General features: G+C 42.8%; 7 protein-coding genes and 1 non-coding gene across 12 annotated transcripts; 2 read left to right on the top strand and 6 right to left on the bottom strand.

Moving 5' to 3' along the window:
- Positions 1 to 542: 542 nt before the first annotated feature.
- Positions 543 to 4,322, bottom strand: rgs9bp (regulator of G protein signaling 9 binding protein). Its single transcript, XM_056434589.1, has 3 exons — positions 3,885 to 4,322; positions 2,236 to 2,542; positions 543 to 1,602 (listed from the first exon to the last, which is right to left on the bottom strand). The coding sequence occupies exons 1-3, from the start codon at positions 3,978 to 3,980 to the stop codon at positions 1,226 to 1,228; spliced, it is 780 nt and encodes a 259-aa protein (XP_056290564.1). The 5' UTR covers positions 3,981 to 4,322; the 3' UTR covers positions 543 to 1,225.
- A 539-nt stretch (positions 4,323 to 4,861) lies between these two features.
- zgc:56231 (uncharacterized protein LOC406257 homolog) lies at positions 4,862 to 10,324 on the bottom strand (the record flags this gene model as incomplete). The annotated part of the gene is made up of 17 exons (XM_056434720.1): positions 4,862 to 5,210; positions 5,344 to 5,463; positions 5,563 to 5,633; positions 5,865 to 5,985; positions 6,167 to 6,332; positions 6,472 to 6,611; positions 7,383 to 7,541; positions 7,622 to 7,808; positions 7,936 to 8,082; positions 8,391 to 8,631; positions 8,721 to 8,897; positions 9,032 to 9,125; positions 9,246 to 9,430; positions 9,508 to 9,646; positions 9,750 to 9,869; positions 9,951 to 10,046; positions 10,217 to 10,324. Coding segments are annotated over 17 exons (2,517 nt in total), but the record flags the coding sequence as incomplete, so codon positions are not given.
- Positions 10,325 to 12,001: 1,677 nt separating this feature from the next.
- On the bottom strand, positions 12,002 to 13,875 carry rps20 (ribosomal protein S20). The gene is made up of 4 exons (XM_056433988.1): positions 13,767 to 13,875; positions 12,649 to 12,748; positions 12,392 to 12,465; positions 12,002 to 12,222 (listed from the first exon to the last, which is right to left on the bottom strand). The coding sequence occupies exons 1-4, from the start codon at positions 13,767 to 13,769 to the stop codon at positions 12,040 to 12,042; spliced, it is 360 nt and encodes a 119-aa protein (XP_056289963.1). The 5' UTR covers positions 13,770 to 13,875; the 3' UTR covers positions 12,002 to 12,039.
- On the bottom strand, positions 12,535 to 12,602 carry LOC130206729 (small nucleolar RNA U54). The gene has a single exon (XR_008834161.1). It is a non-coding gene; the product is annotated as a small nucleolar RNA U54 (small nucleolar RNA).
- Positions 13,876 to 14,481: 606 nt separating the features above from the next.
- LOC130206508 (ankyrin repeat and SAM domain-containing protein 6-like) lies at positions 14,482 to 25,202 on the top strand. Of its 3 annotated transcripts, none has more exons than XM_056434511.1 (18): positions 14,482 to 15,178; positions 16,210 to 16,428; positions 16,530 to 16,728; positions 16,937 to 17,087; positions 18,072 to 18,116; positions 18,264 to 18,468; positions 18,587 to 18,693; positions 19,455 to 19,606; positions 19,818 to 20,043; positions 20,573 to 20,631; positions 21,179 to 21,373; positions 21,851 to 22,013; positions 22,106 to 22,326; positions 22,444 to 22,636; positions 23,334 to 23,401; positions 23,667 to 23,783; positions 24,063 to 24,159; positions 24,293 to 25,202. In XM_056434511.1, the coding sequence occupies exons 1-18, from the start codon at positions 14,850 to 14,852 to the stop codon at positions 24,340 to 24,342; spliced, it is 2,796 nt and encodes a 931-aa protein (XP_056290486.1). In that variant the 5' UTR covers positions 14,482 to 14,849; the 3' UTR covers positions 24,343 to 25,202. The 3 variants fall into 3 exon arrangements, with proteins under 3 accessions (XP_056290486.1, XP_056290488.1, XP_056290487.1); XM_056434513.1 differs by having other exon boundaries at positions 24,063 to 24,147; XM_056434512.1 differs by having other exon boundaries at positions 20,582 to 20,631.
- A 10,396-nt stretch (positions 25,203 to 35,598) lies between these two features.
- On the top strand, positions 35,599 to 97,958 carry LOC130206251 (uncharacterized). Its single transcript, XM_056434125.1, has 9 exons — positions 35,599 to 35,877; positions 36,290 to 36,382; positions 38,101 to 38,282; positions 81,099 to 81,217; positions 87,209 to 87,298; positions 90,937 to 91,072; positions 91,321 to 91,454; positions 92,575 to 92,783; positions 94,721 to 97,958. The coding sequence occupies exons 2-9, from the start codon at positions 36,321 to 36,323 to the stop codon at positions 95,865 to 95,867; spliced, it is 2,079 nt and encodes a 692-aa protein (XP_056290100.1). The 5' UTR covers positions 35,599 to 35,877; positions 36,290 to 36,320; the 3' UTR covers positions 95,868 to 97,958.
- A 7,375-nt stretch (positions 97,959 to 105,333) lies between these two features.
- pigm (phosphatidylinositol glycan anchor biosynthesis, class M) lies at positions 105,334 to 108,529 on the bottom strand. Its single transcript, XM_056434038.1, has 8 exons — positions 108,182 to 108,529; positions 107,432 to 107,605; positions 107,126 to 107,246; positions 106,777 to 107,020; positions 106,552 to 106,655; positions 106,137 to 106,291; positions 105,639 to 105,740; positions 105,334 to 105,559 (listed from the first exon to the last, which is right to left on the bottom strand). Exons 1-8 carry the CDS (start codon positions 108,350 to 108,352, stop codon positions 105,392 to 105,394), a joined length of 1,239 nt encoding a protein of 412 aa, XP_056290013.1. The 5' UTR covers positions 108,353 to 108,529; the 3' UTR covers positions 105,334 to 105,391.
- Positions 108,530 to 109,595: 1,066 nt separating this feature from the next.
- serpinb1l3 (serpin peptidase inhibitor, clade B (ovalbumin), member 1, like 3) lies at positions 109,596 to 115,301 on the bottom strand. 3 transcript variants are annotated; one of them, XM_056434427.1, is made up of 10 exons: positions 115,054 to 115,301; positions 114,276 to 114,457; positions 112,659 to 112,760; positions 111,828 to 111,968; positions 111,465 to 111,582; positions 111,228 to 111,370; positions 110,837 to 110,914; positions 110,602 to 110,691; positions 110,320 to 110,500; positions 109,596 to 110,225 (listed from the first exon to the last, which is right to left on the bottom strand). In XM_056434427.1, the coding sequence occupies exons 2-10, from the start codon at positions 114,450 to 114,452 to the stop codon at positions 109,996 to 109,998; spliced, it is 1,260 nt and encodes a 419-aa protein (XP_056290402.1). In that variant the 5' UTR covers positions 114,453 to 114,457; positions 115,054 to 115,301; the 3' UTR covers positions 109,596 to 109,995. The 3 variants fall into 3 exon arrangements, with proteins under 3 accessions (XP_056290402.1, XP_056290403.1, XP_056290405.1); XM_056434428.1 differs by lacking the exon at positions 112,659 to 112,760 and having other exon boundaries at positions 115,054 to 115,299; XM_056434430.1 differs by lacking the exons at positions 114,276 to 114,457; positions 115,054 to 115,301 and having other exon boundaries at positions 112,585 to 112,668.
- Between the last annotated feature and the right edge of the window lie 12,274 nt (positions 115,302 to 127,575).

Consider the following 127,575-nt stretch of genomic DNA (forward strand, 5'->3'; position numbering starts at 1 on the left):
TTGATATCCTGTCCATGAAAATCCCAAACAGGACCGGTGATAAAGGGCAGCCCTGTCGGAGGCCAACACCCACCGGGAACCTGTCTGACTTAATGGCGAGAATGTGAACACAGTTCTTACTGCAGGCGTACAGAGTCCGAACAGCCCGTTGCAGTCCGGAACCCCATACTCCCGCAGCACCCACACTACACATTTGGGCTTGTCAGGTCTTTTTAGCCGAATCCCCTGCCCTGGCATCACATGACACAAAAACAGTTTGTGCGTAAACATGCGCGATGAAACATGAACATAAAGATAAAGAACCTCGCTGGCTGCACACACCCGAGGGGGAAATGGGTCCACTGAGAAAACAATCCTCTTTAAGAAACCAACACTTTGTCGTCACTTAAACTTCTTTAACTTTCAATGATGTTTCTCCATATAAAGGTATAAGTGTGCCCACAGTTATAGCCATAAGCATCAGAGACATCCGTAGATCCTATTGTATTTATATTGTATTAACCTTTTTCCAAAGTAAAAAAACAGAACAATTCACCAAAAACAATAGTAGAATGGGTAATTTAATGTCTTTTAAATGTGCATAAACTTACCAAGGTGTTAGTCAAATTAATGAAAAACAGTATCATAACAAAGTTAATACATCTACAATGCATAACCATACATTGTCAGTGCTCTACAGCAAATATTATATACACAAGTAAAACTGAATCAAAAATGTCATTGGAAGTGAATATTCTGCTTATTACAGAATATTAACTACAAAGCATCAGCACCTGTCTTCTCAATGGCAACAAGGAAAACAATTTGACTTTGACTTGTTTTTTTTAGGAAAGGAGAATGTACTGTACAAAACAATGGGAATTATTGTTTTATTTTAACATTTAGGTAAAGTAAAATCAACCGCCTGTCATTTATGCTATTTTAATTTTAAACCAGATCTCACTGGCCATGTTTTTTATTGTCATTTTGTTCAACAAAGACAGTTCAAAGTGTTTAGCAGCGTTAGTTACTGCAATAAATGGAAAACTGGTTTGCATCCAGATTTATTGCAGCGTATCCTTGAACAAATCTCATGCACTAGCACATAATTTAGCAGCTATTACAAAATGGAATGAGTATGGAAAGAAAACTATACTGTGTTCTCAGTAGTTATTTGTGTCAGCATTCCTGAGCTTTACGGGGGTTGTGAAAGAAATACAATAAGTTGAGTGTATTAAGGTTTAGCTCATGCAAAAATGACAATACAGACGGATAAAGTGGCTGACACCAAAGCAACAGCAAACATCAATAAGAGCACAACGATTTGACTGCGCTGGCATAGAGGCTGGTGTCCAGGCTGCTCCTCATCGACGGAGAACAGACCCAGGGAGGCGCTGTCGGTGCTGCTGAGTGGGTCTGTGTACTGCGGCCCATGGGGCTGCACCATCCAGCGCATCACGTTGACCTTCATCTCCATGTCATCGATCATGTGGTCAATTTGGCTGATCTCCTGCTCCATGGTGCTGCGCTCCTGGTTCTCGAGCCCAGCAGGGAGGGTTGGGCTCTGAGCTTGGTTCAAGTCTGGAAGACTGAGGGCCCGCGCTGCCACCTCACTGCCTCCTCCTGCATTGGCAAAATTAAACTTTTTATCCAGTCAAACTTGATTTAACTGATTCTACTGCAGCCTGCAACACATTCTCACCCCATGACCGTTATACTGTTGAAGCGCTTCTATTATTTTCTTTTCATATCAGTGAGGGTGGGCTGAAGCAGTAGCTCTAAACTGTTGTCATACGTAGATTTCATAGGAAAGTAGCAGCTGCCTGCTCAGAGATCCGCCACAAAATTCATGACATCATGGTTTGATTTGCATAACTAGGATGTGGAACGAACATTTGGCATATCAGACTATTTACACATGTATATAAAGTTAAATACATATTCAAGAGATTTGTACAAACCGATTTTTTTAAATCTCGTAATTGATACTGTAGAAAACACCTTACCTCTGAAAGCCATCGGGGGAAATCACTGTATTTCATTTAAACACATGTCCATGTTGCTACTCATCATTTCAGTCCTATTCACACACAAATCATCTCTGAAATGATTTTGTAGATTGTGTTGTATTAAATGCTAAATTTAGTCCCTGGTTAAATTGTATTTTGAATGACTGACTTGATGTGCTTCCCCTTGACTAATCTACCCCCTGAAGTACGATTCACCTATACAATGAGGTGCAAGGCTATAATTCACCTTGTAGGCCAGTTTGCACCAGGCTATCAGTGTTGGCCAGAGAGAAGATTTCCGCCACGTTGAAAACTTTGCACATGTCAACATGGAGGAGCTCTAGACTGGAGGAGAAGGCCACCCAGAGGAGCTCCATCTCCTTCCGCTGCCCCTCAGGCAGTCTCTTGTTTCGGAGCTGTGAGGTCAGTTGACCACAGATGGACTCGGATAACGTTTGGGCTTTCTCCCGTGTTTGCCGCAACTCCTCCCGCAGCTGCAAACTGTCTGTGCACCCACCGACACATGAGGCCAAGTGCCGGTAACATGCCACCACCTGTGTGGAGAAAATAAAACATCAATATTTAACTGTGCTAATTGATATGCAAACCTTGGGTGAAATTAGGGGAACCAGAAGCTGTGTGCAAGCAGCCAACACACCTCTGTAGTTGCTTGAGTGAATATATGTTAGTGTCCTTGCTGGATATCTCAGAGAAGCGATTAGTTCCTGGTAACAACTCAGACCTGAAAACTGTCTGATACACATTGGAGGCAAGAATCTGTGTCTTCCTCCTGGAACAAAGTTCATAACAGGAACAGCCAAAGCGCTTGGCATCAATAAGCGCCCCAGCTGTGCACATCAGCTGACCCAGTATACAGTAGACCACATAGCTGTCCTCTTGTGAACACATTCATTTTGTTATTACGTTTTAAATATATCCACTGTTGAAAAGACAAATGGACAAAATCAGTGGTTGAATTATTAAATACTGGCCTTTGGATTGGTAAAAAAATAATTGATAAATATACATTGGTTATCTGAAGCTGCTTGTAACAATAACTGTAAAAACATTTCCGCTTTTATGATTGAGATCATATCCTAATACTGTGTTTTATTAATAGGCATTAGCTTAGCCGTGGAGGATTAGCAGGAGGAGTTTCAATGAAAAATATCACAATTAAACTCCTTATCGATCTATTTCTAGATAAGCCAAAACAACCTTGTACACTCGTGCAGCGTGGAGAGCTGAACGAGAATACAATGGTAACCACATATGCTGTATGCATTGGCATTTCCATATAGTATTTGTGCATAACTTAAACTGTGGTACTGTATTTTCAATGCTTACTAGAAGTAAAAGCTCTCAGTAGAAAAACAATAAATCAACTGCATATCAAGCAAATATTTAGTGTGCAGCTAAAATCTGGATTGTAGACGACCAAATACTTCTCATGGTGCAAACAAATATTAATACTACCATACGCCATAAATAGCTGTCATATGATAGAAAATTGAAGTTAAACCAACTGCATGCATGTCAATAACAAACAAAATGCCATGCATCCAACAAAGATATTGAAACGGTCACAAAGACGCAGTGGACCAGTGAGAGTGCTTTTTTAGCCAGAGGGGGGGGAAATGATGCTTGGATGTCTTGTGTAAGTTTAGTCAGTGAAATATTAATATAAATAGAAATGATAGAATTGATTTCAAACATAGCAACTTTTAAAAAATACATGAAACAACCTCATTGGAGTTTTGTGACATTTCTTCAGTTTGTTCAATTGTAAAATACCACCAGCCATAATAAATGCAATATGTCAGAATTACACCACAACATTCCATTTTCTTAATAGTTGTGGCACAAATGAGACGTTTACAAATTGAAGCAGCTTACCTTAACCAAAGAATCCACCAGAGCCTTTCCATCAGCCAAAGCCTTGTCTGTACTAACTGTGCAATCATCACCCACTTTGATATTTACAAGTGGCATGAGGATGACTTGTCCAGAGTCGCAGACGCCGCCACAGCAGGCAAGATTTTGGTCCAGCTGCCCGTCACTTCTCTGGCTGCCCCTGCGCCTTCCTCCCCTGGAAGATGCTTCATTCAGTGGCTGAGGGTTGAGACTGACTCAGTCCCAGAGCCGCGTGATGCATTGCAAAATTCCACTCCAATGACTAAACTGCAATTACAGCTGCTACACATGCTTTGGTGGATAACATAGAAAAAAAAATGTCACAAAGAGCCAGAAGTGGGACCGTCTAAGTAATGAAGAAAAGAAAAAGTGTAATTAACTGATGTCACTCCTCAGCAAGGTGGTAATCCTGTGATTGACCCCTTCGCACTGAGACGAACGGCTAATCTCATTAACTATCACTGAGACCAGAGCGCTGGAAGAGCAGCTGGCCGCCTCTCCCACAACGACCCTTTCACTAACTGAGAGGAGGCTGCACTCCGTTAACTCAGTCACTCAACTGTAAAGGTCAATAAACTCCAGGACACATTTCATATTAGCCATGTTTCTTCTATTGAATTTGTTAAGAATGAAGGAATCTTAGTGGCTGTGTGAAAATAGACCAATAATCAAATATTGATGCACTTAAGGAATTGAACTGTGTATGTTTCCTTTGACCCATCACGGTCTTTTGTCATTTACTTTTTCTCAGGCTCTAGATAATGGATGGCCTCATTTGACACAAGGTTCAAAGCACGAATTCCCTGGCGTGACAGCTCTATAGAAGTGTGTAAGGGCTTCTATGTGTATACAGCACGAAAGAAAAATGTATGCAAATGACAAAGTAAGCTTATTCAAAATTTTGGATTTCATAGTGTAAATGATTAAAATCAATGACTTCACACCTAAAAGTTGAAGCAATTTAATTTGAAAAAAAAGAAACATTAGAAATACACTACACCCGAATAAAATAAAGGGTCACACTTGCGGTTTCATTTCCAGGTACCCTAAAACTGTCCATGTTTAATCCCTCTCCTTTTGTCCAGATGCTGCCGAGTGGTGTGCAGTCTTGACCATTTTCCTTTGCGGTCGCCCAGGTGTGCCCGTCCGTGGAGAAGAAACCGCTTCCTTGATGTTGGCAAGCAGGCCTCGCTTGGTTTTGGGCTTCACAGGAGAGTTCTGGGAGAACGTGGCAAGTTCTGCTTTCAGTGAGGCAATCTCCCGGTCCTGTTCAACGCTCTGCTGTCGGATGGCGGCCATGGATTTCGTCTTGTGAAAAAAAGAAAAAGAAAAAAAAGAAGAGTTTTCATCCAGACACGGTCATCATGTCTGGATCCAGTCAAACTGTATTGTTTATTAAAGCCATTACGAGTAGGATTTGTCGCACTTTGTATTATCTCACCTGATCATCACATTTCCTCTGCAAAACCTCCACAGCAACAGATTTCTCCAGGAAGCCATCTCTGACCTTCTGAAGAGTTTCACTCAGCTCCATCAGCCTTTTCTCTAATGACAAAATCAACTGCACCAAAAATTAAATGTAAAACTGAGCAAGTGATCGCAGAACCAGCCTCAGGTGAAGTTTAATTCAATTACAGAATTCAAATGTTGCCCTCGTTACCTGTTGTTTATCCTCGCACATCTTCTCGAGGGCACATTTTTCTTTGTACAGCAATTTGCCGCGATCTTCCGCTGTGGAGAGGAAATGAGCCGAGTGACGTTTATTGCCCTTATAACTAAAGATGGTGCGCTCAATGAAACAAGACAGGGAGGACAATATATAAATAACAAATTCAAAAGATTGGAAAAATAAACTAAAAACACGCATCTTAAGCTTTCATGATCCACTCTAATTTAAAACAAAGGTGTCTACATTCACGTGTGTGTGTGTGTGTGTGTGTGTGTGTGTGTGTGTGTGTTTACCTCTTGCTTCCGTCGATTTGGATGGTTGAGTCTGGCTCGACTGGTCCACTGTTGGTACTGCACACAATCCCCGTTCAATATTGGTCACGGTTTCCAACTCTGACATTTTACGAGTCAGGGCCTACATGCAGTGGGTGAGACAGACCAAACCAAAAATCTGACCGCTTGGTTTGGTAGTTTAACAATATCAGATGACTACAATTTGGCTCTTCACAAATCAATATATAGCAGTTGAGATTTGAGAAATGTATTATTGGAAAACAGCAAAACGTTTAGTTTTTTAAACTGATCAAATGCCATACCTCCACTTTCTCCTGTACAGCAATGAACTCCTCGAGAGGAACAAAGTCGTCCTCCAGATTGTTCATAGCACACTGGTAGGCATGCTCTTTGATGGCGTCCTTGTACATCTCAAACGTGTTCTCCAGCTTTTCTTGGTAGCTCTCCTTCTGCTCCTCTATCTGTCCACTACACAGTCAAAGCAAACATCATTTAGATGTTTAACGAAGGGTTAAAGAAAGTTATGGCTGCTGACCCCTCACCTCGGTTGCACACAATCACAGAGCTACATGACTCTCCTTCTCGTATAAATTAAAAAGTAACCTACATGCGGAGCTCTTCACTCTCCATGAGCTGTTGTAACATGGCATCTCCCATTTCTTTCCGAATCTCCATTTCCTGAACCAGGTTTCTTCTTCGCTCAGCCAGGAGTTTGATTCGCAGGCTTTCAATCATATTCACAAGCTCCTACGAGACGAAAAGTAAAACATTAGAGATGATCTTAGTCTGCACAGTGCATCTTAGAATGAGTGGTGAAATATTCCCCATCTGCTGGATTTGAGAAAGCATTAAGAATCTACAGCAGCGGTTGGAACTAAATGCTGAAGTCAGGGACGATGCCAAGGTGCAGATATTCAGCAGGTGATTTTCCCTTTTAGGTCGCTAATGTTTGGCAATCAGCATTAAACACGGCGTAAAACTACTGTGGATGGGGATAGGTATGTCAGTTTATTAGGCATTGACCTGATGATTGAGCGAGATAGAAAAATAAATTACAATTCATCAGGGAATCACCAAAGCCATGAAGATTCATCCACTGGGCACAATGAATGTCGGCACAAAACAGAAACGGTTCAGAAATTTCTCAAAAGCTAAAAATGTGACCTTCATGGCATTTGAGGATAAGTCAGGGGTGGGGGGCGGTCGCTACATTCAGTAGGCGTTATCCTCCAGGGACCGTGAATGTCTTCACAAACCCCCAAAAGAAGAATTGAGGGTGAAGTTTGCCTTCATGGCTTTTTACCAGAAAATAGTCTTTTTCAACACAACCCATGACCTTTACTGAACCAACCAGGGCCTTCTCACATGAAGGCAAACTACCGCAATGTGCAGGAACCTGTTGGCCAGTAGTCGGGGTAAACCCACCCAAGTAAAACACATGGGGCTGATTCTGATCCCAGAAATACAACTGGTACATTAGTTTGAAACAAAGACTGTGGCATGGAGGAGCAGTTTTACATTCTGTGGCAGCAAAGACATGTTCGCCTCATCTTCCTCATCCAGCAGCTCCTCCTCAGACAGGTAGCTCTCCAGGGCCTGGCTGTCAATCAGCCCATTACTCAGAGGCTTGCCGTCACGGCCGACCAAACAAGGAGTAGGAGACTCCAGAGGCTTGTCCTGCATCACCTGCAGACAGCACAGGGATGATCAGTAGCTTCTTTAGAAGGTCCGTCTCAATGCGCCGCTTCCTCACACACCGTTATGTATTCAAGACTAACCTGTTTGGCAACAGCAGAGAATTTCATCACATGGAGAGTCTCATCGTAGGTGGAAGCACACTGGTTGATGTTGACGATCATCGACGCTCTTCCTTTGCCGCAGAAAACTGCCTGAAAGAGCTTGGTGAGCTTACTCTCTCTGAAGGGAATGTTGCTGCTCTTCATTCTGGTAAAAAGCACACGTTGCTGGGATTTAGCAATGCAAAAATATCCACTCTTTAGCGTAGTCTCTGCCTTGCATAACTTGTTCAACAAGTATTTATAGGTGGTGACGCATGAAGAACCAACTGTACCCGTCAGTCTGATTGTTTCGGAGGGCAGTGATGCACTTCCCCAGAGTGAGCAGCGAGGTGTTGATGTTCCCCGCCTCCCTCAGCCTCTCCCCGAACGTCTTGGTTTTGTTGCATCGCTCAGAGCCGGCCAGGTCACACAAAGAAAACCTGAGGAAAACAAATAGTTATTTTATGCATTATAAGTCCTTTCATGGTGCTGGAGAGACCACAAACTTTCAATCGGGTCCAATAACTCAACAAATCTCTTTCACGTCATGTCTGGTGTTTATTAAAACCTCTTTGGATGCATTGTAGGTGGTTAAATAGTCTGCTTTCTTTTTCAGTTTCTCTTCACTGTATGCCCTTTGTTTCACCATGTGCCCTACTTCCTCACAGCTACTTTAACAAATGCAGCCACACAAAACAAAACCACATAAGCATTGTTTAAATATTCACGACGTCTGAGAGATACATACTCAGAGATCCTTTCAACCGTACTGCCATCGATCTTCAGTAACTTCATGGTAAATATGCTGTGGCTGTAAGGAAAACAGGGTTGAGTTTTGAGAACAGAAATGGCACCAACACAACGAAACAAAGTTTGCCTTCTGCTCGACGACTGGTTCATCTTTGTGGCTGCAGCACTTCGGTTTTTGTTTCCGAACTGGAGCAGTCTGGAGGCTTCTCCCAGGGTCTGGATGTTAATCCACTTGAGATCTGAAATAACAAGTAAATAAATTCAGTTTTAAGCCTCGGGCAACGCATGTTTCAACCAATTAGAGAACACCCGATGAAGTCCCGCTCACCTTTAACGTAAGCATTTCCAACACCATCGTCGCACACACGAAGAACAGCACGTCGCTTGGACTTTGAGCACAAAGGGGGTTGAAGCAAATCGTACACACACTCATTGTAGATTTCAAAGAATGCAATCCATAAAGCGAACTGGCTGCTGCCTGCTTCTGGTGAGTCGCTTGCAAACACTAAAAAGGAGATGAATACAGAGAGTGAAAAATTAAGGATAATGTATAATGACATTTTGACAACTTCAAGCTTAAACCGTTTTTTTACAATGCAAGACAAATAAATGTTCCGTGTGAATAATGTATGGTGCTACCGGTCTGATCGTAGGAAAAAGGGGAGGAAGAGAAATGGGTGGAGGGAGAAGACGAGGACTCTGAAACACCACCGGCCCGGAGAGGATCACATTCCTGCATGGGAACAAAGAGATGGAGAATTATGGCTTTATCGATTCTAAAAACTCTTAGCAATATTTCTGGAGATGCCATATAAAAAAAAGAAGAAGAAAAAAGGCAAGACTTTTCCCTCACATCTTTGACTGAAGCAAAAATGGCAGCTTTAGCACTTCTCTCCTGCTTGACTTGGTCCAGATCCAGATACTGTGCATCATTCATGAGGTAGGGCTTCCGGTCCATCCCCTCATACAGACGGCCCCCGATGTAGTGGAAGGAGGCGTCCAGCACTCGAGGGAGTATGCCGGGCTCTTTTGGAGTCCCTAAAACATTTCAGATACTTTAGACCGGCCGAGCAACTTCTACTCTCGTTCGGATGCCGTTGAGTTTCTATCTTTACCTTGGATTGTGTAGGTTTTCCCTGCGTTGGTTACACCGTAGCTAAATATCAGCGCATTCTTTCCATCCAAGAAATCAGACATTTGGCGTTTGACAGTGTCCTCAAAAAACTCGGACTGAGTCACCTCTTGTCCACAAATCTAAAAGCCAACAGAAGGACGGTTGGTTCTAAAAACTAAAGCACAAAGCTCAGCCACAGTATATTTCAAACAGATATGCGAGCAATACGACAATTTTGCAGACCTGTGAGAAGGAGAATTTGTGGAGCGACATGCCGATGCCCTTCTCACTGCTCTTCATGGTGGCAGAACCCTTTGGTGCCTTCAGTGTCACCGTCTGGTTGTTTTCAATCACGAAACAACCCTGAGGAGAAGACACCAGTTCATAAGGCTGCATCTAAATGATGGCGTGTGTGCACGGAGTGCGCTCATAGGGAGTTTGTACCTGATCCTCCCCGTCAGAGAGTTCCTCTTTGGAGAAGGGCCTGACTCTGAGGTACACCCTCATGGTCTGCGCCTCTGGTCTACCCGGCAGCTCAGTCTAAAACACAAAGAAGGCAAACCAGGCGGGAAACTAAACCGCAGTGCAGAGGGCATATCCAAGTCCTTCTGGCCCAGGTACAGGCATCCTGACAGCCTCATGAGAGTACAACATGAAACAGAATCTGAGTTGTGGTACTGTTCGATTCAACCCTAAACTAAAAACATTACCTGCTCGGGTGAAGTCAAATCCATGTCAACCGGCTGCATATTGATGCTGTCCTCATCCTTCAAATGAGCTGTACTCATCTCGATGCGAGGAAGCACCAACACGTCGATCGATTAATGTATGAACACAAAGATCTTACAACCCCCTGACCGAAAGAGATTTTGGCCTTAAGAATGATGTATTTCACCTACACGCATGTCTGATGGCGTTCCCCCAATGAGCATCCAGGAGGAGCTGTTAATTTGCTTTATTGAAAGCAGGTGTGAAGTTAAGCAAATCAGCAGGACTGACCAACCAGCTCAGACCTTCACCGGTTCAACAGAGGTGTATCAAATCAAGGCCTCAAGATCAATCTCTGAATGTTCATAGTTTGAGAACAACTAAAAAGGAAATGTTGTATTTATTTGATTACCAAAATATGACCAAGACTCGTTTTTCCATTAGTCACTAAAAGGTATGTTCCCAGACTGCTCAAGACATTTTTGGAAAGGGGTTCAGAAATCCAGACTAACACTTCTACGCAGAAACAACACATTCTTCCTCCGAGTTGAATTCAGATGCAATAAAACACATCCTTGTTAAAAAAGCCATTTTCATGGAGGTTATTTTGACTTGTCACCTGCAGGCTAAGCACCGGCGGTATCGTGCACACATGGTTGAATGTCACTCTTGACCACAACAAGACATCGTTACTGTTATTAGTGACACCTGTATTGTACCATCTATGACAAGTCCAGCTCTGCTGTGAGAGAGGACCATCCCTTGTTGGCTCTGTGGTCATACACAACGCCGTGCCATCAATGTCTGATTTTATCTAGAATATAGACAATTCCATTTATGATAATAAACGAATGTTTTATTGAATACTTATTAAAAGACTATTTGTAAAGGATTTTTTAATGGTTGCTCATATTAAATATTTTTTTTAAACTCACAGATCTAGCTCTGACAAAAAAAAAATAACTTAGCTGCGAGACAGCAAACATACATCAGAAGGATGCGTTGTGTGAATAACCAATTCCTCACAAAAAAACAGGCATCCATGGCTAACACTACTGGTAATAGTAAGGTCCCAACACGCAAAGTAATGATTGTATTGAAATCTCACGTACCATTTGAGAACCACTGTTGGACACATGGTACATGGACCACTAACATAATTGTAAGTTCACACACAAATTAATTTATCATTGAAAATAGAAAGTAGAATTAGTCACTTGAATGAAAGCTTTAAAAAGCAGTTGATATTTCTTAATTAGCATGTATGCATTTATTAATAATCTTTAAAGTGGTCACAAAAGAAATTCTCAAATCAACCATGCAGATACAAATGAAGTATCATGTCCAGTAAGATGACTTTAGCTCTAATGATCGACTTACAAGTTGTATTAATCTTTAAGTGGAGTCATGTGTAGATTGTAAAGCCCCAAGGCAATTGTGTAATGTTGGGTTATACAAAATAAACTGAATTGAGAAATTTATAAAACATAACCAGCCAACTTATCAAAAAAAAAAGTTAATTATGTAGACTGCTGCCTCAGTCATCACCATGGTGAATGTTGTTCCTTTATTCAACACCAATTGTTGAGACATACACAGCTCCCAAACTTCTTTTTAGCTTCATGTAATATGGTTAAAGTCATTCGGGAACCAAATTCCTTTTTTTGGCTTGAACAGCCCTCAGACTTTTCATTGAGTCTGCTCTGCCTCTTCCTGACTGTCACAATACTAAAATAACTTCTTCACCATCCATTTAGATTATTTGCTTCAGACAGAGCCAACAAAAGTTTCCTTGTTCATTTTTTTATTGAGTGATCTGTATTGTTTATGCGTCTGCAATGGTAACTTCAACCTCTACACCCGGCTCAATGCTGATGGAGGTGATCTGCTTGACAATTTCAGATGGGCTGTGCAGATCAATCAGGCGCTTGTGGATCCTCATCTGGAAGCGATCCCAGGTTTTGGATCCTTCACCACAGGGAGTTTTCCTGGTGGTGATGCGCAGAGTCTGGAAGGGGAAGAAATAGATTTTAGCTTGACCAAACGTAGAAAGCCGCACAGTTGTCCACGAGTTTACCACAATCACATTTTGTTCCAGTGAGTCCTTAATACGTATTACAGCAAATGCATCATATACACATGCAATTTTTTAAAATCAAGTTTGTGTACTTCAGTACCTTGGTTGGCATGCGGACAGGTCCCTTCACCTTCAGGCTCTTCTCCTTTGCACCACGGATCAAGTCTGCGCAGACTGGGGATTATAAGCAAACACATCTTTTAACACATGCAACCAGGAAGTACTTCATGCTACTTAAAAAGGTGAGGGCTCAGAATAGCGTATTATCCTGTCTTCAGGGATATCAGTTGGAAATTTATCCTCATAGCACACATCTACATTCCAGTCACAACACAAAGCCACTTTGAGCATAGTTACCTTTCTCCAGAGATTTAACATTGCGGCTGGTGAGGGTGATGCGAATGCGGTGGATGGCGACCTCGGTCTCCGCAGGTGCCTTGCCAGTGTCCTTGAAAGCCTGCATGGGTGGAAACAAAATCATCAAGAAGCAGGCCCTGACATTTAGAGTTCACATAAGATTAGCCGGGTACTGCAGTACAAGTCTGTGGGCAAAGATTTACTGAACGACCCGGCAGTTAGGGGCATGGATACCTTCTCCTGTATTACAAAGCAACATATTTGCTCCAAACTATGGTTTACCATGAGAAAACTATCAATAATCTAAAGAAGTTTACTATGAATCATTGTTCAAATAATGGCAAAGTAAATAAATTATTGTAAATTTTCGAAATAAACATAAATCGTTTTATTAATCATTTCAATGGTTTTGGGCGTCGGGCACGATGGAGATTTTTCCGGGGAGCACCTAAACGCATCACCACCTATCGCAGGTTACCACGTGGAGCGCCCACTATCGCCGTTACTATTGCGTCCCGATAAACGTGCTATAGTGTAGCTAACTACGTCTAAGCTTAAACTATGAACACGCATAGTTGATCGCTACACGTCAAAATAGCAATTTAAACGTCAGCTAATGTTGGCCACGTCTATCGTCCTGATGGCTTAGAATTAGAGCAAAATGCGGCAACGATCATAAAAAAGTTTCCCGTCCGACATTACTGAAATGTTAACGCCTGCAATTAAAGTTTGTCCAATTCTTTCAGAATTCCGACGACAGACACAATGGGAGCGAGAGGCTTCATCTTAAAAGCTTTGACGACAAGCGAAGACTGCTGATGCGTTTAAAGTATGCCGAATTATAGTGTCTAAAATAATGTGGAAAGGTGAAGTGGATGAAATGAAGGGATTAAACCTGTCAATATGCAAAGTATTATTTAAGAGTCTAGTTTGTGAATGACTCTTGGCGGGAGAGCTAACGCTAACTAACGCTACTTCACCAGACACGAGGTGCCGCGCTATCGTTAGCCAAAAGACTGGGCATAATCGCCACGATATATTTAAACTATTGATTTACTAAACCACCACAAAACATAAACTTCGTAGAAGAGCAACGGGTATATTCAAACAGCACGTACCATTTCAATGATCCCTGACCGACTTATTCGTGACAAATTCAAGCGAACAGCGGTGAGCCAGAAACAGAAGTGCCAACGTGGTTAGCTGTTCAGGAAGAGAGAGAGAATAGAGGGCCGTTTCCTGCTTATGTACGGTTCATCCGGGTCTCTGTTACTTCTTCTGTCGTGTTTTAGAGCAGACCACCTCAACAGCGACATCTAGTGGCTACATTCATATTAAAAAGAAAACGTCAACGTAACACCAGTTTAAACGCCTGACAGAATAAATGGCCTTCTTTCTATCTAAAAGATCATGTGGGCATATTTGCCAATATGTATACAACTCAAATAATATGGAATAGAAGTTCATGTCGTTCCATCATTTTATTTATGATGGTTATTGTATGACCACATCTTGTACACATCTAAGAACACTTATAATATTCTAAATGAATGTAAAGCCAGCGAAGAAACCGTCCAACATGTGACAGTAAAATCAGTAAACTCAGCATGGACAACCACCCGCTTCACCAGGGTGGTGTTAAGGTAGACACGATAACATACTGTAACATCCGGCAAAGATTCCGAAATATTAAAATATATATATAATAATACGAGTACTAAACTTAACTAACATAAAAAAATACGTAAAAAATAACAACAATAATCAGGAATAATGTCCATATTCTTTCAATTGAGCGTGGGTTGTGTGAGTTCCCACAACCAACTTGAGTGCAGCGAAAACTCGTTTTATTTTGAAAGACCAAAGCGGAAGTCAGATGTCGTTTCGTAGATGCAGTGACGCGAGTCAGATCCCTGAACAAGTAACGGAACCGGCTGGTAGCCAAACAAGTTGTTTTGTCGAAACCCGTAAAGATACTGCGAATGTGTTACGGTGGTAAACGTTGATTCCATTGTTGTAGAGCTTAAGAAGTAGAATATAAGTTAATGACTTTGAAGCTACATTTTATTTTTGCCGTGCGTCATGATTCCCAACCACAGGCCGCCGCCAAGTGACAGGAAAAGTTGTGGTTGTTGCACCGTTATGGTCGATGAAACTTAACTGCAGTTGAATGGAGACGGAGGAGCACTATTAACGAGGAGATGAATTTCGGAGTCCCCGCAAACTCACTGTTACTGTTCCGTGCCTGCGACGAGGGCGACTATGAAACCGCCCGGGGGGTCCTGGAGCCCGGTGCCCCGAAAGAATCTGGACGGCAGAGCAGGCTGTGGTCCGAAGCGGGGTCCGAGTGCAACACCGCAGACATGCTGTCCCTGGTACCGGTGGACTCTACGGACGAGGAGGGGAACACCGCCTTACAGTTCGCGTCGGCCAGTGGTCACGAGAACCTGGTCCGGTTCTTGTTACGAAAGGGGACCTCGGTGGACAGCCGCAACAACTACGGCTGGACCCCGCTGATGCAGGCTGCGAGGTGGGGCTGCGGGCTCGCGCGCTGTTCTGATGCATGAAGTACAAACCAAACCCATTACACAAGTTTCCAATTTTATTTCACATATTACGTGCGTCTGCTGGGGAATTATTTCAATCGTATAGTGTATAATTATATTGTTCAATTCGTTCAATGGAACATAAAAATAACTGTTGACTTCTCCCATGTAACACTGCTGGTGAGCATCGTGAGACATGCACGTTAGTTAAGCAATAGCCACATTCTAGCGTATAGTTTGGGAGAACAGTATCTGTATCTGCTAATGAAAACAGCTTCATGGTATCATGTGAATGTAGTTATGGCATGTAGACACATTAATACCTATGTAATTAAAAGATGGTCACTCGTAAGTGTCATGACACTTTGACAAATAACCTTTTGAGAAATCCTTCCGTTCAGCCTTGAGGTCTGATGTCAAACTGGTAGGCAGTTTCCAGTCTTCATCCTTCAGCATAAGTCATCTTTTCATCATAGTGCTTCACTGCCCATGCACAGCATGCCATATGGTAGAAGATCCTACATGAAAGAGCGGGAGAAGCCTGTGATGACCATCGTGAAAGATGATGACATCTGAAATAATCCATAACTCTCACAAGAAACTCGACCAACACTGATTGTAATGCAACCTTCACATGTTTTTGCTTCCAATATAATCGACCACACAAGCGATGGGGAAGGCGCATGGAGAACTGTAGAGTTGGTTAATGTGAACATTCTACAAGATGCTCAAGTTTCCTCTCATTTTAAAATACATTATATATATATATATATCTATATATATATGTATATATATATACATATATATATATATATATGTGTATCACACATTAGGTATAAGTGTGACATAACTTAACTGGGCATGTTACAGGAGGACCAGGTCCCTGCATGTAGATTCAGCTCAGAGAAAAGTACCCATGTGCATTTTTAACATGTTTGATGAACTTTCTTAAACTTGGGAGATCTTTTCAAGTCCCACTCTCTATCTCATTTGTTTTCTCCAATCCTCCACCTAGGTTTGGTCACCTGACGGTTGCCCACATCCTGTTGGAGAACGGGGCAGAGATTAATGGACGCAGCCGTCTGGGTGCGAGCGTCCTCACGATGGCGGCCCGAGGGGGGCACACTCATGTGGTGAAGCTGCTCCTGGAGAGCGGTGCCTACGCCGATGACTATGATCACCTGGCCGTTGCTGCGGAGGCCGTCTCAAATGGCAACAACAACAACAGCTGCAGGTCTGTGCCGTTTTTTCTGACAGGCATTAACCACTAAAAACAGAACTCAATTCAGTTCACCTTTTGAATAGCACCTTCAACGATTAATCTTTTGTTCACAGTGCGGCTGGTTTCGGAGGTGGTGAAGGCGGTCCAGGAGGCGGCGGCAGAGAATTCATGGACATCACAGCCCTGATGGTGGCTTCTCAGCATGGCCACGAGGCCGCGGTGCGCCTGCTGCTAGAATGGGGCTCTGACGTCAACTTTTCCCAGAAGACAACAGGCTGGGGACCTCTCATGGTGGCCACCCTCAGTGGGAAGGTGGGTCGGATGGATTGGTGGCTGGTTGGATAGATAAACTAAATGAGCCGTTAACACATTATATTTACCTGTATTTACATCTTGAAATATGTGACTTTGCCTCAAACACGGTTGCAGCACGAAGGCAGACGAGGTGTAGCTGGTGGAAAGTTGTCTTTGTTTTGAGTCACCGGAGCAGCTGACAAATGAAGTTGTCGTGTTTTTGAAGGTGGCTGTGACTCAGCAGCTGGTGGAGCGTGGGTCCGACCCAGACAGGTTGAATGTTCTGTCCAAGACGGCCTTTGAACTCGCCATGCAGCTTAAACAGAGAGACATCAAGGCCTACCTGGACTCCATCACCACTGTCCGACCCCAGACCGGTACGGCAATCAATCGTGTGCACTTCCCTACATAACACAGCATGGTACTGGCAGGGAGATTGGTAGATGAACATAAATCAAATCTAATCCAGCACAGTTTCATGTTTTGACATGTTTCTCTGCCTCTCACGTCCCACACATATTAGTTATGACTTTTTTTTTGTGAGCATGCATTGAATTCTTGGTAATTAAGTTGTGTTTTTATTTATTTACAGTTTAAAAGGATCCGTCTCATCTCTGTTGGTATACCTGTGTGTGTGTGTGTGTGTGTGTGTGTGTGTGTGTGTGTGTTTGTTGCTGTCTTGAACTGCAATTAACACGGATGTGAGAGCGAAACCAGCAGTGGTAGCTCTCAGTCTCTTTGATGTCTGATAGCTCTTCTCACTCGTAGCTCGTTTTCCTGCACAGAACATTTCATATGACCTCGGCCTCTGAAATCAGACCCAAACCCCTAACCAGAGCTTCTGTCAGAGACACTGACGCTATCCATCTGTTAAGATAAATCCAGCTCGTGCATGTAGCCGGCTGGGATGAAAGAGGGATGCTCCTCTGTTGCTCTCCGGAAGGTTTCTTCTCTTTTTTCCCTGTGAAAGGTTTGTTGTGAGGTCCTGGGACAGGGATGTCGTATGTTTTCAGACTGTAAAGCCCTCTGAGGCAAATTTGTAATTTGTAATTCTGATCTATGCAAAATAAACTGAATTGAATTGAAAATATAGGCAGTGTATGAAAAGAAAATAAATCGCATTCAGAGTGCTCCATGCTTTAATCTATTTTATAGATCTGCAGTTTGACTCTTTTCTTCTTTCTTTTCTTGTTGTTGAAGTTTACTTGTATTCGTGTGAGCGGTGAATTTAGCAGTAATAAGTATTTATTGACATGCCCCCCCACCCGACATGAACAGGTGATGCTGAGCTTCGTGGCATCTGGCCAAGTTGGGCTGTTGTTTTAGAGTATATGAAAACTCTCCTGCTCTTTTCTCCACAGACGATGAAAAGAGAAGACCGGATGTGTTCAGTGCACTCAAGTTAGGTGAGTTCATCTGAATACTTTATGGATGCAACGAAACTACAAGGAAACTGCATTTTGGTTGTAAGATTAACAGGTAATGCAAAAAAACACAACTAAATTGATCAATGTGCATAATGTATGTGTGTGTGTGTGTATGTGTTGACTCAGGGAACTCCCAGCTAGTCAAGGAGATCTTGGAGGAGGATCCCACTCAGGTGAATTCATCCAATCAGGAGGGAGCGTCACCTCTGATGATAGCGGCAGTGAGCGGTCAGCTAGAGGTGGTGCAGCTGATGGTGGAGAAGAACGCCGACATAAACAAGCAAGACGGCGTCCATGGGTGGACCGCTTTAATGCAGGCGACCTATCACGGGTAAGATGGACAAGCTGGTGTCTTATGGGAAACTCCAGCGTGACGTCGCACATCCACCGTGAATGCTGACGCTGTCGTGGCCTCTTCCCCATTCTCTGTGTCCCCCTCCTCCTCGCAGTAATAAAGACATCGTCAAGTACCTGTTGGGTCAAGGGGCCGACGTCAACCTTCGAGCGAAGAATGGATACACCGCTTTTGATTTGGTTATGTTGCTCAACGACCCAGGTACCATCCGCACGACCGCCCCTTCGTCTTATAGCCCTTTGGGGAAATGGGCTCAGACTAAACCAACAATTCCTCAAATCAGGTTTTTAACATTTGTAAACATGTACCCTCTCGATAGCTCTTTGACCTACGTTAGAGGGTAGAGGTCCTATTTGGGTATTACATCTTTTAGATGTTACATTGTTTTAGAGCAGCTGAAATGATAAGTTGATTAATTGGTTATTCGGTAGACTGAAAATCAATTTCCATCTAAATTCAATTTAATTCAAAAACATTTTGAGAGTAAAAATTCAAAGAATGTCACATTGTGGCTAGCCTTCAAATGTGAATATTTACTTAAGCAAAATCCTAGAAAAGTAGGATTATCAACTGCATCTCATGGTCCTCCGAGGTGACGGTCTTGATAATGTGCTGGTTTTCATGCTCTACAACAGTACGTGTTTATCTTTGGGTTTTGGACTGCTAGTTGGATACAACAAGCTATTTGAATAAGTGGCATTTTATTATCAAAGGAGATTGTGTTTATGGATGTTCAGTGTTATGTGATATGGCATGACAGATGCCTGCTCAGATCATATCTTTCTTTTGACAGCTTTAAAGCTGAAATGCTATTGAAATGAAGCTATGGCTCAGCAGCCTTTAATGTCTTGACGAGAAGCGGTCAGTAGCACTCGACACAGCCCCTGCAGGTGTTTTCCATGAATCGTTCCACTCAGTGAGTCCTCATTCATTTATTGTGTGTCTACTCTGGCCGTTCACAGACACGGAGTTGGTGCGTCTGTTGGCATCAGTGTGTATGCAAGTAGACAAGGACAAGTCGAAGCGCCGCAGCAGAGCTCTACTGACTCGCTCTAAAAGCCGACAGTCCCTCAACAACGTCCCCGTGCCACCTGACGACAAGGGGGGCCTAAAGGTACAAACCTTACGTCACGCTGTAGGTATAAACCCATATCACATCGTACTGATTCTTCATCCGTACATTATTTAATTAAAATGTAATCTACACAGTCTCAAAGTCAATCTGATTTTAATAAAATGACTGGATGTTCTAAAGATTTTGAGGGGGAAAAGCATTTTCTTTAACTCTATAACCTCATTTCATCTTCGGCTTCACCCCATTTCAGTCCTGGTGGAGTCGGATGTCCAATCGGTTCCGGCGGCTTAAGTTGACTCACACTCTGAGACACGGCCTCTCGTCCAACCGCCTGGCTCCATTTCCAGACGACGCTGAGCCCTCATTGGATGCCACGATGAGGGCGAATCGGAAGCCGAAGGCCGCGTCTAACGGAGCGCTGGCACAAACTCCGGATGACATCAGCACGGCCTGGGCAGGCAAGAGCAAAGACACTGGTGAGAAGCAGCGATGATATCATAGATGTCAGTGTTAGGTCCTGCTTTGAAAATATACTTAAAGTACCAAAAGTAAATATATTCATTATGCAAAATGTACGAATTTCAAAACAATGTATATATGTGTATGATAATATATTGATTTAAGCATTAATGTGTTCATCACTTAAATGTTGTTTGTCGTGAAGGTTGAGCTACTTTGTATAAGCTACTGATAGGTATCGCTTGTGAACCCCTCCCCCACAGAAAGGAATCAATGAGAGTAATAAAACTGTACATCATAATCTTATTGGGTATTATGAATCTGAATCTGTAAAGTAAGTGGAGTAAAAAGTACAATAGGATATAAAGTAGTATGAAATGGAAATAGTTAACTCCAGTTCAGTACTTGAGTGAATGTACTTAGTTACTTTCTGTCACAGACTTTGCATATGTGCATGTTGATCCTTGAATTTGGAAAGATGTAATGCATGACATTTTTTGTTGAAAGATGTGGTGGAGGGAATGTGTCAACGTGACTTATATTCAGTTGTTTCAGGTCTTTGCAGGGCAAACTCTGAAAAGGAGGACTTTCTTATCACCACTATGGTAGGAGTGTAAGCTTCCTTTTACACGTCTTCAAGCTCGTGCAGTGTTGTGCTGACAATTAATCGTCTTATAGGACACCAGAACGTTAACATGCTTGGCTAAAACAACGTGATTGCTTCTCTTGTGTTTTTGGACTTCTTTGTAATCATATTTTGTTTTAACCCTTGTGTTGCCTTCGGGTCAATATGACCCGATTCAATGTTTAACCCTCCTGGTACCTTTATATTTACTAACATATTTGACCCTTGAGGTCAATATGACCCCAGCTATTAAAATCTCCAGAAAATTATTAGAATTAACATTGTTTTCCAAGTTTAAGTGTGAGGTACTTTATGTTTGTTTGTTGACTCCCGAAAGAACACCGACATTAAACATTGAATCGGGTCAAATTGACCCGAAGGCGACAGGAGGGTTAAATATTGAATCGGGTCAAAATGACCCGAAGGCAACACAAGGGTTAAAGGTTTTTTGTTTTTTTCGCCCCAAAGTTTATGGTTTGTTGTTCTTTTAGTAGAAGTATAATTGTATGTAATTCCATGTCCTCTAGCTCAGAAGTGGTGCGCCCCTGACCCGGCTGCCCAACGACAAGCTGAAAGCGGTGATCCCTCCCTTCCTCCCGCCGTCCAACTTTGAACCGTGGCACTCGGACCGTTCGCGTCTCCTCGGCGAGGGAAAGAGCGAAGCGCCCCGCCTGCCCATGCCCCCCCAGAGGAAGCTGAACAGCAGCGGAAACTCAGATATTGTGAGTGTTTGTGGGCGAGGGGTTCCCTTCTGGTGAGAAAGCGTTCAATATGTTCGTCACCATCCATCAGTCATTTGAGATTCATTCCTTCTCTCTCTCCTTTTTAAAACATTTTTTTACTTCTTTTTTTATTATAAGACAAAAGACAATACATAGACGTAACACCTAGAGGACAATGAAACAATGCGGACGACAAAACAATGGACATAACATCATAAAGTCAGAGTATAAATAAATAAAATAATAATAATAATTAGAAGAAGAAGAAAGAAAGACAGATGCATGTGTATATGTGTGTGCATGCGCATTATGAATTAACTAATAAATAAGAGGAGTGGTGTCATGTTTGTAAAAATATAGTGAATGATGACCAGATGTCGTGGTGTTCTGTTGTATTGTAAATGATAGATGAGGTGAGTTGTTCCATTGAAATATATTCTGACATTAAATTTTTCTCTCTCTCCTTTTAAATGTCAGACCTCTATCAGTCGCGTGGTTAGCAGGTCCATTAAGTTTCCCAGCATTCCCAAGGGGCCCTCCTCCTCCTCTCCATCAAATTCTGGTCACTACCACTCCCCCCACTCCTCCGGAGGCTCCAACGGAGTGGCGGGGATCAACCGGGACTCTCATAACCGTTCAGGTTCGCACAAACGCAGACCGACACGAACATACCCTGTCACAATGGGAACATTGGCAACTGTTTTACACGCGTGTGCCTCCTTCTTCCACCAGGGGGCAGTGCGGACAGTGTTCTCTCCCAGATAGCGGCCCAAAGGAAGAGAGCAGCAGGCCTGATAGATGCGAAGGCCCAGGCTCCAGAGAAGCAGCACAGCCAGACACAGAGTCAACCCCCTCTGCCACCCTCGGCGCCCGGCATGCCGCTGCCTGATATCAACCTCCCTGAGATCCCCTCACACCCCAGCCTGGTGGCCCCCGACATTCACTCGAGACGGGTCTGCGTTGTGCTTTCCTTTCCGTCGTTACTGTGTTCGTAACAGCCAAAGTAAAGGCAGTGCCTCCTAACACGTCAGTGAACCGGAGCTGCCGTCCACCCTTTTTTCCTTTTGTAGAAGATGGAGTTGAAGAAGAGACCTCAGTCAGGGAATTCCTCCACATCCAAGAGCACGTCGCCCACTTTGACTCCGTCTCCTTCCTCAACGCCCAAGCCTCCCACTGGGCCGGGGGACTCTCTGTCCTCAGCCTCTTCCCATCCTCGCTCCAAGAGCAGCGGCGGCTCCAGCAGTGGAACCATAACTGATGAAGGTGAGACCATGCTAACGGATCCATACACTGAAATCCTTCTTCTGTACGCCACGATGTTCATAAAGCAATTCCACACGTATTCAGCTTTTTGGCCAATTCTGTAAATGCTTGAGAGAAAGGCATAAAGCGGTATTCATCGATGAGCGCAATTATTGACTGTAGTTATTACCTTCGCATTGAAAATGTTTTGATCGCCGTGTATTTATTAAATTATTTATTTGTATGCGTGTTCCTCGCATAACAAAAAAAATTTAAACTGAATCGCATGAAATTTGGTGGGATGATTGCTTATTATCCGGGGACCATTTGATTAGATTTTGGGATCAATCGGGTCAAAGGTCAAGGTCAAGGTCATGAAAAGGTCAAAATCTTCTTTTTACCATAGCATGGTCAATTTTTATCCAATTGGCATGCAACTAATGCCAAAATGTTCATAATTCAATGTCCAATCTTTTGATATGCGAAGGTATGCGCTCTACCGAGTGCCTATTCTAGTTTTTAATACAATGGCTGGTGTTTTTTATTCTTGATCACCTTAAGTGGATTGTGCTCCGTGGGCCTTGACATAGAAATAATCAACACACATGAAATCATACAAACTAAATCCACTTGTTCAAACTCTGGCTGTGATTTCCAAGTGTCATCCCATTTCCTTCCATCATACATCATACAATGTGTTGTTTTTGACTTTTTACAGATGAGCTGTCTAGCATCTTGAAGAAACTGTCCCTCGAGAAATACCAGCCAATATTTGAGGAACAGGAGGTATTCTATCTTTTATGTCAGATGGGAGCTCCAAAAGCATTTCTCCTTCAGATATATTGTCTGTCTTCTACATGATTCTTTTTTTCTCCTCCGTTTTGAGTCATGAGTTCTCAACTTGAAGGGAACTGCTTGCATTGCCTGAAAGGGCCGCATGGACTGTACAGTCTGTACTCATATTTAAAAAAGAGTTGTTTAAAAGATGTGTAATTTATTACATGTGTTTTATACGGTGTTGTCAATCGTTGTTTCTGTTCTCTGCTTCCAGGTGGACATGGAGGCGTTCCTGACTCTAACAGACGGAGACTTGAGGGAACTCGGCATTAAAACGGACGGACCCAGACAGCAGATCTTAGCTGCCATAACAGAGCTAAATGCTGGAAAGGTGCATTTGGTTGACTTTATATTATGAATCTCTAAGGAACCTTTTCTCCCAGTGGTGTTTTTCCAGGCATCTCTAGGGGCTGAGGTTATATGTGTCTCCACTTTTCCTCAGTACAACTCAACATTATATCGTAAGAAATTGTCAATATCTTGAGCAAGGGGAGATGGGTAGAATTACTTTGAACGTTCATGGAAATTGGAAAATGGACAAGATATGTGAAAGTATAGTGTGCCTTAAAATGTGTTCTGATTTAAAATGTCCGTTGTTGGCTGTCATCAGGGCCGAGAGAGGCAGATCCTTCAGGAGACCATCCACAACTTCCAGTCGTCCTTTGGGAGCAGCGCAAGTAACCAAAGACAACAAGGTGAACCACGCTGTGAGTGTCAAACCAATGAGCTGGGCACTTGGACATCGGTGCACTATTCACACAAAGACAACATCATAAGCTGTCTCTCCACCTCTTTATCCATCTCTCTTTCTCTCTCTCTCTCTCCACCTTTCGTTCCCAGCACCAACGGGTTGGATGAGACACCAGGTTCGTTCCCCCAACAAAAGATAACCCAGCTGACGCCCGCCTGGAAGTACGCCCAAGTTACTTAAGATAAGACTAAAAATGACCTCTCGCCAAGGCACATAAATGAGGAATCCTTGGGAGCCGGTGTCCCAGACCACTAGCGGCGTTAGTGCAGGAGGAGGCCGCCGCCAGACGACCACTAAGACCCTGACGACCGGCCTTTGTCGAACCCGCCGGGACCAAGGGGACTTAAAGTGTTCCTCCCGTGGAACCTAAAGCAGGCGAGGTGGCAGGGCTGGCTGAGTCCAGCGCCCTGCTGCTGTGCGACAAAGCACTCGATGTGTAGCAACTTATGATTTTGTTTTTTGCCGCGGCGATACGGTGGCCACGTCTGCTGCGAATGCAGTTCAGAGAGATTCAGTAATTTCTGTTTCTGAAAGACGACAAGATCAAACACACAGCAGAGGGAGAGGGAGGCGTGGGATCGTTTCATCCAAACAAATGTGAAGGGTACAGCATATGTATTTTAGAAATGCCACAGTAAATCAAGAGAACAGGAGAGATTATGAGCCTAACAATACAAAATGCAATAAAAAGAGGTATTATCCAGTGATGCTGCGATTAGGACTTCAGAGCAGATGTCATGACCAAAAAGGAGTGAAGAACATGTTGAGAGACGTTAGCTGAGCTGCTTCTATGTCTTTTGCCAATATACGAACAGATCCTTTTTACTCAAGACTGTGCTGTCATGAATGAATAAACATTACAATGATGCAATAACTATGATTTAAAAAATGTTTTAGATCTTAATATTTTATGAGTCGCATCGGTTTAGTTTGAAAGCGAGGCCTCATTTCCATGGAGTCTTTGCATCTGGCTCCGTCAATAAAGTTGGTTCGATGGAGCGCGACATCATCCCTAAATATCAGATACTTTTGATCCGTGTCTTTAATCCAAAGGATTCAGTTGATGACAAATAAACTGAATACAAACTTTTCAATGGTGCTGGGGTTTAATAGTTGGAAAGCTGGTTGCAGGTCAAGCTTTGCTTGTGTGAACTATTTTCACAAATCAAAGCTGAGGTGAAGCCACGTTCCTTCCACAAGATGGCGGTGACCTTCCATTGGTGCAATACATGATCAGGGCTGTCCTCCAGCTGCCGTCATCAGTGTTTCTGTGAAGTTGAGCTCCCTGATTGAGGTCTCTTCTTCATCTCCAGCCAAATCTGGTCTGGTAGGACCAGTAGTTTATGGGGGCAAATGAAATAATGAAATACATGTTTTGTAGCCTACAATACATCTTAGTCCATGTTGGTGGTGTTTTGTTTTTGAAGGCTTCCTTCGCCATGTGAGCACATCAGCTGAGAATGTATGTGGGGTTTACAGCGAGGAGGGAAAAAACACGACCAAATAGCAACACGCTGGCGTTGTTGAAATCCTTATTGATGATCTGGATATGGATCGGCCAGACAGCCAGGCGGCAGGCTTCCTGTGGACTGTAATGAAAAGCATCACTCGGTGGAGGGAAGCGTCCCTCTCAGGCGCTGTGGCAGATGTGAACTGCACCCAACGGGAGGGGTGGGGGGGGGAAGAGAGAGAGAGACATCCTTTTGGAATACTTCCCGCTGTGGCATATGGAGAGACTCATTCAATTGATTTCATTCGCATATGGTTTTGATTGGGTTGAATAACATTTAATAATGTTGTTTGTAGCTGTCGACAGTCATGTCATGTGGCGGAGCGTGGTGCGTTACAGAGGTGAGGTAGATACTCACCCAGAAACACCTTTTTCTGTAATGAATACTACGTTTCTTTCCCACTGACTGCTCTCTGAACTCGGATCCTGACCGCCTCAGCCAAGATGTCGGCCTCCTCCCTCAATATTTCTCTCTTTGTATTTGCGTGTTTTCCGATCTTCAGTCTTCATTCTTGCAGACTGTAGCCTACTCCTCTGCAGGAACACTGAGGGTAGTTTCAAACGAGTCTAATTATATCTGGTTTATTGGACATAATCTACTAAGGAACAGTTAGTCTCAACATAATAACCATACGGAAATGTATTATAGTGTCAATGATGTTAAAAAACATCTCGCGAATGCAGAAATCTTGAAAAGTCACTTTGTTAAGACCATTTAACGGTAGCCTAATGTCGTGTATATATGAAACAAGCACAGTGATGAAACAACTAAACTCCTCTAATCGATGTCACCTTAACCCTTGTGTTGCCTTCGGGTCAATTTGACCCGATTCAATGTTTAACCCTCCTGTTACCTTTATATTTACTAACATATTTTACCCTTGAGGTCAATATGACCCCAGCTATTAAAATCTCCAGAAAATTATTAGAATTAATATTATTTTCCAAGTTTAAGTGTGAGGTACTTTATGTTTGTTTGTTGACTCCCGAAAGAATACCGACATTAAACATTGAATCGGGTCAAAATGACCCGAAGGCAACACAAGGGTTAAACAAAACAAGTCTTCTCTGAAAACCTGGGTCCCATTTGCTCCAGACACTTTGTGCCCACCGGCCTCTGTTCACGCCAGTGCGGTGTCCAGAGGAGCATCACCGGGCTGGTTCTGCAACTTCCGGGATTTAGCGGGATCGAGTCCACCGGAGCTGGTTTTAAACTTCTTCATCAACGTGAGAGCTCCGATACGCAGCGGCCATCACCATCACGGGCCTTGCGCGTGTTTTGTCCAAACCTGCGGTTTGCCGCCTGACCCCCCCCCCTCTCTTTTTCAGTGCACTTTAAAAACCCAGATCATCATCACAGCGCCACAGGAAAATAAAACACGATGCAGCGGATTACAAAGAGCGGAAAATAAACGCAGCCCCCTCCATCCTGACCCTTGTTCTGACCACAACATGAACTTTGCAGAATCCAAATCCAAATGTCCACCATGAAGATTATCCCCCACAGAGTCCCGTAACACAGTTCACCCTCTCAACGGGATTGGAACCCTAGCGCAAAGAGGTTGAAGCCTTTTAAAAATGTTGATGTAGCTTTCGACTCCACGTGGGGGATGTCAATTGTCTATAGTTGTGCCCCGGATGTCAGTATCACCGTTTTATGAGATCAGAGATCTGCGCAGTGAGGGTCAGAGCGCGCGTGCCGGGTGACCTCACTGACCTCTTGAACTGGCTGTGTGCGTTAACCACGATCCGCTGTCAAGGATTAAACTCCGGCTCCACTGATCCTCACAACACCGTTCTTGCTTTTGCGACAGCGGTTGTCAGACTAGGAACTATTTCCTCCTGCGTTTCATTCAGGGCCATGGTGGTGGTGCCTCCCCTTAGAAATACATAAACACAATAGACCAAAAACTTTGCCAGACGGTTTTCGCGCAAAATTGCGAAGTCCGACTGTATCGTTGCTTGCAGCTCCAATTAATACGTGATATCTGCTCTGTGTTAGTTATGTTTTCAGTTCTCTTTCCAACATCGACCACGCCATCAATTATAGATGTCCATTAGAAACAGACTTGTCATGTGACAGCTCTGCACATCCCCTTAAATCCCACAGTGATGCCGACGCAGACATCTTAATCAATGAAGGACACTGCTGCGGCTGGCTGGTGGCTTTCATGTCATGTTTTCTTCCGTGCTCATTATTCTGAAATGTGTATGAAACCACACACACACTTGCTGTAAGCACGCGTACATGCACTCACTCACGCACTGTGGTCGCGTGCACAGGTCTGTCCGAGCAGCGTGAGCAGCCTCTAAACCGGAGCTCATCCAGAAGGCCCCTTGGATGCTGTTGTGTTGGATCGTGGATTTGATCGATTTCTAAGCTCCCTGTCGCTCCCTGTAGCTCGAGTGGCAGCCACTGAACGTGTTGATTGGACCGGGCGGGCTGGTTTGACTGTCTTTCGAAGTGGAGGCTGGCTTGAGCGCAGTTCCACCTGTACACACTGATTCTGATTATATAAATAACAATTGATGTAGTTTTCTGTTTGTGGCAGCTGTCTCCAATTTGGCCTCTGCTGCTGGTGATTGGCAATCAGTCAGCAGCCGAGGCCGCCCTCATAAAAGGGCTCCAGTGTAGCAGGTCTCACGCCGCTACCTGTGGGTTTCCCCCAAAAGCTCCAAGGATCAGCCAGGCACAAAGAGGTTCCGTTAGATAGCATGCTTTTATTCGGATCACACACACCACACTCAGCAGACTGCGCCTCTGCTCACTCTCTCTCTCTCCACTCTCCACTGAGCCCTTTTATGAGGGCGGCCTCGGCTGCTGACTGATTTCCAATCACCAGCAGCCGAGGCCAAATTGGAGACAGCTGCCACACTGTTCCTGTAAAACTAAGCAACAGGGCGATTGTGTTCCCCAGGTTACACGAACACATTTACATTAGCAGGTCATGACCTTGTTTAGCTCAGAGCAACAGGTCATGACCTTGTTGACATGACAACAGCTCAGTCATCCATCTACATGTGGTCAGTTGTCCCTGATGCTTCAGATATAGTAATGTCATAGTCCTGTATTTCATCATTCAAAAACATAAATAGATTTGACGGTGCACCTTTCATGACCTTGTCCAGCTCAGAGCAGCAACTCACATGTACTTCTATCTGATCCAATGACATCTGCACACTTCTAGATTAGCAAAGAAAGACAATCTTTGATATTTTATAATTCTGTATGTCAAGCACAAGTTAAATAATGCCCTAAAAGCAGAAGCCTTCAGAATTAGTGGTGGCATTGCATTGTGATTACATTCCTGTATTTGAATTGTATTGCTGTATCTCAATTCCTCTGATTCTTCCGTCTGCAGTTAATCTGCTCGCATGATTTACATCATCAAAGTTTTGGCTTCCAAGAGATGTTGAAAATGGTGTTTAGTATTATTTGATTTACTAACTTGGTTAAGATGCTACCTGGAAGGGATCTGATCATTTAAACCCCTATGAAGGCCAAAATAGTGTACTCAGGCTAAATGTAACCTTTGACCTTTTGTGATGTCAGGTCTAATGAATCAAATTTATACCAAAGCAGGCTCCTTCATCCCAGTGTTATTGGATGGCAACTTCATTTTTATGAGACAGTGCCATGCTGGTTTGTCCAACATGCTAGTAAGAGCTGGTAATCTGGTGCATTGGTTCCCAACCCAAGTCCAGAGGTCACTCTGAGGGGTCACGAGACAGGTAACATGGTAGCAAATAAGTAAATAGAACCAATTCCTCTGGTCTGTGCTCTTGGATTTAAATGTGACAAATCAATCACCGAGGTTTGGTATCCTGCTATCTCGTGGTAGAAAGGTGAACCCATTCCTCTGCCTCTCATTCTACGGTGTTCACTCCAGAAACAGCTAAATGAGGTGGACATATAAATATGATAAAAGCAACAACTCTACACACATTCATTACTTTGATTAATCTATATTAGGAACTGTGTTGCATTAAACAATGCAACGATTAAGTGACAAGTTGATTCTTTCTGTATACATATATATTAGGTTATATTTTATTATATGCTACGTAGGTTATATTGTGATATGTTAGAGTTTATTCTTTTTCGTTTAGTTTCATACATTATGATTGTTGTTTGAATATATTGAGTTTTAGGATTGGTTCACTGATTCAGTAACACTGGGCACCTGTGGTTATATGTAGATATCACATGCACCAGGGTGGCCTATGTTTTTCTACCGGCTCACGAGAGGCAGTGTCAGCATTTTGTTTGTTCTTTGTTTGTTTAGGAAATAAATTATCAGAAGAATAACATACGGAAATGGACATTACTTTCTTTTGGCTGGACGTGCCACACCAAAAGGGAGGGTGAGAGGAGAAAGGAATAACCAAGGACAGATACGGGAAAACATTCCTGCCAACTGCTATAAGACTTTAAGAACAGATCCTCCTCAAATTGAACACCGCAGAATGAGAGGCATAGTACAGGGTTCACCTTCAGTGGACCTCTCTTTAGTTAGCACCCAATCACATCACTGCTTCAGCTTTAACCGTCATTATTACATCATCACTGTTACTGTCATCATCATCAACATGTAACCTGTTCTGTTGTGACTCTGCCGTCAGTGTCTTAGTCCTCTGACTACATCACATCATCATAATGTACTTTGGTCTCAAGAAGGCTTGAGCTCTGTGTTGTGTGTGAACATGTTTGAGGAGTTGACTTCATGAGTTATTGCATCAGACTGAAACATGGAGAGCACAGCTACTCTCACATCTCTAAGATGTCTCACATAGTTTATAGTAGTCAAATGATTGTTAGGTCATTGTTGCCTGTTTTTAGCCGTATGGATATATCTCTGCATGTACATTTAGAGAAGCCATATTCATTGTATTTGTACACGCTGATTCTGATTATATAAATAACAATTGAGGTAGTTGAGGTAGTCTATCTGTGCATGTGCCTGCACCTGTCACAACAAATACTACACCGCCCCTGATGGACAACTTGATACAACGCCATGTTTTTTGGGGTTTGGAATGTATCCCTTGCCATGTGACCTGAGACTTGTCGTGCTATCTTTAAATGGTTTTGCTGTATTAAACCCCACCAACATGTAATCATCCAGGCGTTGCCTTTTCCTAGGTAAAATGACAACGCTAAATATGTTCAGAATTGACCTTTGACTTAGGCTATTGTCAGCAATATTATTATGAGTATTAATGTGTTGTTTTCATTGGTTTCTGTTTGCTCTATTCCAAAGAGATACCATAACCGACAGCTTTTTTTATTTGCTATTTTTATGCAAATTCACATGTATGAATCTTGTGCCAGATCCAGATCTCTCGAGAAGACAAGAAGAGATGACATCTCTTCCCTTTCTTCCTTCAGGTGTATGTTGTATGGTGTGACACCACCACCACCCATTGTCCATGGGGGTGTCATCCGGTGTCATCAACAATGGATCAATAAATATTCGCGCACAATAGAAGCGATGTGCATAAGCGATGTGTGCTGCGCTGGTTGACTTCTAAGCAGTCCAGGGCAGGCAGTCCACTAGGGGCAGCACTCTCTCACTCCACGCTCCACCACGACAAGACACAGACAGATACAGGAGAACATTCCTAATACAGTCAACTGCAATACGACTTTATAATAGATCACCTCTGGCCAGATCCTCCTTCAATTGAATAAAAATCAATAACCCATGCACTACTTTCACTGTAAATACTTCATACACTGTATATACTTAGCATTCTTTTTTTCAAGTGATTATTTAATTTGATTAAATGTAATAAATCCATTTGATTGTATTGTATATATTTGGCATTTTGTGATTTATAAGTTATTGTAGTGGCCACTGTTGCCTATCAAAAAAATTATTGAATGGAGACTAGACACGTGCACTAAACAGATGCAATGTCCAGTTTCTAACGTGAAAATTAATTTTTTTCTGAAGTTGTACGCTTTCCAACACAAACGAAAAGATACGTTCCTGTCGAAACAAAATGTGTCCGTTCCAAAACATTCTTTTTCATGCATTTTTTCAGCTGTTCTCACAAGGTCGAAAACGGTGTGCTCCTGCCAGTCTAACAACACCTGCTCCTCCTGCCCCTCCTGATTATATTGACCTCTGTCCTAATTGACAGCGGTCCTACGCCCCCAACTGGTGGGAGGTTAATCAAAACAAAAACAAACAAAATGGCTCTTAGTTATAAAGTTAAGTTACTACCTGATAACTGATGATGTTTTTTTATTTTCCTTCATTAATACAATGTTCTGGCAGATTTGGCATGCATAACTGCCTCTATACAGCGTTTTCTGACATGTATAAGTGGATTAAGTGTACTTTTCCATTTGGCAGCTATTTATATGTTTTGTTCCAAAAGAAGGGGGATGTAGTATCTTGACTACTTCCCGTTCAGGTCATTTGTTGTGATGACGTCAGCAAGGTGCGCAGATCACTGGTACTTGAAATAAAAGAAGATGGACGCACCGCGACCCAAAAGACACAAAAAAGGCAGAGCCCGTGCAAAGTATGCCGGTTATTGAGTTGTCTTTCTCTCTCAGAGACCAAGAACCCGACGCCCTGTCTCGTCCATTGCAGCCTGGAGGCTCTCCTCTCGGTCCTCAAGCCGCCCTCCCTGGAGTGCGTTCAGTGCAGTGACCGGTCAGGTGGAGGCCCAGGTAAAGCGCTCCCATGCAGAACACCCTCCCAGTGCCTGAGGATCTTGATCTTCTTAAGTTTTATTAGCGGTTGGCAAGCAACTGTTTGGTGCACTTAGATTGTTTTCATCCCTCCTGCCTGTTTACGAACTCTTTTCAGATCCTCCCACAGCATCAGCCCGCATTCCCCTCACCTGGTTCTCCATGCCCATCTCACCTGCAGCACGTCACAGAGTCGTTTGAGGCCTAAGCTCACAGGCGAATACCTCATCGTTCATTATACATTATTATGTACTGAAGCAGCAGCATTTGACATAAGAGCGATAGAGACGGCGCGAAAGTCGATGTTGTCTTCAGCATCAGAAAGTGACCTGAAGTCAGACCAGACTGTGAGAACCACAGCGTACTGGCAGAATGGTGATGAGTCCGTCATTCAGTAACATCAGTCATGTGATCAGGCCACCGTTTATTGGGGTTGCCTTGTATAGACAGATTGACCAGTGTGTTTAACGGTTGAGTTTGTGCTGCTCAGATCAGATTACATTAAGATGTTAGTTCCTCTGATCACTTTTGTCCCTTAAAGGAAATTATAACGAGGTCCGGCTATTTCGATCAAGTAAAATTGGGATTGTACTGTAAAAGTAACAGGATATTAAGTGGATGTTATGCTGTTAGAAATGCATAATAATAGATAATGTTGATGATTATTGTTTCAGCACTTAAATTGTAACACTACATGAAAGATGAAGAGTGCTGTTTAACTTGTTGTGAGGAGTGTCAAGTCTACTGGACATGGACTTTCTTCATGTTCCCTTTCTCCTCCTCTAAGCCATCAAACTCTTCTCTGGAACATATATAGTCTCTTTGTGATTCAGCTGGAGGATTGTCTTCCTCACCCGGTGCAGAGGTGGAAGCCTAGTGAGAGGCATAGTGAGAGGCTTACTGCGATGTGCAACCATGGAGGAAGGTAGCGCTCACACTGTGCCAAGCCAACGTCGTGGAGCATTGGATTACTAACCCGATGGCAACGTATCGTTCGTATTGCTGTTTCAGACATGCTAAAAAATGCTTACATATTTTCTAGCCAACACTCATTTCACTGAGCAGAGCTGAACACATTATAATGTAACTGAAGGAAACCTGAACACATCATTATGTAATGGAAGTGAACCTGAACACATCATTATGTAACGGAAGTGAACCTGAACACATCATGTAACTAAAGTTAACATGTCCACTGTTCAATGCAAATAGTATATTATCTATTTGCACTGATATATATATATATATATATAAATGATGTGTGTGTGTGTCCCCAATGCTGTTTAAATAAATAATTAAGTTTTTCTTCAGATATATTACTAGTTCAGTATGTTTGTTTCCTACCGTCATCTCTCTTGTTTATATTGTTATTGCTTCCAGTGTTTGTTTTTACCTTGTAAAGCGCTTTGCAAATAACATCTATTTTTATTATTTTTACAGAATGTGATTAAAAGTTTAAAACTATGACTCAACATTACAAGATAACAAGAAAACGTGAGCTCGTTAAAATGTCAAGTTAAAGTTATTCATTTAAATATTTAGTTCATGTTGTGCAAGAGCTCAACATGTTGTAATGTAAGCAATGAAATCAGTTTCATAAATGTGTCAGAGTGGTGGATATTGTGGGATTGAGACCTGAGGGTTGGAAGCGGAAGTCGGCTCGTTCACCGTCAGGCAGCGGAGGAGATCCCCTCCTCCTGTGCGTCACACTTTCATTCAAACTGAACTTTACAACGGGGACACACGTCTTTCACAAACGTCCTCATCACTGCGCATACATTCGGATTACCTATGGTTCAGTGAAGAGATCATGACACCGGACAGTGGAATATACTTTATTTGGTTAAAGTTTTACAAGCAACAATAAAAACAAAAATTAACGTTTGAAAATCCGACGAGACTAAATTTTCCTTAACTCAAAGCACCCAAAGGTTACTAATTTGGAACAGATCACTTTTTCATCGTTTCATTGATCAATTAATGTCCAGATTTGACAGGAATTGAATCGCTTTCCAGATTGTAAGAGCACTTCAGGTCCAAATAAAACCGTGCACACATGTGAGACTTGTTGACAGGTGGTAAGCAAGCAGATAACTTAAGACATGCGTGACAATAACTTAAAATAAAATGAATATCTGGCCCAGCAACACTCAACATGACACAGTACTGCAATAAAAGCGCATGACTACGGCGTCATTAGTCTTTTCACACCCAAAGCGGTGTCACCCTCTTACTCTCGAGACCCTACAGGTGAACCCCAGTATCGGGTCGGCTTGTTTGATCCGAGCCGCTATAATGCTTTTGCTTTGAAGTCATGATCATCTCATTTCCGGCGTAAATCTACCGGATTTGATGCAGCTGCCAAATCAGTCCCGGAGAGACAGCTTGACTCTGAAAGCTTCGTCCGACGAGTTCATTACTCGATAAAAGAAGACCAGTCCCGTCCAACGTAGCATTTAAGCACAGACGCGTTTGTTGTAAAAATGTGTGTTTGTCTTTTAGGGCCCGCGGTGGCAAAACCCTCCGGTCCACAGCTGCCGTCGCTCCCCGGTTGACGTCGGTGTGAATCTGGAGCGTCGTGCTTCCTCCGCTGCCCTTCGCGTGTGACCCCGCCCCTCGCGCTGCTCTGAAAATGTGTGCGAGCTGCGCGCGACTGCAGGCTCGGGTCGGTTTGGGCTGCTGCTACTTTCACGTACTCCTCGTAAATATACAAACTGGGCACGCATTAAAACGTATTTTAAATCGACAATACACGCAAATTATACAGATAGCGGAGTGATGCAACGTGGTCTTGTCCGAGGAGTGTTATACATGTTTAGTAGCCTAAAACCAAACGAGCTGCGGCCACAGAATAAAGAGAACATGCCTGTAGTCGCCACTTATAATGTACTGGCTAATCTTCAAAAGTATGCACACATAAAGAGCCAAAGAGATAACAATATTACTCATCCCGTGTGTATACATTAGACTATATACATATTCATATAATAACAATTGCTACACATATTAGTAGGCCAAATAAAGATTGTAAGAACGCAATTCACATATTCAGAGAGTACCTGAAAGCGGCACAGGCTTAGCCTGGTGCGTGTGCACGCGCGCGCGCGTGTGTGTATGTGCGCTCTTTCGCGCTCTGTTTGTGAGGCAGCGAGTTGCGTGCGAAGAGCTCGACATGTCATTCAGAGGAATCCGCCACCTGAAACGCGAGGAAGTGAGGGCGACTCATTTGGGTATAAAGCATCAGCCAACATCTGCCCCGAGCAGTGCTCAGCTGATGGAAACATCAGCTCGGAGCTCACACAGGACCTCCGGTTCATTTAGTTTCCCTTGGATTTTATCATTCGGCGTTACCGAGTCGGTGCACCCGGGAAGACGCATCTCTTTTCTGCACTTTAAGTGAATGTGACCCCCACAGCCATCACTATACTGGAACTAACTGATATCCCGAGGGATTTCGGGTCAGTGCTTCTTTTCTTTATTGGACGTTTTCGTGTTTATTTATTTATCCTTGTTATTTTATTTGTTTATTTGTTTATTTTGTGTTGTTGAGGTATTCGGCTTTGCTAAGTGTCGATTAGATGAGTCGCACCAGTGTGCTGTGCTCTCACTATATGGCGATCGTTAGTGAGCCGTTAACCTTTCTGCTGCTAATTAACACAGATTACTTTGTTGAGATTTAAACTACAGCTTAATTGCGTGCGGGGATCTACTGCACCCCCACCTAAAACACAACAACATACAATCATAATAATAATAATAATTAATAACAATAACAATACTATTCATACTAATAATTAAAATGAACTCGTGAATGCTTACTGTCTTACATGTGTTAAGTTTGAGTTAACGTCCTCTCTATCTCATCCGCAGCGCACCTGTTATCTCCACGGAGCGCGAGATCATGATACCTCCGGGAGACTGCATGTACGCGGGCAGAAAGAGGAGGAAGCCCGTCCAGAAACAGTTAAGGAGCGATTTGTTAAATTGATGGGGCCCCTTCGCCCCGGCGGACTACTCCCGGCCAACTTGCAGGGCCACTTCTCTCTCAACCTTGTCATTTGTTAGGAAGTTACAGAGGTGTAAATTTGCCAGCTCCAGTTGGTATTGGGATTTTTCAAATGTTTCTAAGTACTCGAACAACATGAGATCACATAGCTGGCACACCAGCATAGCACACATACTAATATTGGAGCACTTATGATGGGTTATTTAATTATATGATTCTTGCTTCTCACTTAATAATACACGCCTATTTGCTTCCCTCTTGATCATGTATTTCTAATTTTTTTTTAAACTTCGAACATGTTTTTACCCACAGGCATAGAAGTAAATCATATGTTGGACTGGCGGTGTTTTAGGTGTCCATAGTTTTCAATGTAGAGGACAGTATTTTTGGGCCCTCTTGTCGGCTGATGTCATGAATAGTGAGTAGGTTATATAAGATGTAGGGGAGGGGAGTGTTAATTTAACAAGGCCTGTGGCATTTATAAAGTGTTCATGTTTTGCACTGCATCCGCCTGATGAGAAAGGAAGTCTTTGCCACATCAAATTAATACTGCTTGTGCACTGGACAGAAATACACTTGGAATGGTAGTCTGCTAGTCATGCCATTAGATATATTTTTAGGACTTTGTTTAATATTTAAATAATAAGGCTGTTTTTGGTACTTTTAGTACCCCCATGAATATTCTAGAAGTGAGCAGAGCAAAGTCAACTTTGGTTTCGCTGAATAATCCGATCAGACTGGCACACTCAAGATATTTTTCTCTTCTGTGTTTTCTCACAATGACTGCAACTTTTATCCATCTGCCAGATTAAAACAGTGAGGCCATGTACAAACTTATTCTGTCCGTCCGATCAGAAACTCTTAGCTGTGGATATTGGAGCTGACCATTACATACGCGGCTCATGTTAAGTTCAGCTGTAACTCTGTGGCACCCCATTCTAAAACACACAAATAACTCGCTGCCTAAGGAGCATATTTCATATGCTGTGCGGCACTGAGAGGGACAGCGCAATAAGTTCAATAACTTTACCATCAGGAGTTGGTTTAAAGACGGGGAACAGCCGCAGTACATTTAGGTAAATCCAGATATAATACTTTGAAGTGAACCATCATGACGTGGAAAGATATTCTGCAGGAAGGGAAACACAACTCATTTGTTCTCGTCTTGTTGTAAATGTACACATTTTACTTCCAAATAAAGAGACTTGTCATTTGAGTAAACACAAATCATTGGGGGGCATCGTGTGCTGGGGATAAAGGAAATATAGTTGGAAGACAGAGTGTGCAGACTAGTGTGGTACCTTAGGTCACATGGCTCTACTTGGGTTGGCATGGTGCTGTGCAGCGTCAGAAAATAAAAAAAACATGATATTATTATAAGGAGGAATAAATATAAAACACAAATTTGAAAAAAACATTTATTATAAAAAATTCATACCAACGCTTCCTTTAATATTTGCGTGCGATTGATCCCTCAAAAAATAACACATAGTGTCATGAATCGGTCATGGGAGCATGAGTTTTACAATTTGGAAAATGTATATCGGTAATAATGAGAACATCTTTTAAAATGGTTCAAGTTTCAAGACTTGTTATCTGACAGACTTGTGACGGTATCAAGTGCACGTCATTTACCCGCCGTCGATGTCTTCCCCTCTGTCCGTCTCGCCATCAGGAAGCTGTCCTCGGCTAATGAGAAAACCAACCCGTCCAAGCGGCACAGAGACAGGCTGAACGCTGAGCTGGACCGGCTGGCCAGCCTGCTGCCGTTCCCCCCGGATGTCATCTCCAAGCTGGACAAGCTGTCCGTGCTGCGCCTCGCAGTCTCCTACCTCCGCGTCAAGAGTTTCTTCCAAGGTAAAGGAGGTCGAGGTGTCGAGGGGTAGTGGCGGGTGGAGGGGCCCGGGGTGCTTCGCTTTATGTGTGCCTGTCTCTGAGTTCAGAGGGAGTTGTGAGTTGATGTGTGTGGTTACAAATGTGATATGTGCTGCTGTAAATGGGCATATAGGTCAACTGATCTAGTTCTGATAGATTAGTGTTATACAACTGACCCACGAACAAATGTGAAGCGACACATACATATCTTTACTCTTAGAAGCTGGAGTATTATAAATAATTATATCCTGGTTTCAGGGGAAAATAAACATAAATACATTTTGCAATATTTGAGAAATTGTCATTTTTTAAAGATATGATCTGTAGTGTCACCACGGATGCATCGTTTTCTTTTCAGTCCGCCCTCCCTTAAATCCCTATGACCCCTTTGTGTGTTGTAGCCGCATGTAATTAAAAGATATGAGGCACGCTCTCCTCCCCAATCCACTGAATGCCTCCATTCCTCTCCTCGTGTTGCTCCAAAATACACTTCAAATATTCATGGGCCGCTTCAGTGCATATTCCGTTGCCGGTGGCCTCGGCGGCTGCCTCATCGACTCAGAGGCTACTGGCCCAGCTGGATGCGACAGCTCTAAGACAAGATGTAGTTTTATTTATTTTTTACATATATAAAGAGCAAAGAAGAAGCATCTTCCCCCTGCACTGAAAGGGAACATGCTTGTGATGAAGTCGACGCGGGCCGAAAGGAAGGGTAGTGGAGAGGAGGCCGCACAGAGAGGTCCTGTGAGGCTCTCTGTGTTCCTCGTCCCGGGGGCTGAAAGAAAGTCCTCGCGGATAGCCGCTCCGTGGAAACGTCGGCAAAGGGATTTGAACAGTTCTGACCAGCAGGACGTTTTTCAGCCGCCACCTCTTCGACACATGTGGCTCTCCTCTTTCCCCTTCTGCTCCTCTGATCCTGGCAGCGGCATTAATCTTCATCATCTGCTGCCTTGGTTTGGCATGGCACCCAACAACTGGCATCCTGTTGGCCAGAGTCATTGAACTTCACACACACACACACACACACACAGTTACTTGTTTTACCCCGAATACTCATGGGGCTTAGCCATCACGCAAAGTTGTACTACAGGTGCTAATTGGATTTATCCAAGGTGCCAGCCCCGGATAAGAGATCACGCAGAGATGAAGACCACAACTGCTGCCTCGATGCAAGAGCGCCGAGCGAGAGAAAACCGATGAGGTTCGGTCACGTGGGCGAGGAGCGCTGAAAGGCGCGTGGCAAGAGTGGTGAAGTTTAATAGCCTCCTGTGGTGAAGGGGTGAAGGCCCTATAGCGTTTGCATTCTTATTTTTATTCTGAACTCTTGAAACATGGATTATTGCAAAAGCCTCTATTTGTTTATGCCAACACTGCCGGATGTCTTGTTATCAGTGGCAGTAGTGACCAGCTTAGCTGGCTTTTAATGCTACACTAATGGGATTAATCAGAGTGGAACATGAGGGATTTGGTTTTGTACACAGCTCAGCCCTCCCTCTCTCACTGCACTCTCAGAGCCGCTGGTATTTAAACCTGCAGCGTGGCCAGAGCTCTCAGATAAATCCAAGATGAGCAAGATCCTTCCCGCGGTCTGGAACAAGAGTCATAACCTCCCCATCCCCCCCTTCTCTTTTGAACACTGAGTCAGCCCCCGAAAAACACGCTATGAAACCACCTTTGTATTTGTACACTGGTGTCTAGAGGAGGAATTATTATTTTCCTGCTCATATTGATGCAGTTCCCCTTTTGGTCCACCGGGGGGACTGTATGAAGTATCCAGTCATGAGTCATGACTGATGTCCAGTTCAGTGAGTTGTGATCAAGTGGCTATGGGTGGGACTGTGCCATTTCTTTTCTCATTTTAAAACTGAGATTCACTGGCTTGGTTTACTCACTACACGGTTGAAAGGTTTAGAGAGGAGGAAGGAGGAGGAAGGAGGTGGAGGGGGAGGAGGAAGGAGATGGAGGATTGTGTGGCACGTGGTTTCGGGAGCACGCTGAGATTCTACCGGTCGTCTCTGTTGCGTGACTGCTCAAGGGTGGGGTAAAGTGAACAGCATGTACCTATGCACTTTATGCAAATACACCTCCAGGCTATGTGTGTGTCTGTGTGAGTGTGTGTGTCTGTGTGTTTATTTGTCTGTAAATAAAAAGCGGCGCCAGACAGAGAATCATTTCAGCCAGTTTCCCTTATTCAACATATTCCATGATGTGCTTACGGGCACAAAGCGATACGTGAGGCCAGATGAATTCATGTGCGATTTCTATTTCATGCACTTTGACATTTCTTAATAAAATGTTATTTCCAATTGTATTACATTTGTATTATTATTTCGGCTGCCTGGAGTGTGCACATTTCCACTCGTAAAATTCATGTTTCACAAGAATGACTTGTACATGTTTTTAGATATACAAATACATTTTTCAAAACCCACATTCCCCAGTGGCTGAGATCCATTTCAAGGGATTCAGATCCAAGCGGTCATACACCTTTACTGTCTTGCAGTTCAACTATAAAAGCCGATTTTTAATAATGGACAGCCTGGACAAACATGTGCCCATTATTAGTGGTTAGTGATGCAACTGCCACAGTTATCCCCAGTTTGTAAAAGTCTGAGGGCTCCTTCAAACAAATATCAAACAAACAAATATAGCCTATGGGTATGTCCAATTCCCTTTTTTATAATTTTTATTTTAGGTCAGGGTATCTTTGTTCTCAGCATTTCTAGGCAGATGCCCAAGTGAGTAGGATCATGTGAGTGTGCGTGCGTGTGTGTGTGTGTGTGTGTGTGTGTTGACAGTCAGCAGGCTGCAGTTCCCATCTCTTCCATGCTAGGTCTCTGTAATTGCTGAGCTTGTTAAATATTTACCCTAAGGATTAACTATCCCTCCTCCTTTGTCTTTCTGCCCAATTGCCTTTAATGCTCCTCTGGTCTGTTTTGTGCGATTGTGTTTCACTGCTGTTTTTCTCATTATTTGAAACTAGAATTTGGCTTTGTTTTGAATATTTAATCAAGTTGTTCGGCTGTACTTTCAGAAGGGATCAGGTAACTAATGGCAGAATATTTCCTTTTTAATTAATTAGTGTTATTGCTGAAGAGCTGTTTATGCATTTGTTTTGTATTCCAGTGGCATAAGAGCAATCATGACATCTTGTAAAATCACTGATTTGAGTTCAGAGTGTGTCAAGAAAATGAGACGTGCACCTTTACTCTTTATTCCTTTCCTGTGTTCCCGGAACAATATGAATTGAAAGTGGCTTCAACAGAGAGAGCAGAAGTCAACGGGGCTTGTGATAAGAATCAGATGGACGTTATAAAGCAGAGGACCTGGAGACCACATAATACAGGACTCCTCTTCCCTAACGTGTATTGCACTTCTCTCGGCGCGATAGCGGCAGATGCAGTCCATGCCAATGCATTAATATTCGCTGCTGGCATGATATATCTATCTCATGAGGTCCAACGCCGTGTTGGACCTCCCCTTTCTCTGTTTCGTGTGTGTAATGTGGTCACGTCCTCGGCTGTTGTGTCTCGGATGAAGCAGAACACACTCAAACAAGACATGTTTGAGAAAAGTAAACTTGTGACCAGATGATCAGCAGTTCACGTCCCCAGAATAGCTGAGGCAGTTTCATTTGTTTGTTTTTGGAACAGAGCATGACTTTGCATTGACATTAAACCCGGTGCAATGTGTTGTGTGAGAACGTTGGGTGTGTGCGTCGTGACTTAGTGCGGTTGTTATTTTGACATGTGGGCGGCGAGGTGCGATCGACTTTCACTTTAACGGCATCTGTCACCATCGCAGCTCTTGACCCTCTTGGCATGGATATCTTATCGCAGTGATCAGTGTGTTCCTTCCATCGGTATATTCCCGTTGGTATATCTCCTGTACTAGAGCTACAATCCATCATCTGTACCTGTTCTCACTTTATTTATACTCCCTCCTGCATAGTTTATGCATTGTTTAAAAAATAGGCCGACACACTGACCTCAGTGAGACATCAACCACCTGGAAACCATCTCTATGACTTGTATTATGTGCTGTATTGCTTCACTTTCAGAAAAGGATCCGCCCTAAAAATCATTACCATCTTCACCACAGCACAACTACCCCTGAGGGTGTAAATGTATCCACATCGCAGCAAGGTGTATTTGTAAGTGTTTGCTTGTGTGTGTGTGTGTGTGTGTGTGTTTCTGGAAGCCCACAATTACATCCCCACTTCCCCTCATAGCTGTCAGTCCACACAAAGCCACACAAAATGTGACGAAAGACTCGAGTATACCTATCAGTGCCACGTTTGGTATCTTGGGATGCCGATCACCTCTCAGGCGGAATCCACACAACAGTGTTTTGGACCGGCGCTGTGCATCGGTGTTGCTCTCTTGTTTCGGTACGTGTGTCGTCTGCCTCCAAATGCTGGCTGAGCTTTAAGAAAAGAGGAAGAGAAAGGCCACAAGGCCTGCAGACTCACGGCAGGCGTACGCCACAAGTGACGTACGGCCAGCAGACAGCGGACGGGTTTTGTAACCAGCCCAGCCGTCGCACAATAGAGGAAGGAGGGAACGCGGCGAAGCGGTTCAGTCTGGACCCATGTGCTGGTTCTGAGAGAATGTCGTGGCCCCTCAACCGGACAATCTGTGTTAATCCTCTTCATGTCAAATCCAGTCGATGCGTGCGCACATCATTCCCAAAGAGGGAAGCGCTGCAGCGTGATAGCTGTTTCTGAATGAAGTCTATGCTCAGGGGGTGAAATGTGTCTCGGGTCACACCGCAGACAGACTTTGTGTTTACTAAACTCTCAGTGACCCCACGCTTTTTCCTTCCGCAAAACCCATAGGCAAGCGAGACTGTCGAGCAGAGGCCAAGACGAATCGGCGCGCCGCGTGGACTAGAGATGAAGTGAAAAGGTTCAGCGTTAGAAAGGTCAAGATGTGGTCGTTTCGCTGTTGTTGTGAGCTTTTGAAACAAGATGTCCGCGCTCTTGAAACTCCTGGTGAATCGTGGACCCACAGTTTTTTTTGCGTTTCTAAATGTTGCCAGGAGATTGGCAGCTTGTTCGGGTTCACTCAGCCTCCTTAAGTCCGTTCCAGTGCAGATCTGTGCATGTTGTTACCCCAAACTCGTGCTTGGGACAGACATATTTTATAGAACTGTAGCTTAAAAAGTGTTGGAAAATATGGTTATTCACTTCCTCACTGAGAGTTAGATGAGGCGATCGATGCCAGATATCTCAAGCTTCGTCCGGCAGCCGCTAAGCACAAAGACGTATTTCCACCTCGGTTTTCGTACGGATAAACAAATGACATATAACATGTTCATTCATGAGCTTTGGCAGTGCTAGTAGGCAGAGTTAGTTACTTTTGGCCACGGTCAGGCTAGCTGTTTCTAGCTGTTTGCCCCTGCTCCCAGTCTTTATGCTCAACTAAGATACGTTTATTCTTTTTTTTTTGTTGATATAAATGGCTGTAGGCACTTGTTTACTGAATATTTCATGAGAATCCGAATAACTTAACCCGCAAGGGGTCCTGTTCGGTGGACCTGTAGCACTAGTATCATGCGCTCCCAGGTTGCGTCTATGCACCGAGGGCACAGCTCATTAACCCATTTGTTGCATCTGTCCATACCTTTTTGTAAGTGAACACTGAAACTCCCGAAGGTCAAAGCCATTGACCTTTTCATTGTCCCCCGTTGTTTGACCCAATCACACACGTATGGAGAGATTAGAAGGCAGAAATCACCAGGAATTAGGGAGACTTCTCGGGTGATTGGTATCAACTTGACGAGCTGTGAATGGATGCTTACACGCAGATTTCTGGATGCCGTCGTGGCGTAGGGCGATTGCACGTTTGAGTCCTCCGGCACGCAATGCTTCAAAGCCCAAAGGATGCAAGGACTTCAACCCGTCAGCCCATCATATCAGTTCCATGTCATATGTCCCAACCAGCCTGAAGACGGATACAAGTGGCCAGCGCTGTGCTGGTGTTGGTGGCACCTGTTGGTGGAACATTACAACACATTTACATTATGAGCAATGAAAAGGTGATGCTAAGTGGACAAAAAGGGGGTATTTAATTCACACACACACACACACACACACACACACACACACACACATATATATATATATATATATATATATATATATATACTAGGTCACATTCTCACAATTTCTTTTGACAGTTCATGAGATCATTTAATGTAGCTTCTCACATCGCTAAACCCTGATAAGATCCTGTGATGTGTATTGATGAAGAGCATCCAGGGAGATAATAGAGCACTGCATCCTGATCTGTTTCTGCGTGTATGCTGTTGAAGCAGAGACCATTTTTTCTTATCTGTAATTATCATCATGAAATTGGGGTCCAGATTCGCCCTGTTACCCCATTTCTGTCCCTTGTGTTTCATTAATTATTTGTCGGTTTTCTCTTTTTTTTACTGAGACCACGACTAACACTCCCGGGTTTCTCCTCCTCCTCCTCCTCCTCTTGCCCTTCCTCCCCGTGGGGTTCTGCTCTTCTGTTTGTTTCACTGACCTCTGTGAAAGAAAATCACCTCTCATCTCCACGTGCTTCATGAAGAGTGCGTGATCAGGCTAAAGGCCAGTGCTCAGGCTTTTCTCCTTCCTCTTTCCTCGACATGCGATGTCTGTAATTCCGTGCTATGGGTTCTATATACAAACGTAGACGTATGGCCGCTTAATACGTTTACAGTGTCAATGTTAATGTGTTCTCCCTGTTATGACTAACCTAATACCCGCGCTCAGGCTATTATCATTCCTGTCTGTTATTTTGGCATGCTAAAACCCTGTTCATTTGTTGTGAATGTAACACAGAAATAGGTCTAGACACTAATGCAATATACTAACAGCGGTGATTTATTGTGCAACAGTTTAATTTATAATTTGGCCATTTTTATACCCACGCTTGGGTCAACAACATCGGCCTAACTTTCCCCAGGACCCATGGGTCAAATAACTAGAACCATTGACATTGTTTTAACCCAGATGTATTATATAATTGTATTATATACCCAAACTGAAATAGCATGGTTGAGAACTGTTACAATCTACTCTTGCTCTTTTGCAATGAATTTGAAACGGTCTTAAGATAAAACTTTAGCTTTGAGTCAAAACAGACATTTTGTTTAAGGAAACTATTACAGACCATTTCGATGCAATGCGTAGGTTTATTTTTGTGTGTATCATAGATCTGCTCGGGTGCAACAGTTGTGTTTGTGGAAATAGAACAATTTCTAAAATAACATCAAGATTCAGTTTTTTTCAATTCAGTTTATTTGTATAGCCCAATTTCACAAATTACAAATTTGTCTCGGAGTGCTTTACAATCTGTACACATAGACATCCCTGCCCCAAAACCTCACATCGGATCAGGAAAAACTCCCTAATAAAAGGGAAGAAACCTTCAGGAGAGAACAGAGGAGGATCCCTCTCCAGGATGGACAGAACAATAGATGTCATGTGTACAGAAGGACAGATTTAGAGTTTAAATACATTCAATGAATATGACAGAGTGTATGAATCATTCATAGTAGGCTTATTCCACGATGGAGACCTCCACGATCCATCAGGCAGATGGAGATAGAGAGGAGTGGGCGGAGTCTCAACAGTGGGCGGAGTCACAGTCATACATTTGCAATTCAAAATACATTATTTCTATATAAATATATATTTCTTTCTTTTTTCTTTATTCCAACTCACATACAGGACTGTCTCAGAAAATTAGAATATTGTGATGAAGTTCTTTATTTTCTGTAATGCAATTCAAAAAACAAAAATGTCATGCATTCTGGATTCATTACAAATCAACTGAAATATTGCAAGCCTTTTATTCTTTTAATATTGCTGATTATGGCTTACAGCTTAAGAAAACTCAAATATCCTATCTCTAAATATTAGAATATCATGAAAAAGTATACTAGTAGGGTATTAAACAAATCACTTGAATTGTCTAATTAACTCGAAACACCTGCAAGGGTTTCCTGAGCCTTGACAAACACTCAGCTGTTATAAATCTTTTTTTTAACTTGGTCTGAGGAAATATTAAAATTTTATGAGATAGGATTTTAGAGTTTTCTTAAGCTGTAAGCCATAATCAGCAATATTAAAAGAATAAAAGGCTTGCAATATTTCAGTTGATTTGTAATGAATCCAGAATGCATGACATTTTTGTTTTTTTAATTGCATTACAGAAAGTAAAGAACTTTATCACAATATTCTAATTTTCGGAGACAGTCCTGTATAGTCCTCATCCGCCCAATGGTTCCATGCTGAATTGCACTTTAGTTGCATGTCGGCTCCCTCTCCCACCCTCTTGCATGTATGTTTGCCCCCTCTGCAATAATCAGACACACAATAGCTGTTAACTATCGAGACAGGCCGGCCACGTTTATCCCTTGTATGTGTCGAGAACCATGAATGGAGAAGCCGCCTTCTGCATTTAGGGTCCTCACAGCTAACTCATTAGTTGCTTGAATCAAAGGCATGAAACTGGCTTTGTCCCTGCCTGGCCTCTCGTGCCACAGACACTGAACTCGCTTGAGTGGAGCTTGGCTCTGTTGTCCTGTGGGGCCAACAGAGCCCCCTGGGATCACAAAAGGCCATAAGTGAATTACTCAAATCAGTGCCGAGGGGGCCCCCACCTCCCCCCGTTAGACACTAACTGTAACATCTAGTGGCGGCCGTGCAGCAATGGGAGGTGTGTGTGTGTGTGTGTGAGTGTGAATAGACAGCCAGGACTCATGCACAGTGAGCAGCAGGCTTTGTTGGCCCAACACTATTGTTGGAAGCTGTCTTGTGTAATTACTGCCACAGCTACCACCGAGCGCGCCGCTCTGCCTGAGCAGGGAACGCCTCCGAGGGGACACGGAGGGAAGCAACAAGCGCACCGAAGCCCCCGGAGCTTGAGTTGATGATTATATTATGGAAGCACTTTAAGGATGCTGCGGTGCTACAAACAAGCTGACAAATCCCAGCTGTTGTCTTACACAGTTTATTATATCATGGCATTCAATTAGAAAAGCTATATTTTAAGTTCACAGGGTGCGCACACTGTAGTTACTGCACAGCGGTTTGGTTAGGGGCGGAGACGTTTCTTATCCCAAATGTTTGCTCCGCTGTCGGTTTGCAGCGTAGCTGTACTAGTTTCTTTACAAGCACGCCACTCTATCACGCTTAACCCCAACTACAGCCCTTTTGGCTTAGATTAACTCATTTCAATTTATAGTCATCCCCCACACAGCAAAAACAAATAGACTTTGTTGATCTCCATGCAAACATGCAATATGGCAAACAGAGTCAGCACCGCCCAAAGCCACATTTTGAGTGCTTTGGGAGATTTGATAACTCATTAAGCCTCCGTCCTTTTTTTTTTTTCTTCTTCTTTTTTTTATTTGTTGTGGCTTGTGAGCATTTCTCCTCAGAAGCAGCTTCCTGAGTTTAGGAGAAAACAAAGATTTTTGTGGCGGTTTGTTGTGAGATCACTGAATTTGAAAAGCGAATACATTTTGTGGAAATGCTGGAATGTATACTCTGACCAAAGGAAAGGTCCTACATGTGGCCTCAATTGGAATTACAATTGCACAAGTAACCGAATCAATAGTAGAATCCGAGAATCAGATGTTGTTATTGTCAAGCTTGTCGGTGTCCCTCTGTGGTCCCGTCCGCATGCTCTGGAGACGGTCCACAATGAACGGCTTTCTCTCCCCTGTTGCCTCCGAGTGAGCACAAAGGCCTGTTAGCGACAGCACAACCAATTTAACATGGCCACCCGCATAAAACGCTCACTGGTGTCGGTAATGCGATCTGCTGATGGCTAAACCGAGCGGATGGAGAGTCTATTCGCAGTGGCCGATGAATATACTCAGCGACACTGCGGCTCTGGCACGATGCTGATCAACGTCTCACACAGACTGTAAACCAGCAAAGGATTCCTGTGGGAAGGGGAGAAGACGCAGGAAACTGCACCAATGAACTCCGTCAATGTTTTGCAGTCTATGTCACAGTTGTTGCTAACGTTGATGAAAAGAAACCTCACCTGAACGCATCGTGATCCTGGCACACTGTCAGCTTGGCTGCAAAACAAATGTAAATGACAATGTAAATACTAACGCTTAGTTGAGTGATGTAATTAATGCAAAGGAACCTGAAGCCTAAGTCTCATGTGAGCAGAATTGCTCATTGCTCAAGTCCTACATGTCACCAGGTTGTGTCCGCACGCTGGTCGCTCGGCCGTACTGGACACCGGACCGTTTGTTTTGTCTGTCACCTCCGTTTATCTTCATTGAAGCGTGCGTCAGTGTGCAACGGTGGCCCGGTCCCTGCTGTTTTGTTCCCTAATGTAAATCGATATGTTTCCATGCGGTTGGAAAGATCACTAACCAAAGGTGGCATCTGACCCGATGCAGCTCTATACGCTAACCACCATCAGCCAGATGGGGTCCCCTTTCATCAGCATCTGATATGGGGAAACAGGAGCACGTAACTCGCCCGAGTAAAAATAGTCCTTCAGATCACGTCATATGATGTTAGGGTCACTTGGAGAAGCTTCGGTGGGGTATAGCTTCTTTTTCAATCTTCAAATCCACCAAAGAATTCAAAGACATATTGCTGGGCATGCTGTACATTGTAAGATAAGTATTTCAGTGAGAAGGGGCCACAGTAAGGACTATTTGAATATAGAGAATGTGATGCGGGAGGATGTTTAAAGGGCTTTGTGTTTTATTTTATTTTATTGGCTGGCAGGCCTCCGCTGTATACCAGAGAGAGTCTGAACTCCTTGTGAACTCCTGCTCTCTGCTGAATTATGATCGAATGAGTGGGCCTGACCAAATATTTTTAGGATGGAGAGAGACGCAAGCAGAGGGTGCAGCTAGAGGGAGAGCGGGTAAAGACAATCTCATCACACATGCACACACATCCACTTTTACTCAGGAAGACAGGGTGAAGTCAAACATCAGTTAGCGGCAGCAGGATGGCCTCTGACTTGACAGCGTCCAGACACATTGTTAAAGAGGGACAGCTCTGCAGGGGCAAATGTCTCACCCAGGCAGCCAGGTATCCAGTGAGTCAGGATGGTCAGAGAGTGTGTGTGTGTGTGTGTGTGCAAGTGAGAGACAGAGAGAGGCGGTTGCGTGACTTGTGTTTGGCTCAGCCCTCCAGCCCCCCCAGGCGTTATTTGTTAGCTCGGAGAAAGAAGGATATATACGTGTTCAACAGTAAACAGAGGTGCAGAGAGGCCCGAATGCTCCCTGGGATTTATTTTAGATTTGCGTATTTGTGCAAGCTTTGTGCATGTGTGCACGGAAAAAAGGGATTTCATCTAGAATCTGATCAAAGTGTGAAAGCCAATGAGGAAAACTCCAGTGTGAAGTGATGATTTATCATAACCCTAGATGTGTATATATACACAGTAAGCAAACAAATGCTACTGACTCAGAAGTTTCCTTTTATTTATAAATGTGTGTTTTAAATTGTTAATTCGACTGAACAACTTGAAAGCAGCGAATTATTCCTGCTTAAAATCATTGGTTTTTTTTAGGTTTGTGTCTCAATGCTGGAAAGCTGCAACTGCCCCCCCCCCCCCCCCACCGCAGGTTTCACTAACATCACCGACACCAAGGGCCCACTAGTTCATGGTGAAAGCTCTCTGAGGTTTTTTCGGGAAAAAAAGGAAAAACAAATAAGTAAAAGAAGTAGCAATTAGAAAATAGAGGAGAAGAACGCTATTTTTAAACACTGTTATTTCCCCCGTTCGTAACATTCTTTGGATATTTTCGTTGAAATCACACACCTTGGAATATCTATATCTAATTTGACCAAATTAAATAAAAGTTGTTCCTACTGGAGCCCTAACACACACACACACGCACACACGCTCACTTTCAAAGGCTGTTTTGGTTTTAAATATTTGTCGGTGCGAAGCAGTTAGTGGACTTTAATTAGTGTTTCTATTCTACGGTTTAATCTCTGACTCTTCCAAGGACAGTTTGTGACCTCATTCGAAGGGGAGCCACAGGCCTCTGGACCGTTCAGGGACGAGCACAGCGCTGATCTAATGACTTATTCATCGGCGCTATGACACGACCCCTTAAAGATGGTACACGACAGGGAGCAAAGGGATCAAGTGGGATCATCATATACGGTGCAGGAGCTCGCCGGGGCTAATGCAGTGAGGCCTGAGTTCTGGGTGTCGTGGTGTTTGTCGAATCCTGGATTTAAAGTCGCCGCATCATGTCAGGTATTTGCAACAAAAGAAGGGAGAACTAGAAGGAGGGAGAGAGAGAGGTGGTGGCGAGAAGTGTCAGACTCTGTTTCTGTCCCTTAGGATCGTGTTTAAATTGGCATGTTGCACTGTAAGACTGAATTTAAACAGCTGCCAGCTGGAGCACACACACACACACACACACACACACACTCACACACACACACACTCGGGGGCCCTCCCCATCTCTAAGTTTGCGTGCGGAGCTGGGAAATTCTCCATGCTAATGTGGGTTTGTTTTCATCATCAAATTGCAAATGTTTTAAATATGCATTGCACATGCAAACACACACACAAACATACACACACGCACACACGCACACACACTCACTCACATATATACACACATTTATCCAGTCAGAGCATTTACAGTCTAATCCCTGTTTTCATACAGTGTCACGTGTCAAATGAAAAGAGGGAAGCGGCTTCCACCCATTTTTATTTTTCATAAACCACTCCCATCATTTTTTAATCCTTTTGTATTTCCGATACAGTATTTCTGGACTGGTAATGGATCTCAATGCTTTCCATGGGCGTGTTTCCAGATTAACACATGCAAGAGCTTTTCACACCAGGCGATAACAATTAGCGAGAGAGCAGGGCGGGTAAAGTCTTGGCTTGTTGATACCACGACTAGAGCCTGAATTACAAAGCTTTCACATCTTCAGCCCTTGAACTTGAAATGACCACAAAGGCGATTCGACAATTCGAATTTGATTGTTTCTTATACGTCTTAATTTACTGAAAACTAAAAAGTTCTGGTACTGGACGTCTCGCGCTCGATGGAAATCAGGATCAGGATGCGATAGATTAAGTTTATCAATATTTAATGGAAAGAAGCCCAATATTAAAATGGAGGGGTCAAACGTCACGACCCTGGGTCAAGACGTCACACCTCCGGTCAGCTGTTCCTTCACAATAAAAGTCTAGTATGATTAAAGTAACGTCACGGGCTTCAACCGGCTTCCATTCTCATGCGGCATACATATAAACATGAACTCTTTCAATTTACATGTTATCATTTATATAGAGTTAATACAGCTACCAGTGTATTTCCCTTATGCTTCATAATACATTCATAATAACATTCTTCCTAATTTTTCCTATTTATAATATCTTTATATATGTATTATTTAAAGCATAAGACTTCCTCTATGTACATGTGCGGAATCAAGATAACCTATTACAACCTAACAAAAGAAAAGAAAAATCTGCATAAAGGGATGCAAATACTTACATTTTAAATGCACTTTCACTTGTTTCGAAGAACAACCGATCGTGTCAACACAGCGTGTTTGTGCTAATCTGAAGCAGAATTCAGTTCCGCACCCTCCACCCAAAACGAAAACTCTCAGAACAAAGTTTGTTTTTCAGATATTTCTTTCAGGATGATTTGACGAATTAAATGTGATAGAATTGTCATTCTGAAGTCTGACCCAGTTTCTCTCCGTTAGAAGTTAACCAGGCCCAGCAAACATTGTGACACTGAGAAGATGTTGGTATGACAGCCTTCACCAACGTTGAAAGAATGTGTAAATATAGCAGTAAAATCAAAACTGAGTCACATCCACTCGTCGTCCACAGCTGCCACCTGCATCATTTTGTCAAACCAGGACTTCCATATGTGTCTGATATAAATTTAAAAACGCAGTTTTCATTTCTATTTTTTACTTTGCTTTGCTTGGGATGATGTTGATCTTTTCTACCTCTTGCCTATTACCCGCCTTCTTTGAGGCCTTCTTTCATTTTCTCGGGGGGAAGATATGGATAATCCAGTTTAGAGTGAAGGAGTGTGTAATCCTGGTTTCCCCAAAGTTGGGAGCAAAGTCACCGGAGCGTTATCGCTTCAAAAGTTATATTATCCGTTGCTTTTTACTATTCTGGAAGAGTCATTGAAGCCCTCACCTCTCTGACCTCCATAACAGGATAATGTTCTTATGTTTCCTCTTCAGTAAACCCCTCGGTTATACTGCATGTCGTCCAATGTTCTTGTCATTCTTTAGCTCAATACATGATGACAGTTAGAAGAAGTGTGAAAGCACTTCTGCCCACTTAATTTTCTCTTGGAGGTTTAAATAGAGATAATTATAGCTTTTGGATAAATCCACTTCAGTCTCTCTTCGAGGACGGGGGGTCATAAAAAACATCTTTTTTTAAACTGGAAGTGAAGCGGTGATTTGTCTTACCATGGGTAATATGAGGGTAAACAACAGATCGCCGGAGACTCCTTCCCTGTGACTCATGAGCAACAAGTTCAGAAAGTAGAGAGAGACAGGCTTGGGAAGAAGTAGGGAGGGGAGGGGAGGGGAGGAGACCATAATAACATCATTGTGGCTGTTTGAAGTCGCATCAGGCCTATTTCCCAGTTACAGTAAGTACAGCCTGTCTGCATGTCGACTGGCCTCTCGCCACTCAAAGGCCACATTCATGGAGGCGCTGCCGCCCTCACTGAGGGCAATTGGATTCACCGGATACCCTTCCCTTCTCACGCAATGTTGTGTAAACCCGGGGACAATGACCTCAATACGTCCTAAACGAGTTAAGGATGAAAATGCCGCGCCCGCTCACATGTCTCGGGCATGATAATGTGGTCATAGTTTTATAAAACACACACAGGAGCAGCAAATGCGGATTGTTCTGTGTCTATGGTTTCTCGCCCGATCGGAGGTGCCATTGGGTCTCTTTAAAAGTGAACGGATCATCCACCATCTGTTCATATTTTAGTCCTTTGTCTTAAACAAAGGAGACTAACTACAGGACATGTTACAAACTCAACCAGGCAGTCCCACTTAGTGAGTTTAAACTGATAATACTGAATATAAGATTGCACTATAGAGCAGAAGTATAGACGTATGTATTTAATTCGCCTGAAATCATTAAGGCTTCTTTTATCATCATAAATGTTCTTGACGTGTCACTTTCATTGTCGTTTTATTCCTACATCAAGGCAGCTGTCTGTTTTTTCTTTTTCTTTGTGATCTCCAAACTTGTTAATCTTCCATTTAATCCTTCCTCTCTTGTGGTGCCACCCCTCCTTTGCCTGGAGGCCTGCACAACCTCAACCTGTCTGCCTACTGATGCGGCTTTGGCTGTCCTCCAGCACTCACTCGCTTTTCATTGTTTTTCGCCTTTGTGACTGAGGCCAAAGATTCTCTACTTTGAGTCGCTCCACTTCCCTCACCTGTCGCTTTGCCATAACCTCATGTCTTTGTAAACGAGCATCGCAGCTCTTACATCAGAAGACTTTTGCAACAAGGTCAACATGTCACGAGAGACTATTCCATGAATGATTTTAACACATGGCCGTGTTCGAGAGAGGTGAAGCCATTGGGGGTTGCAAAAAGGCAGAAGGGAGGCATAAAAGGAGAGAAACCCTATTGCATAATTCATTGGGCCATCCCAATACCAATTCTCCATTCATCCATCCTTGGACCAGCATCTTTGTTCAAATGTCAGATGGGCCAATTCATGTAGAAAACCCTCAGACTTGACCTAATTGGCAGCGCCATATTATCGTTGATAAGGCTGCTGTAGTAGACATTTAACTATGATTCAGATTTCCCAGAAAAATAGTGCTTTTTTGTTGGATAATTGCATATGGTTGGTTATTATCTCTTCAACTTGTCAGATAAGCGTTATATTTTTTCAACATCTGCAGGATTCTTAGAAATTAGCAAAAATACAGACGTTTCCAGAGATGACAGCCTGTACGGCTAATAGATCCCCATGTTTTAAGTCAGCAGCTGGATGGATAGCAGAGTCAAAACACCTGCCAAAAGCCTTTAGGCCTGAGCCTTTACTCTTGGCAGGCCTCGCCTCTCTGCTACTTCAAGCCCTTCTCCTTCTCATGCAACCTCTCCCAGCCAAATTCTCAGTCAATTTCCAGGCCATATTGAGGCTGTTTTGCGGCCTACCCTCTCGTGCTCTTGATGTCGTGACTAAAAAACACAAACTGAGATTTGATGAGCTGGAAAATCTCATTTCTGCTTGTGAATAGTTATTGTCCACCCTGTGTAGCCTAAGTGTCAACACGTCCACTTTGGTTATGCAGTTAGAGTACAGGTACTAATATGTGAATCTCATATTTGCAGTACATTCATGCAGTCGCACTGTTCGGGCATGATGCTCGTGTGCTTCAAATGAACACTGAGCCTTTAAGACAAAGCTTTGTCAACTATATGCGTCGTGCAGGAACAGTAAGCTGCTTGCATCTTCCTAATCACCCCAATATATGTTCAAGTGATGAGGAAGGCTGGTTGCAAATGTCAAGAAGCCCCAGGTAGCAAAAGATGCTGAATGTACTTAGAAATACAACGGGCATACCTCACATCACTTTGCAGTGTGGCTGAGCTGGAGGAAAACAAAACTGATGGATTCAATCACAAAGGGGTGTCCTGAAACATTGAATATGACGTACCAAGTACTTTATGTAAAAAGAAAAAAAGGATGCTATGTTATTTTTGTGCACATCTTTCAAAATCCCTGTTGGTTAATATTGGTATCAGTCCTCGGGGACATCCTTCGTCCAACAAATCAGAACTGTAGGAATTTGCAAGTATTTTAGAGGGCCGGCAATGTGAAGGATCCCTTTGGTTCACCGTCTTCCCGTCTCATTTTCTCCCTTCTTTGGTTGGCTGTCATCCCAAGTTACTGTATATTCCTCCGTGGGCCATCCTGGTGGGAGAAAGGTGATGAGAGGATAGAGAGGTGTTGGGAAAGGGAAGGAGACAGAAGCAAGAGGACACAGAGGAGGAGACAGATGGACAGACCCGGTCAGGACAATGTGAGGTTTCATCTCGTCGCTGCAGACAGAGGTCTTTCACGTAGAGAGACATTATTGCAGAGGAATAGACTCTCCCCTGCACTAGCAACTGGCATCATTAAGTCACAAGTGGTTAATGGAAGATTGCACTAACCACAGAAAGAGACCGTTCTTATAAATACCCTGAAGCAGGATGTTGCATACATCACCACCGCAATTATTTCCCTGTTTACGTTTTTCTTAACACGGTTAAAATGTTAAATATTCCAAACGTCAGATGTTTAATCTGTGCTGCCACAGGTTGAATGTGTGTTCCCAGGAGAGGAGGAATGCTTTGAGCGGCGAGGGACAAAAATAGACATGCTGACCCTTTTAAAAGCAGAATCTGTAACATGTTGTGGCTGCCGAGAGGGAGAGAGAGAGACGCACACTGTCTCTTTAAGACGGGCTTTTGTGTAGTGTAGTATTACTGTAGTAGTGTGTGTGCTCATGTGTACATTCACTGTGTGTGTGTGTGTGTGTGTGTGTGTGCATTTAAGCTGACTGAGCAGGCGAGGGGTTGCGTGACTACTGCAGACAAGGCTGTGACCTCAGAAAAGTGGTTTTGAAAATGATCTGTGAAAGCGAGCAGAGAGAGAGAGAGAGAGAGAGAGAGAGAGAGAGACTGCAGAAATGAGTTAATTTACTTCCGATACCACGCTATCACTGAAAGACACTGGAGAACTGCCACAAACAAATGACCCTTATGGTTTTCAATGCACATACGCTTAGTCTCACACTACTCTCCTTAGAAGGGAGCCATGAGTAAATGACACTAAACGTCCATAACACAGGGGAGCAGATAGTGTGCTCGGACAGAAGCGAGACAACAACACAAATAATCAGATGAACAAATTTAAAAGTCTCACTCAGACTTAGAGGGGAAAAACAGGAAAGAGGTGGAGAAAGAAAGTCAGGTATCGTATTCCCACTGTGGCATGGTCTGAATATCCAGGAGAGATTCCTGAGGTCGAGCACATGGAAACAATTGGAGGCTGACAGAAGATAGGGTGGACTGTTGCATTACTTATTGATAGCCTGTATGTTTGCACATTTCTTTTATGAAATGAGAGAAACGTGGAGGAACCGGTCGTCGACCATTTCATACAAATGAGTCTACATGTAATGGCTTCAACACACAGTAATGGTGAACCCCTATCAACTCCATTAAAAGCTCAACTTTTATTTCCCCCCTAAATACAGAGTGATGTAATGTGTTTCATGTTTCTGGTGCAGTTGAACTAATTAGAGGAAGAACATCAGGTCCGTTTCCATAATGTGATTGTGGTGGGACCAGTGGCTGTGTCTGCTCGCTGCTTTGTGAGCGAGAGGCTGTGAACCTGTAATCGGAGAAAGATGCACACTGGTCATATTCAGCAGATACTTTATATTTTGTGAACCAAGCTTTCAGGATAAATGAGGGGGAAAATGCCCGAGAATGTGTGAATCTGTAAACATGAAAACATCATTTAGTAACTTGTAAATGATAAATACAGGATGAATTTAATTTGTTACATCAAAATAATTTATTAAGACCGTTACGTAAAAGTAGGATGTTGCCATGCAATCATAAATGTTTCTGAAGGTTTACCCGTTTCCCAAGCTGTGTCTTAAAACAGAAAAATAAAGAAGGGATAAAAGAAGGGGAGACATGAAAGAGAGAAAGAAGGAGAAACATCGGTGTTCAGTGCCGATTGCGTGTGAACAGTAATGCTCGCCTTACAGGAGCACAGGGAGCACATTGTATCCATGCATGAGTCGCTCAACAGGGACAGCGGCATGACGGAGGGAGGGAGGGCATACCAGCACAAGGGCCGAGAGAGAGATGCAGCAAGAGGGAGAGAAAAAGGGTGAACGAGTCAGTCATGACAATTGTGATCTTTGTTATGAGCAGAGTTGCCAGCTCTTACGCTTTTGGCGTGAGATACTTGTTGTTACGCTCTGTCCCACAGTCCAAGGCTCCACGTGTAAAAGCAGAGACGGGCTGTGTAACAACATATATTTTCCTATTTTGTTGCTTGCAGCTTTATTCGTTATTGTTACATATATATATATATATATATATATATATATATATATATATATAGGACTGCACGCACACAGACATATATACATACACTACCGTTCAAAAGTTTGGGGTCATCCAGACAATTTTGTGTCTTCCATGAAAACTCACTTTTATTTATCAAATGAATTGAAAATTGAATAGAAAATATAGTCAAGACATTGACAAGGTTAGAAATAATGATTAATATTTGAAGTATTAATGTTGTTCTTCAAACTCAAAGGAAGGCCAGTTGTATAGCTTATATCAACAGCATAACTGTTTTCAGCTGTGCTAACATAATTGCACAAGGGTTTTCTAATCAGACATTAGTCTTCTAAGGTGATTAGCAAACACAATGTACCATTAGAACTCTGGAGTGATAGTTGATGGAAATGGGCCTCTATACACCTATGGAGATAATTCATGAGAAACCAGACGTTTCCACCTAGAATAGTAATTTACCACATTAACAATGTAGAGAGGGTATTTTTGATTAATGTTATCTTTATTGAAAAAACAGTGCTTTTCTTTTAAAAATAAAGACATTTCTAAGTGACCCCAAACTTTTGAACGGTAGTGTATATATATATATATATATTCGTTATTGTTACATGAATACACACACACATATATATGTATATATATATATATATATATAACTGTGTGTGTGTGTTTGTGCAATTCTATATATGTATTTATGTAACAATAACGAATAAAGCTGCAAGCAACAAAATAGGAAAAATATATCTTTCACACGTGGAGCCTCCAATAAATCCTGGGCGGTTGTGAGTATCTTGGCAAATAAAAAAGTAATAACTCACTATTTATATATAGTCAATACAGATTGTAATCATTAATTTGATCATACCTTTCATCAAAAAGTGAAATTCTTCAAATTTGTTTTAAAAGGAAAGAAAAAGTGAAACAGTCCGCAGCAGTGGACGCACGTTAAATCCCGATATGACTTTGAGGCACAGCGTGAAGAAAAAATGATTTCAGTGCTCAAAACAAAAATGAATCCATCCTATACTAAAAGGTTTTGAGGCCTCTTTTGAAGGACACAACAGTGTGTCGCGCTCGTAGATGGCGGGGAAGTGCATTCCAAAGATGGGGGATCGTTGCGCTCAAGGCCCAATCTGCTACGAGGATTAGTCGGGGGGCGCAAAGGGTCAAGGGGTCATCTGATTGGAGTTTGTGGAGTTTGTGAGACTTGGAGCGACAAAGTCCTTTTAGGTGGGCAGCCGCATTTTCATAAATACTGTGCATCGACGGCTTAGGCGAAGAATTTAAAACTCTAACCTGACTGTAGATGCATTACATGACGAGGAACAAGAGACATCTCACCTTCCTGCGTGTGGGTCGAGGGAATTTTCCATGTTTAAATAGTTCTCAGTTCTTTACACGTAAGAGTTCTCACACCACGTTTATCTCGTCTCAATAGGATTCACAGCTGATGCATTTTCCAGACCAGTGAAGAACTTGAACTGTGTGTGTGTGTGTGTGTTTGTGTGTGTGTCGCTATCGTGATATCATTTCTCTGCACCAGCAGGGAAACAATATCACACATGCATCTTGCACACACATATTATCCTCTTCTCCAGGGTCAATATTTACAGTTCATCCTCTTCTGAAAAATCTCTCCGTCACACTGCCTTACCATCTCCCCTGACCAACTCGTGCCAATCCATCTCTCCCTCCATATGTGTATCCTCCCCTCCATCTCTCCCTCCATATGTGTATCCTCCCCTCCATCTCACCCTCCCTTTGTCCGAGTACTACATGGAGTAATTCATTCTCCACACAGCTGTTGCATACAGTTGGAATGTGGGTGAATGTGAATTGAATGGTGTGTCATTCCTTGTGTACGTATCGGCGTTTCCCTCTTGTCCCGGGGCACACTCGAGGTTGTTCAGGTCCCCACTCGTGCTTTTCCAAAGAGGATTCTTGTGTTCCATGTCTTGCACGACAGTAAAAGTGGATCTGGTGACCAGACCTGATGGAGATGAACCTTTAGTACATTTTCTCCCTGGATTTTGCAGAAGACATTTGAAACGCACATGAGACGAAGTTGGTTCCAAAGGAAAATCCACCTTTTAACACGAGGAACACCTGGCATTGTGACACCTGCCCATGGGTCCAAAGCTATTTCAACCATTTATCTGCTACATTCAGCTTTTTCTATTATTTACTATTTGACCTCACGATTACAAACATGTATCACTTCTATAACTATTTTGACCACTTATCTATTATATCCAGCTAACTATTGCAATCATATATTATTTACTTTTTAGCAAACTATTACCATTGCTCCATTTTCTCTAGTTTACGACCATCTATTTGCTACGTCCTGCCTTTTCTACCGTTTATTATTTTCACAACTATTTTGTCCATTTCTGACTTTCAGGTAACTATTATGTCTGTTTATTACATTGAGCTAATTATTTGTAACAATTACTTTTATATTACCACTTATCTCTTATATAATTAAATCTAACATTTTCAAACTATATCCATTACACCTCGCTAACTATTTCGAACATCTATCCATTACCTCGAGCTTACTATTACACATTTTTCTTTACTTTAAGCTTAATATTTTGACTATTTATCCATGAGCTACAATTCTCTGTTCAACAAGGAGAACGTGCAACAACATTTGTAAAGACAGTTATTAAAACCGGGACGTTTTTTAAATGATACTAAATCAAACCTTTCAAAGAAGAAACATTTCACAAAAGGGAAGGATGAGAATACTGTATTAACATTTTAGATAAACGTTATTCTTAATCACAAAAGTTCTTAACAAATATGAATGTTTTTTAAATGTATTTTGATGATACGGGGATTCAGTTTTTGCAGTATGACAGAGCATCGATCTTCAAAAGGTCTTGAGGTTCAAAAGAAAGACCCTCTTCTATCGCTGTGCGTCTGTTTCAGTGGAGGCAGGAGGAGGCAGGAGGAAGAAGGAGGTGTCGACATACAACGACACAATGGCATGATTTTCCTCTGCTTCTTCACAGGATGCTGCCTTCATAAACAGACATGTGCACTACACACACATAAACGAAGACAGAACAATGGATCCACACATGCGGCTTTCATTGGATTTATGACTGCTGAAAATACAAATAAAAATCCGATCACCTGTTGAATCGGTTCAATGAAATGCAGGATATGGGAAAAAAAGTGGAGGAATCCTGGCTTTCCACGGTGTCTTCACACTTCTTCTTCCAGCATTTTCATATCTGCTCCATTTTTGATTCTTCCTGTTTTTTATAGCAATTCTAAAGTATTTCCATATGACTTTTCAGTTGCTCAATAAATATTTATTTCAGGCCAGAAAGGTAGATGTACCTCTACGTCCACTCTTATAGAACCAAACCTCACATCTGATTTCTTCTGGGTAATTTAGAGTGATCATTCCTGCCAAACTCAAGAAGTAACGCCTATAAAACCTAATTCACTCAATTATAAGATTAGTAGAATCAAATCATGGAAACACCTTTTTCTTATAAACAGCTTTTTGTGCTGGGTTCCCCATGTACCACCCTCATGCAATCAGACTTTTTCACAGTACTTGGTGCCTAAATAAGATGTGCGTTTGGCATTTTAATGGTTAATAATGCCACACTGTCTATTTTTTTGTTTCTTTTCATGTTGAAAGATGAAATTGGACAAAGACATTGTTGTCTCTGTGACATACCACTGGTTAATGATGGTGATGTGTGTTGGAGTGGTTGTGAAATCTGCGAGACAACTTCCAGCTCCTCAAGTGTGGTAACTATTGCACGAAAATTACACATCATGCGGTACCTTAAAGAAGCCGCCACATGTTTCTTATCAACTCTTAAGTACACGCTTTACTTCAGTTGTCCCGGAACATCACCCCATCAAAAGGCTTGGTGCCATGTCATTTTGTTCCACTGTCCTTTTCGGTTCCATTTCCAGTTCAGGCCGACGTGCCTCAGGAGCTATGGCTCTGACAGGAGAACACATCCCGTGTCCCTGCTGCGGTGTTAAGTCTATTTAAGGCCTCAACCTATGTCAGGAAAAACTCAGTGGCATGTTGCTGAGCTAATAATGTCCGACCGCTTTCCCTGCGAGCTTCACAAGTGCTCCTTTGGGAATAAGAGAGAGGGGTTGAGAGAGATTCAGAGAGAGAGGAAGGAGAAAGTAGAGAGAGCAGTAAGAATCTCAAGTGGATAAAATGACCTCGCTGCCGTTGCGTGCCATGGTTTGTTTTCAGAACTGGCCACATGTTTGAACATTGCATAACTTGTCAGATGTGGTTTGTAAAGCGCCAAGAATCTTGGACTATAAAGGTGTGTGTGTGTGTGTGTGTGTGTGTGTGTGTGTTGACAGCCACCTTACCTATTCTTACCTAAGCGTAAGCCTATTTATCTTCATGGACATATCCTTTATTATTAAGATCCTGCATCATAATGCATGCAGTTCTCTGAACTCTCTAACAGATTAATGACTAGTTGATGAAGGGAAAAGTCCTTTTCCCGCCACAGTTAATCTCCCGTCTCTGCTCCTGTTCAGTCCACAGCTGTCTGGTTGTGTCTCACTGTCCTAACTGTGTGAGGCTCTGGCCCAATTAAAGGCCAATTAAAGGGCCAGCGCATGAAAAGAGGGAAGTCTTTGTAGTGCTGTTTGCACAGGTGGTGTGCATCACATGTTGTAATGGTGTCAGGTTTACGCATCAAGGCCGCACACATGGCCATGCATTAGTCCGTATGCACTGCACAAGCAAAACAGAGGCTGGTGGCAAGCTGTACACGACATCATCTATTTTTCCCTAATTTCCAAGCAGTAGGTCTTGGACGCTTACTGTTTAACAAATCAATCAAACTGATCAACTAAACTGTTCTGAGATGCTCCACTGTGGCTGCCGAGCAAAGCAACCAATGAGGTAGTAAATCTGTCCAGAGTTGCCCTTCCTGGTCCTCCTTATCTTTTCTCCTTGTCACTGTGTAGGTGGAAAGATGTGCTATGTCCACCACATTATACATACATATTGTACAGATCGCCAGATTACAAGCTCTCTGGTTTGTAACACAGCTAGTTCACAACAGAGGGATCTTTTTTTCTCAAGGTTTCCACATGATTCATTTACGATTTGTTTCATTAACGCCAAATGATAGATGACGTCAGGACTGAATTGGAACCAGTAAAAATGTAGCTGATCGGAAGCTGTTGTTCAGTTGTATAAACCTGCGTCATGAAGTGTGTCAGAGGGCTGATATCAGTTGGTCCGAGTGACCCATCCCAAAAATAAAAATGCTCAACCCCAGTATTTCAGTCATGGCAGAAGAAATATGTTGACATTTAAAGGCTAGTTTCCAGAACAGCTGCCATGTTCGTTGGGATTTACAACCTGAGGGGAAGATCAGCAAGTGGTGCATTTGTCTCGATTTGGGGGTGTGCTGGTGTTTGTGCTGAGACTTGCCTGATTCCAACAAAGAAACCACAATGTGTAAGCTAGTAGCTACTGTCTTCTTTGTCCCAGAAGCATAACTGATCAGCCCTCTCGCCCGGTCAGGCTGGACCTTGTGGCGTTTAATTATCCTGCTGTTGAGTGATGGCCCTTCTCTACAGTGTAGGTCACCTTGATGCCAAATAATCCACAAATACAGCCGACAAGAGAACCACTCCCACCAAAAGTCTTGTTGTTTCCAAATTGAAAATCAAAGCGTCACCTGCAAATATTGCAGCAATCCAAGTAGGAGGCCGACTTTGTTTATGTGTCCGTTTACCGTATAATTATACTAATGTTCAAAAGGAAAAGTGTTTCATTGAAAACAGTCTGGCGGTGGAGAGGCAACCATTTCTCAGCAAAGACATGTTTTGCGCCCAGTCGACCATTATAGGCCGCGCTCTTACCCGGCACCCTCCCTCCAACACACATCAACCACCACGACACGCACACAACAGTGCAACAGTTTTTTTCTCGTCCACGCTCTGATATAGTGGGGACTGACCACCCACACTGCGACCAAAACCACCCCGACGCGTGAGACCCCTCAGCCGAACCGGCTCTTAAAAATTCCAAAAACGCATTTGTCTCAAGGTGTTGCAGCCGTGACGAGCGGCCAGGCGTATCGAGGATCATTCCGAAGGTACTTTGGATCGTTGCTTTCCTATTTACATGAGATAAGTATCATTCTGTGTTTCCACTAGTGCTGCAAGCATACATGAGATATGCATTTCCACTGACACACACACACACACACTGGAGAGTAAGCGGGGTTGAGGTTAACCAGATGAAGGTTGTAATGGAGATAAGAAGTCTCATTTGGTCACGGAAGGACCAGCTATGGATTTAATGGGGCTGACAGGTGAATAAATGGTTGAAATCCATTAACCCTCCCATGACACCAGCTTAAGCCCTGCTCCTAACAATACGCTAGCCTCAGTTAGCTGTTGTCTACTGTGTGTGTGTGTGTGTGTGTGTGAGACTGTGAGAGTGTATACGTGTGTGTCTGTATGTGTGTGGAGGCGTGGTTTAGCTCGGGAGTCCCACCCTGCTGCACGCGATGCCTGGGAATCCGTGCCGGTTGAGGATTTACTAAACACGCTTTAGGGAATCCCAGCTCTCTCCTTCTCATATACACACACAGACACACACACACACACACACACACAGCCACTCCTTTAGGACATGGGAGCTGACATAGTTAACACTGATTCAGGTGGAATCACTCATAAAAGCGGTGTTTACAAACACACACCACTCCAAAAGCACTGATGCTGTGCAGTCACACACACATAAACGCAGCACTCGCCCTGCACACGTGCATACGCTCCCAACGCCTTCAGGATGCAGGGCTGTCATACCTGACACTGATCAGATGAGATCACACACACACACACACACACATCTGCACCTGCGACGTCCAATCAGATGGAAGGTTTCTCCTCCTCCTGTGCTCTTCGAGTCCCCTGTCTTTTATTTTTCTCCTCACAAAAACACTGGCGCTGATGACGCTGTGCCAGATAAAAAATGTACACTCGGCTCTTATGTAGAGTAAAAACAAAACCAAAACAAACACTCCATGAAAGAAGCCAGAAGCATAACAGTTTATGTTCCAGTTGGCAGCATATCAACCAGCTTGTTTGGCTTGGAGTCAAGAAAATATGAATTTGAGATACGGAAAGCCGGTGTGGTATGTGTTTCCATCAAACTGTTAAGCTCCTTGAAGCAAATGTTTGACATACCAGAGGAAAAATGAGTAGGATACAAATCTAAATACGTTGGTGTCCAGAACAGTAAAAAACGTCTTAATTGATTCTCCGTCTTTCATTTAAATCTGTTTGAATTCTTCGATATTATAAAATATTGTACTTTACTGTCATCGGAAGTCTATGGTATGAAGAAAGATGAATTAAATTAGGATATAATTCAGTATTTGTGGTATTATTTAGATCATAGTTTCCCAAAGTCTGGGTTGGTCGGTCCCAGGAGGTTTTATTCTGGTATCTGAAGTACAACTTTGAGCCACATGACGAAGCTTGAATGTCCGCGTTGTTTTTATGATTTTTGTTCTTCTTTTTTTTCCTGTATGTTTTCAATAACACCCACGTATAATACCAAGTTGTGATTCATCAAACGTATACATCTATTAAAAATGTCTGGTTTACCGATTCAAGATGACATGCGATGATGCGTAAGTGACAGTGAAGATGATCCGGAAGATTCATTGACCTGCACATGAAAGGCCTGGGGTGAATTTGAGTTGCGTCATTTTTGGTTTGTCATTTTTAAAAAAGGTTTGAGAAACTCGGATTCTGATTTTTTAAATCAGCAGAGATTCAGATTAAAAAAATTAGCCTAAATGCTTCGACGGTTAGAAGCAGTGACCCTCGAGCAAGGGGAAGAGAGGCAGGAGAGGAGAGGTGATGTCAACCGTGACTTTACCTCTCAGAGCGTACGTGTTGAAATGAGGGAGGTGTTACAATATCTTTTGCGTTTGTCAGAACCGTTTCTACCTCAAATATGCACGTACCTAAATAGCACGATCGTACGGGAAATAAATTCACCAAACACCAGCTTTTTCCTTTTGAGTGCAAACGAGAGCCCACACGGAGAGTACAAAGTCCATGTAATTGTCATTTTTAAGTATGCAATAATGATGAGGACTCCAAGCCTCCGAAGAGGCCTTGAAGCATTGCAGATACAGTAGATCACTCCTGGCAGTGATGCTGGTGCAGAGGAATGGAGATCATCATCTTGTTGGAAGCTGCAGAATAAATCATAACGACTCCGTCATGTGGTGGGTGCCACTACCTGAAAGATAACTGTACAATTAAGGTAAGAGCTGCTCCTCTCTAACTCACATGTGCGAACCATCTGGCGCTGGTGTTGGGCCAGACTTTAATACAAAACCCCGGGTCCGCTTCACTAAGACCCACTAAGTATCACAATGAAACTTGAGGCATGTTTGAGACACATCTGGAGCTCTCTCTGACTCGCCTTCACAGTACAGTGGAGCCAGGGAAGGATTTCTCCATCTTTCTAACACATACTTTTTCATGTTTTATTGTCTGGTGGGAAAAAAAATTACTTTGAATCTCATACTCTGTTCATTTTATGACAGTTCCCACCCCGGCCTCTCTTTATCTTTTCCTCTCTTTCTGGCTTTTTTTGTGGGTTTTTTTACATGCAAAAAAGATTCCATTCTCTTTCCCCCCCCCCTCCCACCTCATCTTTGTTGGTCAGAGTTGAGACGATCGCCTTGGAATTGATGCTTGAGTTGCAGCGCCATACAGAGCCACCCTTAAGTTCAAACTCTGGGTCCTTCTATAAACAAGTTGACGATGACTATTAGACCTCTCCCGAGCAGTTTGTTGAGTCATTACACGTGAGGAGCATCAACTGAAAGCATGTTGGTCTCAAGTGTGAAGCTGCCCGGCGCTATCCCTGCATCATTCTGACTCCTACGATCTTTCATTAAATTGCAGTTGAATCTTTGGGAACAGTGGAATCCTTTTCAACATATTTTCACACCACCCAGCTCCTTTTTCACTGACGTTCGGCCTCCATCATCACATGCGCACAACCCCACATCAGATCTTCTGCTCAGATCATACGGTCTGCTCTGATTCCCAAACTGCACAGCGCACTATACAATTCAGTCTGTGGATGTGGCTGTGTGAATGGACAGATTATAGCAGACTATTTAAAGAACAGAGGCCACGCTGGAAACAAAGTCTGAATGACAAGACCACACACTGCCATGGGAAGAGAATGGAACAGCTCTGTCTGTGTGTGAGACAGATCTCTCTCATACGAGGGTATGCCTCGTCCTGTGTGTGCGCAAATGCGTGCGTGCATGTGTGGGATTTGCCGCTGATAATTTGGCGCAGGATGCTGAAACTTGTTATTTCTCCAGAGACAGTGACAGACACGAGCCTCATTTAAACATCCCGCTGTGACCACGTTGGGGAGCTCCCCATCTCAAGTTGACCACCAGGTGTCCCAGAGGCTCGTCCTAATTACTTTGCCAGCCCCCTAGTGGCTCTGCTGCGGTGCTGGTTGTAATCAGTGGTGTCAGTGGGGGGAATGGATCGGCTCTTCTCACTGCTTTTGCATGCGATGTGTGGATAGGGAGGGTAGACGAAGCTTGAGGGTCTCCCATCACCCGCAACATCTTTGCTGTTAACCTTTTTCTACATAGCTTGCATGAAATGCCCTGGTGTCAGGAACCAGCTCTGTTATTTTCTGCACTCACCCCATTGAGTTCCTCTCCTCTCCTCACTTCAATGGAAAATACAGTCACAGTAATTAATAAGCATAAGCTGTGGCAGGCAATAAAAATAAGCATGGGGGGGGGGGAAGAAAAAGAAGAAACCGGTTTCTCTCTTTTCCTTCGTCCCGTCCTTTTTGACATGTAAAGAGTGTAAACTTGGCAGGGCCAAATTGGTTGATTGCGGGCTACTGATGTGACCCATCTGGGGTTGAAACATTGTATTAGGTCTTCGCACGCTATTCCTCGCCACTCCCTCAGCTCAGCAGCTCACCCCCCTTCTGTCACATGAGGAACAGTTGCAGCACTGTTGTCGGGTGAGGAGGATGTGGGTATTTGCTGTGTTTATTTTGTGTGTGTGTGCGCGCAGAGTGTGTGTAACGGGAGCCTGGCCTCTCAAATGGACGGTCCAAACCCAGCAGCAGCTGTGTGTCCTGTTGAAGTGTCCTTGAGCAAGACGTCACACAGCTCACTGAATACATTGGATTTGTGTCCATGGTTTTACATGGTCTGTGTGTATGAGTGTGTGTGTGTGTGTGTGTCCATGTATGCGTGTGTGTGTGTGTGCATTCTTAACCGTAAGTGGATCAGGATCTGGAGTGATATGCGCCAACTTCTCTGAACTGGAACAGTGCCGCAATTCTTGTCTCTCCTAACAACGTTAAGATTACGACACACTCAAATTGTAATCCACTAAAATCACTTACTTTTCATGGTTTTAGAATCAATTAAAATGGTGTATTAACAATGTGTAATTGTAAATTATAATGCAACTTTTGGTGATTGTTCAGTGTATTCAGCTGGAATGAGATCCACACAGATTTCACAACAGAACCATTGAGTATAAAAACACAAAACGTAAACACGAATTTACGAAGTCCTTATGCAAGAGAGGGGGAAAGCGGCATGCCTCGCCTCGCGTGAGCCGGCCACAGTGACACAACAGTGTTTTTAAGCTGCTCATACATTCCCAAATCAGAGATATTACTGTTATTCCGGAGACATCGTGAAGCCATTGCGGAGGAATTTCTGTGGTCCCGCTCATAAATCAGACTTCAGCTGCAAGCAGAAAATGCTGTAGGACAGGCCTGCCCAGTGGAATACTGTGCAGGGCCGCTCCACCAACACATGTTCTGCACGTCTACCTCAGACACATTTGGTTTGAGGTGTCTGTCTCCGTCGCGGACTCTCCGCCTGGAAATCCCATTCTGTGTTTATGGAGGGAAAAAATATTAGCGGTCTTTAAATCACTTTAAACCCTCCATTTGTTTGATGTCCGGTTGAACCGAGGCACATAAAAGCGGCCGTCTCACATCCGACTCGTTCTATCAGTTACACATGATGAGACGGAAGTTGGAGGACTTATAGGAGGAAATCCTAAAAGTCAGAGAGAGAATAGAAGAGAACACGTGAATAGAGGTTTGGAAGAAGATGCCACTCTGTTAGATGCACAAGTCGTAGAGATACTGTAATTAATTATAATAAATGGCCGTGATTATAATTTCTTGTCGGGAGCACTAGAGGTGGCTGAGTATAACACGTCTCACGAAGTCGAACATGGAAACAGAACTCAAATCTGCGGTAATGGGCCCCGGACCAGCGGTGCTGCCCACAGGTCTGAGCTGTCGGGCGATACAAGAGCCGAAGTGGAAGTTTATGGGTTTACACACGGTGTAGAGTGAGGTTCATTAGTGCGGAGGCGATAATTGCGCGGGAAGTTTGAGAAGCGTGCCGTGCGCAGTGGTGTATAAAGTACCCAAAAGTCATACTTGAGTAAAAGTAAAGATACTTGACTGGAAAATTACTCAAGTAAAAGTAAAAGTCACCTATGAGAATACTACTTGAGTAAAAGTATAAAAGTATCTGATTTTTTTTGTACTTAAGTATCAAAAGTAATTTTCTGATATTAAATGTACTTAAGTATTGAAAGTAAAAGTAAAAGTAAATGCTGTTAATAAAAAAAACAAAGGGTCAGAATTTTGAGAATTATGAAGTTTATTTGTTTGGGTGCTGTGGCCGCCATGAACAAGGAGTATGAGCTAGGATGAACTGAGCAATATATGAATACTATGAAATTACTAAAATATAAAAACACGATTAACACAGGAAAAAGCAGAACCAAAAGTAACAACCAAAATCATCACTTTAAAGTGAAAAATGTATTGTTCATCTTCAAAAGAAGTTGATTTTCAAAATGGACAGATGTCAGTCTCGCTCTTCTGGGGCTGAAGACGAGTCCTGCGATGCTGAAGAGCCGTTCACCTGGTGCAGGTAGAGTGTGTCTAGCTTCACAGGCCCTGGTGCAGGTAGAGTGTGTCTAGCTTCACAGGCCCTGATGCAGGTAGAGTGTGTCTAGCTTCACAGGCCCTGATGCAGGTAGAGTGTGTCTAGCTTCACAGGCCTGGTGCAGGTAGAGTGTGTCTAGCTTCACAGGCCCTGATGGTGCAGGTAGAGTGTGTCTAGCTTCACAGGCCCTGGTGCAGGTAGAGTGTGTCTAGCTTCACAGGCCCTGGTGCAGGTAGAGTGTGTCTTGCTTCACAGACAGCAGCACACAGTTGGGAAGCATTTCAGCAAGTCAACGTGATCCACGTCTCCATCCAGCTGTTTACTGCTGTCATGCGCTTGAGATGACGAAGAAGAAGTCCTCTTCATCAGATGAACTGGACCTGGTGGCATCACATAGCTGCAGGGAGGGTTCTTCCATGTGCTGCTTGATGTAGTCCATTCCTGAAATAAAGTGAGAGTATTACAGACATGATAGAATTAATAACACTTCCTAACATGTCATGACCCCAACCAACAGTTTTGTACAAAATAGTTTGTTTTAATTTGAAGTTTATACATTTAGTTTCATGCACTGTCCGTGCATCCAGAGTTGATTTGTGAATATGCACTTGTATCTCTGTAGTTAAACACAACAACAGTCCCAAATCAATATCGTCGCCATTACTGGACCGTCACTCTTATAATATTAATACAAATAATTATAATAATGCTGTAATGATTAGCATTATATTATAGCTAAGACGACTCAAATCAACAAATTCTCACAACTGTCAACACTTCTTCAGCTCATTAACTCGCTAGAGATCTGTCTGCTGCACTAACGCAAATTGTCTCTTTAATTGACGATAGCTAGCGAACGTTAGCCTAACGTACAACATGCGTAGGACAATCAGACACCTGTCTCCCCCTCTCCTGCCAAAGATATAACTTACTCCAATCCTGAGGACAACACTGCTAGATATCTTAACAGGTTTATGATGACTAAACATTAACGTTACGGCTCATGGGATTAATCTTAATTTACCTCAATGTGTTTCTTGAGGTTGGTGAGTTGTTGAAGGCCAATATCTCCGTAGCTTTCGGTCGGCATAAGAGGCACTTCATCCGGTAGGAAGAAACTTTCACTCCGACAAAAGAAAAGAGTTCGCCCAAATATGGCCACGGACGTTGATCTTGGTCCCCGTGGTTGTTCGAGTAGCCGGCGCTTCCATTGCTGCTTCACATGATGAAATGAGTCGTATCTGTAGCCGCTCGCTAACATCCTGGGCATCACTGGGAAGAGAAAACACGCGGCAAGGACCACTGATCCCCAACCTGCTTGTTCGTGCTGCGTTCAGGTGCGCTGAGGTGTGTTCCACAACAGTCCCTGATGTTTCTCATGATTATTTTTTTCCGTAGTAACGAGTAACGATACTGTTTCAGGGGAAATGTATCGGAGTAAAAGTACAAGTTTTCATTGCAAAATGTAGTGAAGTAAAAGTAAAAGTAAACAGAAATATAAGTAGTAAAATAAAGTACAGATACCCAAAAAAACTACTTAAGTAAAGTAACGAAGTACTTCTACTTCGTTACTATACACCACTGGCCGTGCGTTAGGTCCTGGTTTTCAACATAACTGTAAGAATTTCTCCTTGAGCCTTTCTGAACCCGGTCCTTTTGGGGCCTCCTGCTCGTCAAACGGAATATTTTTCAGAACCAAACGTCCATTAGTCATGCGAGGACTCTGATCTAAGCGTTTTGAAGAGTCGACGGATAAATGCACGCTTTCCTGTTTGATTACATTTCTATCTGCAGCTTGAAAACAAATATCAGATGCACATGATCTCATCTCGCATTTCATCCATGTAAGCAGCTGTCTTTAGAAGTAACGTAAATCCTAACAAATCAAATTACAAGATGACTGGATGGTACCTACTATTTACATAAATCTAATTAGACGGGGAACTTTGCCCTGAAACTCTTTCCACATTTACGCCTTGCCATCTGCAGCTTTCTACAAAGTTAAAATCAAGTATCCTGCAGCAATCAGACATTCAAAGAAGTAGGAACATTTAGGAGAGTTACATTTTCCTATAATGATCTTAATGCTGTTTAAATGCTCGACTAGGATTTATTTCTGGAAGAACCTCTATTTTCCATGAAAATGGCCAAAAATCTAAAGTTATGGATATAAATTGGACTGACCACTGCTTCCGACTTTGCTTCCGTGACAAGCGGAGTCCCATCTTTAAGGACTTTATGTTGATGAGATCATCTTCGGGGAGAAACACGCAAAGAAAAACGGTGTCCTAAGCTCAAGCAGAACCTTTTTACATCAACAAGGACTCACGAAACCACACAAACCTTTGTGAGGGATCATTCAAGCACTCGGAAGAGACACATTTAAAGACAAAATTGGGTCAAGCTTCCAAACATTGAATCCTACATTTCCCGTCATGCATCGAAAACCCAGATGATGTCATCACTAGAAAAAATGTCCTCCATAAGCAACTGTTTTACAGGTTGCACAGGGGGTTTGATATTCCCTCAAAAGGGGGGGATGACACGGTGAGTCGGGCTTCAGTCGGCAGCTCTGCATGCAAAGGGGGAAATATTGTCTTCCGATTGAGAGCGACAGCCGGTCTGGGGAGGGCAGACAAGTCAGTGTTTATTTACCCCGAGAAAATCTTGTCAGTTGGTTAGGAATTAAACACAACAAACATAAATACACTCGCAGCATCACGCCAACACCAGATGCCAGGAAGTACAGAAATGCGTGACTCTCTCCTGACTTTGCCTCTTTTAGCAAGCTTGCGTGATCCCACCATCAGTCCTCATCATGCCCCCCTCCACTCCCCTCGCCTCCCTCTATATCCTGCCCTCAATCACACACACACACACACACACACACACACATGTATATTTCCCGCTGCACAGAGGGTATATGTCCTCTCCCTCCCCTGAGCCAAATGAAGTGATCGGAGCAAACACTGTAAACAAGCTTGGATTAGTGTTGTGGTGACATGCAAGCGGCACAGATGGGAGAATGTGAAGTGGACAGTCACGATCGGTCCAGACCTGAAAAAGGATATCTCGCTGTGCTCACCTCGGCTATTTTCAACTGCCCAGAGCTCACGGCTCCATTTACTTTTGAAAGCCGATGCTTTTGTTGGCGTGAAGCTGCCTGTGGGCAACGTTCAGGGCCTTTACACACATGTATTAAAAGACAACCGGAAATTGAAATGCAACTGACCTTAAATAATACACTATGCTCTAGAATACCTGACTCACAGATTGGCTGTGGTCCGACACGCACGCACACACACACACACACACACACACACTGGATACATAACACCTCGGATAGTGTCTGCTGACTGACAAGGTAAATGTATTTCATGCATAAAGCATCGCGGCTATCACTTGACCCCGGCACACATTAACCGCCTCACATCAATTTAATTACACCTCGGTGGGCCTTCCTGTGCGTTGGTGCACGGTTGCGTGTCCTTTCGATGAGATGTTCTGCAAGCGACACACTCTTCACACTCGTACTATATCTCAATACATCGTTTAACTCATTGTTCCCCGTTGAAAGAAAACCACGCATCGCAAAATTGTTGCGGTTTTGATTCGTGTCACGGGAGGATTATGAGTCGCTTTATGGGTTGAGAAACTTCTCCTTCCTCTCAGAGAAAATGAAGCATTTAAAATCCCATTGGATTAGGTCTCATCCATTGTCACACAGTTTAAAAGCCAATGTTTATTTGTTCTAGGACAGCGACATTTTGCTCCCGCAGAGTTTCAACGAAGTACCGTAAAAGTACTTTTATACTCTTTTCTTTCCGCCCTTCTTTTGGACTCAGTGCAACTCTTCTCATTAGGGCATTATGTCAGCCACTTTGTGCTGGCGTTTCCGCCACTACAACGATGCCTCTCTTGAGTGCAAGACCAGCAAATGAGCACCACTTGTTGCCGTCGTAAAAAGGGCTCCGCGGTTAGCATTCGTCTAGCGTTGCGTGCTGCAGCAGCATTTGCATAGTTTCCCTTATTATGGATTCAGCCTGAGGGACCATCTGTCCGTTATTATTTGCCTCAATGGGACGAAACAGCGCCCTCGTCTTTTTAACAGATTGCCTTTGTGTTACGGAGAGTAAAAAAAAAATGAAATCATGAAAGGTGTGGCTCTTCAGAAAACCTGTTAAGTGTTCTGTTGTGAGCGCAGAGCAAGCGATGATTGCTTTTGACTGGCCCGGAGGGAGGAGACTACGAGGGGGATAATCTGAGGCTTGTTGTGCTTCTTTCTCCCTGTTATTGTGAATAATGCCGGTGACACTAGTTGGCACGCAACGCTGCCGACTGTAACCGTAGCTCTGCTCTCTGCCTTTCTTTTGCCCTCCTCCCCTCTCTGAAATACAGGGTAGAGGACTAATAATTATTCCCTGAGTTGCTGTTCAGAACTCCCTTTTTCAATATGAATAAGCTGAGGTTCTGGTGCGTTTTTCTTCTTCTTCCTCGAATAAAAAACTCAGTGCAGGACCGACTGAGTGAAATGAGTGAGCTATATAATAAAGCCTTTATGGTTGTTTATTCTATACATTGTAAGCCAGCGACTCTGTGCTCTGCAGTGCGTTGGTTCCACTCTAGATGTTGATGAAGGAGAATTTTTGGACCAAGATCTGGACCTAAATAACTCCACTTATGAGGAACACAACAACATAATGAGTGCCTTTTTCACTATTTCCCCCTCTGCAATTCCAATGATATTTAACTAATTTAAAAACACTTTAAATCCCCCTCTCATGGCACATCTGGTTCCATGCTCCTTGTTTGTTTTTGAAGCACGAGAGGTTTTTGTTTTAAATGCATCACTAATTAAACTCAACATCATCGAGATGGGCTTTACAGCAACCAGCAAAATGGTCACATAAACTTCATCGCATTCATCTCAAGCCCTTGACTCTCTGCTCGTGAAAACAGAGATTGTCTGCGAGCACGGAAAGAGAAGGCTCGTGCTTTATTGTGCCCAGGTTGGGTTCCTGAATGCAAATTGTATTAACCGCCCGCTCCTTGAGAGCAACGAGCCACAGCCGTCATCATCAAAACAAGAATCCAAGAAAAAGCTATTTATAGAGTAACCGCGTCAACACAGACATTACAGCGATGCAGTGCGTCTATCTCTGCACACATGGCGCAGACAATCACATTATTTTGTCACATTTCTGCTGCAGAAATGCATCAGTTATTTCTATCAAATTTGACAGTTGGCCAACCAGAAGAAGAAGAAAAAAAGACAATCACTAAGGATCTAAAAATAAACGTGTTTTGCCTTCTGAGCTTGGCTTAGTCGAAAGTGCGTCAACAGTTTTCCCACAAAAGTGTGCCACGGACACGGAGGTCCCCCAGAGGGAAATTCTTTATATCTCTAATTGAACGAGGAAGTTTGTGATAAATATAGAAGCATAGGGGGGTGGAGAGTAGGCCTAACAATGGAGTCCCCCCCCCCTTCTTCCCTCCTTGACTCCCGCAGAATATACTTCCACCGCCTTTGTGTGTTTTCTCCAACTGTAAACTGTACATGTGATCGTACACGTGTGTTGTTATTGGGCCTTCAGGCAGAGTTACTGCTCAGATATGTATGTGACTGGCGAGGCAGTCTGTATCCTGAGTTCACCCCCGCTGAGCAGACCTTTGTGCTCATTTCACTGCACACCCTGTGTGTGTATGTGACAAATAAAACATCTTGAATCTTGAATCTTGAATGTCAGATCCCCGGCAACGGCGGAGAAACTGTAGCGTCTTGTGGCCCTAAATTAGAAAATACACTGTTGTGCTCATTTGGTTACAGTTAAATTAAAAAGCTTCCCATAAATGGCTCATCTCACGCGACACATGCCTGAATACAGCCTGTGTGTGTGTGTGTGTGTGTGTGTGTGTGTGTGTGTGTGTGTGTGTAAGCAGGGAGCACATTGTTTCACGCTGAGGCACATCCTCCTCGGGCCTCCATCTTCTTGGATTCTGTTAGTTTTTCTAATTGTCTGTATAAATATTGTACCACGTTGGCCTTAAGTTGTGGTGCATTTTTAGAAAGCTTGACAAGGCAAATTTAGGAGTGTTTAGACAACCCTGGAGCTGGCTCCACACTCTTTCAATGGGTTCATCAGAAGAAAAAAACAATTTTCTCCACTGACAAACACCACGCTCACATAAAACATGTGCGCCACAATCAGTCATGTTCTCTATTTACAGAAGCAACAGTCCTCCAGTGTGTGTGTGTGTGTGTGTGTGCGTGCAAGTGTGTGTGTGTAGAGTGCGTGGCGCCAGTTTTATGATGCGCCGTGTCGTCAAGCCGCATACAGTAGCAGAACACACAGTTGCCACGATTCTGTTTTGCCCGAGGGCTCGTGTGCGGAGACTCATCACTCCTGTACAACGCAACCAAAACAGAGAAGTAGAAAACAATTGAGCTCTGCACAAAAGGGAACTGCTCTAAACCAAACGTAATCTAACATGTTACTGTGGAAAACATTCTCATCCAAAACAATATCAGGAAGATTAGAGACCTCAATCCAATATTAATATTAGTATCAAGGGTGATTGAAATTTGAATGCATACTTTTTATACTTATCCAAGTGGAACAGTAGGAACCAAGTGGAACAAGCTGCTGTTTATGCTCAGAAAAATATGAAAGCGGTAAAAACTTTCTTACAGTGAATCTTTTTTATTCCTTTTTCTTCTTCTTTCTCTTTGCCACATTGCAAAAACACGAAGAAAAAAAAAAGTTTAAATGGTAAGAGTTGGATTTGGACAGGTCGAGATCCGGACATTTGATCTCTGGCATAATGAAGTATTAGCTTCCATTACAGCGCAGGCTTAACCTTTTTGCGGAGCACCATTGAGCGCTTGCCAGCGGTCATCAATATTTAACAGCTGTTGCTATTATGAAATTCTTTATGGGCTAATGTGGCTTGCCGGCTTGCACGCAAGGCTTTGGCCGGCCGCCAGCCCTCTGTCAGGAGGAGGGGGGGTAGATTGACAGACGGCTTGCTCGCGTGACAACCAGCCCTTGATCGGCCAACTTCTCTCTCTCTCTGTGTATGTGTGTGTGTGTGTGTGTGTGTGTGTGTGTGTGTGTGCTGCTGCTCTCTCTCTCTTCTGTGGATTTCCTGTGCCTGCGGAGAGAGAGAGAGAAAGAGAGAGACAGAGAAGAAGAGCGCTGAGGGAAGGGGGCGGGAATAGGCAAAGGAAGTGGCTGTAAGCCAACCCGACCTCAACACACATATGCACACACAGTTTTCTCTCTACTCACGCAAGCCTTGTGGAAGGGGAGGGGCTGCTGTGGAGCACGCCGTGCGCATGTTCAGGTCCGGAGCTCTTCTTTACAAGCCAAAAAAACCCAGCGGAGGATCAGCTGCCAAGAAATGGCACCCATACTGCCACCAGGCAGGGAGACGGAGAGCCTGCATGCAGATGTAGGTGCTATGGATGTGATTGGGAATCACTCATACATTAGCATGTTTCTCGGACAGAGAAAATTATTTAATTCAATCTTACCAGTTGGTGGAGAAATTATCAGATCCCTTTCTTGAGTAAAATATATGCAATATATAAATACAGCATGCAGTAAAATAACTGCATCTGACTTATCACATCAGTTAAACTAGAATGGGCACTCGGTAGAGCGCATACCTTCGCATATCACAAGATTGGGCATTGAATTATGAACATTTTGGCATTAGTTGCATGCCAATTGGATAAAAATTGACCGTGCTATGGTAAAAAGAAGATTTTGACCTTTTCATGACCTTGACCTTTGACCCGATCGATCCCAAAATCTAATCAAATGGTCCCCGGATAATAACCAATCATCCCACCAAATTTCATGCGATTCGGTTTAATACTTTTTAAGTTATGCGAATAACACGCATACAAATAAATAAATACACGGCAATCAAAACCTTCTGCATTTTCAATGCGAAGGTAAAAATACTTTATACACTGTTGGGTAGTTTATTCTACAACAGTGTGTACGATTTTCTTTTAAGTTTGTCGTATTTTATAGCCGATATGTCACGGTTGTCAAAGAAATGTTCAGGCCAGCACGTGAGTAGGTGGACTTCGTTACTCGTCCTCCACTGCTCATTACATATAAATTAAACTGAGTATAAAGTTATGAAATGTCTCCAAAAACACACCCAAAAAGCAGCAGCAACCACCTGCTTGACTGTATTTGCATGCAGGCTGGCAGGTCCCAGGTGAAGGCCGTGCAGCAGCTGGTGTCTCTGAGCAGCCATGTCGGAACACCTGCTCCACGCCGCATATTGCTCTGGAAAGCAGCGTGAGCCGAAGAATGTATCTGAGGTATCGCCTACCATTCAGTCGAAAATGCATGCTGCTCTTGTACTCACGATTTCTAAAGCGCTTGGAGTCATGCAACATAATGTCATGCCATGCCATCTTTTGGATCTAATGCACAGGACCGCATTGAAATATTCATCTCTGCGTTTCTCATCATTTTGCGAGACATTCCTCTGTGTTTGATCTCCATTAGCCGCAGAATAAAAGCATGTCGGTGACACTATGGGTCCACAGAGACATCCCCCCTCACCCCCCCTACCCCTCTCCCCTGCACAGTTCTCCCTCCTTCTCAACATCTCTTCTTTCCCTCCTCTGGTTCCTCTTCATATTTCTCTCCCCCCCCCCCCCCCTCCAGCTGTTATTGGTAGTATGGGAGGAAGTGGCTTGAAAGGAGGCGGTGTTGAATGCAGAAGAACAGGCGAGTCTTTGCCCCCTAGGGGGTGCAGAGAAGGCCTGATTGATGTGGACTGTGTCACAAACCAACGCGCACACACACTCCGTTTTTCGTGTCTCTGACAACAAGCAGCAGCGAGAGGTTTGTTTTTCAGCCTCGCAGGAGCCCCAAAAGGGATCATTTTGGCACGCAGCAATCTAAAGAGATCACATCTACATCGCAGTCTTTTCTCAATTTGAGCATCTCCTTCCATCACAGTCACTATATGTAATATCTTAATTTTTTATTTAACGATAAATCTTCGAAGGTGCCGTTTGAGCCCATCGAAGTCCAGAGACAATTGTGACTTGAGTTGCGCGAAAGCGATTCCCACTGTAGCTCGCTATCTGGAGGGTCTTAACATTTCGGGTTCTCAATGGAAGTGGAAAGACGGACCGGGCGAAGGGCTCGAGACTTTCAGCCTCACCCCTTGGCAGCATTGACATCCCACTACTTGTCACTTTTTACTTGACACCCCGTCCTCACACAGAGCACTTAAACGCCTCACCATTACCCACTCTGTTTTCCTTTATAGACCAGGGAGAAAATAGCGGCAAAGAAAAGCAAACCCAAAGACGCGAGTGGTGATGAATAAAGCCGGTATTGTCGGCAGAGGAAGTGCCGTAAATTAATCATGCCGTGTGTTTGTCTTTCCTGATGCTGCATCCTCTCCAAAAGCTGCCGTAAGAGAGAAAACAAAAATACCCGAGGCGTTGAAGGAGGATAATAAAGAGGCTTATTAAACCCATTTCCCTCTGCTAGTTTCCACTGGTTGGATGATATTGCGGTGATTGAAGATAATGGTGTCTGTGACTGTGTGTGTTTGTGTGGCTTTTATAAGTCTGTTTGTTTGTGTGTGTTTGCACTGAGCAGAGGTGATGACTAAATACTTAACGTTATTACTGGCATTGATGAGTTTACGTAGCCGCCTGTCGATGCAGTCGACCGCGCTTAACCTGATTTCCATCGCTCACATTGAGGCCATTGTTTCCTGTCATACACCTGATGTCGCACCCGGAGGGGATGAATGATTAAACGGGGAAGAAGTTAATCCAGACAAAATATATAGATCAGGAGGGGGAGAGAGAATACAGGCGCACTAGCTTTGCGTGCTTCAGAGGGGAATTAGGAGAAGGAGAACTCTGTCAGCGTCACGAAATCGGTTGTCGATCGCCTGCGATGCCGAGTTGAACAAAGAAAGGGTGGAGAGATGAGGAGGAGGAGGAGGGGGAGGGATGGGGGGAGGACAGGAGATGGTAGAAGGTTAAAGGGGGAGGAATGGAAGCCGTAATGGGGTTATCCGTTGGGGGTGGGGACTATACGATGCACCGGATACCTACATACATACATAGATAGTTTTTTCGTAATGAGGCGATGGCGTGTGTGTGAGTGTTGTCATAAGAGGAAGGGTGCTTAATGGGAGGTACATTCCCTCCCGGTGGTTGCAGCAGGGACTACAACCAGCAGGACATCCGTGGTGAAAGACTACAATTCCCACTCAGCAGTGCAGGCGGGGGAAGGCGGCCGCACAGCTGAAAAGGATGAGGCTGATGAGCCTGCGAGGAACTCAGGAGAGTCCGGGACATTATGTGTGTTGTGTACACCGACGGGGGTCGGAGTGAAGTTTGCTTTTTGTTTGATTAAGAAGAATCAAATTACAAAGACTTGGATTTAAAGAAACCTTTGCCTGTCGTCTTGATTTGTGCACCCACGCCTCGCCTCACGATCCCATCCTCTAAAGACATCACAGTGTGTTGGGAATGAGACGAACAGGGTTTACATACACAGGCAGGCGGAGGTGATTGGACAACGGGGAACGAGACACAGGTGAACACAATGAGGGCGGGGCCAGCAATCACACAGAAGGAAACAATCAGGACCAGGGCAGACAATCACAGGGAGACAGACGACACAAAAAGGACTTCAAAACGAGACACAAGCTCCAGATCATGAGAGCTACAATGAGTGAAGGGCTGATCTCTTGGAGTGAGCCACATGCCTACTGACAGCACGCCCAGAAGAGAAACACGCAAACATGCCTCCGACACGCAACGCACACGTCACCGATGCACATGTGATATTTCTGCACGCATCGGCTAATTGCGTGTGTACACACTTTGGCATTTGGCATGGTGGTAGGTCGGCCTTTTACTCTGCCGCGGAGAGATCATGGCCTGTGTGTAAGTAGTTGATGAAGCGTGACTCACTTGTGATAGTTTTATACTTGAAGAAGATGTTTCTACTCTTTTGAATATCGGAGCACGGGAGAATAAATAACATCCTCCACACAAGTCTATTTTAAGTCTATTTTGAAACCCACCAGACGTCCCAAAAGCACTCAATGCTGCACTCCACCTCAAGCTGTGTGTACCAGCGGGCCTTTGCGTGTGGCTGTGTCGTGTGAGAAGAATCCCGTAAAGTCCTGAAATCCTCCGCTGTATTGCCTCGTTCGACCGCCCCCGCCTCACAGACTGATATCTGGTGATCGCGCAGTGTGAAAGGAGACTGATGCAGTTCATGTGCCGGCCACATGTCTGCGTGCCGCACCAAACAGGCTTTTTGGGAGAATTTAGAAGCTTTAGAAAATGTAATCATTGTCGTTATCATCCTGTTACTTTCATGTGCTGACATGGAAAGTGGAAGAGTTTGACCTGCGTGTGCTTTGATTTTATTTTCCAGACCTTCTTGTATAAGGTTCATGAAATTAAGGACCGGCTATGATTTACACGCTTTGTTTGTGGATGCTATTTTCATATCTAGAGCATTTCTTTACATCCTTAAACCAACAAGTTCCTTTCAGTTGTTGTTGTTTCAACAGCCCCTCGTTCCAGACAATTGACCCTTTCCTTTGTCTTTTTCGCAGCGAACCACGACAAGCCCTCCAGGAAGCACAGCATCAGCACAGCATCCTCAAACCCTGAACCCAGGAAAGAGAGCCATCCACTGGGCGCCGCAGTCAATGAAAGCAGCCTCCTCCTGGAAGTAAGAACCCACATGGCTGTTGTGTGTATGTGTGGAATAACTGTGTGAACATTAAGTATTATGTGTGTGTGCGTGGGCCGTCCTACGTGTTGTTTTAGGATAGCACTTTACACTTTGCTGCTCTCAAACCGGTGTCTCCCGCAATGAAAATACTCGCGAGCTCCAGTCAGTCGGGAGAGCATTTGTGTTTGAGTGGGACTGAGTCAGCGTGAGATGGAGAGCAAGGTAGGGGTGTGTGTGTGTGGGGGGGGGGGGGGGTTCTTTCTTTTTTGTGTGCATGCGTGTGTGCCCTTCGCCCTTTGCCCTGACCTCCTTTGCAGAGCTGTGGTTTTGCGTGACATACGGGTGAGACAGTGTCAGAGCTGATGAAGGAGGTGGGGACTCACACATGCTGGCGGCTTTAGCAGCCAGTCAAGTGTGTGCGTGTGCGTGTGCGTGTGTGTGTGTGTGTGTGTATGTGTGTGTGTGAGTGCATCTCTGTCTGGATGCTTGTAGTCGTGTGTGAAAGTGAGCAGAAGAGAGTGAGAAAAACACACCAAGTCTGTCAACATTAATCAGAGCAAATAGGAGAATTGTTTTTTGTCGGTTGACCTCAGACCTTTAATCAGACAGATTAAGATTATCATACGTGCATATATTTCAGGGTATGACAAGTCATGTCTCGTTTATTTTTATTTTTGAATGATACCAGGACACTTAGTCGAACTTGACCAATAACGCACAAGATGTATCTTTTGAATATATTTTACGTCAAACTTGTCCGATATGTTGTTAAATTCCTAGAGAGGAAAATGTTTCTCTTGAAGGCATCCAAGCCGACGGGAGGCCGTAACCAGCCCGCTACGTGGGAATTATTTTAGCATCAGATCCTCGCTACGCACTCAATGCTCTAATGGCTATCCGTCGAACAACAAACGACACTGATCATCGGCCGGAAAACTAGCTCGGGGGCGAGCTGGTCCACTGATGCTTCTGTTTACGTGTCGGGTTGTCTCAATGGGGCGGTAAACAAAAGGATAGATTGACCGTGCCGATGTGCCGCCTCCCGTTGCGTGACTCAGCCGGCACCGGGGCCTCACAGCAAACTGAGCATTAGTTGTTACGGGGGCGAGATCCCGAGAGAGGGGCCGGCGGAGATGCTTGTGTGTGTGTGTGTCTCTCTGTATGTGTGAGGATGTGTGTTTATAGGTATATGGTACGTGTGTGACATGTACATTATTTCATGCTTGTGCATGCTTGTGTATGCATTTTGGAATTTGAGTGTCATAAGAAAAATATACCATTTAGTGTAAGCTTTATTGTAAATATTGTATTTAGAATATTATATGTTTATAATATATGTATTGTATAAAATTTCAAATATCAAAATAACATGAGCAAAACTTACTGATGCAATCCATCAAAAACAGTTGACGAGACATTTAAGTCGGAACCAAACATGTCTGTCAGGGAATCACCATAGTCGGAAGGGGATCATCCTCTGGGGACCCGACATTTCTCTGCCAAGTTCCATGTCGGCTCACGCGGTCCTTGCTGCATTATCTGCCTTCCCTAGAGCAACACAGCTAGCTGTAATGTGTTTCTTATGTGGGGCTGCTGTCTCACTCATTGGCTGATATCCAACCTTTTCAATGTCAACATCATTCAATACATCAGAATCCCGTCTTGTGCTAACCTTTGTATGTGTGTGACGGATGTGGCTTCCTGATGCCAGAAGTTCTGCATGTTTGTCATGACCTCATCGTCACTGCTTTCATCTCACTGTGACAGCGAGACAGAAGGAAACACTAAAGGAACTCTGTCGAAACAATGAGACACGGCCGCCCCACCCCCACCCCCACCACCTCCTCCCCTCCTCTCCCTCGCATCAAAATTCAGTGAACCAATACTTTATTTTGGGCTCTGCGTGCAAAGCACCTCTTAAGATGTGTAAGTCAATGCTTTTAGTTTCCCTGGGGCGGTTATGGGAGCTGGGGGCGTCGTAGTTGCAGATATGTGCGGCGCAGGCCAGCAGCAGGTGCCTGTTTCCATTACCTAAAGGCTTTAGTATGCGAGGAAGTGAAGGAAATGTGAAAGGAGAGGGAGCATCGAGTAGCCAATTTGAGTACAGTATTTCTTTTGTTATTATAACTTTTCTTACTTCAATAGAGAATAAAGGTGTACCTATTGGTATTAAGCGTGGTGGTTTTTCCTAAAGAAAATAGAATAATGATTATTTGAGCAGTAGAGGCATTTTTGCTAAATCATAAATGGCCTTTACCCTCCCAACGTAAATTATAGATGTTCCCATAATAGTTTCGGACATGTGAAAAATAAATGCACCATATTAATCTATAATGTATTGGTCATTGAATGCCGATTAATACAGTAATCAACTTGAAAATAGTGTGTTTGCCTGCACACAATCTGCCAAGGCCAAGGTTTATTTGTTCCAGAAAAATAAAAATGTAAAAAGATAATGGGTTGCAGAAATTGACCGAGGCATTTCAAAGACTTGGACGAGGAATATGGAGGACTTAAAATGACTTAAGTATAAATAAATAAATAAATGAATGCATGAATAAATACAAGAATAAATAAATAAATGCTTAAATAAATGTATAAATGAATAAATAAATGTATAAATAAATAAATAAATGCTTAAATAAATGTATAAATAAATAAATAAATACAGGAATGAATAAATATAAGTTATAAATCAACAAGACATCTTTAAATAAATATATTTCTGCATTTCTGTATTTCTTCATTTATTTATTTCTCTATTTATGTGTCCACACGTATTTCTTCATTTATTTATGTGTGACATTTACGTGTCCGTATATTCAAATGAGCTGGGCGGTCCGAACCTCTTCTAAAGCATGATTGGTCACAGGAGTGTGATGCACCTGGTGTGTTATGCTCTACTATTTCTGCCTGGCACATGACGCTGAAGTTGGCTCGCTCAGCTCACCGTTAACAGAACTTAGCCTAGACAGCTTTTTGACTTCAGCCGTTTATCAATTCCAAGAACACTGAGTACAGACTCGTGTTCTTTTGGAGTCTGGTCTTTGGAATCTGGTCTTGGAATCCAGACTCGAGGACGCAGGACGGTCTTTCTGGTCTTGTGACGTCACCACATCAACTGTTCTTGCGCATGAATTTACTCCAATTATTCACTGTAAAATACTTTACAGTGGAGTAGAATGTGTTGCGGTGTTCACTGTTGTTTGGCGTAGGCTACGAATAAACGGTAATAACTATACAACGTCTCGTAGCTTCCTGACCCAGGGTCGCTACAATATGAAGTTATGAATCTTAACCCTCAGTCAAATTGACGTAACGTTATCTTTTAGGAAATAATAAACTCGTTGTGCTCTTTAGATCCTCCAAAACCTAATTATATCTCATGTTTAGCCGCTACAGGAGACGTCGGAGCCAGCGGAGCATTTCAAAAAGTCCTGCCGAGATCAGGCTTCTCTCGGCGGCCACACAGCGCGCTGAGCGCCCGGCGCCCGGAGCTCAAAGGTCCCGCGAGCAGGACCTCAAATCTCCGTCGCATATCCTTATTAGGCTGAATCTCGATAAACCGACCACAGATTTGATGCTTAAACTACTAACTTCTCGGCTGAAAACATCCTTAAATTACATTCCGTGACTCAACAACAGTAGTATTTAGAATGTACAGACAAGAATGCATAATAAACGCTGTTCGTCTACAGATCCAAGTGCTAGGGATCGATTGCTTCTGTCTTGCTCCCTGACTTGACCAATCCTGTTCAACAACGAGGTTCGGACCGCCCAGCTCATTTGAATATACGGACACGTAAATGTCACACATAAATAAATGAAGAAATACGTGTGGACACATAAATAGAGATATAAATAAATGAAGAAATACAGAAATGTAGAAATACATTTATTTAATGATGTCCTGTTGAGTTATAACTTATATTTATTAATTTCTGTATTTATTTCTGTATTTATACATTTATTCTTGTATTTATTTATTTATTTCTACATTTATTTAAGCATTTATTTATTTATTCTTGTATTTATTCATGCATTCATTTATTTATTTATTTATACTTAAGTCATTTTGAGTCCTCCATAGAGGAATGGTGAAAGGTGAACGGTCTAAAAACAACCGAAATGAACCAAACATGTAAATGTTGGCTTTTGTATGGCCTTGTTGGACCTCATAAAGCCAACATCACGTCCACGTCAGACGCATTTTGGAAACTATGCTGAGCTATAATGATCCCACATTCAAACACACACCTTGTTTTGCATAGCAGATATGTATTTGTGCATGTGTTATTTCTCATTGCTTGTTTTTGAGTGCTTGCTGCAGAGAGCTGTGTGTCTCTATGTGAGCCCCCCCCCCCCCTCCTCCTGGATGTTATGAACATGTGCCAGTTGAAGTTGTCAAACACCATCTGCATCTACACCACCAAGACCCTGAGTCACCCTCCCATCTCTGCTTCCCTCCCTCCCCATCATGTATGCTTTCGACCATATTGTCATATCATAGTCCAGATAGTTTTTCCGTCACAACATTGCTTTGTCAGAGTTTGACTCAAATGTCCTCGTGGGCGAACCGCTCGATTCACAGACAGACGGGTATCGCAGTCTATGATGCGCTCGGGATGCAGCGTGTGCAGGGAGCTGAGCATGACTGAGGCAATCACATCACTGTTAGGAGAAAGTGAGGGAGTGTGAAGTTAGAGGCCACAGAGAGATATACCACATAGAACACACACGCACACTCACACACACGCACACACACACACACACACACAAGGGGAAGACCTGCATAGTCTCGCAGTAAAATAGAGATGACAGACTCGGCAGCAGGAGTCACGCAAGTCAAGTAGCCTTGCAGTTGTCACGCTATCACAGCTGTGCACAACACACAGACACACACACACGCACACACACACACACACAGGAAGACTCTTCCACGTCTCCTTCCCTTGTTTTGCTTCTTTTTTTTCTCCACCTCCATCTGTCCTCCCGTCCTCGATTGACTGAAGCCAGTTATGTATTTATTGAAATTCTCTCTTTAATCAACACTTGACTCTGTGAGCTGTGCTGAAAACACATTATTCGTGTGTGTGTGTGTGTGCGTGTGTGTGTGTGTAAAGAGGGAATGCAGGCCCGAGTCTGTGTTTGTGTCTGGAGTTTCTGCTTTTAATCAACGTGTTTGGTTTTTATAAATCAAAGAATGTTAGCGATCAAACAGACTTAATTATCAAAGTTTCTGATGAAATACATACATTTAAAGGGACGCAAATTGGTGTGCATGTCATCCTCTAGTTAACCACTTTGAAAAATAAAATACCATGAATTGAAATACCTCCAGAAAATATTCAAAAAGGTCAAAAGCAATATTTTGCATTGCAAATCATCAAGTTGTACTTGGCCCACTCACCTCCAAAGCCATCTGTCTTTCATTCCTGCACCAGTGTACAGTATTAGAGTCTTTTGTTCCATTTTACTTGTATTTGCTGTTCTGATAAATATGGAAAGAATGATATTAATGTGCTATACAAAAATCTGGCAAGAGTCAAATTCTGGCTTTGCTTTGCTGAAAAAGTACAGGAACGACTGTAACCGCCGTTGGGTCATAAATGCAAAAAACATTTGACTCTGATGCTCTGTGTTGCTGCTGCGTGCAATCGTGCCTTCTAAAGCGAGCTTTGCAAAGACGCCAAATCTAGTTGTTTGTGTTTGTCAATTATGTATTTGTTGCACTTGAGTTTATTTGCTGCATGAGTTACTCTGAGTCACTGCTTATTTCTGTGTGTGTGTGTGTGTGTGTGTGTGTGTGTGTGTGTGTGTGTGTGTGTGTGTGTGTGTGTGTGTGTGTGTGTGTGTGTGTGTGTGTGTGTGTGTGTGTGTGTGTGTGTGTGTCTGTGTGTGTGTGTGTGTGTGTGTGTGTGTGTGTGTGTGTGTGTGTGTGTGTGTGTGTGTGTGTGTGTGTGTGTGTGTGTGTGTTTGTTTGTGTAGTCTCTTACAGGCTTTGCCTTGGTGGTGAGCAGTGATGGGATGGTATTTTATGCCTCTTCAACCATTGTGGACTATTTGGGATTTCATCAGGTGAGTTGCATGTCTTAAATATGCATATACAGGACTGTCTCAGAAAATTAGAATATTGTGATGAAGTTCTTTATTTTCTGTAATGCAATTAAAAAAACAAAAATGTCATGCATTCTGGATTCATTACAAATCAACTGAAATATTGCAAGCCTTTTATTCTGATTTATTGCTGATTATGGCTTACAGCTTAAGAAAACTCAAATATCCTATCTCTAAATATTAGAATATCATGAAAAAGTATACTAGTAGGGTATTAAACAAATCACTTGAATTGTCTAATTAACTCGAAACACCTGCAAGGGTTTCCTGAGCCTTGACAAACACTCAGCTGTTATAAATCTTTTTTTTAACTTGGTCTGAGGAAATATTAAAATTTTATGAGATAGGATTTTAGAGTTTTCTTAAGCTGTAAGCCATAATCAGCAATATTAAAAGAATAAAAGGCTTGCAATATTTCAGTTGATTTGTAATGAATCCAGAATGCATGACATTTTTGTTTTTTTAATTGCATTACAGAAAATAAAGAACTTTATCACAATATTCTAATTTTCTGAGACAGTCCTGTATATATATATATATATATATGTACATGTATATATAAAATACATATATAACAGCAAGCACAGCCAGTATTAAAAATCACAAAATATTGTTAATATTCATACATTTCTTGTTGTGGTCTTGTTGTTTGATGAATGTACAGTTTGAGGTGATCTTGATATAATAATCATACATATTAATATATTATATCTTAAAGTTACTGCTCCCCACAAAAATATATTCTGTCCGGCACTTAACCATAAAGTGGCATATAGGCGTGTTTTTGTACGGATTAAACGAGACACTACATGATAATAAGAGAGCTTTATAGGTGCTGGGAGGTGGATTTTAATCTGGAGAGGTTTCCACTTTCCCATCTAAATGCTTTAAGCTAAGCAGCTGCTAGCGTCATCTTCATGTTTACAGTACAGGCGTGAACGTGGTACTGGTCTAATCTCATCCTCACTCTGTAAAAAAAGCAAATAAGCTTATTTACCAAATAGATTTTTGAAAATAGCTTGGATCCATTATAAAATACTTTTAGAATCAAACATGTGATATTTTACATTATGTTAGAGATTTATATCCATTTTTCCCAAAGGCAAGTTAACACATCCACACATTGGGAGCCTCAGAGGTCAGAGGTCTCCGCCATCATTCAGAAAGTTCACCATTTCCCATTTTTCACCACCAGAAGATGTTCTCTCTCCCATCCATCCCTTTCTACTTTATTTTCATTCAGCAGCTAATGAGTCAGTAAAAGTTTTATCTTCCAGTCATAACTCTATCTAGAGGGGCACACTGAACCCACTAAGTCACACACTAAGAGGCCACAGGAAGGTGAAGACCTCCGTTCCACCCTGAGATACACACTGTGGGTGTCGGTGTGTGTGCGGGCACTGATAAGTCACCAACGGTTTGACTTCCTTCCTCTCCGGCAGCCATACCCAGCCAGTCATTAATTATGGATGATATCAACACAGGCTTGCTTGTCCTGCGATGCTGAAATCATTTCCCTCCCTCAAAACCATGAATAAAGTGCTTTTCACTGTTAAAATCCCTCCTTTGACCTCATGTCAGTTTACACACACACACACACACACACACACACACACACACACAGCCACACACAGCACACTGACACTTTGGTGTTGAAATTATTTTGGTAACGCGCTCCCGCTTGGCTTACAAGCAGACGGGGGCAGTATCCCAGCGCCATGAAATCGACATGCGAACCACAGCGGTCAGCGTGTGTCTGTGCGCACATGAGTGTGTGCAGGTTGGCATGGGAGCCAATGGAGAAAGGAACTGTAAAGCGCATAAAATGTGTAAAAAATAAGAAAACTATTCAATATACTTAATATAAACAAGACTGCGAGCTATGCTATGCTAACGGGGCTTTGAGCTAAGTGCTAACATATCTGTGTGATAAGTTTGGAGGTTCTGGACAAAGAGACATTTTGAGTTAATGGTGCTGGATAAAAATAAGATATGGGGATTTCTGCAAGATTAATCCTCTGGGGAGCTTGTGCACAATTTCACGTCAATCCATCCAATATTTGTAGAGATAATTTAGGGTGGAGTCATGACAACACAACCACACAATCATACAGAACATAGTCACTGACAGTCATGTAATTGTCTATTCGTATTGCCAATTGTTCATCAATATTTTTGAGTCAACCGATGCAAAAACATACTTTGCATGCTCAAGAGAAAGAGCCAAGGCAGTTGGTTTGAGGCAAACGATCTCTGTTCAACAATACATCAAATTAAAATCATGTAGTTCTCTGTACTTGTCAATGTTGAGAACTAAAGGGGATCTAAAAACCATATGTTCTTTATAAGAAACCGACGATTGAATGTGTTGTTGACAGTCTGTCCTTGCAGTACATAACGATCACCATGTTACAATTCAGAAACATCTTAGCCTTTCCCACATTTCTCGCAAAGGAGCTAATGGGTTGTTTTGTAGTTGCATTGTTTGCCTCTAAGGCCTTGACATGTCACATAATTTTGTGCCCACAATTGTAGTCAGAAGGACACTTATCCCTAATATACCACAGGGAGAAAATAAAAAAGAACGCTTCACTAAGTAGCACCACAAGAAAGCCCCGGAGAAGACCAGAAAACCTCCACTGGCCTTTGATCCCATTTGTTAGCCTTTGAAGGTCAGCGAAAATATCACTTATTCTCTTCTCCCCCTCTTCTTTTCCTCCGCGATTTTTTACGAGAAACATAAACAATAGTCACTCGATCCGTCTGTCTGCCTGACTGCCGGTAGGGAACCAAAACCACAGGACGGAGCGCCCGCCGAAGACGGTGGGAACAGATTGTGTTTTCTGAGGCAGCCGATCAAAAACCCTCGCGTGCCACCAGTATGGAAATTGTGGAGAGAGTGCAGGGAGGAGGGAAGAGGGAAGAGGGAAGAGGAGAAGGTTGAACGTTTTAGTGAGGAATCTGTCATGGAATGACAGAAAGCAAAGCTATTGCTGGAAAAGAGCGAGAGGCATGACGAGAGTGGGCTGGAACCCGACTCACTGTGTGTGTGTGTGTGTGTGTGTGTGTGTGTGTGTGTGTGTGTGTGTGTGTGTGTGTGTGGGGGTGAGGGGGGTGGGGTTTGTGTGCGTGTGGATGGGACGGCAAGCTGGGCTGGACTGCTGTTCGAGTGCCGGTGTCACGCGATGTTTGACAAACACAGCTGCCCTCGCTGGCCCGACAGCGGCCTTTAGACTGTTACAGTTCTAAGTAAACGCTCCTGTGTGTGTATGTGCACACAAATATCTATTGATATATGGTGTGCATGTACTGTGTGTTTCCATAGACTTTGAGTGTACAGTCGGGTCCGACTGTGTAGTGTATCGGGAGAAGTTAACATGCTCCCATCCTGAGGCAGGCTGAGTGTATCAGGGCAGCCACAGCAGGAATCCCCCGTTCTAAACAGCATCCACCAGCTGCCCTGATGGCAGCTCCACACAGTCCAAAGTCAGTCTGCTGTAATCTCATGTTTCCAAAAGGCTTTCAGGAGATGACGCGATGAACTGGAAGTCTCCTTTCCTCGACAAATGTACTGAACGCTGCTCAATTTTCCCCGGCAGACTGACGTGATGCACCAGAATGTGTTTGACTACATCCACATAGACGACCGCCAGGAGTTCAGACGCCAGCTCCACTGGGCCATGTGTCCTCCGGAGGGGGCGTCGGCACACCAGGACCAGCCACCTGCAGGGACTGGTGGGTAGCGTACTGGGAAGCGATGAACCAGTTCCCTTGGGATAGTGTTTGGTTGAAACGTGGATATGGGGTTGATCACAGACGTTCTTTGTTAAAAAATATACATTTTGAAGTTCGGCTGGTTAAGATCTAGCTAGATCTCTAGAGTATGTCTCTATAAGTGTGTGTTCTTTTTTTGCTGACTGTGAAACACATTGTCGGTTTGAAATTCTTCTTCACCTCCTCTTTCTTTCTCCATTACATTTCAGGTGAGGACTTTGTCGTGAGCAGCCTGTTCCATTCTCCAGAGGCAGGGGGGATTCCTTCTGAGCTCTCCTGCTTTCTCAACAGGTGTTTCGTTGCCAGAGTCCGATGCCTCTTGGACAGCACCTCCGGATTCTTGGTGAGTGGTCGGAACCAAACTGAACTGTTACAAGCATTAACGTATATTAAAAAAAAAAGGGTGAAGACCCAGGCCTATAAAAAGTATGATGACCCCTTCGGCACAGCAAAACTTTAAAAAAAAATTGTAGTGCATCCAATTATTTATAGTTGTAGTGCAATGCATTATGAGGCAACTGGGTGCCTGGACACGGCAGCAGAATAGAAGCCGGTTCATGCTTCATGGCTGTGACTGGAGAACAGCGGTGGAAAAGTCCAGGGTCGTGATGACAGAGCATTAGGCCTAGGCCTACGGGTTTGGACCATTTCATCAGGGTCATTAAAGTTCACTGTCACCAAGTCTGCTCTGGTTACACTGACGTTGCCTGTACAGAAATTGTAGACGGCAGTTTTATTCTGGAAGCCCTTATAGCCAAGTAGTGAGCAAATACTGGTGAGATACTTTCCTGATCAGTCAACATAATTGCATGCACAAACTAAATATTAATGTAATGCAGGCTACTCATTCTGCGAGCCATTAAAAATAGCAGAGAATCTTTCTTTCCCATGAAACGAATGAAAAAGAAATTAACTTTATTTTGAACATATCTGCCCACCACAGAGGCCTAATGGATGGCAACGTGTCTTTGGCCCAGACTGAAATATCTCAACAACAACTCATTAAAATCCCTTCAACTTCAGTTGTATTTTTGAATTCAGTGCTAATCAGCACATGTAAGCATGCGTACAGGCTGGAAGTGGACCACTAAACGACCTCAAAGGATCTGCTGAATGGGCCAATTATATGCTAAACACCAGCATGCTAGCACTGTTAGCATGACAGTATTAGCATTTAGCCGAAAGCACTGCGGTGCAGCCTCAAAGAGGCTCAGCTGTAGACGCTTAGTCTTGTTTAAATACTAATGTGGTGACCAATGTGTGTGTGCCGATGTGTGTGTGTGTTTGGTTCCTTTTTATTATATATTATATAAAGACAGTGTCCCAATTATATAGTAGGCTACACTGTGTTTCAGGAGAAGTTGACACTTCCTAATGTTTCCCGGAATCAAATTGAAAAAAACTGTTTAAATAAAAATAGAAGTGTGTTCATACCAGTAAATTCTTCTCCTCTTCTCTCCCAGACTATTCAGTTCCAGGGTCGGTTGAAGTTCCTCCACGGTCAGAAAGTGAAGTCTGCCTCCGGGGCTCTGATGCCTCCCCAGCTGGCTTTATTCTGCATAGGTGTACCCCTCTTACTGCCCTCCATCACTGAGATGAAAATGAAGAACATGTTAATGCGGGGAAAGAACAAGGGAGGAGGTGAAGGGATGATCTCCGCACTGGAGCATGGGTGAGAGAGCCCTTACAGTCCATAAGCGCCATCCATGACACTTTAACCAAAGTTGGAGCGATGATGTATTTTCACACTGATTCTTGGTCCATTGAGCCATTGATTGTTTTAATGGGGGTGCTATACTGTAGATAAAGGCCAAGCTTTTTAACACAAACTTGATGTCTCAGACACCTTTTGGTCCTTTGATGCATTTTGGCAGCTTGTTATCTCTAGAAATTACAACAGTTTGCCTGATGTGGGAGCTAGAAGTAAAAGGTGAAAACTATAAACCTTGAAAGGCCACATCCGCTCCATCATAACAGGCCCTCATAAAGCATAAGGGCCAACATGTTTACTTTGGTAAATACGTGCAATCATAGTCTACCATGAGGCAACGGGACACAAACATATTGAAACACAGTGCTCGTGTATTATTCATGTACAAAAAAATTCAAGATATATCAGCGTACTGCCCAGCAACAGCTTTATGAACACAGACATAACCCTTTCCTGGCCCAGTAGGCTCACACACCAAACCGTACGAGTACTGCAGGCCTTACCTGTGGCCAATTAGGAGCAAATACATGTCCCAGCTTGGATGAGGCCCTCTGCACTTCATGCATCATTAACAACCTTAGGAGGCAGAGGGGCCCAGAGTTGAGCTGTAGTCAGGGAGCAGAGCCCTACCACACCCTCTGCTGTTCATTCCTTCTCAGCATCATCCAGGTTTCTTGAGAAAAATACCAATTACTTATAAGTGCACGGTATGTTGGCTGGTTGGATCATGAGGCTGTGAAGCTCATGGGGTTGGGTCTTCAGTATGAGAGCACACTGCCGTGTACAAAATACATGGCAGCTGATTTGAAGGAAAAGTATTGGAGCTTGGCTCATATGAAGAGCATCTTCTCATAGAATTCTTGAAAATGTGTATATTTACATATGTAATGCTTTTTAAATAGACAATGTGCGCTTCCCGGGTCCAAAAAGTTAATACTGCTCCGAAGCCTTATCTTGTCGTTACAGTGTTATGTGATCCAGGAGGCTATTTTCACAGCAGCCATTCTGACATGTAATTGCAGGGTAAACACAGGTGTTTCTAATAAATTATGGCCCCGGTACTGTGCATGCTGGTTCACTGTAATGACTGTGACACATTAAATAGAATGAGGGCATAATTACTTTGATCAATTACACCTGTGTTTACTCTGGTGTGACAACACAACTGTGAAAAGCTCCTGTTGAGATAGAGAAAAGAGCAAAGAGAAGACAATCAGAGTGTTGATTCAAGGAAGAAAGTCGTTTGCCATTAAAATCAGAAGATTGAAATGGCCTTTTTTTCATAACAAGGAGTATCGTATTTCCAATATGTAGTGATCAAAACGCCTTGATGACCTCATTTGAAACATTGTTTTTCGACAATAATCAGAAGACAGCACGAGAAATGGCCAACTTCAGATAACATCACTAACAAAGTTAATTAAACACTTATAATGTGTTTGTAAGATTAGACACATCATTGTTTAGGTTTTATTCACATAATACTTAATACCTAAAATGTACTGCGCAGTCCTGCATATTAACTGGAGTTGAGGGCCATCCTTGATCTTTGGGCTCTGGATGTTGACTCTGTTCTCAATTTTCAGATGAGATGAATCCTGGAAAAGATGAGTCACCTTTGGTATGATTCTCTCATGAACTTAAGTGAACCAAACCTAGATATTTGGGCTTTGAGTCACTCATCAAATAGTAGAATAAACAATTAGTTTGTGGACGATCCCATATGGATTTCTGGGCGGATCAATGATATTTCAAGAGACCACCTCTTCTTGAATGTCCTCAAGCACTACAGAAACGTATCTACTCTGATGGTTTGTCATCTTGTTTCGTGACTAATGTTCAACTTCTTCCCTCTCTCCTCCCCACCCCTCTTTTCATGTTTTTCCTCTCCCTCACAGTGAGCGAGGGGACAACCTCGGCAGGCATTCCTTCGGTGGAGGAATGGGAGACATAGCAGACCCTGTCCTCCTCTCCTGTCCCACTCCTGGTGCAACCCAGCGGGGCCACCACACCCCCTGGACCCCGCTCTCCAAAGACAACCTCAAGTACCGCCCCGAGGGTTACTACCACCAAGAGGAGCCCCTCAACTACTGCAAGTCCACCATGGCTTCCCACAAAGGTGTTAGCCCAGGCCTGGGATGTGGCTGGCCTCTGCGGCCAAACTCCGGCCCCCTCAGAGCGGGCCAGGGTGTCGGCTACATCCCCTCTAACCGCATGAACAAGGCCGGCCAGTATGGGAGGCCGTACCGCCTTTCCCCGAGCTGCCACAGCGGCAGAGGCGGCGAGCTGTTTGTCACGAAGCTCGACGGGAACGTCCAGATTCCCACAGACCCGGACGCGTACTGCGTGGACCTGGTGAAGAACGAGAACGGCTACGGAGAGTGCTACGATGGCCACCTGATGCCCGAGGTGCAGCCCATCAAGGTGGAGAACGACTCGGACTCTGAGAACGGCTGCGATGCCTATGGGCGACCCTGGGCTTGCCGGGACCCAGAGGCCATCGACCGTCGCTACAGCAATGGGGTATACGACCAGAGCTCAGGCCTCCACCTCAAATCGGAGGCGGATTATTATGATCCGCAGTACTCGCCGTGCCACCGAGGGAAAGCAGGAATCAGCCCACCGTACAACAACGGCAACTATCAGAACTATGCGGTCAACAACAACGGGAACACAACCGGACGCCTGTTAAAATGTGACAAAGACTTGGGCAATCACAACGACAACAGCCAGTTTAGTCCTCAGAGGCTCTCTCACTCGGACTCTCTATGCAGCAACCAATCTGTCAACCTCATGGACTCACACATCTATCCACAGGACCCTCACAAGGCCTACATGCACCCGGACTACAACAAGCATGGCACTTATGAGTTCAAAGGTCACGGCCTGGTCCATTCCATCAAGCGGGAGCCCATGGACTCCCCGCCGTGGTCTGAGAACGCTCACAACATAAGGCAGTCCATGATGGTTGGTCCGAGGAACAGTATGCCTTGTGTTATGAGCACAGGGCACCACAAGTCCAGTCCTTACATTTATATGCCATAAGAGTGAGACACAGCGGATCATTTCTAACATTCACACAAACACACGCACACACACACGCAAACACACACACACACTCTCTCAAACAATCAGTGTGCATTAAAGTACTTAGTATTTTGCCCAATGCACCAGCATTTCAAAAGAATTCCCAGGATGTTAACATTTAAATGACCTCTTCATCGATCCGATGAAGAGGTCACAAACAAGGCTCAGGTTCTAGTGTTTGTGTTGTGACAATCAAAAATAATACCTTGAATCCAGTTTATGGATCGACAATTTAGTTTTTACGGGATACATTTTGTAGTTTGTTCCGAGCACTTTTGGATTTATTGACAATGAGACAATTTATGTCTATAGACACAATTTTATTTTTGTTTTATGTTTTGTGTACACCAGGGTTTTGTGGGATGAACAAAGATGTTGCTGTAAAAAGAGGTTTTATTTGTTAACGTTGTACACAGGAGATGACTTACACCTACTGTTGGGGTTATCCAGGGAGATGGCACACAGTCAGTGTTAACAGTTTAGAGGATGATCTGCCTTGATGGTGGTTTTGCATGTTTTAGTGCTTCAACTATAAATCGCCTACCTTTTTTCATTAATGCCCTCAGTGATGTTTGAATGGAATCTAGTGTTTCTATGCATTTTAGACTTTTAATAGGTCAACTTTCAGAGACTTGAAACTTAATTAATTGCAGTAAAAACCAAAAGTTGGGTCCCTCTTTCCCCTCCGCAGCTACAGGAAAGCTGTTTTATTTTCATGCATGACAATTGACAATTCGATTCAGTTTATTTTGTATTGCCCAATATCACAAATTATGAATTTGCCTCAGAGGGCTTTACAATCTGTACACATACGACATCCCGGTTCCAATTGACTTTTTTTACTCACAATGTGTGTCCTGAATTTGATTTACCAAGAGCATAGCGTACAATGCAGTGCTTTTGTCAGAGCGCCCAAGAATACACAGTTAAAAAAGAAAAAGAAAAGGTTTCTAATTGCAAATGCAGAAACCTTTGGAAAATGTTGTAGTTAGTAGACGGAAACATGTACAACTATTGGCCAAAGCTTGAAGTATATTCACTCCATCTGTTTATTAAACTAGAAACCGAATACGTAAGGTGGCTCATGGATCTCCACCATGTGTGGTTCAAGCGTGTGCTGCTTGGCTCCGAGATAAAAGATCACACTTGAATTTTCATTTAAGTTGCAGGACCTAAGATGAACCTGGACCGAGTAGAGATAGTCTGCATCGCTCAAATGACTATATTCATAATCAGGTGAAGGTTTGTTTGGACGAGGTAGAAGTGTTTGAACTGAAGGAACAGAATAGGTTTGATGTTGATTATTCTTCCAATGCGCACAATTTTTAAAAATTGTTAAATCATATTGAGTCACGCAATCTTTCGAACATACAAATAATTAATTAATGTAATTTCATGTCAAAGCTAGTGTTGTACAGTTTGGATTAGTGTTCACGACAAGCTCAGCATTTCAACTCTTTACAGCCTATCTCACTGCAGATGCCACACATTTCCTTTGAAATGAATATACACTTTTCATGTCGTCGTTTGAGTCCGAAAACATCCAACCTTTTCCTCACAATCAATGTTCTTGCACAAAATGAATTAAAAAGCACCAAATTGATTCGATGTTAGAGTCTCAGTTCTGTGGAGCTACTGTTGTAGTTTCAAAATTGCACTACTGGGAGTAGTTCAGTTGAAGTTCAGCCTACCCAGCAGGTTTTTGAGTCAACACACACAACTGTTACACAGTGTCACTGTTTTGACTTTCTCTTTTTCTCTGTGTGTGTGTGTTCATTTCAATAAATGTTTAATGATTCGTATTTATTGTAAGAGGCAAAAGCGTATAATTTAAAAACTACAGTTTTGAAGGTTTCTCTGTTTCACGAAGGTAAATAAATGCCTTTTTTGTATTTCTTGCTCTCTTTTTTTGATAATTGTTATAAAACTCATACTTGTCTCATGGAGGAGGTAGCTGCAAGGTAGCGAACACAGTGTACATATGCAATGTCTTCCGATGTTTCTACGTGTTTTTGCAACGGGACTTATTAAAAGACTTTTCTTTTCTAAGTGTTCTTTTGCTACTAGGCAGATCAAAAACAAGACCACTAACTAATGCCAGCTTGGTCAGCGAGTAACAGATCAACATTCTGGACTACCGCCAGAAAACAAAAACATCCACAGTAATCAGATTACACATAATTAGTCACTTAGACCTTTTTCTCAGAGGACAGGTTGACTTGTCACAGTAGGAAAAGCACAGGTGTAAATAATCAAATGAATGACGGCTTTGATTTCAGGTGTCTGGTGTCGTGCATGTACGGTCTCGTTAGTGGTATTAGTGACACCTGTGCATCTCCTGCTATCACAAGTTAAATGTCCGCTGTGGGAAAGGCCTGTGTGAAGAACAAGCATACTCATCTTTTTTCTCAATGGATTGAAACCAGAGTGGAAGCGAGCAGCAACAGGGCTTTGTGCAAGAAACGGTCCTCGGCTAAAGCTTGGTGCAAGTTGGGACATGTTCAAAGGCCTTTTTCTTAACAATGCCAAATGAAAACCATGTAGCGCAAATCAAATAATGTGAAATAATAATGTCAAACATGGCCCGTCTACTGATCTTAAGGTTTCCTGCTCTCATTAAAAACGCCAGAATAAAAAAATTGCCAAATACTACGGTTCAGTTAACAGCCATGTCTCTTGAGCAGCTTTTTGATTTTTCACGTACACCACATGTGGACTCATCCTTTAGATGTGTGTCTCTATTAATAATAAATACTCAGCAGAACAAGATACAGAGTATCTCTAGCCACATTGCCTGTATGATTAATGTGCTGTAAAGTTTACATGACAGCTCCTTTCACACGATCTGAGAAACTCAACACCAGTCTCTCAACACTGTCTATGATGGGAGCTGGAGCCAGGGGAATGTTGGCATCCGCAGAGAGGTGTAGGGCAAGAACAGAAGCAGGCAGCAAGAGGAGGCAGAGATGTAGCCTAAAAGTTGTGGTTAAGTCCGAGTCCAGCTTTAATTGTGTTCACTTGGCACGCCGGGTTATAAAAAAGGGCCCGACCATTCACTGTCCATTTTATCCAGTGGTCCTCCCCTTATTGTTTCATTTCAAAGTTGCATTGTGACGGAGATAATCTGGTCTTAAAACATTACCTGCATTAAACAGTGTAGATTATATTGGCTCTGAAAAATTCATTTATTAACACAAATAAAACTGACTCATTCAGCTTAAAATACAAATATTTTCCAGTCTGTCTGATTTGCTAATATTAGATGTGAATTGGGTCAAGGTAAACTTCTAGGGTGATGTGGTTGCAGATAGGAGGAGACTGAATAGAGGTTTAGGAATAAAGCAAATGGTGAGCGACCAATAATTACAAAACCATCCATGGACAATATAGAAGTTTTCATGACACACGGTGGTTCATGACACTGGAAGCACCAGGAAACGAAATCACACATTCAATAATGGCTCTTTAAATTTTAACAATTCAAGCAATCAGCTCCATATATATTAAATATTTACAGCAGGAGAAATCTAAAGATTAGGTTTTTTTTGGTCATTTAATTGCGCCACAGAAAGACAATGATATGCCTGTGTCATGGGCATGGTGGAAGTATTCCCATTGGATTAAATGGTTTGTTGCCGTTTTCTTTTGAGATTACTTCAAGGCCAAGAGGAGTGGGACATTGAACCAGGGACATTGCCGTTATGTTGCATGCACTGTCTCCAGGATGCTCTGGAGCCACCTTGTTTAGCTTTCCTCATCCATTGTTTACTACAGCCTGACCTCTGACCTCTACGGAGACATCAGAGCTCAGTACCAGTGGCGCCAGTGACTCAGTTGCCTGCTGCCAAAAAGAAACAAAAACAAATTCCGATTTTGTATAATTGTACTTCGTCCAGCCATCACGTCCAGATCTTATCCGACCAGTACCTGCAGTGAGTCCCTCACTGGTTCGCTTTTTTTTCAGGATGCACAAGGATCCGTTCGTGTAGATGTGTGTGCACTTGCATGTTGGTATGGAGAGTAGGAAACACATTCACGTCCCATGATTGTTCACGAACAGACAACTAACTAGTTTTTTTCGGAATAAGATTTTCGATTCAGTTGATTGATGTTGTTTTTTTACCTTTCATAAAGGGAAGTGCTAGAAACAAACCCAAACTGAAAAAAAGATACCTCAACATAATATGTTTTAGATTTTAAGGGAGCTGTGAATAACTATTTGAAAAGATAGAGTGGGACTTACACTACCGTTCAAAAGTTTGGGGTCACTGAGAAATGTCTTTATTTTTCAAAGAAAAGCACTGTTTTTTCAATAAAGATAACATAAATCAAAAATACATACAATAGATTGTTAATGTGGTAAATGACTATTCTAGGTGGAAACGTCTGGTTTCTAATGAAATATCTCCATAGGTGTTTCGAGGCCCATTTCCATCAACTATCACTCCAGTGTTCTAATGGTACATTGTGTTTGCTAATCGCCTTAGAAGACTAATATCTGATTTGAAAACCCTTGTGCAATTATGTTAGCACAGCTGAAAACAGTTATGCTGGTGATATAAACTCTACAACTGGCCTTCCTTTGAGCTTGAAGTTTGAGGAACAAAATTAATACTTCAAATATTAATCATTATTTCTAACCTTGTCAATGTCTTGACTATATTTTCAATTCAATTTTCAATTCATTTGATTAAAAAAAGTGAGTTTTCATGGAAGACACGAAATTGTCTGGATGACCCCAAACTTTTGAACAGTAGTGTATGTGGTAAAAATAGCCTCTGCAACAACAATGAAGTCGATGCAATAGCTAAAATTGCACATTCACTGCACTCAAGTCCAGAATATTCATAATGGATGTCTGTGTTGGTCTAATATATGTGTCAGTTTGAAAAATAATTGCTATAGAGTATTTCTCCATTTAAAATTGCACTTCCCTTCCAGTAAAAATATTCCGAACAAGGTTATTTCCTCTGGTTACCAGTATTTAGTTGATTCACTTCAGGCAACAAGTTACACAATGGCCATATGCGTCTCAGCGCTGATGTTTACCCATGTAGACCCGGACCGTACAGAACAACTGTGTTCTCTTCCTCTTTGCTAAAAACATGCTCTATCCAATTATGATAGTACTTCCTCCTCCAGGTGCTGTCCTGAGACTGAACACTGTGTTCAGTGTTTTGGGGCTTTCACTTGAACAGGACCTTAACATGTATTTCATCTTAACAGTGAGATTCTGTGTGTATGTGTGTGTGTGTGTGTGTGTGTGTGTGTGTGTGTGTGTGTGTGTGTGTGTGTGTGTGTGTTTGTGTGGCAATATATTTGTTTCAGTACTTGGCAGTTGACTAGGAGTGGGGGAATACAGTACGGGAGGATTAGTAAAGGCTAACTGGTGTTGGCAAAAAGAAGTTTTAGTTTTTTTTTACAGGACATGCGCAGACACTAAATATTAAAAGCTATAACGGAATACACTTCACCCCAAAGGAGGACTTTGCTTTTGTCTCACTGCAGTGAGACTGATGATGTGACAAAAAGAGGGGGGTGGGGGAGATGATGCTGTCTTTAAATGTTTAATATTCATCAGCATGCACGCAACCGTCCATCACGCCATCACGCCATATGACATTTGTTCTGCACAGACGGGAAAGGGGTGAACATTACAAATAAACAGACAAAGGGAGAGGGAGAGGTGGAGAGACAAAACAAAGGTGAGAAAAGAGAAGTTAGCTCTAGAAAGGGGTGAATGCAATGCAGAGAGCACATCCAATACATAGAGAGGAGAGACTGCTGAAGGCAACTGTAGTGTAAACAAAGCATTTGTGTGTGTGTGTGTGTGTGTGTGTGTGTGTGTGCAGACCAAGACCTATAATCCTATACCATGCAAGGTTGCGTGACCGTTCATACCCCATTATTTGCTGCTCCACACACCATTTGCCCTAATTGGTCACACCCACTCTCTCACACACACACACACACACAAACACACACAAACACCCCCCCACAGACACATACACACGCAGATGCACCAATGCATAGACACAACTATGACCGCATCTCCTCTCCCCATATCCCCGCTGACAATGTGGAGAATCCTTGAGGGTATATCACAGACACGCATGTACATACACTTACAATATGCCTGCACATTATCACACACACATACACACCCTGCGAAGCAGATGGAAGACCGTCACGCGATCCCTCGCCCATAACCCCCACAACCTTGACACTTCTTGCTTTCTGACTACAATTAGCTAATTAACAATAAACAGCACCTTGCCTCGTTGCTTACTTTCTGTCGCTCTGTCACGGCCTCTCACGCAGCTGTGTCCGACCTTCGAACCACCCATCAAGTTCCAGAAGTTTAAACTGATTGTTATTGAACACTATTGAATCCACTTTTCATTCGCACCACTACCACACTCGAGCGGGGTGTTTCATTTACCCATTACTTTTAGCTATTTATTCTGACAGTCATTCATAACTGTAAGAACTAGAATGGGCACTCGGTAGAGCGCATACCTTCGCATATCACAAGATTGGGCATTGAATTATGAACATTTTGGCATTAGTTGCATGCCAATTGGACAAAAATGTATCGTGCTATGGTAAAAAAAGAGTTTGACCTTTCCATGACCTTGACCTTGACCTTTGACCCGATTGATCCCAAAATCTAATCAAATGGTCCCCGGATAATAACCAATCATCCCACCAAATTTCAGGCGATTCAAGAACATTTTGACCTGTTCATGACCTTTGACCTTGACCTTTGACCCGATCGATCCCAAAATCTAGTCAACTGGTCCCCGGATAATAAACAATCATCCCACCAAATTTCATGCGATTCGGTTCAATACTTTTTGAGTTCTGTGAAATATTTTGACCTGTTCATGACCTTTGACCTTTGACCTTTGACCCGATCGATCCCAAAATCTAATCAACTGGTCCCCGGATAATAAACAATCATCCCACCAAATTTCATGCGATTCGGTTCAATACTTTTTGAGATTTGCGAATAACACGCATACAAATAAATAAATAAATAAATAAATAAATACACGGCGATCAAAACATAACCTTCCGGCATTTTCAATGCGAAGGTAATAAGCCATTTCAGACATAGGCCTATTTGGTTTTTCCCCCTCCATTTCCCCAACACTTTTAGCTAACTATTGCAACTATTTGACCCTACTTTTAACAGTTTCACCTATTTATCCAAATGTCCCTTTTAGCGAACACTATTTAATTGATGTATGCTACCTTTAGCTATTTCAACTGTTCATCTTACTTTTAGCAAACTATTTGAGCTGTCCAACTTTTTACTTTCTATTTCAAACACATTCAGAATTTTTAACTATTTCAATCTTGTATCCATTCACACAGTACATTTACCCCACTATTTAAACTGTTTATCTTGACTTTTAGCTATTCATTTGAATCACTATCCAGTAGGAGGTATCCATCGTATGCCTACTATGAACTATTCATACACTCTGTCATATTCATTGAATGTGTTGTTACTCTGTAATGATTCCTTCTGTACACATTACATCTATTGTTCTGTCCATCCTGGAGAGGGATCCTCCTCTGTTGCTCTCCTGAAGGTTTCTTCCCTTTTTTCCCCCTGAAGGGTTGTTTGGGAGTTTTTCCTGATCCGATGTGAGGTTCTGGGACAGGGATGTCTATGTGTTCAGATTGTAAAGCCCTCCGAGACAAATGTGTAATTTGTGAAATTGGGCTAGACAAATAAACTGAACTGAATTGAATTGAATAGGCCTATCTAGCTAACTGCTAGCTTGCTCGCTACTTTTCGAGCAGCTTCAATCGCTATGTGTTCAGGTGTTGCAGCTGGTACTACTGACATCATGAATTACTGTAAAAAGGTTTTGTAATTCTAAAATATTTCCAACCCACCGGGGAAATGGAGAGGCACAAGCGTCCCTGGTTTGGGATTAAGAAAAAGAAACATCCACATTTTCAGTCCTGGAGATTTCAAAATAAATGTCAGGATATTTATTGGGATGCGGTTTGTAATGAAATGGTTTATGTGCCCGAGGGCGAATAGTCAGTTGAAAGGTCACTGAGTGCAACCTGGTGATTCATGAACTGGATATGCAGGCCGCAGCTGACCGTGAGTCAGACACAAGTGTCCACATCATACAAGGAAGCACGCTCTTTCTCTTCCACAGATACACCAAGTGCTGTGAAGGAATTTATCAGGAAAGCCACTAAATCACCTCTCCATTGTTTATCTCACGTGCATCCACAAATGCATACTCTATCATCATCATGCACTCCCACATTCAAGGCCAGCAAACATGATCTGAGCCGACAGGACTAGCGAATGCTCTAATAATTCCCAAGTGAGATTAGGGGGGGGAGTACAGTGAGATTATGTAGCCACTGCCAGCACTGTCTGTTTTGGGTTTTGTTCATGCTCCAGTTGCCTGATTAATCTGGAGGGTTACTAGAGGTCAGACGTCTAAACTGCCTCTTATGCTGGCAAATGCTGCAACCTACTGGTCACAACCGCACACTGAGGAGGAGGAGGTCAGTCTTGTTTTATATCACATCGCATGGCATGAACTTTGAGGCCATGTGGAAAAAGTACATTGGAAAATAGAAGTGACTGTTTCAGGACAATGTATCAGTATCTGGACCTATTGATAATTAACTATCACAGTCCAGATATTAGTATTTTCACAATGTAACAAAATATTTAATCGTGATATTTTTCTCAAAACTAAGAAAACTGTTCCCAATTCATTCGACTAACGCGCAGGTACTATTTATCTCAGTCAGGTCACAAAAATGACATGATATAGATTTCCACTGTTGATTTGGTAAGAGGACTTCTGATCCCAAATGCCAGCTTCAAATTTAAGAGGCGATCACCAACATGGAAGTGAAACACTCAAACTGAGTGACGCCTAGCTATTCACCATCGGCCCGGTCCTCCCTTTGGAATGAGAAAGTGCCTCCCTCTCTCAAGATGGCAGTGAGTGGCAAGCGGAGACCTTTGAAGGGTGTGTTAAGTATTTTGGTGAAGAGCTGTTTAACATCGTGGTTGTTAAACTGTGGAGGGTTGTGTGTGTGTGTGTGTGTGCGTTCTCTGATCCATGGATGGTATTTTTCCCATGACAACAAATGTAAAACATCTGCTCTGTCATGTGGTGTGACCACAGATGGAAGAACAGACTTCAAAGTTTCACCCAAAAGAAAGCAGAACAACAGCAGTTTTCATCCCCGTGTGATTCATTGAGGATTTTAAGTGTTTGGGCCTCTCGTGGCATGCATTTAATCAATGGTTTTAAGTCTGAACGACTGAAATTAACTCTTGGATTTAGTGACTCAGAAAATAGCACTGTAAGCATCCGTCCTGTCCTAGATTTAGTTAGGGTTCAGGAAGTAGTTAAAGACAGGGAAGTCTGAGAATTACAAAAAACTTTATTTTTAAACATCCATTGTCCATCTTCAGTGAAAGGTCACTCGACCTTCATTCTCTGTGGAGTTTGAGTTGGTTTGTAATGGACTACGATCTGAATCAAGATGGATGAGTTGATAATCAGGAAGAGTAGTCCGGCCAGCCACATTAACAGGAAGGTGTTGGAGCCTTCGAACTCCAGGAAGTAGGCTGGAACCAACCAGACACCCTGATGGTGGAGAGAACATATAATGGTTTCCTCATACACAAATTGAGTGTTAGTTACTAAATATGATCAATTGAATTACCTGTCCAGCAAACCAGAGGAGGAGCAGTCCGACTCCCTGCTTCAGCGACATACTCAGGTGAGGGATGACCAGAGGGAGTAGACACAGGTACCACAGGAAGTACTATGAAAGCATAACACACAACATATGACCACACCTGAGGCAGGTAGGATAAAACAGGTACAATTATGTTCACTCAGTCTATACAAGCTGCCTTCCTCTCTTTATTCTTACCTTGTGACCTCAGACATGACGTGTGAATCCTGCGAGTTAATTCACTTGAACGCTTTGATTTATCTCACTATTGCATGTCAGGAGGTTCTCTCTCTCAGAAATATGGCTTTTGAAAAGTCAAATCCTGTGTCATAAGACTAAACTCCAAAACAAGCGACAAAAATACAGTATCTCTTCTTAATTGGATCCTACACCCCCCCAAACAAGTATCCCCATTTTCCTTTCTACAGCTCATCTCAATAATGACCATGCTTTTGGATCACAACAATGAACTACTTGATGTACCTGTGAAGTGCAGACTTTATTGAAAGAGACAAAGATGGCGGTGTGCAGGAAGCAGCAGAAGGCTAGGTCCGAGTGAAAGGCCCATGACGTCACCACCAGCAGGACGAGCTGAGGCAGGAACGCTGCCAGGCCGAGCCACTGGCTCCACCTGCTGTCTGCGCCAACACAATAATTAGACCAGCCTCAGAAAGATGCATCGTCTCTTTCCAATTTAAACTCCCAATTTAACCAGATGCAAGGAAAAAATCTCATAAAATAGTTTCCAACTTTAAAACCGATTTAATAAACAACTATTTCATCGCAGCTGACCAGACACGCCAGCTTGGACCGGATGCTGTTTTTTGTTCTGTAGTTCTGTCTGCAGCAAGGTGTCACAAAGAACTAGAAGGCTATGAAGGGATGGAGCGGTGAATACCTGTGGTGAGGTAGAGCAAATAGAAGTATGGAGAGAAGTTGTGTCGGATGTCCCTTCTGGTCAGGTGGTACAAGTAAGTCTCATGAAGGAACTCCCATCCATACCTGAAAATTCAGGAAAAGTTTGTTCAGTGTATTTCTTCAGATAAGGGTCAGCATGGATAGGCTTATATTGAGTCCTGAGAGAAATACTTAAGACATGTTAACTCGCGGGGTAGCTTCTCACATGTAGTAGAAGAGGGCTGTAAGCAAACAGAAAACTCCTCCGGCCACACTTGCGAAGAGGAACAGCTGCCGGTTGAGGAAGCTTCCCATAAACCCCATGAACCAGCTCCTCCCCTTTTTGAACTTCTCTGATCTGGTCTCTGGCGTGCGCAGGGACAGAGCGATGGGCAGGGCATATGTGACGGGGTAGATCTTCATATGGACTGACAGACCGTAGAGAACGGCAGCCCACATCAGATGCTGGGCTGGAAGAAAAATAACAAGAGCACAGGAGCTGAGTATCTACATTACACCTTAAAATGTCTCAAAAGCTACACACACACACACACACACAACATCTTCACCCTTACCTTCCATACAGAGTAAGGTCCCCAGCACCAGAGCTGCCAGTATGGACTCGGCATTCCCTCGGCTGGACACTCCCATGGGCAGAGGGTTGAGTAGCCACAGAGAACAAACACGCCGTGCAGTCTGAACACAAATACACAATTTAATCTGAGCTGTGTACTTCCAGAGAGGCTAAATGCTGTTGTTTTACAGGACAAAACGAACGAGGGATTTGCAACGACAGTCATCGATCATAAACAAACCATCCTCACGAAGGATTTCTGTTAGAAAACACAAATAGATTCATTAAAAAGTGCCTGAAAACATACCTCAGAGCTCAGACCTCTCAGACGGAGGATTCTGTAGATGAGCAGTCCTGACAGCACGTCACACACAATGAAGAGGATCTTGCCAAACACAGCGCTGACATAGATGTTCGGGGTGAGCAGCCAGGCCAGGAGCGGGGTGTAGCGGTAGGTTGACCTGTTGTACGGGGACTGGCCCTGTGCAGCACAGAAGTAGGAGCAACAGAGTGGACTTGAAGTATCAAAAGTACTCGTCAGGCTGAATGGCCCCAAGTCAATGTTAGTGGATCATTATTATTGAGGCATTAACATGCACTAAGCTGTACTTTGACGGTAGAGTTGGTGGAGATCATTTTAACTGTGTCATATGTTATGGAGTTTGATCCGTGACGTTAACAATGCATCATGTTCGATGAACTGATCATGCTTGGGGTGTAAAATCTTAATCTGAAGCTTAAACTTTGGTTGATTGCTGAATTTAAGAGAGTAAAAAAAGATGATATTTCACTATTGAATATGGTTTTGTAATTTCTTTTTTAATGTTGACATTTTGTTTGACGTTTTTAAAAAGGTGATGTTAGAGAAGCAAGTTCTTGTTAGCTCATCATTAGCATTGACGTCATATAGTGGTAGTATCTCGGAATGAGGCCGTAAGTGAGATGGAGCTGGTTCTTCTCTCTCATCGCGGACCCAGCACGACGTGAGGACACGCGCTCGTGGGCGGAACAGCTTGCTGCTCGCTTCCGGTCACAGACGTTATAAAGCCGCTGTTACCTCAGTGATGAATCTTGCAGCATCTGTGAACACATGGTAGTCAATGTCAGTGTACTTCACAGCCATGGTCCTGTCCTGGTAGTCTCCATAAGCGACCAGGGCCAGTCGTACAGCGAAGGAAGCCGTGAGGAGGACATGCTTCCTCGTGAGCTCGGTTATTAGCCTCTCCATCTCCAGCCGAGTGGACAGACCGGTTCAGCCCCGGAGGCTAACGGAGCCCGGAATGCGTCAGTCAACGTGTCCGTTCCCCTCATCTCATTAGCCCCTACGATTTCAGGTGGTATACTCCTCATGTATTGTGAATAAAATATAGTTTTTTTAAATAGTTGGACTTCAAATAAGACAACCAGGAAGTTATCCGGAAGTGCCATTCCTAACTTTTTCTTCTTCGCCTTATAGTCAGGGCACAAACACACCGACGCATCAGCACCACCTGCTGGGCTGGAGGAATATGCGTTTACTGACATGTCTGTATGGGAACGACACAGCGCTCGTCTTCCTGTGTAATGTTAACGCAACATTAAATGCCCCATTGCTCTATTACGCAGCATATATCTTATTATATCTGCTCTGTAGAATTTAACTCTGTGAGTCCAGAAAAAACTATTTATGTTTTTACATCTTTAAAATAGCCAGACAATATGCTTGCAGGTACATTCAATCTCAATAATAAATGTTATTCAACATATTACTTGACCTCCATGTTTGAATAGTGTAACTGCCCAAGTGGTGAGGGTTCAGACAGTGTGGTTTTCTTTAACACGTGTTACTCTTTTGGTCTCAGGGATGAACCGCCCTTTAGGGATAGGACACAAGTAGTTCCGGTGGTATACTTAGTCTCCCCATATGCAATTGACCAAAGTATGACTGCTGTATGGTTAAACATTAACCTTAAGTCAAAGGTGTATGATTGAGAACCAGTTTAGTATGAACACACAAACCACAACGACTGATAAAACTGAGGTGTATCCAATTTACACAAGCGACTGATCCAGATCTTAAGACAATGTTAATCCAGTTTTTTTTTTTTTATGTGACAAACAATATATTTTAACCACAAACTTTTATTCCACATGTAAAAGCATCAGGAAACATGAACTGACCTGGACCTGCATTTATGTAAGATCTTGTTCTTTAGTCTATATTTATGACATGCATAATGGTCATATGGCTGTCGGTCGCAGAGCATAATGGTACACTTACAAATAACCCCACTTTCTTTGACTACGCCAATCACTAAGGACATATCTATCTGACAATGTGATGCCATAACATTATTCTCTTTGGTTGACAGAACATATAACATATTGAAATTGCAAGTTCAGACAAAATGCAGCAAATATTACAACAGTTGTATTTTCATATGGTATTAATGATAGTTGATAGAACAAAGAAAATGTGAGATTAGGCGAACTCTTTCTCAGGGTGTCAGGCTTTAATGGTGTAGATTAACTCAGGTAGGGTGTAAAGGGTGCAGCAAACAAAGCTATACATGTAGTACAGACAAAGTAAACCAGATCCTAAAGAGGAGATTAGGTGCAAAAGATCAAACAGTGCAACTCCACAAACCTCTAGAAACACCCAGAGGTGATGCAACCAAGAAGCCACATTGAGGACATGTCCACACCTCCAACTTTACTGGTCATTCTGGTGTTAAAGACAGAGGACTCACAGGGTGATGAGCTAGAGGGAACTCCACAGTGCCGATTATCAACATTCTTCCAGCAATGCTAATAAGATGGTAAACTGTTGTAATAGTAGATGTGTGGTACCCCTCCCCCTCCTGTTGAGAAACACCGTTCTCAATGGCGTGATCACTTTGGGGAGCAGAAACGGCCAGCAAAGAGAATGCTCATGGACTTGTTATGTCGGATGAAGAAGAGGAAGGGGTGGTCTGCGATGAAGGGGCGTGTCATGGGCATGGCACAGCGAAGCATCATGACAGCCGCAGTGGCGGCAGCCGCCTCAGTTCCCTCCTCGTTGACCTCCACGAAAGCCTTGTGGACGACTTTCGACAGCACCAGGTCGTTGCCGGGACCCATGCCTGTCGCAGGAGAGAACGGAGACAGAATGTTTTCTCGTGTCTGTTCTATTAATTATCATGAAAATATCTGATATGATCCGGGCGCACGTCCTACCAGAGAAGTCAGACATTGACATGTCGAAAGCATCCACCATGCCCATGCTGACGAGGACATTCTTCATGTCGTAGTTCTCCTCCATCTTGAACCGAGGAAGCCCCACCTGGAGCTCAACTACATCCATCATGTCTGGACGAGTCCACTCCACAAAGTGCTCATAGGTCAGCTCCTTCTCTATCTGGGGTGGACGTCCAAGCAATGATTTACTTTGGCTGCATCTTGTAGTTTTCAAATGTGTGTGTCTGTGTGTGTGTGTGTGTGTGTGTGTGTGTGTCCTACCTTCTCCAGGCCTGTTGTACTGTCCTCTATCTCATTGGGTAAAAAGATGAGCATGCTGAGCTCCTTTCCTTTGTAAGGTATCTCTAGGATCTGTGCAACAGAGGGATAACAATGTTACAGCAAATTATACATCCTGGTCTGACAACGATGTGGTTCTTTAAAAAAAATATATTAACAAGTTAACAATTATATGATGGACTGACAGACTGTACGTATTGATCAACGCACTAGTTACCTGGCAGCTGGCTTCTGGGATGTAAGCCAAAGGGAACTTGGATTTCTGGTGCATCATCTTCACTGACTTGGTTTCATTCTGACAACAAGCAGAAAAATACACAAATCTTAAAGAGAACCTTAACACAAAGTGACATTTTGTGCACAATGAAGTGTTGCAGTGTGGTAAAAGTGCACAGCTGGGTGTGGCCAGTACATAGTGACATCACAGCTGGGTGTGGCCAGTACATAGTGACATCACAGCTGGGTGTGGCCAGTACATAGTGACATCACAGCTGGGTGTGGTCAGTACATAGTGACATCACAGCTGGGTGTGGTCAGTACATTCCGTGACTCATTGCCTGGAGTGAGTCAGTGCTCGTGAATGACATGTTTCCTTTGAGCAGTGTTACCTTGTTGAGTCTAAACTGAGCGTCCCGTGTGGCACTCTCTTCAAACTGCTTGTTCCAGTTGCCTTTGAAGTAGATGGCATTGACCAGCACTAGCCTGGTGAGGCTGTTCACAACTCCCTCGGCCAGCAAGTCCTTAATTTTACCTGAAAATCAGAAGACACCAGCGTGAAGCAATGCCACACACATGGCAGCATGTCTCTTGCCATGTTCCCCTGTGTGTTGGTGTGTCAGACCCACCTTGTGTCTGCTCCTGCACCCATGCGTTGATGTTGAGCCTGGCCGCCTCTGAGCCGGCTTTGAAGTCCACCGACTGCAGCTCTGCCCTGTAGTGCTTCTTGGTGTTTCCTAAATAATCCTGGAATCATCAACAACACATTTATTGAGTCTGATCACCCAAAGCCAAATAATCTCTTCGCTGAACTTTCGTGAGTAGAGTAAAAGCCGGAGAAGTATTGCCGTAGTTTTACTTGATGGTACGCCGGCGTACTGTCCACCACCTCGCTCATCGTTCCTGATGCAAAGCCTAAAGATTCCTACGTGGGCCTCTCCTTCACTCCCACCTCATGTGTAAACTACACACATGCGAATACACACACACACCTCCACAAACTCGTAGGACTGCTCCCCGTACAGCCTGTTGGCAACACTGAGGGCATACGGAGCGTCGGCCTTGTTGAGCTCGCTCAGCAGTTGGCCAAAGCTGACGTGGACTTCATCCAGACAATCCTGGGTTTTCAGGCACTGTGGAAAAAGTAGACGAGTGTTACAGAGATGCTCTGAGCATGTGACAGACGGCTATTGTAGACGCACGCCATCCCCCCACCACAATGTTATTTCCATGGTTATCTTCAAAAACACAAAACCAATCTGATGATTCAGCTAAATTCAGAGCCGTGAGTATCCAAATCAGGACAGACCTACAGTCATTTTCATGGAAAGTTGTTCGTTGGTTAGATATGGTGTTAACCACAAACAAGAAGGTTATACACAAGAATAAGGTGTGTATACAAAATGAAATATTTTATTTTGTATGTACACTGATTTCAGTGATTTCCTTTGTTTTGTTGAGAGGGTTGAGATGGAAAACCACACCAGGAGATAGCCATCACAGCCAGGACTACATTCCTATGTATTGTGTAATAATTGTGGTTTTGAGCTGTTGGACACACATACAAACACACACACACACACACACACACACACATACCAGTCAACTCGGGCGCCTCCTTTGCATTCTTGTGTTGTTGTTGTTTTTAATTCAGTTTGAGCTCGCAGCAGATCAGCAAGCAAAGCAGCACCAAACAAGCACAGAATTCTCTCTTGAGCTCCGTCTCTCTGTCTCCGAGGATCCGCTCACCAGAAGACACCAGAGCGTTAGTGAAAAGCCCCTCAGTGAGTGCATCATTCCTCCGCCGTCGGCTTTGTTACCACCTTCAGCAGATGCGCGGGCAGTGTGAACGGGACCTGCTGCTGCATCTGCATCTGCTGTGGTCCCGCATGCCGGGGCTCCTCCGCCTCGGTGAAGCTGAGGACCTACAGTGGGGGTGCAGTGGTGTTGACTGTTAGGTTTGCAACCAACCTGTCTGCGGACAGGAAGTCATAATACCATCCGAGCGGGTGGATTTGTATGCGGCACGTTAACCTGAGATTTGGAAGATGGATCAAAGATGATGCCAAGTCGTATCGAGGTCTAGAGAAATGAGGGAAACCCTTTTCTGGAGTTATAAACCGCTCTCTGGCACCAAGAAATATGGAGGTGATGACCTTGGATGAAGTCATTGCGGACCCACACGTTCCTCAACGGATTGGAGTATTTACTGAAGCAGCTGGTAATAACCAAGTTAGTTACTGGTAACTGGCTTTTAAAAGTCGAATTCTCATTCGTGGCCTCTTGTCACTGTCACCTCTGCTCTCTTTCACGCATGCATGCACACACACACACACACACACACACACCACTCACACTCTTGCTCTCCAAGTCATGCTTGTGAGCTTCCACCTTCTGGAACAAACCGAGCCCTTACACAAAGCACACAGCAGGACAAAGCTCCTTGCATTGCAGAGAGAAGTCTTTCATAAAAGAATGTAATCATAACACTGACTTTGTCCCCGACCCTGTCAAGCAGCCCGGAGCCGTCTGGGTGTGTCTTTGCTTGAGAGAAATGTTGTTATCGTCATTCCTCTGCTGATGCTGTACAGACAGTTTGTTGTTTTGTTCTTCTCAAGGTGTTAAAGTATAAATCAATCCATTATTCCACAAGTATATTGCAATGAATAATTATTTCCATGTCTCATGTCATGACCAATGAATTGACATCAATTAGGCTTTAAAAAAAAAGAAATTCCTCCAAAGGAACCCCGGGCTTCTTAATAACTTAGGAAATTCATTCAAAGTCAGCTGCTGTACCTACTTAGTTAATGAAAGCACAGTAAGAGTAAAATCCATCATTACTATGAATTGTCTGATTCTAAATAGTTGGGTTTCATCCATTCAGCGATTCAGTGTGACACCCAGGCGAGCCCGATAAGTGTCTGCTGCACACACCATAATGGGAACTGATAAGGTGTACAGAATACTTTAACTATATCTTTATTGCCCTTTCACGTTCATATTAAGTTTCAGGTTCCCATAGTAACACAACAAAGAGCAACCCCCCACCCCATAAAACCTGAACAGAAGAGATCGTTGTCATTTTTGCTGACTCCAAAAGCAAACAACTGGTGATTCATACTGAACGAGGGCCGACACATCCGCAGTACGCCTCTGTGCCCTTCATCCCTATCGAATTCATCCCACTATCTTCATTGTTGCTTGAAATTGTCTCAAGGAGGTGCTGGGTTGACTCTCTGGGGATTTCAGAGGACGCAGCTCGTGGTGGTTTCTCTGGAACATGCATCCTTTTGTCCACCGAACGGACAAACCAACGAGGCTTCACAGAATCACCCAGAACCAGTGCAACACAAAGCCATTCATATTGATCTTTTACTTTTCACATGGACAGTTGGGGTGTGTGTTTGTGTGTGTGTGTGTGTGTGTGTGTACTTTACCTCTGACATCTGCGTGGCTGTGTTGCCCCGGGCCCCCAGCATCACCATAGCCAGAGCTGAAGAGATGCTGAAAGGGGAGTAGAAGACATTCGCTGTCTTGTCGTCATCTCCCAACTTTTTGAAGAGAGCCAGAGAGAAGGTGGTGTTGGCCTTGGACAGAGGGGTTGGTGAAGCCATGGTGTCTACGAAGAAGGGAGGCCCGACAAGCATTCATTATTCATTACAAACTTCTCAAATGTCTCTTTACCCAGATATAATAGTAATATTTAACTAAGTGGTTGTTTTCATTCATTATTTATTTATTTTGAAATTAGCTCCATCGTTTGTGGTGTCTTTATGGAAATATATATTCTAAATATATTTATGAAAAATCATATATTTAAGAAAGTATTTAATTGATGATTGTTGTCAATATGATTACAAAACATTATACATTTAAGAAAGTATTACATTTCCGGATTTCTCAATGTCATAATAACAGCTGAAATGGTGAATATCGCTCGTGGATAACACAAAGAGTACTTATCATTTGACATTTAGTAGCTATATATTACAACATATAACATATTCTGGATTGTACTATACTTCATTCGTAACGCCACACCGTGAGTCAACCAAGTTAAATGCCTGTCATATATGCATCTATAAAACAAGGCAGGTCTTACTGAACCTGACCTGTACACACGACACGAGTAAAGTTTTTAATACGCAAACTGTATATAAACTAAATAATCCCATCCCACCGTCTCAATCTGAATTAAACGCATCTTCTACTTACTAACAGAGATTCGTCTTTCGTTCACAGGAAGACGTCTGTCTAAAGTAACTCTAAACCATGAGTTTTATTATTTACACGCTGACTGACACGCCCCGAGAATTTTCCAAACCAGCTTCCGCCTTCTCGTCAAGGATAGTCACAAGAGGCGACGTCACGACTCAAACCATCGGATTACTGCACATGCGCAGTACAATCTGGTTTCGCTTCCTGACAGGCTCATTAGCTGGCGAACGGAGCGCAACAAAAGAGCACCTGCACGACACCGTCCCTTTATTTCTAGTGCTGGCCGACGTCGCAGCCCCAGCGACACTGCGCATGTGCCACACCACAAGCCCAGGGATGTGGAAAAGCCTCGAGTCTCGTATATCATTGTATGGAAGCCGTCGAGGGACAATAGCTTTCAGGCGTATAATTTAGTTCTAAAGTGTATTAGGCTACTGTATTATTCGTATTAGTGTAATAGTTAGTTAGGCCTTTGTATTCCTCTCGGAACATAGGCCATTGATGAATTGTTTCCACCCTCGTCTGTCCTGAGCCATCCTCTCCAGCTGATTAGTGTAATACAGTAACTATTATTATATTATTACTGTAATATTAAACACAGGGTTTGGTTTTGTGACTTAAGGCAAAGCAATTTTTGGAAATTTCAAGGCAGTAGATCTAAATGTGTTTACATCGTTCTTCCTGATAATAGACAGGATACTATTATGTTTTAAGATGTCAATGACAATAGATTCCTGACAAATAGTCCTAGAAATACAGGATCCCTGAGTTTGCTCGAAGACGTTCATATCTGGCTCCATTCTGTTTTATATTCGCTCAATTATCTACACATAAGAAGTAAAGGATGTAATTTCGGAAACCTGAAAGGTTTTAGTGGTATTTAATTGTTGTTTTGCATTCTTGCATTCTTAAAAGGTACTGCTTTGTGTTTTTTCAGAAAATAACTACTACTGTTAAGTGCATTTTGAATGTATAGTTGCATAGTCAATTAGTCATTGTAATACAACATAATATTCTGAGAATATAACAAACAGAATGAAGCCATGTATGAATTTTTTTTATCTGTTATTAAAATATGCCATAACATTGAAAACTCTCACCAGAAAGTCCTGGTATTTGTAATAGAGAATTTAAAGGGTTTTCGTTTGGAAATCCTACATCAGAGTTTAAAGATTGTCTCTGACATGGTCTAGTGTTCATAAAAAATTAAATTAGTTTGTAACTATGGACGATTTCATTTTAAATCTAATCTGAAAGAGACACATTGGCTCATGAATGTGATTTTCTAGCGCTCTCATTTTGAAATTCAGCATCAGAATGTCCCGATTTTGGAAGAGGTACTAATGTGCTATGCTATCGATATTAGGTACAATATTCACACAATGGAAATTACATTTTTCCTCGAAATAGTTTGCATGTAGTTATTATTTGTGTTTTCTTTCATAAATGTAAAATGTGTCATTATTCTTTTAGTTGAGTTTATTTGAAAAAACGGCCTGATTTATTGAATGAATGGGACATGTCCTATCACAACCACCGGAACTTTGCTCTTATTTTGAAGTCAGTGATTGCACGTTCGTACCGGAATGCCTATAGTCTGTACGCGGGGCCACTTTTCAGCCCGGGAATTTCAGGCTCAAGACCAGCCCACTTTTTTCATGGGAGTGGATATTGGATAAATGAAGCAACAGTTCAACTCTTACTATCCTGTAGTTCTTTTATTAATTAAACCATGGTCCAACAAATAATGTAAAGGTTAAATACAACAATAATAATCGACTTAAGATGAGAAGTTAACAACAAATATGCATAACATTAAAAAAGGCAGAAGGGCATAGCAGGGGTGTCAGACTCAGATTAGGCAGTAGGCCAGATTTGTTGGAGTGAGACCTCATGGGGGCCGTCATTGTCATGGTCATTATCATTTTTCTGCATGAGTATTATATAGTGGTGATTTACTCCTTTACTACACCCACTTCTGAGCAAACAATGCATATTGGTTCATCAAGTACTGTCATATACTGCTCTTTCTTAGAATATATAACTTTAATTCATATAGTTTCCTCTGTTATCCTCTCTACCTGTCCCTGTAGTCATGGCCTCCTCATTGCAAATGTCGGGCTCATCATTTTCAGCAGGAGACTCTTATCTGCTGCTCCGAAGCTACAAAGAAAAATTAAGTCATATTACTGCATACTTCAATATCAATATCAATAGTATATATCAATATTTCCATAATATTTGCAAAGTCTATGGATCGCCATATTTTGGGTGATATAAAAAGGCTAATATTTTAATTCAATTTAATATTTTGCTTGGGAATAGGTTGACAACACTACAATGATATTAATCAAGGCTACAACGTTAGCCGAATAGTTATGTTGCTAATCATTAGGCCTTTGTCTCTCTATACCAGTTGCCACTTGTGTTTGTCCTCTTGAAAATAAATCTGTAAGCTTGGCACATTTGGCAGCATCCTCCTCCAATGCCTTTCTTTTTTTCAACCTGGCTTTTTCAGCCCCTCCTGCCCTCTTCCTCCCGTCCATCCTCCCTGACGCGTATCGTTACGGTCGGGCCGGCCCAGCTATCCGTAGCTGAGAAAACTTTTTGGAAAAGACGGCTAAGGGCCGAACCAACTCGATTAGGAAGTTCTCCTCTCCCAAATTGAGTTGGTTGGTTCAATTCAATTCAATTCAGTTTATTTGTATAGCCCAATTTCACAAATTTGTCTCGGAGTGCTTTACAATCTGTACACATAGACATCCCTGCCCCAAAACCTCACATCGGACCAGGAAAAACTCCCAAATAACCATTCAGGGGGAAAAAAAGGGAAGAAACCTGGAGGAGAGCAACAGAGGAGGATCCCTCTCCCAGGATGGACAGATGCAATAGATGTAATGTGTACAGAAGGACAGATTTAGAGTTTAAATACATTCAATGAATGTGACAGAGTGTATGAAAAGTTCATAGTAGGCATATTCCACGATGGAGACCTCCACGATCCATCAGGCAGATGGCGGTGGGGAGGAGGAGTGGGCGGAGTCTCAACAGTGGGTGGAGTCTCAACAGGACAGTGGCGTAGTCATGAGCAGGAATTCCACGACCCAGACCTCGATGATCCATCAGGCAGATAGGATCTATGCCGTCTCATAGGGTCCGATGACCCCATGAGACGTGAAGTCAAAAGGACTCCGGGGAGAAAGCAGAGTTAGTAACGTGTGATTGAGAGATGAAAATTCATCCTTAAGGAGAAAAAAGAGGAGATAGGTACTCAGTGCATCCTAAAATGTCCCCCGGCAGCTATAAGCCTATAGCAGCATATCAAGGGGCTGGACCAGGTGAACCTGATTCAGCCCTAACTATAAGCTCTGTCAAAGAGGAAGGTCTTAAGTCTACTCTTAAACGAGGTGACTGTGTCTGCCTCCCGGACTGAAGGTGGAAGCTGGTTCCATAAAAGAGGAGCTTGATAACTAAAGGCTCTGGCTCCCATTCTACTTTTTAGTGAGCGCAGCTCTCTAGTGGGGCAATATGGTACTACAAGCTCCTTAAGATATGATGGTGCATCACCAAATCAAGGCTTTGTAGGTGAGGAGAAGAATTTTAAAAGTGATTCTTGATTTTACGGGGAGCCAGTGCAGAGCAGCTAGTGCAGGAGTGATGTGATCTCTTTTCTTAGTTTTAGTGAGAACACGAGCTGCAGCATTCTGGATCAACTGGAGGGACCTAAGAGCGTTCAGATGTCGACAGCGTTTAGGGGGTTTAGGTTAGCTTGAATGTCAGCCCGCTACATCTGCTGCTGTCACACTGCACGGTGTATCGATACTAACAAAGTACCCATACGTTAAACACAATATGATTTAGCATATTTTTTGTCTCAATACTTCATTAAAAGAGCGCACGCACGCGCTGCTCCGTGTCAAGCTGTCTGCACGCAATGCGCTGCGCAGCGCTCAAAGCGAGTGGCGTCAAGTGGCGGAGCTTTTGAGACTTAAAGTCTTCAAAAGAAAAGATGATTCCAGAAGTGAAATGTTTCAGTTCTTTGTCTCCAAGGCAGACAGTCTGTCTGTAAAGTTCTGTAACTCTACAGCTGCTCATCCTGATGAACTGTGTATCATCTGGTCAGATACTGACTAAAGGCCTCATAGTGTATAATCAATGCTATGATGGAACCATGTAGTTTCATTCATATCTGGCTGTATTAATACTAATAATACTGCCATTTGTTAAGTGTTGAAAAAGTTGCTAAAAAGTGAACCATACAGATATTTTATTCATTACTATTATAGATAAATATACCAGTATCGTATTTATGGTATCATATTGTTTTTATGGTATTGTATCGAATTCTGGTATCATGATATTTATGGCAGGTATCGTATAGAAGTTATAATGTTCGTGACAGCCAGGTAGAGGCAGAACAGACTCAGGGAACAGAGTCATGGCTCAGCAGAGCTCACGAGTCCTTGTTGTTCAGGCCAAAGAAAGGGAAGTTGGTTTATGAATGACTTTAACCATATGAATCACAACGTGACCCTGTTGCTCTCACTGGGGACGACTGGACATCGGGTGACCAGACGTCCAGTTTTCCCCGGACATGTCCTGCTTTTGAGCCCTAAAAAATGCGTCCGGCAGGGATTCCAAAAACGTCGGGATTTTGCTTCGTCGGATATTTGTGTTTCTCTGGGTTTTCATAAACTAGTATTTACCCCTTACAAGTTTTGGAAATGGTATCTCCCTTCTTACTGAGCTCTGACGGTATAGAGGACAGTCATTGGTCGACCGATCTCAGGGTTGCCAGATCCACGATAATTATCCTCCAAATACAACCATTTTGAGCCTTTGGTACGATACTTCACCATTTCCAATCTGGCAACACGGAGCACCTTGCCGCCTCCACTAGTTCATTGTTGTTTGTGCTATAAACTCCGACCAGCGCCGCCGCTCCCATAGCGCACTACGCGCTGTGCGTAGGGCACCAAGTCCTGAGGGGGCTCCACAAAATAGGCAACTAAAGAATCCTCATAGTTATAATAATTATAATGCCGATATTATATCAGTCTAGAAATATTAGGCACCTTTTAGGCATGTATATCACAAAACAGGCAGAACAAGAGAGATGTTTAATCTCAGCACCCTGAGACGAAGTGTCCTCTTTTTCACAAACTCAAATCTGGTCACCCTACTGGACATCACTCGGTAACCACAATGACCTCGGAGTTACTGTGCATTATATTGATGAGAAGTGGGCGCTGCATTCACACGCCCTGACTGTGATGAAAACAGAGGAGAGACATGATGCTGAAACGTGCGCGGGACACTTTACTGAAGTTGCACAGCAGTGGAATGTGTCAAATAAAGTCACCACACTGAGCAGATAGAGCACCAGAGATGATCGCTGCTGCGAGACGACTGCCTTTGATCATGTCCTGCTTCGCTCAGTCTCCAGCGCTCTGTCACAGTGTCTCTGCATAACAGTGCGTTTGACAATGTCCTGACAGATTTTATGGCACTTTAGTTCATATGGCAGAACATTTAAAATAAGTGTCAAGTTCTAGGAATTGACAAACTGCACTGAAAGTGTTTTCTGGTGTCTCACTCTAACAGGGACAACACATGTTATGGCACTTTCATTCATATGGCAGAACATTTAAAATAGAAGTGCGCTATACACTACTTTTGAATTCATTATTGGATTTTGCGTATACAAATGCAATTAATTGCGATTAATCAGGGAAATCATGAGATTAAAATTTGTAACCGTTGCCCAGCCCTAATTAATACATTATTTAAATAATTATTTTTTTAAACAATCGAATTGACGAACTAAGAATTTGCATTGTACTAATGGTGTTCAAGAGCTACCAGTCCTCTATTCCTGCGAGTTGCATGGTACACATCCTCGTTGCCAGAAGACCGCCCCCTGGTGAGAGGGAAAAAGAATTAATACATTATTTAAATAATAATTGTTTTCAACAATCGAATTGACTAACCAAGAATTTGCATTGTACTACTGGTGTTCAAGAGCTACCAGTCCTCTATTCTTACATACATACACACATATACAGGACTGTCTCAGAAAATTAGAATATTGTGATGAAGTTCTTTATTTTCTGTAATGCAATTAAAAAAACAAAAATGTCATGCATTCTGGATTCATTACAAATCAACTGAAATATTGCAAGCCTTTTATTCTGATTTATTGCTGATTATGGCTTACAGCTTAAGAAAACTCAAATATCCTATCTCTAAATATTAGAATATCATGAAAAAGTATACTCGTAGGGTATTAAACAAATCACTTGAATTGTCTAATTAACTCGAAACACCTGCAAGGGTTTCCTGAGCCTTGACAAACACTCAGCTGTTATAAATCTTTTTTTAAACTTGGTCTGAGGAAATATTAAAATTTTATGAGATAGGATTTTAGAGTTTTCTTAAGCTGTAAGCCATAATCAGCAATATTAAAAGAATAAAAGGCTTGCAATATTTCAGTTGATTTGTAATGAATCCAGAATGCATGACATTTTTGTTTTTTTAATTGCATTACAGAAAATAAAGAACTTTATCACAATATTCTAATTTTCTGAGACAGTCCTGTATATATGATATATATAATCTGAGTTAAGGCTGCTTTTGTCACGCAGCCATTGAGACACGGTGCCAGTGTTAAATGATAGCCTCTCCGAGCCGATCCGCCCTTCTGTGATTGCCCCAGGATCCCCCCCATCCAAGGGATGCAGCTAATGTAGGAGAATCACACGAGGTGACTCACCGAAAAGCCACAAGACTTAAGGAGTTTCAACTCCGCCTGTGATGAGGGGACCACCCCCCCACTCCTCCTGAGGACTGCTCTGCTGGAAATCACTTCTATATATAAACTCTGTTTATAAATTATTCATATATATATTTTTAAACAATCGAATTGACTAACTAAGAATTTCCATTGTACTTACGGTGTTCAAGAGCTACCAGTCGTCTATTCCTGTGAGTTCCAGGGTACACATCCTCGTTGCCAGAAGACCGCCCCCTGGTGAGAGGAGAAAAAAGAATTAATACATTATTTATATATATTTTTAAACAATCGAATTGACGAACTAAGAATTTGCATTGTACTTACGGTGTTCAAGAGCTACCAGTCCTCTATTCCTGTGAGTTCCATGGTACACATTCTCGTTGCCAGAAGACCGCCACCTGGTGAGAGGAGAAAAAAGAATTAATACATTATTTAAATAATTATATTTTTAAACAATCGAATTATACTAAGAATTTGAATTCTACTAATGGTGTTCAAGAGCTACCAGTCGTCTATTCCTGTGAGTTCCAGGGTACACATCCTCGTTGCCAGAAGACCGCCCCCTGGTGAGAGGAGAAAAAAGAATTAATACATTATTTAAATAATTATTTTTTTAAACAATCAAATTGACTAACTAATCATTTCCATTGTACTAATGGTGTTCAAGAGCTACCAGTCCTCTATTCCTGTGAGTTCCATGGTACACATCCTCGTTGCCAGAAGACCGCCACCTGGTGAGAGGAGAACATTTTTTTATAAATTATTTATATATATTTTTTTAAACAATCGAATTGACGAACTAAGAATTTGCATTGTACTTACGGTGTTCAAGAGCTACCAGTCCTCTATTCCTGTGAGTTCCATGGTACACATTCTCGTTGCCAGAAGACCGCCCCCTGGTGAGAGGAGAAAAAAGAATTAATACATTATTTAAATAATTATTTTTTTCAACAATCGAATTATACTAAGAACTTACATTGTACTAATGGTGTTTAAGAGCTACCAGTCCTCTATTCCTGTGAGTTCCAGGGTACACATCCTCGTTGCCAGAAGACCGCCCCCTGGTGAGAGGAGAAAAAAGAATTAATACATTATTTAAATAATTATTTTTTTAAACAATCGAATTGACTAACTAAGAATTTCCATTGTACTAATGGTGTTCAAGAGCTACCAGTCCTCTATTCCTGTGAGTTCCATGGTACACATCCTCGTTGCCAGAAGACCGCCACCTGGTGAGAGGAAAAAAAAGAATTAATACATTATTTAAATAATTATTTTTTTAAACAATCGAATTGACTAACTAAGAATTTCCATTGTACTTACGGTGTTCAAGAGCTACCAGTCCTCTATTCCTGTGAGTTCCATGGTACACATTCTCGTTGCCAGAAGACCGCCCCCTGGTGAGAGGAGAAAAAAGAATTAATACATTATTTAAATAATTATATTTTTAAACAATCGAATTATACTAAGAATTTGAATTCTACTAATGGTGTTCAAGAGCTACCAGTCCTCTATTCCTGTGAGTTCCAGGGTACACATTCTCGTTGCCAGAAGACCGCCACCTGGTGAGAGGAAAAAAAAGAATTAATACATTATTTAAATAATTATTTTTTTAAACAATCGAATTGACTAACTAAGAATTTCCATTGTACTTACGGTGTTCAAGAGCTACCAGTCCTCTATTCCTGTGAGTTCCATGGTACACATCCTCGTTGCCAGAAGACCGCCCCCTGGTGAGAGGAAAAAAGAATTAATACATTATTTAAATAATTATTTTTTTAAACAATCGAATTGACTAACTAAGAATTTCCATTGTACTAATGGTGTTCAAGAGCTACCAGTCCTCTATTCCTGTGAGTTCCATGGTACACATCCTCGTTGCCAGAAGACCGCCACCTGGTGAGAGGAGAAAAAAAATGTATAAATTATTTATATATATTTTTTAAACAATCGAATTGACGAACTAAGAATTTGCATTGTACTTACGGTGTTCAAGAGCTACCAGTCCTCTATTCCTGTGAGTTCCATGGTTAGGGATGGGCATCGAGAACCGGTTCTGTTTTAGAACCGGTTCCCAGTGAACCGATTGTTTGGGATCGTTAGCCAAATTCTTTAACGGTTCTGCTAACGGTTCTCTGTGGCGTTGCGCATGCGCAAACTTTTTTAGTTTCTTCAGACTGCAGCAAACATGGCAACGAGGCAGAAGCGCTCTAAAGTTTGGCTCTATTTCACAAGACAAAATGACAACTACGCCACTTGTAACGTGTGTAAAAAGTCTATTTCGTCGAAGGGAGGAAATACAACTAATATGAAGAAGCATTTGAACATGCACGGAATTAAATTACAGGAATGTCATGTGTTCGATGCAGCAGCTCAGCTAACGTCGGCTTCATCTCTTTCTGTCCAAGGTAAACTCCTCCAAAGTGATCACAACCACTCACTGTGTGAAGCCATTTGCCTTTATTGTGTGGAGTCGATCAAGTTATCTTCTGTCCTTCGTTTGAAGCACACATTTGAGCTCCGGCGGCATTGGTCCCATTATCGATCACTTCACGTTTGGATTGAAAGTCCAGTTTTGAGAAATGTTTGATCGTAACGGTATTAATTATCGGAGGGCGTGTGTTATCAGCAAACGTTCGCGTTATCGTGTTAACCCATTATTAAACTGAGCATATCGATTTTTAATCCATTATTAAACTTAGCATATAGCTACGCTAGCTTAGCTACAGAATCTTCCATTGTCACCCTACATTGAGGCAGAGGTCGTGTTTGCCTCCCCTCTTAAAGCAACACTATGTAACTTTTGGACCTTAAAATAACAGCAAAAAAAAAAATTGTGCCGCTACAATGACTTTTAATATGACGATTTGCATCTCCGCTATTGCCATCGGGGGTCTGTGGGGAAATAACTCCGCTATGTAAGATTCTGGAGCCGCCCGGTACATCCGGCGGATGTACTCGACCTGCTTTCTGGCAGTGATTACGCAATGACATAAAGTGCCACTCCACGCTCGCAGCTACAGTATAAGGGGAGCTTTGTTATGTAGCTTTTTGGTGTTGTCAACAATATTGTATTCGATCACACGTACTCCACATTTGCAGTCCCCCAAAACAAAAGTAAATGACCGCACGCGCACGCGCGCGCACCCCCCCCCCCTCACTGGGTATTTACGACACACTGAAATCGATACCTAAATACCTAAAAACCTGAAGGGAGCGCCAAAAGGGAAAAGTTACATAGTGTTGCTTTAATGTGGCTTTATGTCAGCTCAGCAAATTCAGAGATTTTGTTAGTGCCATTTGTTTCATTGTGTAAACCAGCTTTCACTATATAAATAATCTCCATTGCCATCCAATGTAGCTGATGAGGTTCAGAGTCAGACCGGTTCAGAGGCTGGTCGTCTGGGTCGCAGGCTACAGCACGTCTTGTACACCTCCTCATATCTTTGTGTTCATCCTCCAGCCCATCTGAGAGAGTGTTCTCCATGGCTGGAGACACAATAAGTCCTGAGAGATCGCGGATCCTCCCGGAGAAAGCAGACATGCTTATTTTTCTGCACAAGAATTGTTGATGATCCATACAATTGATGGTTGGACACTTGGTATTTGCCACTGCTAGTTTCATTTTTGGCAGCTCAGTTCATATACCCTTTAAAAAAAAGGAAGGAGCACTGTAATTTCTAGGAACATGTTTAAATTAAACAGAATACATTTTATTTAAGTTATGTAAGTTTTATTTTAAGTTCAAGAGTAATATCGTATAAATGTTTTTGGTTATTTAAAAAAAGTAAATGTGTATGTATACATACTGTGTGTGTGCAGCATTATATAAAAGAAAATTAATGTGAATAAACCCGTTTGTGCTCTTTTTTCCACCCCTTGCCCAAAAGAATCGATAAGAGAATCGATAAGGAATCGAATCGATAAGCAGGAATCGATAAGGTATCGGAATCGTTAAAATCTTATCAATTCTCATCCCTATCCATGGTACACATTCTCGTTGCCAGAAGACCGCCACCTGGTGAGAGGAAAAAAAAGAATTAATACATTATTTAAATAATTATTTTTTTAAACAATCGAATTGACTAACTAAGAATTTCCATTGTACTTACGGTGTTCAAGAGCTACCAGTCCTCTATTCCTGTGAGTTCCATGGTACACATCCTCGTTGCCAGAAGACCGCCACCTGGTGAGAGGAGAAAAAAAATGTATAAATTATTTATATATATTTTTTTAAACAATCGAATTGACGAACTAAGAATTTGCATTGTACTTACGGTGTTCAAGAGCTACCAGTCCTCTATTCCTGTGAGTTCCATGGTACACATTCTCGTTGCCAGAAGACCGCCACCTGGTGAGAGGAAAAAAAAGAATTAATACATTATTTAAATAATTATTTTTTTAAACAATCGAATTGACTAACTAAGAATTTCCATTGTACTTACGGTGTTCAAGAGCTACCAGTCCTCTATTCCTGTGAGTTCCATGGTACACATCCTCGTTGCCAGAAGACCGCCACCTGGTGAGAGGAGAAAAAAAATGTATAAATTATTTATATATATTTTTTTAAACAATCGAATTGACGAACTAAGAATTTGCATTGTACTTACGGTGTTCAAGAGCTACCAGTCCTCTATTCCTGTGAGTTCCATGGTACACATTCTCGTTGCCAGAAGACCGCCACCTGGTGAGAGGAGAAAAAGAATTAATACATTATTTAAATAATTATATTTTTAAACAATCGAATTATACTAAGAATTTGAATTCTACTAATGGTGTTCAAGAGCTACCAGTCGTCTATTCCTGTGAGTTCCAGGGTACACATCCTCGTTGCCAGAAGACCGCCCCCTGGTGAGAGGAGAAAAAAGAATTAATACATTATTTAAATAATTATTTTTTTAAACAATCAAATTGACTAACTAAGAATTTCCATTGTACTTACGGTGTTCAAGAGCTACCAGTCCTCTATTCCTGTGAGTTCCATGGTACACATTCTCGTTGCCAGAAGACCGCCACCTGGTGAGAGGAAAAAAGAATTAATACATTATTTAAATAATTATTTTTTTAAACAATCGAATTGACTAACTAAGAATTTCCATTGTACTTACGGTGTTCAAGAGCTACCAGTCCTCTATTCCTGTGAGTTCCATGGTACACATTCTCGTTGCCAGAAGACCGCCCCCTGGTGGGAGGAAAAAAGAATTAAGACATTATTTAAATAATTATATTTTTAAACAATCGAATTATACTAAGAATTTGAATTCTACTAATGGTGTTCAAGAGCTACCAGTCGTCTATTCCTGTGAGTTCCAGGGTACACATCCTCGTTGCCAGAAGACCGCCACCTGGTGAGAGGAAAAAAAAGAATTAATACATTATTTAAATAATTATTTTTTTAAACAATCGAATTGACTAACTAAGAATTTCCATTGTACTTACGGTGTTCAAGAGCTACCAGTCCTCTATTCCTGTGAGTTCCATGGTACACATCCTCGTTGCCAGAAGACCGCCACCTGGTGAGAGGAAGAAAAAAAAATACATTATTTAAATAATTATTTTTTTAAACAATCGAATTGACTAACTAAGAATTTCCATTGTACTAATGGTGTTCAAGAGCTACCAGTCCTCTATTCCTGTGAGTTCCATGGTACACATCCTCGTTGCCAGAAGACCGCCACCTGGTGAGAGGAGAAAAAAAATGTATAAATTATTTATATATATTTTTT

This window comes from Pseudoliparis swirei, chromosome 16 (genome assembly GCF_029220125.1).
Source record: "Pseudoliparis swirei isolate HS2019 ecotype Mariana Trench chromosome 16, NWPU_hadal_v1, whole genome shotgun sequence".
Lineage (NCBI taxonomy): Eukaryota > Metazoa > Chordata > Actinopteri > Perciformes > Liparidae > Pseudoliparis > Pseudoliparis swirei.

Excerpts from the sequence above, each read along its gene's own strand:
- rgs9bp (XM_056434589.1), bottom strand. The coding sequence starts at position 3,980 with ATGCCACTTGTAAATATCAAAGTGGGTGATGATTGCACAGTTAGTACA. Across the intron at positions 2,543-3,884 it reads TGGTGGATTCTTTGGTTAAG|GTGGTGGCATGTTACCGGCA; the intron begins GTAAGCTGCTTC and ends TTCTCCACACAG. Across the intron at positions 1,603-2,235 it reads GGTGCAAACTGGCCTACAAG|GAGGAGGCAGTGAGGTGGCA; the intron begins GTGAATTATAGC and ends TTGCCAATGCAG.
- rps20 (XM_056433988.1), bottom strand. Across the intron at positions 12,466-12,648 it reads TGTTAAATCTCTGGAGAAAG|TCTGCGCAGACTTGATCCGT; the intron begins GTAACTATGCTC and ends TATAATCCCCAG. Across the intron at positions 12,223-12,391 it reads CTGTCCGCATGCCAACCAAG|ACTCTGCGCATCACCACCAG; the intron begins GTACTGAAGTAC and ends TTCCCCTTCCAG.
- LOC130206508 (XM_056434511.1), top strand. The coding sequence starts at position 14,850 with ATGAATTTCGGAGTCCCCGCAAACTCACTGTTACTGTTCCGTGCCTGC. Across the intron at positions 16,429-16,529 it reads AACAACAACAACAGCTGCAG|TGCGGCTGGTTTCGGAGGTG; the intron begins GTCTGTGCCGTT and ends TTTTGTTCACAG. Across the intron at positions 23,784-24,062 it reads CAGAGCTAAATGCTGGAAAG|GGCCGAGAGAGGCAGATCCT; the intron begins GTGCATTTGGTT and ends GGCTGTCATCAG.
- LOC130206251 (XM_056434125.1), top strand. The coding sequence starts at position 36,321 with ATGATACCTCCGGGAGACTGCATGTACGCGGGCAGAAAGAGGAGGAAG. Across the intron at positions 36,383-38,100 it reads AGGAAGCCCGTCCAGAAACA|GAAGCTGTCCTCGGCTAATG; the intron begins GTTAAGGAGCGA and ends TCTCGCCATCAG. Across the intron at positions 87,299-90,936 it reads ACTATTTGGGATTTCATCAG|ACTGACGTGATGCACCAGAA; the intron begins GTGAGTTGCATG and ends TTTCCCCGGCAG.
- pigm (XM_056434038.1), bottom strand. The coding sequence starts at position 108,352 with ATGGAGAGGCTAATAACCGAGCTCACGAGGAAGCATGTCCTCCTCACG. Across the intron at positions 107,021-107,125 it reads GACCTTACTCTGTATGGAAG|CCCAGCATCTGATGTGGGCT; the intron begins GTAAGGGTGAAG and ends TTTTTCTTCCAG. Across the intron at positions 105,741-106,136 it reads ATAAAGTCTGCACTTCACAG|TACTTCCTGTGGTACCTGTG; the intron begins GTACATCAAGTA and ends ATGCTTTCATAG.
- serpinb1l3 (XM_056434427.1), bottom strand. The coding sequence starts at position 114,452 with ATGGCTTCACCAACCCCTCTGTCCAAGGCCAACACCACCTTCTCTCTG. Across the intron at positions 112,761-114,275 it reads CAGCCACGCAGATGTCAGAG|GTCCTCAGCTTCACCGAGGC; the intron begins GTAAAGTACACA and ends CCCCCACTGTAG. Across the intron at positions 111,371-111,464 it reads GGTGCAGGAGCAGACACAAG|GTAAAATTAAGGACTTGCTG; the intron begins GTGGGTCTGACA and ends TCTGATTTTCAG.